We start from the raw sequence: 111,023 nt of genomic DNA on the forward strand, positions 1-111,023 counted from the left end.
TAATCCATATCCCGCAGGACCTCGGACTCAATTCCCTGCTTCATTAATTGAAAACGATGGCCCTTTTTTTGGTGCGTGTGAATAAAACAAGGAGCCATTTATGAAAAGGAGGAAAAGAAAAAAAACTATTTTGTCTGGTTTTGTTCCTGAAGTAGCTGCAATCTCATTATGTCTCCGTGCTGCATTTCAAAATGTGCTATCATCTTTGTCTTGATTGTCTCCCAGCGTCGGGAGAGATAAATACGCGCTGGCGCTTTTGCCGCGCCGATGCCACGACTGTTTTTCACTGAATCATTTGAAGTCTTATCAGCCTTTATGGAAATAAAGCCTTTGCTTAATAAACTGTTTCACAGGCTCTGGGAGAGTAGCACATAAACACCTTTTTTCTCCCGACAACGCCATCATTAGCGCATCTTGTTCAATGCTTTACATATAATTGGAATCAACATCTATTGTTCGTGTTCTTGACCTTCCACTTGTTTTCCAGCAGACACTCAGAAACATTGTATTACTGCTGAGAGGGAATCTTAACTAGGAGAACACATGCTAAGAGCCTTTGCTTTGTTTTATCAGGGGCACATTGCTTCACTTTGAATATAACTTGAAAACTCCTACCTCTCTGGTTTAATGATAAAAAAAACAACCAACACCGACGCCACGTATTCTAATATACAAGTGAAATTAATCATGTGTTGGTGACATCTGTCCGTGCGCGACGACATTAAGGGAGCCAGAATAAAATCTAATTAGTGACAAGAGGTAGAAGAAGTTCTGAAATTCTTCAACTCTTACTCTAAACAAGTGGAAAATGTACCTAAAGCTGCAAAGATCAAACGGTTTATGTTAAAAATAATTACTTTTTGAGAAAGATTTCCCCCTAAAAGGCAAATAAATCCACAAAAAATGACAAATTCGCCGGTTTCCTTTAGTTCTACTTGCCTTTTTAGCGTCTTTCAGCACCTTGTTTTGGTTTTCCGATGCTAACATTTCGGTTGACTCCCTCAGCTCTCATGTAACGACGTTTTTGGCCAGAGCAGAGCAGCTGCAAAGATATTTTTCCCAAGAGCTAGCGCAAACTGTATGAACTGCTGCAAACAAATGCTAGTGTTGGATGAGCAAAGTAACTTTTCGCTAAATCACTGTCTTTTTTCCACTGTACACTGGTTATTAGTGTCGGAATGTGATTATTTCATTAAACCTTTCACGCTAAAACTTGATGCACCACTAGTGCAAGTTAAGAAGGTCATAAAATCAGTGACCTGGCCAAATAAAACGTCAATTTCTAGCTTACCATTAGCCAAAACGATCATACTAGACCAAGTAAAAGGCTCCAGCTTGGTACTCTGTTGCTGCTATTGAGCTTTGTAGACCCACAGTGTCCATATTATGTTGAAATGTGGGCTACTCTTGGCCAAGTTTGTTGGTCCTTTGCCCTTTAGTCCTTTGACCTTTGCCCCTGCCCTGGAAAAAGACAAAGAGCCTCTTTGATGTGGGAAGAAAACGAATTTTGTAGAGTACTGACAATGAGTTTTAACACGTAGCCTTCTTTCTTTGTTTTTTTCTCGTGAACTCTCTGGTGGTCGTTCAACCTTTCGACCAATCAGCTTTCAACCTTTGCTCAGCTACTTGGACGAGTGGTCTACAAGAAACTCCAGTTGCCTTTCTGTAAAGTTTGTGGATAATCACCGCTAAGCATCAGCCAACACGTCTCCATAAAGGGAACCATAAATCGGCCATAAAATAAGTAGCAACACAACCCCTGAGGGTATTGAACTGGTAAAGTGTGCGTTCCGCTGCTTATGAAGTCTCTTTTATATTATCCATCCTCGCGAGCCACAGGCATTACTTTATTTCGGCTGGTCGAAATTTGGCACAGACGTTCACAAAGTGGTCAGAGGTCAGTGTTACTGTGAACTCACACATATAATTCCAGATTTTATACACTAATTACACACTGTATGTATTTATATATAAAAGGTCAAAGGTTAAATTTCACTCTACCATCAAAATGTTCAGAGAAAACATTTTTATTGAACTCCTGGACTCCTTACTAGATAAATTATATGAGTTTGGACAGACAGTTGAATTGCAACTTGACTAGTTGATGGAGCTACACAACCATTTTATCACTCTACAAACGTTATATAGCCTTCTTTAAAGGGGAACTAATGTTTTTTACAACCTGGACCTTATATCTGGCATAAAATACGATCATTTACTCACCCATATAACTTTTAGGTAATTTGTAGTCCTTCGGGAGATATTTAGATTTGCATATATCGATACAGTGGGAGTGACTGGGGCACCGAAACGCAGCCTCCAAATAACGCATTATCTGCCGCGAAACTCGTTTATTTGCTGATGTAATTTGTTACTGCTAGTTTTTTGCAACACGGCTAAATATGTTTTTGATTCTGAGGTTGTGGACGAACCATAGCAGTAGCAAATTACAGGTAAAAAAGCCGACCGTTGCGGGTGTGCGCGGCGCTCAGAGATGACATCATCCAGGCCAGATATAAGGTCCAGGATGTTGATAACAGGTAACTCCAGACTCAATGGGTAATAGCAGTCGCGTACGGAAACAAAATATTGGTCAAATGAACGTGTTTCGCAGCAGATGCGTTTTTGGAGGCTGTGTTTCGGTGCCCCATTCACTCCCACTATATGGATATCTAAATATCTCCAAAAGTTATATGGGTGAGTAAACGATCATATTTTATGCCAGACATACAGGTTGTAAAAAACAGTAGTTCCCCTTTAAAATTCATTGGTTCCTCTTCTGTCCATCACTATATTAAGCCCCGCCCACAGCGTTTGATAGGCCTGGCAGATCTTTGCAGGAGCGGAATAAGTTCCCAACGGAGTGACTACAGACCAATTAGGCTGGCTTCCAGGCTATAATGATGCAGCCCATTATAGCAAAAATCTGCAAAAATATGCAAAAATCTAAATGTGAAAAGTAAACATCAGCTACAGCTAAATGTAGGCACGTCCAATCTAAACTCTAACGATGAACAATTCTTCGCGTTTTTCTGATCCTTTAACATCCTGTGTGGTTTATCACTACACCTCCCATGCAAATGGTGGTCTTGATTATGCTAATATATTATTATGTTAATGGTTTTCATCTTTAATAATGCATGATGTTGGCATATTGATAATGCATTTATTGTTATGCAAATTCCAGGTTAGGAGCTTATTAATTGACACTTATCAGAGACTCTAAAGCTTTGGCTGCATTAATTAATACCGCAGCCTCTCGCAGTCTTTCATTTTTTTTAGGCCTATCTGTCTTATCTGTGTGGTAGCCTTCACCATCAGAGATGTTGTTTAGGTTTAACAGCCGGCTGTTATCAGTCCCGAGATCCAAAGGCGGCAAAAATCTGATCTATTTGATCGCACGGCCCCCTCGCTAACGGAGGGGGAGTCAGACGTGAGTCATCCTCGCTCCCGGTGCCCGCCTCCCTCCGCAGGAAAACTTAAAACGAGCCTTTTCCCGGCGTCACAGGAGGGTACCTTCAGAAACACTCTCTTGCTTTTTGGGTTTTTTTTGTTGTTGTTGTTGTTGTTGTCAAATTGCCTAGTGTTCACAGGCTCTCGGGGACGGGCTGTCGCGTTAGCGGTGAGTGGCAGACCGACCGACTGACAGCGAGCGAGGTTGTCTCTGGAGGATTCCTACTGAGGAGGTGTCGCTGAGTGAACTATCAGGGACTGTGATGTGCATTGGGCTGTGCAAGAGACCTCCACAAAGACAGGGCTTTTTAAGTGTGATTGGGGAGGGGGGGGGCGTCTTTTTTATTTATTTATTTTTTATGTGACTGACATTATGAGCGATTCATTAGCTGTCTACCTTTTCTCAGATCATTACTCATCAGAGCCTTTCCTCCACCCAGACATTGATGGACAGCTTGAAATAACTCCCTGATTGATTTTATTACGGCACATACTGTACCCGGCTCCGCGACGCGATGATCGTTTGATGTTTTCCTTCAGCGCGAGGAGGAAGGAGAACCCCTCGCTTGCTTGCTTGCTTGCTTGCGCCGTTTCCTCCACAGTGTTGGAGGCGCCGCTTCCCCCGTGTGATTTTTCTCTCGGCCATAATGCCACGTCGCGTATAACCGCCGATGGAGACATCCAATTAGCAGCAGTCAGGCTGTGTTAGCTTAGTTAAGAACACACACCTACACGCACGCACACACACGTGTCGCAGATGTACAAACACACACACACATGTGAGGGAGGGAATGGATGCACACAGAAAATGCTGTTTCCACATGAGTACACTCAGTGGGGATGGGGGGGGATGGGAGACCTGAGCGGGGATCGTGGCGGCGGCAGCAGCAGCAGTAGCAGCGGCGGCGGCGGCAATCTCGCCCAATCATGTGTACTGGGAATGACTTCATTAGGAGGGCCTGTAGAAGTCCGGTGCCTGGGAATTGCGTTTGCAGCGGGGACTGGAGGGAGGAATGGAGCGGAGGGAGAGGCAGGAATGAATCCTGAATCCCTCTTTTATCTGGCGTGTGATGGAGAGATCTAAATCAACAGCTGTCAGTCAGGTGGGCCCCAGGGCGCAGGCCTCCAGCGGAGGGGGGGAGGAGGCGGTGGAGCAGAGAGGGGAGCTGATAGTGGACTGAGGGAGCCGGAGTGAGGTGTCAGCCGCGGGTTTCTCCGCAGGTTTATCACATCATCGCCTGGTTCACACAGCTTCCTGATGCTGATTTGCATTTTTAATCAAACTGTTTCCGAGTATAATCCGGTATTTATCTCCTGGAGAAGGATAAACCTGAAACCAGCGCTCAGATTACACCATGTAACCACGAGGCATCTTTATCAGGTTTGCCCCTGCAGGTCTGTCGGATGTCAGGGTCAAGTTCCAGTCGTGGTTTCTCCTGAATATTAGCCCACTGCATGATATTTATCACCGTTAGATATTAGGAAAATGGGATATTGTTACAGCAGTGTCAGTTTGAACCTTTAAATCACCACTACCGCAAGTGGTAGAGGGTGCTACTTTTAGCGAGGCTTATAGTTTCAGCTGCTCAATGAACACTAAATATTTGCACGGTTCATTTTTAGCCAGTGCTTTGGCAGCTGTTCCTTTACTTTTCGTTGTGTTTTAGCCGTTTTAAGCATTCATGGTAAACATTTTTAGCTAACTTTTTCAGCAAAAACTCTTTGCTAATTATGTTAGCCATTAAAACACTTCGTTCAGCTAACTGTTTTAAGTGTTTACCAATAACTTTTGGCTGACCGTTTTAGTGATTTCTCTGTTAATTTGACCTGTTGTCGCTATTTAGCAGTTACTTTTAGCTATTTTCATTATTTACCACTCATCCCTATCACCTCCATGTCTGGGGAAAGAGCAAAACACCTTCCCGTTTCCGCCTTTGCTCTGGAAGAGGCTCCTTGGAGCATCTTCTCAGCAGCTGCCAAAAAAGCCCTGGCTGATGGTCGCTGTCGTTGGCGCCATGACCAGGTGCTCACCAAAGAAGACCCCCTTCATCAAAGCTGGAGAGAAACCCAGAGCACGCCCACAGACAACAACAGGCCTCCTCCACACGGCCCCAGACTGGCAGCTTCAGGTTGACCTGGGAAAACAGCTGAGGTTCCCCCAGCATATCGCAACCACATCCCTCCGGCCAGACATGATCATCACCTCCGATGTCACAAAACACCTAATCATGCTGGAACTAACAGTGCCTTGGGAAGAGTGGATGGAGGAAGCCAGCAAAAGGAGGAGTTACAGGGGCAACCAAGAAGAGAGCCATCCATTCCACCACCAAAGCTGCAGAAAGAGCCAGGAGGTGGCTGTGGATCAAGAGGGCTGATCTGTGGGCTGCTACTGGGATGCAAGTCTGGGCCTGATCAGCCCCGGCTGGGTCGCCTGGGCAAGGGTGTCTGTTGCAAGACTCAAAACACCTGTGGACCCCAGGAAACAACACCGATGATGCGTCCCAGTGCATCCAGGAGAGCTATCAGCTACCTGTTTTAAGCATTTCATTGTTTAGTTTTTGCTGTTTTAACTATGTGCCCATTACGTTTGGGTAATTCATTTAAACTTTTCACTTTTTAAGTGTACAGTGTATGTAAATATGCACCTCTGACCTTTGACCTTTGACCAGGCCTCGGTGCAGTGCATTTCCCAACCCAAATGTTTAGCTCACACTTAAGCAGTAGCGACTCACCCACTTTTCTTTTCGTTCACAGATAGACCTGGTACAGTCTATCCACATCAAAACTGTGCATTCTGGATCGCCAGGAACAAGCTATTACCGTTGCTGCCCTTCATTTTAAAAGGAAACACCGTTACAACCATGCAACCGCTCCGTCTGGGTTCTCACAACGCTCCAAGCCCGCTTTCACCATGGTGCATTTGGCGCTAGGAGCCTCGAGAACCCTCCAAAGTTTGCTCCTCTGCAGACTACCGTGAAAAAAAGCACATTTCTCATAGTCCTGTAATAAAGACGTAATAAACAACCTCTGCTCAGAGACGAGGGGGAGAACAGTGTCGATGCTCAGACAGACGGAGAGAGAGAGAGGGAGAGAGGTGAGTGTGTCTGAGCGCCACGGAGGTCGCCCCAGATTGAGAAGTTTGTCAAAATGCGATGACATCAGCAGTCTGTAAACTGTTATTGGCCTTAGCCGAGCGTTGGTCACGTCCAAACTGTCTGAAATTACAAAAAAAAAAAGCAAGAGAGAGAGAGAGGGTGAAAACACACATGCACTTGCACGCACAGACCCAGACCGACTGCCACCACTCTGCCAGAAAAGATTGCCTCCGAGGTTTCTTTTCTTTTTTTTCCTCTCCTCTTCTTCTTCTTCGTCTTCTTCTCCCATCACCCCTCGCTCACCCATGGCTTTCCTCCCCTCCTTTCGCCACCCCTCTCACCCGACAACAACACAACTCTTATCCCCATCCCCCACTGTCTCACAGTGGTTGTACTGTAGAAGGCAGGCTGCCAGATATGTGCAAGCTTCTAGGAAAGGAGGAAGAGGAGAAGGAGGAGGAGGAGGAGGAGGGGGGGAGAAGCTCGATTCGCCTTTAATGACATTAAACATGGTTTTTATGCTCAATAAGAGGCCTATATTATGATTGATCCAAGACAGTCAACACTTTATCTAGACACAAATGGAATCGTCTGTCACTGAGTCTATTGAGTCATCAATATCCGCTGTAGTTATTTCTCTCTTCTTCTTTTTTTTTTTTTTTCTTTTCTCCGCTCCTGGATCGTTTACAGTGAGTAATCATCTGTCTGGTCGCTCGCGTCTCAGGGGTTTGATCGGATAGCGCGTCTGAACACCGGCGGAAACCTGCCTGACAATCCAACAAGCCACTCAACTGAAGATTGAGAGGGCCCCATTATGTCGGCTGCCCGTGGCCATATCAGAAGGCTTTTCTTCTCCCTCCTCTCGCCTCTACATAACACACAGCGGTAAATAAATCCCAGCTCCGACTCTGCTTATCGATCGGCCCCCGCTCCGAGCTCCTTTCCTCTTTTTTTTTTTTTTCTCCCCGAGTCTGCTTGTTCTCCTCCGCAGGATGAATTGTTGCTTTGTGTATTGAGGAGGTCGAGACTGTCAAAACACAGAGGTGCGGGGTCGGAACAGGAAGGAGGCTGAGAGGAACGGGGAAGAACGCGCTCTCGACTGCGTGACCCCGCTCCGACGCCGCGTGGTTAGCCCCGATTAGGCTCCGTATTAATCAAAAAATAATTTCAATTAGCGGCGGCGTTTTTGCGTTAGCTTCGCTGGAAGGGAGGCCCTGGCGTCCTGCTGGGACCGCGCCGCTGGTGCCATTGTCTTAGGCAAGATCAATTAGTTACGGAGAAGTAATTGAACCCATTCAGAATAATTATTTAACAGAGACACGTGTGCTCAGTTATGGAACGCTTCGTATGCTCAAGTTAAACAGTGAGACATGAAGAACACATCCATATTACCTTATTACCTTTATCTCTTCTGATAGAGCAGGGTGGCTGTTAATTGCAGGGTTGGCGGTTCAACGCTTTCCCACCCCTGTAAATATATTCAAATGTCCCTGAATGACACACACATGGAAGTTCAAGCAACTCCAGGTGGTCATGCCCTTGTCTGCCATGAGCGTGGATGTCTGGACGACAGACAAACCGTGAAAGGATTTAGATTAAATTGCAAACCCTTGAGAAAAGTTGACTTTATCAGAACTTTTTTGCCCTAACAGAGTATTTCAGTCGTCCAAAAGTGCTCGTCCAAAACTATTCCAACTTTCCTAGTTGCTACTACATGCAGACTCTGGCTGCAAATAACGCGCTTGCACATTTTCGCAATATTTTGGCTTCACTGGCTGAATTTTCCACATTTCTGCATGAAAACGATTCAAAACATCAATGGAGTGTCGCACAAGTCCTTAAAGTCGACAAAGAGAACCCGATCAAACAGATGAAGCCGAAATATTCTGCTTTGGTATTTGTTTATTCGAGAAAATGCGACCTCCTTGTGCAGCATTAACGGCGTCTAAATATTTTCGGTAACCGCTGATCTGCCACCTACAGCCGCTTGCCGTTTCTTTCAGTTCTGAGATGTCGGTGGGTTTCCTCACATGAACTTCACTTGCTTGAGGTGCTTTCACACACATATACATTGGATTAGGGTCAGAACTTTGACCCTGCCGTTCCAAAACACTAATTTTGTTCTTCTTTAACCGTTCTTTTGTGGAACGACCCAGTTTCTCAAAAACAAAAAAACGTAACTGCTGATCTGTTGTCTGCAGCGGCTCGGAGGAATTTAAGCTCATTCCTCAGTGCAGAACCGCTTGAGATGTCAAAATTTAACGCCCATGTCATACACTGATACTGTACTGTAGAAAGTGCAAGCTCCTTGGCATTGGTCGTACATTGTCGTCACTGGGTGTAATCGAAGGTTGTAAAGCAATGAGTAGATTGACATTTGAAATGTTTCAGATTTAATACACGGACTCAGTGCTGGATTCATTTTTGATAAAACCCCCATTCCGAGCAGTGCTGCAGTCTCTGTGAGTCTGTGAAAGGGTTAAGTAAGGTGGGTTCCCGAGGCAGAAAACGTCCTATGACTAGCAATCAGCGCTAATAAGATCCATCTTCTTTTAAAAGACTCTGTGAAAAGCCCTAAATCCATTTTGAACACATTCAAAGGGGAGATAGAAGAAGGAGCCATGCGCTGTGATGTTTTCATGTCCCTCCCTCTCTCTCTGTCTCCTGCGCCTTCATTCGATCTCTTTCTTTTCCCCCCCTGCACTTCATTATCATTCCCAGGTTATCCCAGCAGCCGAGTGAATCTGGAGCACAAATGAATTAAGGGAGAATTAAGGAGCCCGCGCAAAAGTGAAGCCTTTCCAAATCTCGCCGCAGATGAAAGGTGAGCCCGCTCGTAACATGCGCGCACGCACTCGAACACGTGCTCGGCTGCGTCCACGACACTCATCCCCGCCACCCACGCACCCGCCCGACTGCTGGTGCACACCGTGCAGCAGAAATGCATCTGTAGGTTTAGCGAGCGTTCGCTTGGGTGTGTTTGTCCTCACCTTGCTTCTGGGCCTCGTGCCAAACACAACTTCCTGCAGTCCACGGCCAAGGCAGCACAATGGCGCTTAGCGTAGCCCGCCACCCTCCCAGCATACTATATCAGCTGGTGAAAAAAAAAAAATAAATAAATACATAAAAGTTGTTCAAAGGCAGGACAAAGAAGTGCGCATTTCATCCTACAGAAACATATACAGGTGCAGAACACGCAAACATGCTCTCATGCTGCACATGTGCATTGAGAGGAATGTGTTAAAATGGAAATGAAGCACTCTATAAGTGGAAGATGTAGGATATGTTTCCTCTCCGTATACGACGCGGAGGGCACAAGCAGAGAAGTTTGACATTGAAATGCTTCGGTGGAAAGTGAAAATGTGACTTTCCCTCCAATAACCTCAGTTTCATTCCCAGCTGAGGCGGCGGGTGTAAGTTTCCCACCATGAGCAGAGGCTCACACCAGAGTACATGCGCTGAAATTCTGCAGCGAAGGTAATAAAATCACTATGAAAATTATGCTATATCATTTAGTCATGCTGTATCCAAAATGGCTAATGGCAATGTCCTGGTACTTCATCAGATGCAACAATAAGCAAAACCCTTGTTTTCAGTATCTGCTGTGACCTCCTTGTGCAGCATTAACGGCATCTAAATATTTTCGGTAACTGCTGATCCGTCGTCTACAGCGGCTTGGAGGAATTTAAGTCCATTCCTCAGTGCAAAACCGTTTCAGTTTTGAGATGCAAGAGAAAGTCAAAATTTAATACCCATATACTGTACTGTAGAGAGTACAAGTTCCTTGGCAATTCTGCAGCTAAGGTGCTAAATGCTATATCCAAAAAAGTAAAGTAACGTCACTACCGCTGATGGCAATGTGCTGGTGCTTCACCGGATGGATCAGGCAAGAGAACGGAAAGAAGAATGAGCATAGGAAGTCTGGACCCAGACTGGTCTAATAAGGATAATTAACGTCAGGGTAGGATCTTGAAGTGAAATGGCTGAGTTTCAAAAAAAAAAAAGTCCGGTATAAAACACACAATATATGTCATTTAATGCCATTTGATGAGAGGGCTCAAGACAAGAAGAAGAATCCTTGAAGTGTTTCCCCTCACCAAACCTCTTGATCCAGAGGAAACGCTATTGTTTAGAAGCCAGATATTCTTCTCGGGAGTTGGAGGAGACCAAAACTGAGTTAAAAGGAGAGTCACTATTCGGCAGGTGGACAGGAACCCAACTTTAAGTAAACGTAAAATCATGGTTCTGGACCCGATTTTAACATGTTTTAGTCCAGCAAATCTACTTGGTGTACGCGTTTTATGATGTTGGTGTACATTTTCTACAACTAATAGGTATTAGTATTGATTTTCCAACCTTTCCATTTTGCCATTTCACTTTCTCATAGCTCCAGTATTGTTATATGTCAATGCAGAACCATAGTGATTGTCTTGACAGTGTCATGTGGATTGTGCGACCAGAAATTTAGCTTATTTTAGCAAGCAGACAGAATATGTCCGCCAACGATTGGTATCGGCTATAGCTCATCGTTTCCCCTTGTAAGAGCTATCTGACTCTAGCTATTTCCGCCACGTATTTAGGTAAAGTCAGTCCGTTCTTCACGCCGGCATCACTCGATACGATTTAACAATTCTGACTGAAGACGGAGCTGACCACTTGATCCTTTTAAAAAACCCCATCCACCTTCCTCGGCGTTCATGTGGCTCGCTGCACCTCCCCGGCTGTTTAATAGCTACAACACTAGAATACAAGTGATGCCCCAGTCGCCGAGAGACCCAGCCTAAGGAGCCACCTCTCTCACATCTTTGCCGTGCTCGGAGGATCAAAGGCAGGGAGAACAGAGACGGGCAGCGATGCAGGGAAAAGGCTTTTAAAGCCCCACTGTTTGGAATTTGAAGAACCGACCACGAGAAGCACTTCTTCCCTTTCACACAGTCCTTCATTTTGATTTAATCTAATTTGTTGTGATTGCACGTTATTCCTCCGGTTGTTATCCCCCCGTCTCCTAATCACACAGCATGCCTCTCGAATGGCCGGGAAAAAGCTGTTGCATCGATTCCCCGGGAATGCAGATTGATCCGGCTCAATTTGCATGGGAATTCATTCCGCCGGCGCCGAGAGATCATAATCGATCAGATGGGGATGAAAGCCTGTATCTGGCTCGCTTTGTCTTTCAAAGGTTAAGGTGAAAATGAATTTGCTTGTTCGTTAGTTACATTTCAATCCCGTAATTAAGTCTTGCAAATGATTAAAATGTAAAACAATGGAGCAATGAATGTGACTTTGATGGCCTGTTTTCTATTCGATAACATGATCTGTTGGCCCGGCGATCGCGCTCGTGGAATCGTAATGAAGGCGCGCGGGCTCGTGGCGGCCTGCGGAAGCTGAAGAGGGCTGATGCGCGTGTTTAGGTGCGGGAGCTGCTCTTCAGTGGAACAAAAAGTGAGAAAAGAAATCAAACTTCAAAGCCTGGAAGCCGGTTTGAAGTTTCCCTGCTCACAAAACGGCTGTGGGAGAAAGCTGGAATGGAGTCTCTCCGTTGGGAGCTGATTATGCCCCTGCAAAGTTGCATAGACTTTTACAGTTTATTATTACTGGCAATAAGAACTCCAGGCAACAAACCCCCCCTTATAATATGAAAAATACTTATTGCACACATTTAAAATACTTGTATTTCTGTATTTCCATTGATGTTTTGAATCATTTCTGCATAAAAACGATTCAAAACACCAATGGATTGTCACATAAGTCCTCAAAGTCGACAAATAGAGCCCAATCAAACAAATGAAGCCTAAATCTTCTACATTTGCATTTGTTTATTCGAGAAAATGAATCACTTGTACGTATTTGTGAGATGCAAATACAAGCGAACCCCCCGTTTTCGGTATCTGCTGTGACCTCCTTTGTGCAGCATTAATGGCGTATTTTCGGTAACTGCTGATCTGCCGCCTACAGCCGCTTGCCGTTTCTTTCAGCTCTGAGATGTTTCCTCGCATGATCTTCTCTTGCTTCAGGTACTTTCCTACACATATGCATTGGATTAGGGTCAGAACTTTAACCCTGCCGTCCCAAAACACTCACTTTGTTCGTCTTTAACCGTTCTTTTGTGGAACGACCCAGTTTCTCAACCAAGTTCAGAGCTACTTCGTCCATCGACGTGCGTATCTATGGGTGGCGGATTTAACTGCGGCTAATTAACATAATAATCGCTTGAAATGCCCGTGCTCCAGACCGCGAGAAAAGAGCTTTCCAAGCAGGTGGGTATATTTCATCAGCTCATTCTCAAAAAATAAGGGTGAGACCAAAGGGGGGTGTTTGTGATATCGACTGCTGGATTAACGCCACACATATGCAAGGAAGTTTTACCGTGTGGATGTGCATCTGTGCACGTGTGTGTGTGTGTGTGTGTGCACAAGCTCAAAGCCTTCTGGACAGGGCCGAGGGTGAAGGGGAGTGCTAACACACTCTCCTTGTCAGCGGCAAGGGTAATTACTCCTGGCTGAAATTACTCAACATTTGTTTATAAGCTCCCCTGAGCACACTGTAAATAGATTGTCTGCTCTAGTCCAATGCCACCGAAGCCCTGCATGTCCCCTGCAAACACACACACACACACACATGCTTTATATTTATATTCACTTCAATGCCATCTTTACTTGACTTCACACATTAAGCCAGAAAACCGTTTTTATGCTTTTTTTTTTATGTGTATATATATATAAATGAATCAGGACATCGCCGTGACTAAATGTCACAGCTTTCCCGTCGAGTGACTTCCTTTATCCTCCCGTCGGAGCGTTTCTCTGCCGGCGTCCTTTATATTTTCATTCCTCGTAGAAGTTTGCATGTGGTCGAGTTGAAGCTCTTAATCCGCCGCTGATCTCTGCCTTTCACGGCCGCGCTCTCCACTTCTTCAATCTCGCCATCTCCCTCCGCGGCGACAATAGCCCGAGATCTTTTTAGCATGCATACGAAGAGAGAGGGGAGAGACGGAGAGGGAACGAGAAAGAGAAAGAGAAAGAGAGAGAGAGAGAGAGAACGAAAGCACTCCAAGTCAAGGTCCATCCATGTAGTTATTGTATGAGATGGTTCCTGTCAAAAATGACAGTTTGAAACACTTGACCCACAAAAATGAATTCTTGGCCAGGGCCAAGTGACAGCCCAAAGTAATTCATTCTTTTGAAATGTTGAGGGAGATGGAGAGAGAAGCGAGGAGAAGGGGGAGTGACATGGAGAGCGATAGAGCAAGACAGAGAGAGACGGAGAGGAGGGAAGACAAGAGAAACAGAGAGAGAGAGAGAGAAAGAGCATTAAAGAAAGTGGCAGCGGCAAGAAAACAGCGACAGGGGAGGCGAGTGAGATGAATTAAAAGAAATCAAGGCGTCTCAGGAAACGTGGACAACAGGTTTGACCCATGCCCTATAGATTTACATATTTCCTCCTTTATATTACAAAAAAATGAAAAATAAATCAGCTGTAGAGTTTTTTTAAAAAAAAAAAAAAATAATGAAGCTTACCTAAACAGCTTCAGCCAAGAAAATTGAACAAACGAGGAGGCGCTTTCGTCTAATTCCGTCTCAAATCAAAGGCACATTGTTCAGAAATGACGGCGAGCTTCACGGGTTAATCTGCCGCGCCATAACTACGGACTGTTTGACACAGAGGCCGACGGATCGAGGCAGGGAAGAGGTGGAGAGAAGGGGTGATACTAATAAAAGAAATCGAGATGGAAAATAGGAAGAAGCTAAAAATCTTTAGAGGTTTAAAATGTGACAAGTGCACATTTTAAAAAGGAAATTCAAATAAAAATAAGAAATAAATGTGTCTGAAATTAATAAAGCACTGTAAACTGATGCACATTTGTGTTATGTTGTGGCACTGCTCTGAATAAGCCCCTGCAAACTCCTATTTGGATAAAATGGGGACTTAAATTCACAAGAATTTGCTATTTTCCTGTCATTTGCAAGGGAATAAACATGGCTAGTTTAATACAACAAATAAGTGAATTGATTTTTTTTTTTTTTTTTTTTTTTGATTCCCTGCATCAATACACTGCTGTGTGGTTGCTAGATCTGAGGTCGTGTTTTCCTGCACGTTGGGGATTCACTGACTTTGCTTTAAAACTTCAAGAAAAACCCTGTGACTTCTTTGTTTATTCACCAATAAAAACCCAAATTGCAAATCGCAAGAAAAAAAATGAAGAATTTAAAAGAAAGGTACCGCTGAGTCAGTTAGGCACATTGGGATTTCAATGAAAAGCGTGCACCTGAAGAAGAGGTTCATTGTGTTTTATTATTTATTTTTCTCTTTACAATCGGCTTCAGACACAAAGACGTCAAATCTGTGCTTGGCGGTGTGCACGCTGAGAGACATATTGAGGAGAAAGTGCGGCGCTCGTTGCAGAGCGTACTCCGGATGTAGAATTCATCAGCGACCGACCGACTGCAGGACTCTGGACGGGGTGTAGATGGATGGACGCTATTTACAGAACAAATTGTTCAAAGGCCTTCGAAAGAACTGTGGTACATTCAACACAACACAATGAGACCGTGGATGTGAAATGACATTTATGTAAGCGCTTTTCTACCTATTGGAACTCAAAGTTCTTTCCAGTCACAATAACAATCCTCCCATTCATTCATTCATCCATTCATTCACGCAAGCAAGCGCTCACACATTCCACACCTGTGTCAAGCACTGGGAGAGACTCAGGGTTAGGCGTCTTGCTCGAGGACATTTAGGCATGTGGTCTGTGGATTGCTATTTGAACCGCTAACCTTCTGGTTCGTGGACAACCCGCTCTACCTACTGCCCCTGGTTCACTGCTAATGAGCAATTCTGCCTATATTCCTAAAACAAATAAAAGTTTGCAAAAGAAACCCATTCATCTCCACTAAAAAGTGTTAACTTGTTTGTTGGAGATGTGTTGTTCGACTAATATTGCATCTATAATATGAAAAATGCTATTCATGTTGCAATACCATAAGTGGCCACTGGGGGAGGAATTGGCAACAAACACGTTGCAAGGAAGCTTGAACTGACTCGAACCACGTTTCCGACAGAAAGGATTGCAAAATTTAACCAAACAAAATTCATAAATTTCCATACTGCTAATTTATTTTTCTGTCTTTTTATTCAAACTCATGAAAAAAGGTATTTGAACCGCTAACCTTATGGTTCGTGGACAACCCGCTGTACCTACGGCCCCGGGGTTCGCTGCTAATTAGCAATTCTGCCTCTATTCCTAAAAGACGCTCCAAAAATAAAAGTTTGCAAAAGAAACTCATTCATCTCTACTAAAAGGTGTTAACTTGTTTGTTGGAGATGTGTTGTTCGGCTAATATCACGTTTATAATGTGAAAAATGCTTTTCGTATTGCAATACCACAAGTGGCCACTGGGGGAGGAATTGACAACAGCTTGAACTGACTTGAACCACGTTTCCGACAGAAAGGATTGCTAAATTTAGCCAAACAAAATTCATAAATTTCCATACTGTGAATTTATTTTTCTACATTTTTATTCAAACTCATGAAAAAGGGTCGACCTGGAGAAGAAATCCGCAAAGCCGGCAAAAGTTAAAACTCTGAACAGATGGCAGTGATTCCCCAGTTGGGGATGGAGGGGAAGACTCTTTGCAGATTCATGTACATCTTCACTAAAATTTTTACCAATACTACACTATACACTAAAACCGACAAATGGAAAGGCTCTACAGCAACAGAGATGAAAAGCGAGAGAGCAAGAGTTAAAGAAAGTTAAAAAATTAAAAAAAAGCGATTAAAGGATTGAGACGCCTTGAAAAGAAATCAAGGCGTCTTATTAATCTACAAGAGCTCCAAGGTGGAAAATGTGATTCTGTTTACGATAAGTGACTCGCTAATGATGATTTTGATTGTATTCCTCTGTACACAAACCTCCCAACATATGTTGCCGTTATTGCAAGCTGCCATCCGGGCTAATTTGTCTTAATTACACTGAGTGTGTTTGCTGCCTACTAAAGCCGTCCACTGAGAGAGACAGACACGTTAGATAGAGTGGAGGGCGGGGAGCGCAACATCTGTCTGATGAAGAGTCGAGGCGCGCACACACACACGAACACAAACACACACACACAGACGTTCATAATTGCGGTAAACGCGTGTTTGCAAACACACAAATGTGAACACATGCGCTCGCACAGGCGTATGCGGAGAAATACAAACACCTCTCTAATAATAAAACCTTGGTCCAGGCACCTCGCCGCCATCCCTTAGCCCTTACCTCCCATGTCCTGCTAATGGCGGCCACCACAGAGGTGACTGTGTGCAAATAGGGCCGCAGCACCGATGGCCATCCATCACAAGGCCCCGGAGCAACATTACACCACTCTAATGGCCCACTCTGGCCTTCCTTATGATATTAATCCACCGCCTCACAGCACTGATTTCATTTGTAAAGTGGTAGGGGGAGACAAACTGTTTTTTTTTTGTTTTTTTTTCTCCTCTCCCCTACAGGGTGCTAACGGATCTAGATGCAGACACCTCCGCTCCGGCACAAAAACACATAAGCGCCGCGAACATGCTGCATACGTGTCCTGACGCTCACCTTGGTCTCCTGCTGCAGCGTGCAGGTACAGACAACATAAAAAGGTCTCGCTTGCTTTCTCCCGCAGAAAACTTCCCATTGCAAGGGAATTTAATTACATGTAAGCAAATTCAACTTGCATCCAACTACCTCAGCAAGGTAGTAAATGAAAATTACTTATATATGTCTCCTTTGGAGGACGAATGTTAAGAAAACAGCTATAAAATTGCTCGGCGCATCTTAGAGGCAGCGGTGATCTATCAATCCAAACATATTTTTTTTTTTTTTTTTGCTTTGAACATCCCGGAGATGTTTGCTGGGAGTGTGCAGGCAGCAGTCGCTTGAAGGACATGGTAACCTGCATTTAACACTTTTCACTTTTCCTCTGCAGACTACACCACTGCAGCAAAATATGAGAACATTTGACACGAGACATCCGTGTATATTTATCACCAACATAAACACAGGGCACCAATCAAAATGTCTCTGATTGCGAAGTTACATCCACATAGCGCAGCGTCTTGGCTGTTGCTTTGCATTAGTAATGTCCTCTCTCTGCAGATTTCCAGACAACGTGGGTCAGCAAAGCCTCTGGGATAAATCAGCGCAACACCATCACGGTGACCAGCCGACCACGCAGAGGCGGGTGGCCGCGTCGTCCTCCACTGCCGGCAGTACAGCAGCAATATTTCCCTTATGAAATCAGAAAAGGGCTTGAGGATTTCAGATACATATATATAAAAAAATCTTGGTCACCAACGAAGAAAATGCTCTCAACATGAAAAAGTTAATGTAAACCTCCAAATACACCACCGCTATGTTAATTATCTTTTATATTTAAAAAACGGTAATGTAAAGTCATGTTCACTGTCAAACACAGATTTTTTTTCATGCATTATCCCGGGAATATAAACTCTGTGCACATTTTAACTGAACTTGTAGAAAACTAGCAAATACAAACAGGGATTAATAGATGCATGGGTCCATACACTCAAGGTATTAGGAGAACTTTTCCAGTTGGGTTCCATTGATGACCAGATGAAGATGTGATTTAACAGAAAAACACGAGAATGATTTTTTTTATTTGCAAAATGCTGCGAGAAAGAGATTTGAAAGCAATTGTTTTGGTGATTCCTTGACATTTCCTGTAGAGGGCGCCATTAGGTTCACAATTAGCATTTTAGCATGAGTTGCCACTTTGGTATTTTGGTTGGGAAACGAACATCCCTCTTAGGATGCATTGTAATAACTTTGGAGATGCCATAATATTCCATCTGGAGTCATTTGTCTAAAAATCTCCTAAGCTAATGGCATTCCCATTAGCCATTAGCCGTTTTTGGAGCTAATTTCCTGCTAATTAGCTACACAGAGATGTGTGCTCAACTTATGCACCAAATAACATTTCTCTAAGGAACTGACACTGATGGAGACAGGAGCGGATTAAACACAGAAAAGCTCTTTGCCGTGGCAGGCATCACTAGCATGTTAGCATCGCAAAAACTATATTATGGTGTATTTTAAAAGCCACATGTTGTACTGAGCATGCAACCTGTTATACACCAGCTAATCAATGTTCGCTGCTCGCAGTCAGTAAGTTGTCAGACAGCTTTTTGTCCTGCAGAGCTTTTTCCTGCTGTCTTGTTCTTGTTGCCTTGCAGGTAATTGGTAGGCGGGGATGTCAACTTAGTGCAACTGGGAGCACCTGGGCCCGGGTGCATCTCGCACTCTATAAATACTGCCACCTCTCTCCATGTACAGTCTTTTTTTTTTCCTTCTTCTTCTTCTTTATTGCATTTGCTCGCTCATCCAGTCCACCGTGGCACTGGTTTCGCTGCAGCGCAGTGGGCTCGGGTCAGGTGGAAACATTAAAACATCAGCCTGAGGCTAAATTTTGAGTTTAGGCATCAGAATCAGCGTGCAGAAGCTAACTGGTGAAATCTAATTACAGCATTTGTCATTTAAACACAATCCCCATTTCTGAATTATTACACGTTTCAGTATCTGCCACAGGCCTCAGTTACGTAACCTGGATTAGGTGCTTCACGTGTTTTTGTCTACTTCTGAATGTGAAAAGTCAAACGCTCGTCTCCAAGGTTAACGTGGACGTAAGCTAGAGGTGGAATTTCCCGAATTAAGAGAGGAAGTCGACAGAAAATCAGAGCTCAGCCTCTTAGTGCTTCACACATCAGTGGATATTGAAACCAGCTACCGAGCTCGCAGGCAGCAATGAGTGGAAGAGAGACGGGGGGGTTGTCTGTTGACCTGGGGAGCAGATGGCGGGCCGAGAGGAAGGTCTGGTGGCTGGACGTCAGAGTCCAAGACGCTCTTTGTTGCATTTTTTTTTTTTTCTTTTTCGAAAGACCACTGCTGGCACAAACAAGGCAAACGCGGGCACACACGCGCAACATATGAATGTCAAAAGCTAAAAGTGTCAACCTGAAAGGACACGGAGAAGCAAGGATTCACGTTTCCCTCAAATACCATTGTGCATTTCGCAAACGCTTTGTGATGCGACCCTGACTGGCGTGAACCCGGATTATGCCTCTCCGTCATGCAAACACACACAAAAAAATTCATGCTGAAACCAGAGTGCTTTTAAAACCCACACGACAAACTCCCTCTCTTCTTTTTTTTCCCCCCAATCAAACACTGAAAACACGCCGCTGCGCCACGCTACTAGCCGTCCGTTCTTGCTCTTCCCCGTGCTGTGCTGAATTATAAAAAAAAAAGAAAAAGAAAAAAAAAAAAAGGGCAGTCTGTTCTGTGTAAAAATTTCATCGCTTGCCGCGGATGAACAGAGCGGCTGCAGACGAGCGGAGGAGTGGAAATGAGGAGAGCAGGGGAGCGGTGATGTCTGGCGCCGAACGTGTTGAGCCAGAGGTCAGCCCAACTCCGGCGGAAAAACCCAGAAACAATAACACACATAAGGATGCGAGCGCACACACACATATGCAGACACATATACACATTGTGGTGCTTGTAAATTGTTCTATTCACTCACTGGAATTTGAATAACCCCCCGGTCATGAAAACAAACTTTGTGAATACTGAAAGATTTTGATGCCTTTATTAAGGATCGACTGTGCTCCGAGTTCCTCTGAATCGTCTTGTATGATGTCCATGAAACTTCTAATATGCGCTGAATACTAATGGCTCGGCGTGTGATAAGCGATGAAACGCCTTTGAATGCCTGTGTTGTCCTTGGCTGACTGGTGGGCGCCGTTTTCATTATGGATATTCGCCGTACTTTGAAAATTAGCAAAACCTGGCAGGTATCAACGGCATCAAAAGCGTCGTCTTTAAGCACTCCTGTGTTCTTCGCAGCCCTTGAACTCAAAGGAGAAAAAAATGGAGCGGATTGAAGATGCATAAGAGACTGAAGTGATATTGGGTGAGAAAAGAGGGATATAAAAAAAAAAATAATCATATAAAAGTGAAACACTTAAAATACAAAACTCTGTTGCCAGAGGTAGAATAGCTGTCAGGGATGGCCTTCTAGCCTAATGACAGGCTGGGCTCATCACCAGAGAGAGGCAAAGACAAAGACAATGCTCAATATTTCTATAGATATGTTCTCATGAAAGCATGAAAGTGTCGGGGGAGGGTGGAGGGGGAGGGGTTGGTAAAAGCAACAAGGGAAGGAGTTGGCACTTTACTGTAACATGCTGCATAAAAGACTACTACTACAACCACGCCAAAGGCGGCGGTGACAAGTGGAGGAAGCGTGAAACATAAAGAGATTAAGCAGGAGGAAGGAAATTAAAAGTTAGAGTGTACTATTGAAATCAGAGAAACCCTCCCCGGCGCGGAGGCCACGGGGGCAAACCAAATATTCCTTGACGCGACGTCTAATTCAGAATATCTGAATATTAGCCGGTGAGGTTTTAAATGTAAATATGCCATTATGCTGTCATTACAGTGCTCACATCCGCGGGCCCTACGGGTCAGCCCAGCCACTGTTAATTTTGCAGGCGAAAGCTTTTTTTTCTCCTTCTTCCCTCCCTCCCCGCGCTCTTGAAATGTTAATAACTTTCTATTAGTTAATGTAGCGTGACTAAAATTCCGATTAGATGTAATTCATTTTAATATCTGTGACTGGCCGGCCTGATCATTTTCCGCCGCGTTCTCCCGGCCGCATTACACGATTCTAAATTGGACTCATTTACATTGGCTGGTTAAATCAAGGCCTTCTTTTGCAATTTAGCTGTCATCAAATCAATTTCGTAATTTTCTTTGCTCTTTGAGGTACGACTGTTTCCGAATTGAATAATACCAGCCATCACATTTAATTAGCCGTTATAGCGCGTGTCAGAACAGGAAGGGGGACGCGGCAGCATCTCAAATGCAACCAGACAGCGTCGGCGGGCCACAACTTGGACCCATTAGATGCAATATTGCGTTGGACAAGCATTGTTTTTGCGTCATTTAGCAAATGCCTGTCTAATTATGCGTCGTTTATTGCTTATGCGGTTTTATAAGTGAAGTCCAAGAGCAGCAAGAATGCTTGACCTTTTCTTTTTTAGCCACCTCTGGAAATAAATGTCTCTGGCTCCAAGATGTGCAGGGAAAAACACGAGCAACACATTGCAGGCCTGCAGGGAGTTTCGGTGGGACCACTGCGGGTGAGGGAGGCGCAGGAGTGGAGCTCCCATGTGGCTTTGCTCAATGGTGACTGAACCATAAGAACAGAGGGACAGAGGGCTGCACACCGCAGGGACTCTGGGATAGCTCAGCCTTCTCCTGGAGGACCGCCGCCTTGGGTAAGTGCCGGTGTCGCTCCAGATCAGAGGACATCCCGGCTCTTGAGGGGAAGCGAAGCCGGGCGGGGTTGGTAGTAGAAGGTAGGGGTAAGCCAAGGGGGGATAGATGAGGGTTGGCCCTTGAAACGAGACCGGGGGTATGAGGGCAGATCACAGCGGGAATGGCGGTGAATAGGTGGTTTCCCTTTGACTGGAGCCAGAATGGGAGCGCAGACAGGTTGATGACAGTTCACTCAGGGATGAAGTTGAACAGTTGAGCCAAACAATAAATGAAAGTTCAGATATCATATTAAACACTTCCTTCCAAACGTATTGTTTTCTTAAAGCTGTTCTTTGTTAGTAATGTTTCACTGTCACTGAGAAACTGTAATATTTTCCATTCAGCAAGGTTCTAATGCAAAACAAAGCCAAGTTGAATTGCGAGACATCCTTTTAACCCATACTGTGGATCTAAAATGTGGACGTTCTGGCCTGTGATGCATCTATTTCCTAAAATGATCCTCTTGTGAGACACCGATTTATCAGAATGCAATGCCTGAGTGACTTGTAAATCGGAACAGAAGTAAAAAATAGCTTTTCAGTGGAATAAAGTAGAGCATTGACTGATTTAATGTGGCCTTTTTAAGATCCCGGGAGTTCAGTAAACCAGCTCACGAGTAGACTTTTCCGAAGTCGGGAAGCCATGAGCTAAACATGGCATTTCAGGCACCCATCCCCCTAGAAAGGCATTAAAATTCCCCATCAGGAATCCTGTTGCATTCCCAGCAAACGTCTTTACCCAGCTAGCTGACCAGGTAGACAGTCAGGAGGCATCCCTTCACGATGCCCAAACCACCTTTGCACGATGCCCAATCTGATGCAAAGGAACAGCAACTCCACTCTAAACTCCATCAGGACGTCCAAGCTCCTCACCCTAAGAATGAGCCCAGGCACCCTATGGGGAGGTATTCATTTTGGCCTCTTGTCCCCACAGTGCTATTTTTTTCTGGTCTGAAGGATAGAGCAAAGATCCACTGCTCCCTCGTCACGCCAACGGTTAGTTAAAGTACTCCACCAAATCTCCCGGTCCACTTTACCGTCCCTAGTCAAAAACACTGCAAGACACTTGAAGTCCTTCACTTTAGGCAGCAACTTATCTGTAACTTGGAGAGAGCAATCCAACGTCCAGTTTCATACTAAATAATAACAACATAAAACTCACGGAAACCCTAAACCCTAGCCCTAATACTCTCCTCTCCACTGTATCATCATTTGGCAATTTTACTTTGAAACAAGCCTTTGTTTGACTTCTATTTGGAAATGTGATTGAATGACACGTAATAAATACATCAAATAACTATACTGTGACTCTGAAATCCATGTCTGGGAATCTGATTTAAAACCACGTGCTGACATGCGTCTTTAAAGGTATCAAGAATGTCAATAACCGGCATTAAACATGGCTCGACGTACCTTTTGTTTTTCTGATATAGTTATTTCAAAGCTGTTATTTTTTTTTCTTTCACCAGGTATTTGGGCCGCCTGTGAGCCGCTTGAATGGTGCGCGCGCAAACCTCGGCCAGCTCAACGAAGCACTTGAGGGATTTGCTATCTAAATCTCCCTTCACCGAGATACATATCAAAGCCACAAATGTCAAAGGAGATAGCAATGTTGCGGCGGCGGTAATCCACTCGCCTTACACGGGCGCGTCTGTGGATTTGAGCCCCGTGAATATGTTCACATCGCCACATCTCCTTCACATCTCCGCCGAAGCCGGTGAAACAATAGAAAAGCGATATTTTAATCTTTGTACATTATAAATGTGCAGGGCAGGTGAATATATATGTGTAATAAAGATTGAATGAAGCCCAGCCCATCTTTTGATGACTTTTTCCAGCTCATAAAACGAACAAACCCACCCCCCCTTTCAACCAGGAACATGGAACTGAACTCTCAGCCGCCATTCTCTCTCTTTTCACGTCAGTGTTGCACAGAGAGCGGCTGATGTTTTAATCATGGCCGCGGGGCTCATTGTGATGTGCAGCCACCTCTGGGGTCTCTAATTGTCTCAGGCCAGGCTGGCGCTGCTGATCACCCTGCGTCTGGAATGGCTAATGACTCCCGGTGAGGCGGAGGGACGGAGGTGTTAGCTCCGTCTGTTTGTGCGAGCGCCGCCGTTCGCTGCAGCGCGCCTACGTACGTAATGGATCATGGGGCTTGATTACCGCCGCTCTCAAATCAAGGCCAGCGCATCACCGGCCCGGATTTCCCCTCACAAAGCTCCCTGTTGGCACCTGTCAATGAAACGCGGACCTGGATGACACTTGAGTGTAGTTTGAGAATCTTCTACCCCGTAAATACAAACATCCTTCATCACTGTCAACCCTGTTAAAAGCCCTAGGTGGCTTTTTTGGAAGACAAGTCTGTGACTCTTAGAAGCTTAAATGCGTGCCAATTTGTTGTCAGGACAAGACATCATACACCATTAGGAAGCGTTTCTTTATGAATCACACATTTCCTCCTTCAGGAGACCTTAATCTCCTCCTAAGCCCCAAGCAGTGCCCCGCGTCTGCGCGGTCGGCCCTTCGGATGATGTGGTCTTAGGGTAAAGGGGCCTATTGCTTACGTTGCTGATTGTACACCTGTGGACGAGGCTTCCGGCATACAGAACCCAGATCCCTTTTCAAGAAACGGCGCACGCAATCCTTGCTCGATCACGTCATCCACCGGGGCCCCTCTTCTCCGGCTCCCGCGGCTCACTTTGCGAAACCTTGAGCCACAGTTCACGCGGCACCTGTGACACACGCAGCTAACCCGGAGACGGTGAATTGCTCCGAATTAAGTGCTGAGCGTCCTTCAAGCTGAACACAGAGCACGTGTGTGTGTGTGAAATGAATTCGGTGGAAAAACTTGTATGATTAAAAAAAAAAGAAAAGTCAAGAATTTCCTAAAGGCTGCATTTAATTCCTTTGACCTTTTCACAATGATCGTTGGCGGACAATACTCCCGCCACTGTACAGCTCTGTAAAACCAACACTATTCACATGGACTGGTGAAGTGTTGGACCCTGAACATTAATAAGTGGCGGCAACTCAAGTGTTGCGTACGCTTAATAACAAAGCATGTCTCCTGCTCCCCTTCCCTCCATTCGCCGCCCTTATTAGCATACAATCTGAATGCGGAGAGCGCTGACAATGGCGAGGTCAGTGCCGCTGGATGGGGTCAATTCTGAGGACGGCTTGGCAACACGCTCTGTATGTGTCTTTGCATACTGTAGGAAATCTATTGCGGTGGGAAGTTAAGTGGCGGTGAATGCCAACAGTAGACCCTCCAGTCTGCCTTCTTGAAAATACAAAGCCTGGCCTCGCCAATGGTGTTCTGCTCCATTTTACCTTTTGAAGAGGCAATCCAAGAGTTTAACCCCCAGAATATTATCTCTGTCTCTCCCTTCTCGTAGGAGCAGAATGGCCAGCACTCATCGCTCAAGAAAAAATAAAACACAATTTTGTTCCGTCGGTCTGGTCCAGCCTTGCGATAATCCGAATCCGCTTTCAGAGCGCTGATAAGACAACCTATTAAATGTAATTATAAAATGGGGTGGTGCAAATTGTTAGCGCCGTGGCTATCTTCAGAACGTCTTAATGTCTGGAAATAGCCCCGGCGATTTAAATCATTTTAGCATTTCCTTTGCAATTAGCTTTCACATAATAATACCGGAGCTAATTTCTGCGCCACGTTTGACATTATAAATGTAATTGGCTCCCATTCACATCCCCGCCGTGACACATCTATCAGGCCTCGTGGGCGACATTTATGTGTGTTTGTGTGTGTGTGCGCGGAGTCGCTTTGCATCTCATAAACAGCAACCTCTTTTTTTTTTTTTTACCCAAATCTATCAGGCTGCGTTGTTATAACGACTCGGCATCGATTGCGCCCCCTCTTTCAATTTAACGCCCTCAATAAAAATAAGAATCTACAATGCATTCTAATTACACTTCTTAGCTGACCTATGTAACGACTGTTTCCCAATGAAGGCTCATTAATTGGCCTGTCACAGTTCAGTTGGAGGCTACTGTGGCACTGTCCTTTTCACGGGCGCGCCGCCACGACCGGCGTCACCGAATGCTCATATATAAGAGCTCCAATAACAGTTAAAATGCTATTAAAGCGGATGAGGCACGGCTATGCTGCTGCTCCCTCTAATTTGAGACACGGACTGGAGGGCTGCGCCGACTACTCTCCGGGGAAAACTATTCCCCACTGGCTCCAGCATATGTTGCACACACACACACACACACACACACACACAGAAAAATGCATGCACACCAGTGTAAAGCTAGTACACACACGGTCTAATTGCCACTGGAGTGTTAACTGTACCTGATAATGCGGCGGTCATAACAGCCTCCCTCTTAAACAAATATTCCCATGCATGTGCACACTTGTGCGCCCACACACATGCACGCTTGTGAACGCGGCGACTGCATGGGCAGAATACTCCAAGCGGCGGATTCATAAATTATATTAATAAAAAGGACACATTGAGCGGGCTGAATGGACTAAGAGTGCATTCACATATAGTTGCTTTTGTTGCGTCTTTCTTGATAGCCGCGGGCGGTTCAGGGACGGCACAAATGAGTGATTTTGCCGCACTAGAATACATCTTTCACAGATTTTATATCTTCCAAAGATTTATTATTATAAAGAGATGAATAGTCAGAAAAAAAAAAAATAAAAATGGAGGAAAATTTGAATACAAGGCAAGGTAAGGCTTTGATGCGAGGTAGAGCTTGCTGAAAAGCGGCGGCTCTTGATGGATTATTTGGTAATTTCAGGCCACTTTGTTGATTGAAGCTAGCCTTGCAAGGGATAACAAAGCGACGCTTTTGCCGTATGAAAATTGTTCTGTTTAAGGGCAATCTGTGACCAAGTTTTCAAACGAAATGAATAAGAGAATGGAAGGTTATTACTCTTGGAGAGGCGCCAGTATTCAAGTAGCACTCCTTGCTTAGTCGCTTCTAAAGGGCTGCCTTTTATTAGGGGTTTGAATGGAGCTCAAATGAGAGGACGTCGACCAATCGATTCCAACCAAGTTACATGAATAACTTGATCCATGCAGAATGAAGAAACAATCACTGCTAATAAACATTCAGATCCTACCTTAGTTGGACATTTTTTTTTTCACACGCTGAACAAACTCATTATTTTTAATGTGTATATGCTTGGTCTCATTTCGCCTTTTAATAACACAGATTTAATGGACTGATATTTAGAAAAAAAAAAAAAAGGCTACTCCATACATCCATAATACCATTACTGACCAAATTAACCTTGAGTAGATCTTAATTACGTTTAGTTCCATTCGGCTGGTCATGCAGCTCGCACAGCTCGGGATGTTAGCAGTGGACAGATGAGGATAATTTTTCTCCCCGCAAAGTTTCCGTTCCTCTCCAGACTGGCGTTGCGTGAGTGTCCTCAAACAACGGGGCCGCTTCAAACTCTCACTTTAAATGTGTCCGACTGATGGTGCACTCGCTGGAATGCGTGGGTGAAAAGGTTTCCCCAACGAGAGCGAAGGTGTCCTCGTCCCCTTTAACCGGACGTTAAATTGAAGACGTTTTAGGAACGCTTTGCTTAAATTCAAGATCCTATGAAGACGGTTTATTAGCACCTGTAATAGTGACACCAGGAGTTTAAAATAATCTTTTTTTCTGCAGAATTCAGACTGCAAAGACCTGACGCCAACCATCGTTGACTGACGCCAACCACCGTTGACTGACGCCAACCATCACTGACTGACGCCAACCATCATTGAGTTCCGCCATCTTCTCTTGCTCTTTCCAAAGAGTTTACAACTCAAGGGAACGTCTTTAGCATTTTCCAAAGCCTTTGACGCGATCGGCATTGCTTTGCATGAAAGAAAGGATCACATTTTAAGGATCTGAAGACACCGAGATCAAAGTTTGAGCTTAAAAAACCAACAACCTCCCAATGAATCCCGGCACGGTTAGGTGATTCCAAGCTAAGGTGGCTGCTATGGCAATTGGGGTGCTACGTTGTCATGGACACCAATGGGTCTGGGGTACAGGACCAACTCACACTGTTTTGGTCTCTTAACAATAAGTTAAAAAAAATATAACAGTAATTAGGGAAAGGTACGCAAGCGGCGCTCTTCATCAACAAAACCGTAATGTGCGGTATCAGTGGTTTGATGCGGACACATCAATTCCTGCCCGACACCATCCCTCCCCTTCGATTAAAATTCACCCCGTGACGAGCTCTCGACTGCCACTCACCCAGTCATCTGTCAGCGTGATTCAGTGCTATACAATATTAGTCAAAAGCATACTTGAATTCTAATGAGAATCCCATTGACAACTTATTGCCAGACCCGCTGATGAACATCGATTGAAAAATAAAAAAAAGGGGGGGGTACTGGTTTGGAGTGGCGCCCCCTCCTTATAACCGGAGCATGAGGTGGGGGTTGCATATTGTCTACAACAGCCATTGGCTTGATGGGAGCAGAGAGACTGACTGTATGTGAGCAATTGACAGGATCAATGGAACATTTACAGATTCACTGTAGATGTAATCCTTATTGGCGTTAGTTGCTGTGCATATTTGTCTTTCTACGCATTTGTTGATGTAGATTTATTTGCCTGGAGCCTGTTTATTCTCCACCCAGCACAGGTTGTGTTCTCCCACTTATGGGCTCTCCAAACCCAAGGCTGGCGTGCAATAACTAAGACGACACTTTCAATAACCTTGACGGACAGATTAAAAGGAGGATTCAATAGCTACTCTTCACACCACGAGCACTCCATCACAGAGGCCGCCATCCTTCGACGCCGCTCCTCTCTTTCCTTTATCGCCGGCTCCCGTCAATCATTCGGTGGCGTGGCAAAATGGCCTCAGCCGCTCGCGAGGAGCTCTGCCCCGTGTTCTCGCTTATCCTTCGGCTGTGGGTTAGAGGGGTGCGGGAAGAGCCTTATCGTTGAACTCAAGTGTTGGTGGCGTGTTGCTTGCCAGGATATCACCCCTACTTACTACGCACAGAGGGGGGTTTTGATGGCGTCGCTTTGAAATGGCGTGACCTCCTCCTGCAGCTCTTTCATGTGTCTTAACAGACTGTCCTTCCCTCACGTGGGTGGCCTTGTCAATCCCCATTACGACCCTCCTCTCTGCGGCTTCTAAACAACCACAGCCTCCACCCATCCGCCGTCCCTTTCAGCTGCAGAGTTCCCGAGCTCGCAGGCTTAGACACCCCCCCCCCCCCACGCTGCGCCGCACCGCCCCGATCCCCTCTCCCCTCTGAGTTTTTCCGCCGCGGCTTTGCTCGCATCCTTTGAAAGTTCACAGCCTGGCTCGGAGGCACGGAGGGGAAAATCAAACCGCTCAAGGCGGGCTCGGATCACAGGTGAAAACCCCTCAGAAAAACACAAATCTTGATGTGAATTCAGGAGACATGTTGCCTGAAGACGGGGCACAGAGTTGAAAGTGTCTTTCTCGGCGCCAGACATCATCTCTGAGGTTTACTCGCTGATTTGGTATTTCTATGGGTGCTCCGTCATATCGGCTTTTAGGTGGTCGACTAAAACTGAAAGCATAGGTGGCAATAATTGGTGCGGCTTAAGCCTATAAGGAATATAATCAGTAGGGAAAGTTGTCCAGAGGTTATTTCCAGCTCATAGTACACAGTCTATACAAACAATAGTGTAAGTGATATATCGGCTAATTAATGGTTCCAACTGCTTCCTAATTGCTGTGCCCCCTGACCCGCTGTTACCTCCTAGGAGCTCCGTCTCCGCCCCAAGGGCATTGGAGACGCCTGCGCTCACGCAGGCACACTCGGGCGCGTGCACCCAAACGCACGCGCTCACAGCGAGCTACCCCTGTGATCCCTGAATGTCAGGCTAAGGGCATCGAGAGGCCAGCGGTCCTCTCAGCCCGGCATACCGGGAGTTGATAAAGAGCATGAAAACACACAGTGGGCAGTTTAGCCACTATAATCTTGAGGATTACAGGTCAAAACGATCCCAGACACAAGGAAAAAAAAAAAAAAGCAAGTTTAGACACACTTTGCAACGGAGAATGAAAATCATGTGTGCCGCCGTAGCATCACGACTATTACAAACCAAATAGATTCCATCTAATCGGTACCCTTGTTGATGCAGATCCACTTGACTTTAGAAAGGCTCATTGTTTGGGTCTCCAAGCACCAAATGGCAGAAAAACAGAGCGAATATCTTGTAAAAACAGCAAAACGTCCAGTAACTAAATACTCTTGGAGTTGGTTGAGACCAAAAACGGACTAAAAATGAAGTGAAGACTAAAGTTATATCTGCTGTGCTGCCAGAAACACTCCAAATAAACCAATCCACTGGAGTGTAGCTTAAAGTTTTGCAAAAGAAAGTTGCAGAATTCAGATCCGATTCCCATTGAGTGAGAGCCGGCTCCCCACTATTTTTTTTTCTTTTCATCTCTGCTCGTCTCAGGACGGGGTAGAACTTTGTTTTGATGGGCACGCTATGTGGCTAATCACATGTAATGACTTCGGATCATACCATTATGTGAAAGCAGAGAGACTGACAGACGCCGTGGCTGACACCGGTGAGGAAACGCAAACGAAGCAGAATCTGCTCTGCCTCTGCAGTTTTCTCATTAAAAACATTGAATGCAAAAGGGACGATCAACACACAAACCATATGTATTTGTTGTGTTGGTCTTAAAATATTAGGCGATACTAAATGAAGAGCCGTTCGGGAGCCGAAAGAGCCGACTGTTCTTTGGGAGCCGTGGCAAAAGAGTCGGCTCTCAGAAAAGAGCTGAAGTGCCCGTCACTAATAAAGACACAGCCAGACGATGCAATGTGAGAGTCCGTTTGTTTCGTGTCTTACTTTGAGGGAGGTGGCAGTTTCCTCCACACAATTTCTGATTTTCGTGTTTTATCTTTGCACTAGAGCTTCGAAGATTTTTGCTTTTATGAACTTTTTCACTTTGGCTTTGAAACGTTTCCGTGTTTTTTGCGCAAATATGCATGGATATAAATTAGCCTGGAAGCTACGCCAGCTTCTTCACTACATATATTATCGTGGGAGAAAGTCGTAACATAGACGTACATGCCATCTGAGCAGCAACCAGATTTTCAGGGGAATCCACTTACTTTATTTATCTTCCTTTTCATACTTTTCATACAGGCTTTATAAAAAGTGCCTTGACCTACTAAGTAGTAAACAACCTGAAGGATTGAGCACAACAAGAGGTACAACCTGCCTCCACTTACCCGGCCAGACTGAAAGCAGCTGCCCTGGTTTCCAGAGTCACATATATTATTAACGTATACTATATTATTGCATCTTTTACATAGAAAGAAATGATTCTGTGTTGCAGCGGTCGCCTGTCGTGCCCACCTGACAAACTCCCTGCTCTAAGAACAAGTAGAAAAACGAGAGCATTGAAGGGATTTAACAAAAAACATCCTGTCCTGTATTTTTCCATTTACATTTTCCATGTGCAATGCAGAGGAAACTCACTGACACCCAGTGCAACGTTTAAGGTCTATTTAATGTAGGAGTACGAGGAGTACTTGGGTGGTGGAAATATAGATGTCTGTGTCTGTTTTCAACCCCATTAGATAACCGCTGACTGATTCCATTCTGCTGTTTATTAGAGCGCTCATGGGATTCGGTGCATTAAAGCGTCCCTTCAAAACTTAATCTTTCGCTTAATTAAAGTTGTCCAGTGTGAAAACGGGACCGGCCCGCTAAAGAATTAACCACGGCCCTCCATTGTCCCCGCGTCTTGAGCCGCGGACGCTGGGCTAATGAAGATGCGTTAAGATACAGATTCGGGCCCATTTGCGACGCAATTACGGCGCATTGCTTAAATGCCGGAGCTGTCAGCATCCATGCGTCCACACATCCCGCATCTGCAGTCCTCGGGAGAATTATGAACCCCCACCAACTCCCCTCCCTCCTCGCCAAAGTCATTGCTCTGCCTCTGCAGTTTTGTGGCAAATGGCCGTAGTCCATTCAAACGTGTGAAATTGTAATCATAGCTGTCTCTGGATGGGTGTAATTAATGTGCTCTATCAGAGAGATTTTGATGGCCAGTGTGGAGTATGCGGGGAGCCGAGCCAGTGAAGGACGTCGGCTAAATGATGTGCTATTATATGGAGTGTTTGGTCATTTGTAATAGCATGCAGTGTGGAATGCACGATGAGCAAAGAGGAATGTCCTCCCGGTGCTATCATCATTGTGTTCATTAATTGCATTGTTGATGGCTAGCTGGTAGCGCGAGCAGGTTGGAGGTGACGGGTGTTTACGCGGCAGAAATAGCCGCCGTTCCGCTTTTGTCGGGAACGTCTGGCGGGAAAATTCGCCCGCCATGTTTTGTAACAACTTCACAATTTCTCTCTCCCCGGGGGCGTCGGCGGCGCCCCGCAGATTGATCGATCTCGCAACGCGGCGGCCGCCGATATTAGACGGTGTTGCGCTTAACTGATGATGTCTGCAAACAAGAGGCCAGGCCGGAGATAAGGAGAAGCAGCAGCAGCAGCAGAAGGAAGACTGATAGGAGCGCATGTGTACGTCGGCACCTCTCAGCTCAGATAAATTAGGATTTGGGATGCGAGGCCGGACGTCCTGAGACAGAATAAATATATCTTCCGGTTGTGATGGATTCATCCCCGGGCGGCCTGAGCATTACTGTCAGGAGGAGGGGAGCGGGAGAAAAGAGAAGGAGTGATGGATGCATCGACGCTCTGTGCTCGTATTGCTGATATGCTAAACTGTTGAGCCAAAACATTATGACCTAATAATGTGCTGCACGGACTCTACAAAACTTGGTAAGCTGCTCGCCTCGCCCCCTACTCTTGTTTATTCCTACAACGGCAACTTTATGCTCATGTAACATGCATCAGCTGTATCTTGCACTCTGGTTTGTGTTTACATGCTGCAGGTATGCATCATCGTATTCGTCCTGCTGCTGCCGTCTCCTCCTCTCGTCTCTTCTCTTCTCTCTCTTTCAGCCGGCCTCCACATGAGCTGGATTCTGGTCAAGGTTTCGTCCTGATAAATGTGATTTTTTCTTAACATATGTTGCACCAAAAAGAGGTAAATGTGCAGTATTTTAAGGGGAGGCTTCCTGCAGGTTCCTCTGTCTCTCTAATGCACCTGCTGACATCTTGGCTAAATTCTACTTTGCAGCCGTTGCTTCATTTTCACGAGATGTGCTCGCAGTTTAGATCGCCGCCATCTAAGGATCCCTATAACAGTTTAAAAAAATAATCCACTTCGGTTATTGATTTTCTTTTTTCCTCCCCTCCACATTTCCCAGGATGCCTTGGGCGTGGATTCGCTCGGCTGCAGGCTGCACACAGGTGCAGGGAGCAGCGGCGTCGGTTTGCGATGATTACGGCGGCGGAGTTGAGAGGTCCTCGAGTCCGGTAAAAGCGAGAGTCAAGCCCCCGAGTCCAGACATGCCTCGGGGTCTGCGCGGCACGGTGGATCTCACCTTCTCCTCTAGAGTCTGCCTTTCTCACCGTGTGATTGCTGAATGTCGTCGCGAAGTGATAAAAGTGGTGGTTAGGTTTTGATTCTGAAGGACTGGCAAGAAAATACGGCTGCTGAAAAAAAACACTCTCTGGATATGTAGGTCGACGTTTGGTCAGGTGTTTGCAGGAATAAGAAGAATCCAAATGCATGCCTCTCCTCTCTCTTTTTCTGTTTCTACCAGGCCGGCCTCAAGCTTCTGCTTAAGGTTCCTACCCGCTAACAGGGCCTCGGGAAAATGCCGCTTAACAGCTCCTCATAGCTTTTGGAAAAAACAGCAGCTGGTAAACTATCAAATCTGGATTCAGTCAGCATTACAAAAAAAAAAAAAAAAAAAAAAGCAGCAATCAATAATGTAATATGACCCATCCTTACATGTCTCCAAGAAACAAGCATATATATACCTGGAGGAAACTCTCAACTTGTGTGAATGGTGCAAGAAATCGATTCAACACGGTATTTCTAAAAAATTAATAGTGATAAAAAAAAAATAATAATTCTCTTTCCTTACATCTCGTATGGTCAGGCCGAATTAAATTGGCATTTTTTTTATCCTTAAGCCTTAAACCATTCCTCGCTTTCCTGCAATTATTTTGCTAATTCTGGCGACAAAGCTGCAGCAGCTTCGAATGCAGTCATAATGTTGTGGCTATTAAGAATAGAGTAAGATGAAGCCGAACCTTCGCAAGACACGCGTATATTACCGGCGACTCTATTGGGTGTAGTTTTATCTGTTAAAAACGTAATTAATAAAACACTTTGTATTGAATTCACTGGTCGGTTTACAGAAAATTTATTTAGTAAGAGTACAATCCACAAGCTTCTTATGGACGGGACAGCTTCATCCAAAAACAAACCTGAAGCTCTAAATCTGCTGCTTTACCTTTCCAGAATCTGAATTTTGTTGAATGCATCTTACAGTTTTGGCTATTTTTAGCGACTTATCCCTTAACGTACAGTAAAAGTATTTTATTTTTCCAAGCGTAACCGGCTAAGAGCATAAAACAGAAATGATCAAAGCACATGGGGGTCAAACATACGGACAGAGGGTCTGATCTGGACCCGCGGGATGAATTCGCAAGTTGCAAAAATTGCAGCTAACTGCAATTCCTAATTTGTCCACTAGAGGTTGCTCTGTTTTAGTAAGAGCTGCAGACCTAGAACTAAACAGCAGAGGGCAGTAATGCGGCGAAATCGCACTTATTTCTTTACTCAAGAAATCTCTGTTCTTGACATAATTTGCAAAAAGGATTTTTTTTAATAGTGCATTTGCACTAAAACAAAGGGAAACATTTGGAGCTATTTATAGGACATTACGTCACCGGTCCGGCCTCCTTGAGATCAAACTGGGCCAAGAACTAAAACGCACAAGTGCTTCAAATCTGCACCCACCGCTTCTTGACTTCAACGACTTCTGTGCCCTGTTGCGTTTCACACCAAAACAGACAACGGTGAGATCTCCTGAACCGTCCAAAGTCGGGAAACAAAAGGCAACAGCGAGCTCCTTCCTCAAACGGCTTCATCTTCCGCGGTAACAAGTCGTCACGTACGGCAAAGAAGCCAATTAGGACACCTGATCTCAATTCTGCTCATAAAGAGCGTCTGCAGAGGGTATTTAGACTTCAGTGGGATTAGGGAGATCTTTGTCAAGTAGATCTCCGGAATGCCCCTCGGCGTCCGAGATAAAAAAATGAAGACGAATCCTTAGTAGAGGAGGAAGAAGAATAAAAACGGAGAGAGGGAAGGGAGTGGAGGACAGAGAGCTCTCAGCTAATGACAGGGCTACTCTGCATCACTGCACTGACTAATGAGCACTCCAACAAGGGTGAGCTTAAAGACCAGTGTGTGTGGCCATGCACACGTGTGGAGCTGGTGTGGCCGCACGGCAAAAAGAGGAAACTTCAGGGAGGAGGAGGGGGAAGGGAAGGGATGGCGGCGCATCTCCGAGCTCGGGATCCGCAGCGGTGCGTGCCAACGGAGGAAGCTCTTAATAATTCACAATGATATCGATTCGGCTACCTTACTTCCTTCTTCACTTCCCGGGGGCCCCCCCTCCTACAACACCAACCCTCCTCTGGGGAGGAAGCCCACCTGTAGGGTAGGCCCGCCGCTTCCCCCCCAAGACAAAGAGGCCGCAATCAGCTCGGCGACCTCGGACGAATGCACGCACCTGTTTCGCGAAAACGGCGGAATAAGTGGATGATTCGAAACCGTCATTATGATGATGATAATTACACGTCGACGGTAATCATTTTACATTATGAAAATTAAAAGAAAAAACTACTTTAATGATATATTTCTTGGGTGAGTTAAGCCGGCGTATTTACACTGTATTCAGTTGAATCGCTCCAAGGAAGAATTAAAAACAGGTATTGTTCGACTCAAATATAAACAGCTTCTTATTTCATTTTACCACTCCTTAATCACACATGAAGAGAGACCAGGGTGGATTTATTTATTTATTTATTTAATTTATTTTAAAGTGCACTATTTGCTGACTTTTGCTGCCTGACCTTTATCGCCACCTTGTGGACGCGGCGTGCATCGACCTCAGCTTGCAGCGGACGGCAGGCCTTTTCCACCTTCAATAAAAGCCACTCCACACAGAGGATGCATGGAGTGGACAGCTTCTCAGGAAGATCACGGATGTTAGCGGCGGCTAGCAGAGCGTCACATGGAAGAGTTAAGCAAAGCTTCAGTGATCCACGTTATACCGTGAATATTAAAGGATTATCATGCAAGATAAATACAAACAAAGGCATATAGAGCGGGGGGTTATCAGAGGAATATTTGCTTTCTTGTTGAGTTTATTGCAACAAAAAAAACAAAAACAAAAAAAAACACTATCATCTAATAAAATCTAAAAAAAAAAAATCTAAAAAAAGAGAACTAAAAGAAGCCAGCTCCATCAAAGGGTCACGTAATAAAAGAATAAAGACTGCTAAATATGCTAAATATCAAATAAATGCAGTGAATTAATGCAAATTTATATTTTAGATAAAGAAAGAAATTAAAGAAATTAAACCGTACATACATTTAAATTCTTTTTTATACCAGATTATTGCATGATCAGTTTTTGGTATTTTGTGCATGCATTTGTGCACAAATAATCCAAATGACACACACTTGTTAATAAATGTCTCAGGCCGATGCAACACAATCTGACACCAAACCCAAAAGAGAGAGATTGCAGCTTAAACTAATCACTTTCCATGTGTGCACACGGTGTAAATAAACGTGGCTTCCCGTGGTCTGGCTCCAGTGAGCAGGAGTCGAACGCAACGTAACTCCAGACCTCTTCTTTCCACAGCTGACATTTTCCCAGCAGGAAAAGCACAGGTGTGATTAACAGCGTTACAGGCTGATTATATTGTGGATATTGTGCAGCGTGGCACGAAGGGGGGTGGGATGAGGAGATCTTTTAGGCGGCTGAAGCTGCTCCTCGACGGCTCAGGATTTTAAACGCACCTTTTAGATGCAGCAAATCACATGTGCATTAAGTCTCGGTTATTTACTCTCTTAAAGTATTTAAATGTGTTATTTTTGCATTTGTGCTACTATATCTGCTTTAAATGTTTAAATTCAGGTGTAAATCAACCGGTAAAATCAAAGTTAAAGACTTTTTAGGATATTTTTATGTCCTAATACCACCCTGATGGAAATTTCATGACACAGAGCTAATCACATAAGGTTCAGTCTATAATCTGAAATAGATCATCTGGGGTCCTGTGACAGGCCTTTTAATGGAGTGTGTCCGTGTTAATGCATGCCTTACATTCTCTAATAACAGACACTTATACATGTATTTCTTTAAAAAATGCATTTGGAAATTTACAAATGGTGCGTTCGCTGCAATGCTGCCGACTTCGTCGTGCAGAATGACGCCCGTGCAGAGTCTAAATCTGAGTTTTTATTTGCAGGATAGTAATAATCTGCTACCTTCACTGTCTACCATTTCTACCAACTGACACAGTGCACCCTTAAAATAGCATGAAAAAAATTATATTTCGGAGATGCCAACCTAATCGTGATGACAGAAAAATTTGAGCAAGGACAAATTTTTGTATTTTTTTTATATTTCTGTAGTCTTAAAACGAGTCGTCAGTTAATTACAGATAAAAATGTTACGACAGGTGATAAAATATGTTGAAATATGATTTAAATATTTAAATAAACGCCCTGATGGGAAGAAAGGGTTTATTCGGGAACAAATAAAATGAAAACTGGCAGTGTTTGTCTGTTTTAATGTCTGAGCTGAGCTGTGGGTTTCTCATTTATGTAAAAGGACTGCCACCTGCTGGCGCCGAGGACGATGAGCAACTTGAACTGCAAGGTTTTTCCTTCTATTAGGTGAAACTTTTTAGTTTATTAACGTTTCAGCTCAGTGAAATGGAGTTATAATAACGTAGGGCTCGTAGGGTGCATATAAAAGGTGTGTCTCAGCTATTTTTCTCTCAGTTTTCATTCCAGATCCCTCTCTTTTCATGTCCATTTTCCTTTACAGGAACCAGAGTCTCACTCCCTGGGTTCCTCTGCATCTAAAGTCCATCATCCATCCATCCACGTTGGCCTACGATTGGTTTACCAGACAATAACCGTACTACTGTGCACATTTTGAGTGTTGGAAAGTGAAAGATTGAGAGTTTATTGCTAATATTAGCCCCAGTATTCAGTTTTTCCCTTGTGTCATTTTCTGACAGGTCCTTATGAGCCCTTGATACGTTCTGTGTTCTATTTCTGCTTTTATTATAACTATCAGATTCAATCAGCCAGGATTCAGGACTTTGCAGATCAGGCTGTCAGGAGCTGAAGTGGCTCGGATGCACCGGTCTAGCTGAAGTGACAGTCAGACGGCGCCTGAGTTCGACTCTACTGTACTCTACTTGAGTGGGGGCTGTAATCCGATGAATATGGGTGTTTTATTGATAACGTCAGACAAGCTGAAAGGAAACTTGGCCTTTCTCTCCTTATAGAGTTACCCCCAGAAGCGCAGTCGACATGAATATTTAAAAAAAAACAACAGAGCAGAAAGTGCATGCGTTTTCCACTTCAGCGCCTGCTCCCTGCAGGCAGAAGGGTTCACCTCGATTTAAAACCGGCAAAATGAATCTGGCGAACTTGTTAAGTCTCCCGTCAAGAGAATCCCATGAAACCCAAACAACAACAACGCGTGACCAGCTTTTAGACCGGGTTTGGGTTGCCTTTCACCTCCGCCTGCGCTCGGGCCCTGCTGCTCCGTTCGCTTGAAAGTGACTCCCGACACCTCAGACCAGTGGAAAGAGTTTGACTGACAGCCGAGCGTCACGTCGCTTTAAACCGATCCGGGCCCTAAAAGCACGGGAGAGGTTTTTTCAAGGTGCGGTACAGTAAGCATTCGTCTTTGGGATCTTTAACCCCCAGACCAGTTACGCATAACCCGGGGGTATCAGTGTCAGTAAGCCTATAGCCCATACGGTTGACGTGCATGGGGACGCAGTCAGGTGAGCTGGTCCTGCAGCACCAAGCACAATCTGTTCGATTTCAAAGTGAAACATGTCCTCTACATTTATAAAGTTTTATTTTCATGAAGTTTCATGCAGAGCTCCATACATGCCTCCTACATGCTTTATGTCGAGGCCTGTGGTCCCACTGTATCTGCAGGACTCCATTAGAAGGATTAGGCTGCAGATTTGATTTGCACCTCTGCACCGTTGCCTGCGTCTGAACCGCAGAGGTCCTGCATCGCAGACTACGTCTACGTGGCCTAAACTATTGCAATAATTTTTCCTATGCACTGGTGTGTTGGCACTGTTCTACAGCAAAGGTGAAAAGATGTCTGGATGAAACGCGGACGAGGGGACGGATTTTTGACCGATGTCTTGAAGAGGTGCACATCAGCACATTACGGCATAAGAGACAGACCTGAACCATAAAAGAATGAAACTAATTTTAGGCCCTAATCCTTGTTTTTAGTTTCCTGCAATGTCTGTAAATATTGCTGTATACTACCGTGTCTTCCTGTATTTATTAACCTTTACTATTCAAGTCTATTTCATTTTAAATTTTATTTTAAATGTTATTTTAAATTTTACTTTATATTATTTTATTTCATTTCATTTAATTTTATTTTAAAATTTATTTCATTATATTATTATTTTATTTATTGTTATATTTATATTTATTTTATTAGTACTATGTTTCACTGATAATTTAAAAAAAAAAAAAAATGGAAAAAACCAAATAAAATATATTTAAAAAAAACAAAAACACAAGAACCCAAATATGAACTCATCTTGTGCAGATGAAACGAGGCCCTAATGAATAAATTGTTTTATTTCTGACGTCTTTTTTTAAAAAAAAATAAACCAATTAAGTTGCTGTTGCCAGCCACAGGATTAGCTAAGTCTCTTAAAACCGAAGAAGCTACTTGGATGAAACCCCTTCAAGAGCCTCTACAACACCAGTTGTCCGTGTTTCAGCTTGTTTTTGGAGATAAAAGCAGCCAGCGTCCATCCTCTACGAGGAGACTGATGCTCTGTAACAGGCCGTGATACCTGTAAAGCTCCCCAGTGTGACAAATGTGTGTTTTTTTTCTGAGCTCAGCTGCTTTCGAGAGGAAAAGCAAACTGCACAGCATCTCTTAAGAGGCTCTTGGGAGTGGAGCTTGAGGGGTTGGAGATAGAGTGAACTAACAGGGCACTTAGCTGCTATCTGTGGGCAACACGGGGCCCGCTCCAGCATCTTACACTCAACATGCTGTGTTGGGATGTCGGAGAGGGAGCTCAGACCGCCGCTCATCCTCTAAGTGGTTTAGATCTCTCCAGACATGACAGGGCCTCTCGCCTAAACCGGTCAGGGTCGCCGCGCGAGTAATGGAGAAAAGGAAGCAGGCAGTTTCACCCTGCCCCTGCTCTTACTTTAGCTGTTATATAGTTAATGCTAGCAAGTGATACTCCGCTACTCTGGCGGGGGCCCCAAGCGGACGCCGGGTTTAATTTGACGAGGTGCGGTGAATGATTGATCGAGACACGAGTCGCACCGTGAAATCAAGCTCGCCCTCTGCCCCAGCCCCGCAGCGCTTGGGTACAGTCGAGACCTGTGATTGTGTGTCCGAGCGGACTGCTCTCTCAGACGACGCGAAAGTCCTGTCTCGCCTTTCAGACGGGTCTCGCCGTGGCTTATTGTGTTCCTCCTCGAGAACGAGACTAGTAAACGATCTCAATTAATCGGATTAGTCTCGTTCAGGCCGGGCAGAGATCACTGCCAGAACCTTTTATTACAGTGTTTTACAATAGTTTAAGTCAAAAATTTGTGGGTTGAGGGGAGGGGCCTCTGTGGATCATCCCACAGATACTTGATCAGTTTGGGATCTAGTGAATTTGGAGGCCAGGTCAACACCTTGTGCTGTTCTTCATGTTTTTTTGAGTTGTTCCTAAAGCGTTTTTCTGTCTGTGTCTGGCTGCATCCTGCTGGGGATGGCTGCTGCCATCAAGGAGTATCATTGCTATGGGGTGGGGGTGCCTGGTCTGGTCTAGGTGGGTGCTACATGTCTAAGTAACATCCACATGAATGAATGCCAGGTCCAAAAGTTTCCCAGCAGAACATTGAACTGTCAAAAGATGGTCAATGTTATTTATTCTCTCAAAGTCAGGAGTAGCTCCTCGTAAAGATAAAAGGTATTCCTAAAGAATCTTAGCTCTTAAGAGTGCTCCTAAGGTGAGATCTGTTAAGAGCAGGGAGGAGGACTTTTAGGAGCCGTAGGAATTTCTTAAGCAGAGGAGAAAATGTCTGAAAGAAGAGGCAGGAGAGATATTCTCCAAACACCGAATGACAATCAAGCTTGTTACAATCGCAATATCACCGGAAATGAAAGTCATCACAACACTGAGGTATTTAGCAACAGGAAAAAATGCAAAAATGCAACAATGCAGCAGTGATGACTTGGAGCCAAGTCTACGTCTCAAAACACTTTTATTCTCACTGACCAGTTCAGTCAGAAGCAAACACAGTTCCTCTGTCCAGTTGGATTTCCTACTTCATTTCTTCTCCACTGCTGTTCGGTTTGTGGAAGATTTGAACGCCAGCCAACACTGCTTCTTCTAGGCTGGTTAGCAGTCACAGAAACTGATGAAAGCCGAGTCATTTTTATTTGCCAGAAAACATACTTGAATGCAATTTTCAGTGCACGGATACATGGAGATAAGTAGCCTAGCCAATAGATCCACTTTAGCGAGGGAAGCGTGTACATGAAAATGTGATTTGAAGGTCAGTAAGATTTGTAATATGTTATATCTTGTATGATATGTATTTCTGTATTAATAATAAAGTGTAAAGTCTATTTGTAATGTGCTAAGTAATTAGAAGGGCCAAATTTCTTGGCTGCTTATATTGGTAAGCATCAGTTGACCTTTGACCTCCCTGTTGATCCCCTTAAATGTGCTTAAATTTAGTCACATTCTACTTTCTGTTACGGAGGGTCGTATCAATCATAGTTTCGTCAGATTTATAACACGTGTGTTTCAACAATATTACCAACAGAGGGCGATATTGACCCTTTATAGAATTTTTTCCACATGAAACAGGATACCATGTGAAGTGAAGTATGAGCAATATTGTCCGGATCAGGAACTTTGAGACACTGAGATTTAAAATTCCACCTCTGACCGCTGCAATGCCTCCTTCTAAGCCGAGTTACGCAACACCGTGTAAAGCGAGCCTTAGCTTTCGCACGCCGCAGCCCGTCCTTTTGTGAGTGGTGTCCGTTTCCTTCAAGCTCGGGTCCTCTACCGGAGGCCTGCAACACCGTGGGATGGACGAAGGCACCCATGGTGGTCCCCGGTGGTGATCCATCTACCTGTACGGCCTTCTTCTGCTGTTTGTCCACCACTGCAAGGACCAACTGGTTAGTTCGCCTGCACTAGAAGGTCCTGCGGGGACTTGTCTCGGGCCATGCTTCCAACCATGCAAGCAACTCCATTAATGCACGTATGCCCTGCCTAGCAGCATCTCACACCCTCCTGTTATGTGCTAAACATGTTCAGGGGCCTATATGTAAACAGTGCATGTACACATACTAGCAGCCTCTTCATAAAATATTCAAGGAGGTGATAATACCTCGCCTACAGCACTACCTAGGGACTTCTTTAAAGATTGATGTGTTCGCAGCTTAGAAAAAACTGAACTATTTCCAAGTTTCATCCATCATTACCTTGACATAACTTTGTGGCATCTAATGAGGCCAGCTGCTTTTGGAGGTGCCCTATAAGAGAAACTGAATCCTGCTGCCGCCGCTGTGGCAGTCGTCGTCTGTTTATAGGATGCTTCTATAGTTTCCCTTGCCCTCGATAGGCAGCAGCCGAGGCGTTGGCTCCTGTTACGCCGAGACCACGCGAGGCGCACCCGATGGCGTCACGCCGTCAGCCGCTGACAGCTCTAATTAACTGTGTTTAATTACATCATTATAACAAGAGTAAACCAAGACTCGGCGCGAACGGCTCCCGTTACGTGTTGTTTTTCGCCCTCGCCTTAAGTGGGATCAGTTCACGGCGTTCCCTCCAGAAAACAGACGGCGGATCAGCGCTGTGGAGACTCAAAACCGAGCAGAAGCCTTTCTAATTAAATATCAGGTAATTGGACTACATGTCTAACTGCATGGTGCCAATTTGAGGCGAAAGTGTTTGTTGATCTACGAATCACAGCGTGCACCATGTTCAAGAGCAGAGTGACTCCATGCAGCATGGCAATTAGTGAAAGAAACAGAAATAAAATACTGCATGTTAGCTTTTTTGCCAGGTGTTGAACCTTACAAACTGTAAATTATGAGATCCCGAAATATGACAAAAAAAATTTCCTACCAACACCTTTAAAGTCAACTAGTTACCACTATGTGTCTTCATCTATACAATAAAACTAAAAGTACAATCAACACATTTGTGACGGTTGTGGACCTTTAATAAATAGTTGACGGCTCCTTATGCAGTGTGGTGGGAGTAAAGGGTGGATGTCAGGGTGGTAGATGGGCCTGTCCACCGCCTTTCTTGAAAACAAACACCAATCAGCCACAACATTAAAACCTCTGACAGAAGAAGTAAATAACATCAACAACAACAACTTCTGGACCCTGCGTTCATTGGTGTAGATGCTACTTAGACTTGTAGCACCCACCTATACCGGACCAGGCACCCAACACCCCATAGCAATGACACTCCTTGATGGCAGCAGGCATCCCTAGCACGGTTTAACTCAAAAAAATTATGAAAAACAGCCTCCAAATTCACTAGATCCCAAACTGATCAAGTATCTATGGGATGACCCACAGAGGCCCCTCCCCCCTTCTTTTGCCAGACACCACAGGACAACCTCAGAAGGTTTATGTCCATTCTCTGATGAGTCCCAACTGTTTTGGAGGCACAAGGGAGAGCTACACTATATTCAGAAGGTTCTGGTAGGTGTTGCAACCGGCACCCTTAGCACACAAATGGATCTTCTGTCCAGAACCTCCTCAAACGATATGATTGACATGGAAGATCTTTGCTGGAGCATAATCGGTTCCCAACGGAGTGACTCCAGATCAACCTTCCCCCCACGAAAAAATTGTGGCCTGCAGAATTTTGGCCTCGCTTCCCCTATTAGGAATTCTGAAACATGCATTTCATGTCTTCCCTAGATGCACTGAAGCAGCGTGGACACTTGAAGTTTGACGCCAAGTCATTCAGAGGACAAGCTCCCTCCTTCCAACGCCACCTCATTCTCCTGCAAGCCCCGAAAGTCGCTGTGACATTTTAACGGGACTTTCAGCGCTATAAATATGCCTGTTGATTAAAGCCACATTTTATATTTAGCGCTTTATGCTGTCAATTAGCTGGCGGGTAGCTTTACGAGCCCCGGGAAATGATTCTCAGCGAGCCATCGGTCACTCGATACAGCGCGTCAATAGGCTAAATGTGGGAGCTTTCTGCAGCCATCGCTCAATGTCATTAGCCATAAATCAATGGAGGAGATTGATCAGTGGGCAACTTCACCTTGTATGACATCTTTTAAATGGATCGTCCTGTCAAGATATCAAGCAGTGTGTGTGTAATGCAATGGGTACTGGCGGATCTCAGTTTGGGTTATGCAAACATTTTTTTTGTTTTTAGAGCAGTCAGTTGAGGATTTAGCAACTTTTCATGCGACCCCTTCCCCCCAGGTGACTTGTCAAGAGCAAACAAAAACAAATTCATCAGTTTTAGTTGAACCATCTGGAGCGAGTGTCGTCCCAGCGCTTTTAATGCTTGGTGCAGCCCGTCCTGGGAGCGTCCAGGGGCAGCACGGCGGATACATTCATATGCAAATGAAACTTCTCGCCGCGCTCTTTGATCAGCCAAGAGCCGTACTACTTCTTCTTCTTCTTCGTCCTCCCTCTTCCAGCCCTGGTCTGGAGCCAGAATCAACCACATTTCTCCGAGTTGAGAATGAGAAATGAGGAACAGATATATTAATATGTGAATCAATTTAAATTCTGGCTACATTTAAGCCGAGGTAATGGAGCGACTGAATTATCTCAACAGCTGCTGTGATGAATATATTTCAATAAAATGTTAATATGCCGACATCTACTTTATTGAACTAGCTTTTTTTACAGAGGTTCTTGATCTCATTTGGATGAGCCCTTGCGATGCTGGGACTTTTCCTCTGAAGCCATCTCGGGGTTCATAATGGTTCTTCAGTGCTGTGGCCTTTGCATGGATAAAATTTGGCGTTTATGAGCACAAGAGGAGGAATATTTCAGATTTTTCTCTGGCGCCACCTTGAGTTTGACATTTGTGGCTTTGAGAGAAACATCTCTACAGCTTAATATAGTTGGAGCTGGAGGCAACTTAGACGCTGCCTCCAATTTGAACTTGTGAGCTCCTGGTTATGGCGAGACATTGCAGCGTTGCTATGTCACCAAGGCTAACAGCTTAGCAAGCTAACGGCCAGATAACTTAACGCAGGAACAGGCATATTAAAGCACTTTCCTCTTGCGCATTATTAGAAATATATACGATATTAACTTCATCCACCTCCAAAAAATGTCATCAAACATGAAACTTTACCGATATTTCCACTTGCAAGGTTCTCTGTATCAGAAGTCACCTTTCATGGAGACGTTTCTTGCAAACAAGGTAAAGACAACCCCATCTGAAGGCAGCAAGTGTGCCACGTTTGCTTGTGATCCTTGAGTCAGCAGTCTACAAAATTAGACTAAAGATTACATGCAGGGTAGTAGACTATTTGGCAGTCTGGTATAGCTTGTACTTGAAAGATCAGCTATTCTCTCAGCTCTTCTATTATTTTACCTTCTCACCAGGCCTTCACTGCGGTCTGCTGTCGCTTTTTTTGGCTACATCCACTGAGACTCAACTGATCCAGTAACAGCATTTCAGTCTCGAGAGCAGCCCTGCATAGAAAATATGTACAAAAATGCAATTCTGTATTCATCTGCATGCAAAACCCGCGGGTAAACGCTATTATGCATGCATAAACAAGCATTTGCCCGTGAAAAAGCGGCAGCGCAGGTCTAAACCCTGAATTCTTCCCTGGAGAATCAGGTCCTTGCTCGTCACTGATGCCTTTCCCAGCACAGGAGGCTTGATGGGGGATCCCACAGAGACGCCTCACCTCTTAAACAAGGCGTTTATTAAAGCTTATTTCATCCGACTCCAGCTGTCACACAGAACACAGTCAGAGTTTGCAGGCTCAGGGAACCACATACGGACAAATAAGGAAAGGAAAGGGAAAGAAATGAAATTCAAACAGCGGATCAGAAGGAAAGTGTTGCTAAAAGGCTGCAGGGCGAAAGAAGTTGGCCGTTTCTCTGATTCGTGCATGCATTCTGCAGAGTTTCGAGGTGGCGGGGAAACAACAATCCATGGATGATCCATCCAGCGATAGGGATAGGACACGTTGCCACGGCAACGCTGCCTCCTGATCCCTCAGACCGGCTGGAGCTGGCAGAGAGTGAGAGCGAGCGAGAGGCAGGCCGAAGGAGAGGGAAGGGTGGAGGTGAGGCGGTTTCGGTCGGCTGGAGCGCTGCCGGCAGGTTTGATAGCGGTGTGGTAATGAAGAGGAGGAGGGAGGGGGATGGCAGAGTCATCGTAAGGATGACCTCTTAATAATTGGGCGTTTGAACCTTTCATAAGCGCAAACAAGACTGACAGCGATGTGGAGAACATTTAAATAAACGTATTGTTCCCTCACAATCATACAAACACATAGTGTAAACATGCAACCGACTCAAGCTAACTGCCTTGTGTGGGTGGGTTTCTCTCTTTTAGCTTTGTTTTGGTCTCCACCACCTTGTGTGAAAAATATCTGTCTTTTTTTTCTGCTAGGTGCTCTTCTGTGTTTTCAGGTTAGAAACTTTTTCGTTTTTCCTTTTCATGCTCGGGAGGGAGTGTGTAGAGCCGCGCCTGACTCCGCTACTGTCATACATCATTTGATCGTTGTTCGTCTGAAAATACTGATTAGATAAACTTAAAGCCTAAAATAAGTTATCTATTATATGTGTGGAGTATTACATTTGCATGCAAAGCTGTGAAATCTGTAGGTAGCCACCAACGAGGACGTGCTAAATATTGCAGTTCCTCAAATAACCACTAGAGGCTGGCTGCAAAAGCGAGTCAATACCGATAAACTTCCACATTAAAATGCATGACTTTAAAGCAAAAATAAATACGTTGCAGTGTGACAAGATGGTTTCCAAATGAAAAGATGTTCAAAAACCGGCAAAACGCACAAACAAATGCCCAAAATATTTTATTTTAGCGTATCTTATCATAAAAGGCAATGCGGTCGAATAGTAGAAATCCTCCAGTTGCAAACTATAGCAGCCAACCGCCACAAGTCTGGCTGCAGTGCACATGATCCCAAACACCAAATTCAAAACTGCCCAACTGAGCGTGAAACAGCCCATTCCGGTGACACCCAACCTCTTTGTCTATTTTTGAATCAGAAAGCAGTTAGACCGAGTCTGGCACTGCCAAGAAGGCGACAGAATTTTTCCCTTTTCTGAGCTCGACATTGCTTTTTTTCAGTCACTGGTAAGACTTCTATCAAGTCTCAGATGGTTAACTTGGGGAATGACTACAAGCCGCAAAGCCACAGACTGTGTCTCTACTATAATGTTTCTGCAGTAGGACTTCTCTGAAGCATTACATCCTGGAAATCCCTAGAATTTCTCTGATGATTGGGAATTAACTCAGCAGGTTAAAAAGTCCTCAAATACCCCCTCTCTACTCTGTCAGCATTATTGATTTAATTGGTCTCCGTGTCCTCAATGTTTCATCTGCCGTACCCAAGCTGAGTTAATGCAGGAAATTATCCCACAGCTCTCATTGTTCACAACAGTGACTACAAAGTGGGACCCCGGGTGTGAATATTGCACATATTTTTCGTTTTAACTTTGCTGAAAGTAGGCTATATTTAAAACTGAATACGGCCCAAAGTAGTCTTGCTGTCGAGTGAGTAATATCTTTTTGTATGTCTTTGTTCCAATATCATTTCATAGATCCAAACGCCAACTCACTGGTTGTTGCCAGAAGATGATTCATGTGACTTGTTTGTGATTGCGTTAGCTGGGGAACATCCAGCTGCTCTCACAAATAGTTGCAATTGTCACCATCTGCAGTGGCAATCACGGCTTCATTTAATTACACCCGTCGGTGTATGATGAGTGCAAATCTCAGGTGTTTACATGTGGAGCTGTGCGCGACGAGGAGACAACACGGGGGCCCGGCTGCCTCTGCTGTAATTTCACAAATGACAAAAGGATTTCACTCGGCTCTCTTGGCAGGAGTCATTATAGGGCAGAGAAATGCTAAAAACAGAATCTGCTATACTCATGGGTTTGGTTGTAGGAACTGGCACAAGGAGCTGATCTGAGACTTGACTTGAGATTTGTGTTAGTTATGGACTTAAACACAATCTTCCACTTTCTGAACTGATTTTTTTTTGCGAGGCATGTTGCATGCTTTGAGGCTGATGATTTTAGAAAGAATCTGGTCATTGGTCATAAATCAGAAAGCCTCTCTTTAGCTTGTTTCTTTGGATGTACGCACTTGCCACGCACTTTTGTGCAAGCGCCCTTCGTCTAGTGTGAGGGCACCAGAGGACCTAGCGTCTAAAAGTCCACTTGCTCTTGTTATACCAGTTTTACAACCACTGGGGCAATCCAATCCCAACCCTTGGGGCAATCCACACAACATTTATTGGGATACTTCACCTCAAATCCCAAATGTTAGCGGACATGCGAAGTTGTTGGGGGTTTTGGGGTTACACTTGAATGTCCGAACAAAATTTTGTGCCCCATCATGCAGTACAGACTGAGATAATTCATCTATAAAACACTTTGTCTGGTGCCGATTCGATGAAAATGCAAGGTATCAACATTTACGTCAATCCAAACAAAAGTTGTTGAGATCTTCCAGACGTATGGCCTTAAAATTCAAGCCCTAACCTGATCGTAGCCAGGGTGTGATGCATAACAACCAGGGTCCAAAATCCCCACTGTCTCCGCAAACTTTGAGAATCTGCACCACTAAACATTAACTGTGATCCAGTGTCGAATTAATTTTTGTTGGGCCCAAACCAACCGAGGCTGATAATATTCCGGTCGTAAGAGAACATAAAGCAAAACCTTCTTCTCCGTTGCTCTCACACATGCAAATGTGCGCACGGTTATAACTCCGATCACGTCATTTTACTCCCTACTAGAACAGCCACGCAAGTACACTCACAAAAAAAGACATACTGTACACGCACACGAGTCAGAGACACTCCACTCCGGCACCTCGAGTGGACCAGGAGACGGGGGGGGACATGTACAGGGTGATGCATCTCTGGAATGACACCTCTCTCTGGCGATGAGCTGTGCAGTCACAGGCGTTTAGCTGTGATGGCGACACTGACAGAAGACAAAGCCGCCGGCTTAAGGAGAGCCGCCGGTGGTATCTTCTGTGACACGGGGGTTATCGTTGTCACGCCAACACTGCGTCCTAGGCGCGTGTTTCCCATGAACCACTGAGTCGACTCTGAAAAGATAGCAAGACGGTGGATGTGGAAAGGTGAGACATTAATCAGTGGAAGGGGCCCAGATGTGGAAAAGGTCTGGGACAAAATGTGCACGGGTAAAAACAAAGAGAAACCCCTAGCAACAATGCATAACTTGATCGTCAGTCTTCGTCGCCTGTACCCAAGTTGTGGACATCTTTTATTCTGTTTGTGTTCAGCCGGAGTCTTTCTGACTATCCCGTTGTCTTTTCATGGCACCCAGCCAGATAGGAGATCAGGGGCCAACAAAAACAAGAGCGGGCAGAAATAAACCGAGGGAGAATAGAGAGGCAGATAGGGTCATCCCTGGGTGTACGCAGCCATTTGGCCCGGAGTGATCCGTGGATTAGGGGCCAAGGCCTGGCTGGCCGATCTAAATTGCTTCACATACTGAACAGATTAAGCTAAAAATGAATGGACCAGCCGAGCTGATAGTGTCAGGCTTACCAGGGGGGAGGGAGGGGGGTATTCTCCTTTCAAAAACACTCCCAGCAGCAGTGGCAGCAGCAAGGAGGCTAAAGGCCAATGCTGGTTGGGAGATTAACATAGAGTGAAATGCGTTTCTCACAGAGGAGCGCGCTGATAGGACCAGTCTGGGTATACCCTCATGAGTGCTACTGATTTAGCTTCATCGTTACCACAACCATTATCATTATCAAGATGCGTCCTTGTGAAGCTTGGCTATTACAATTAGCACAGTGGTTCTCTTCAGAGGATGTATCCTTTCGGCGATTGTTGGCGAATTAAGTCTTATTAACTAATCATTCTTTAACAAAAACGAGTAATTTGATTATTTGACAACTACGCCGGTCCTCTCTCTGAGTTAAGGGGCTACATAAACAGCCCTTCCTGCCTGGAAGCTAGGCTAACTTCCCTGCATTGGCCTGGAGTCTCTCCGTTGCAGACTGATGATGCTGCAAAGATCTTCTGGAACATGCAAAGCTGCATCCGTGCAAGTCCTGCAGCTCTGTGGGGCTGTGTTTTTGAGGTAAATGCTAATGCTACAGGGCCAACATCCTTACGATGCCAATGCTAATGCGGCACAACACTGACTGTACCTGAGACTCCCGTAGAGCGACTTTGAAGCCAAGTGTGGTGGCCCGGCCGCCGCCATCTTGCAAGTTCCTGACTCTACCCAAGTTGTGGCAAATTCCAAAAAAAGGGCAAAGAGGTGAAGCGGGACTAGAGCTGAGGTAGTTGGATGATGCAGTGGCTAACACCTGACAACCTGAGAGAGCGTCCAACTATCACTCAAAGCAGCCACGGCCACATTAGCCAAACTTTTTTTTTTGTGCAAGGCATGTAAACATGTCGTTTCTCCTTTCATTTTATTCCTCAGAATGGATTTCCCGCTATTGCTTGACAAATGGAGGTATTTTAACAACGCCTCATTTGAATTCTAGTTTGCCTCTGGCCGACTATGCATCATAGGGTATCCGATGAATTATATTAAAACTGTCATTGGAACAGATGGTTCCGTGTTTCTTCATGTATTATTTCAGTATGTTTTCCTGTATAATTCTTCTCATCTCTTTCTGATTGGAGGCTCAGGAAGAAGTTCACACTGGTTACTGGTACTTTCTATATATCAACTTATGTAAGAATCGGGATTGCATTTTTTCTATGACTGGGGGAAAACCATCTCCTAACATGAACTCTTGTCATGATTGCATTAAAAGGGATATTCAGACACATAAACAACTCCGACACACGTGTTATTTGTTCCTCGTCGTAGTCATGAATGAGCTGATGTTCGAGAGGATTAGGAAGCGCCGGGTTTAATTTAATGACTGCTGCACAAGCTACAGTAGGAGCCGAGCCTCTCTCATGGGCCGAGGTAAGGAGAGAAAAAAAAAAAAAAAAAAAAAAAGCCTCATACAGTAGTAATGGAGATCCTTTACAAGCACCAAGGGAAATCACTGCTGGTTTGTTGGCACTCCATGTAATTAACCATGTTAGTTTTCTTACACTCACAAAAGCAGGAAAATAAACCCCTTGCTGGCCCTGAGCTTTGAATGTGGCATCAGATACGTTTATCTATATGACAGTGGACAGCATCTTTTGTAGCGCTGATGTTGAGAGGAACGTTCCTGAAAGCCTCAGGCAGGAGGATGGATGTTTGATGTTTCGGTCCATCACCCTACTACACGCGACCCTCAAAAGGTGGACCGCGCTACAAGAATGACAGACTGAAACCAAGCACTGCAAGTTTGTGACAGGATATCCACTCAGCAGCAAGGTTACACTCTCCGCTTATAAACATTTTTCTTTCCCCGATACATCGCAACGACAGGGGAAAAGTTGAAATCGTTCACCTGCTGACTCAGCTCCAATCCAATTAGAGAACTAGCTGTTTCAGCCCCATCCTTTTTCAAACCCAGGCATGACACGCCAACGCACGCAAGACAGCAAACCACTCCTGCTTACATTACAGCATACCGTGGTGAAAGTGAATCCAATGCCGGTGAGGTGCACCACATCCTCCATTTTTGTTCAGCTGTTGGACGATGAACTGCCCCCATTATGGAGGAATGCTTCGCAGCCAAATTAAAGAAACGAGCCATTAATACAACTTACAAACAGGCAGTCAACTAATCGCCCCATTAGCAATCAAGCTAAGAAAACTGCTAGCAAACTCATTATCTTGGAAAACCTTCCGTAACTCTGCTTTAAATGAGATCATGTCAATTCCAAAGACAAATTAGGAGATTTATTGAGACCGGATGGTGCTAGCATACTCTAAGATCAATAGTCTGTTGTCAGCTTTTACTAGCAGACAGCTGCAGAGTTCAATCAGTGGAGGGATTTATTTCCCCATGAGAGACTTGGACCAAGTGACAATATTTCCCAAGGGGCGGAGGGCATGGTAGAAATAAGCATTTGGTTTTATTAAACAGAATACACCTGGACTCACTGAAACTCTCCCGTGCAATACTTTCAAACCCTCCAGCTTTACGTGTAACCACCGAGACCCTTGTCCCTGCTGCACTGCTTAATTTCCACTTAATTATTCATTACACCTTTAACAGCGTCATTGGAGATAAAACTTAATTTCCGCCCCTCGCCATTACTCATAAACCTGGCCCAGCTCGTAAATCTCATGAAAGGGCATAAACAGATAAGTTCCAGTTAAATGAGAAGTAAATACAGCGACGTCTATTTATAGCCATCAGTTCCCATAAACTGCTGTGATGCCATGGCCAATAGCATCTGCGGAGAGATGTTCAAGATGCACATGTAAACAAGTAGACATGAGCAGACAGGTTAATTGTGTTATTTCAACTGATAATGACTGCAAGTAAATGACATGTAGTATATGTATGCAAAAAGATTGTTTGCAAAAGATTAATTTAGAGGATTACTAAAAGGTGTAAATGCAAACAGCTTTATAATAACAGTTTTGAAATGTTATATATTGTCAGATTGCAGAGAAATGCGCTTATATTTGAAGCAAAGCTGCAGCCGTGCAAGTCATGAAGCTCTGTGGGGCTGTGTTTTTGAGCTAAATGCTAATGCTAGAGGGCTAACATCCGTACAACGCCAATGATAATGATTGATACGATTGTAAAAACGTGTTTTTAACTAATGGTTCTTTAACAAAAACGAGTCATTTGATTATTTGACAACTACACCGGTCCTCTCTCTGAGGTAAGGGGCTTCAAAAACAGCCCTTCCTGCCTGGAAGCCGGGCTAACTTCCCTGCGTTGGCCTGGAGTCTCTCCGTTGCAGATTGATGATGCTGCAAAGATCTTCCGAAACAGGAAAAGCTGCAGCCGTGCAAGTCCTGCAGCTCCGTGGGGCTGTGTTTTTGAGCTAAATGCTAATGCTAGAGGGCTAACATCCTTGTGAACGCGTTGCTACACTAACTGTACCTAGGACTCTCGTAGAACGGTTTCGAAGCCAAGTGAGGTGGCTCTACCCAAGTTGTGGCAAATTTCAAAAAAAGATAAAGAGGTGAAGCGGGGCTAATGCTAATGCTAGATGGCTAACATCCTTACAATGCCAATGCCAATGCTAACGTGGCGCTTCACAGTACTTAGCATATCCACCAGCGTAGTTTTAGCGGAAAGGGCAAAGAAGTGAAGCGGGACAAGAGCTGAGGTGGTTGGATGGTGCAACGGCTGACAACTGGCAACCTGAGAGGGCAACCAACTGTCACTCAAAGCAGCCACACCCCCATTAGCCATACTTTAGCCAATTAAACAAGCAAACTATATGAAAATTCGCCTTTGTACAGTTGCCATAAATAGGAAAATTAGCTATAGAGACGAAAACTGTTTTTTGTGTTTATTTCTGCAGTAAAGTTGACTATTTTTGGGGACACCCTCTAGTGGCCATTCGTGGAACTGCAGTATTTGGTGTTGGTTTCAGGTTTCGGCCATGCTACACGATGGGAAATTAAATTAGTTTTTGTTAAACTCATGTTTCTACCCATTTGCTTACAACCTAAATTAAATTTAAAACATCTTGAACTTTTCTGGTCAAGTCAGGACCACACCAGAATACGCCATCATCTCAGTCTGGACCAAAACGGAGTGGATTTTATGGTGGCCAGCAACATTTGAGACCGTTAAAGGTTTAAGCTCGTCTGCAGCCTTAAACCTTTAACTGTCCCACCTGAGTGTAGGCTGTGCCGAAATGCAGTTTGTTGCTTTATATAGTTTTATTGTGGCTGCTGGCCTGTTGCCAAGGCAATAATGCGTCTGTTTCCCCCAGTTTCCTCCAACCCTTGTGTCGTTATGAAATAATAAGTCTTAAATTGAGGCCTGGGTGGAATATACCTTTATCGAAAACGTATATTTTCTTGATGGCTTTTGAAATGATCTAAATAAAAGCATCCTGGCGTCGTATATTTCTGCAGTATCCCAAACAGAAACATCGCTCACATTTCTGTCCTGAGGTGCATTAATAAAGAGACTCTGGCTTCAGTATGGAAATGGTGTTTGTCACTACCAGCTGTCCCTTCAGTGGGCACGTCACAAGCTAAAAACACAATTAATTAACGCCGTCACTCCCTTTAATGTGAATATGACTCAGGGGCAGGCCTGCCCTTTTGCCGTCTCACTGCTGCGAGTCGTGCTCGCTGTGCGAAAAGAGATGAAGTGAGGGAGGAATGAATGAACGAGGGAGGGGAAAGTGAAAGATTTGCGCTGCGGATTAACAGATTTTTATGAATTCAAATATCATTACGGTGAGATGAGAAGCGGCGAGCATGAGATGCAGATTAGTGCTGATAAATACTCGAAAGCAACCACTTGAATCTCTGGGACAGGGCATGGAAAAGGAACAACACACACGTCTAAAGCTGACATATGGCAAGGAGTAGAGTCTTGAACAAAAGCTGCAGTCACAAAGAAGCCACCGTAGTCGCTCCACTCAACAACCGTGTCTTTGTAATGTGAATGGTTTTCTCAATGGGCCAGATGGAGGGAGCTCTAGTGTAAGGGTGGGACAGATGTTTCACTAGAGTCTGGGTGTGCTCGTTGGCCTGTGCGTGTCGGAGAGCGGCAAATTGAATCCGAAAGGAAAGTGGAGCGGGCGAGGAAATAAATTGAGGGAGAAGTGAGAGAGAGAAAGAGAGAGAGAGAGTATTAAAACCTCCGATCCAGATGACCCGCCGCCGTTTGAGCGAAGCAGCGCAAAAACAAGGAACCCAAGCCTCGTTTAGCACAGTTCATCGTTTCAATAAGCTTCTCCAATGTCACCAGATTTATTTCCATCCAGTGTTTCATTCATTTTTCACCAAGATCTTGTATTGATGATGGGAGAGTCTGACCTCTGCACAAAGCCTTCTCCAGCACATCCCAAAGATTCTCAATGGGGTTAAGGTCTGAACTCTGTGGTGGCCAATCCATGTGTGAAAATGATCTCTCATGCTCCCTGAATCATTCTTTAACAATCTGAGCCCCATGAATCCTGACATTGTCATCTTGGAATACGATCCATTGATGGAATAACCTGGTCATTCAGTATATTCAGGTAGTCAGCTGACCTCATTCTTTGGGCAACATAATGTTGCTGAACCTAGACCTGAGCAACTACAGCAACCCCAGATCATAGCACTGCCCCCACAGGCTTGTACAGTAGACAGTAGGCATGATGGGTGCATCACTTCATCTGCCTCTCTTCTTACCCTGATGCCCCCATCACTCTGGAAGAGGGTAAATCTGGACTCATCAGACCACATGACCTTCTTCCATTGCTCCAGAGTGCAATCTTTGTGCTCCTAGCACATTGAAGCCTCTTTTTTCTGGTTAGCCTCACTGATTAATGGTTATCTTAAGGCTACACAGCTGTTCAGTCCCAATCCCTTGAGTTCCCTTCACACTGTACATGTGCAAACGCTCTTACTTTCACTGTTAAACATAGCCCTGAGTTCTACTGTTGTTTTTCTTTGGTTTGATTTCACCAAACGTTTAAGTGATCACCGATCAATCAGGATTTTTTTCCCCAAAGACAATGGTTCCCCACTATCCTTCCAGTTTTTAATAATGCGTTGGACAGTTCTTAACCCAGTTTTAGTAGTTTCTACAATCTCCTTAGATGTTTTCTCTGCTTGATGCATGCCAAAGATTTGACCCTTCTCAAACATCTTTTCCACGACCACAGGATGTGTCTTTAGACATGGTTGTTTAAGAAATGAGAAGCTACTCATTGCATCAGTTGGGGATAAATAACTTGTCGCCAGCTGAAACATAATCCTAACCCATGCAGTAATTATCCAATAGGAGGCTCAGAAATATTTGCTTAGGTAAATCCAGGTGGCGACGTTTGTTTTTGGCCAGACTGTGTACATAGTGAATCAAAAATGACATACATATTCAACATAGTGAGTCCTTTAATGTAGCTAAATATGCAGTGTAAACGGTGTAAATCCAAATCGTGCATATAGTTCCTCTGCACTATTTGTTTCAGTCTACTTTGAAGTAGCTTGTTGGGAAAGATTTGCTAATGAAGCTCAAATATGGCGGCTTATTTTCTTCTTATTATCTCAGGGAAGCAGAGGTAGACTCCCCTATCTCTTTGTAATCCGCTTAAAAAAAAAAAAAAAAAGAGGAAAAGTGAAACGCTTCGGCAGCACCATGGCCAGCGCCTCCTCCCCCGAGCCGCTGCCGCTGCTGCTGCTGCGAGCAGGCCGAGCCACAGCGGAGCTCCTCGTGCCAGCAGACCGCGGAAGGTAGAGGCGGAAACCCGAGTCTCCGAGAATCCGTTTCCAGGCAGCGGTCGGTCCGCCATGATGGACGCTAGCCGAGGGCTCTCCGTTAATGAGACACACCTGCGTAGGCTGCCCTGACGTCACCCCCTCGCGGAGGGGGGGTGGGGAGGGGGAAAAGCGGCAGGTGCGCGCGAGGTAATCATAGTAACAAAGGTGTCGTTACATCCCCCGTCTCATTTTAATTCATTTTATTTTTAATCGTGTTATTTTTAATCTTCCTTAAATTAAAACACCCCGGAGTCATTTTTTTTTTTTTTCCTTCCGTGTTCGCAGGTAAACTAGCTCCCACTGCGCACGCTCCATTTCCACACCTGACGTAACCTAAATAAGGTCCTAAATGAGCGTAAAGTGGATGTAATACGTTTATAATTCCGTTTAAAGTGTATTAGCATAAGCTTGAAGTAATATTTAAAGTCTTCATGGTGCCAGCTAAAGCCCGCTTATTACCTCGCTGTAACGCGTTACTCGTTACCCTATCTCCGTGTGCCGCTTTGTCTGCGCATCCATGTGGGTTTTCCCTTCTCGGTGTCACCGCTGCGCCTCTCCTCTCTCCTCTCCTCTCTCTTCTCCTCTCAGCCATTGGCCTCGGAGAGCATCCGTCTTCCCTCCACAACAATAGCCCCCCGCTACGCGCGCAGACAACAAACGCGCACGGCGCTTTCGAGGAGCGGCGGTGAGATGTTGGTGAAGCCGCGGCTCGCCGACTCTTCCTTTCTTTCCAGCTTCACGTCGGCGAGGAGGAGCGCAGCGGAGCGACTGCCATGCGCTCAGCCGGGGACGCGTCGGAGTTGAAATAAGGGGGGGAAAAAAACAAGGGGGTTTTGGGGTGGAAGGAAGAAGAAAATAAAGAAGAAGAAGAGGGGGGAGATTATGTGGAGGATGACTGAGTGGTGACAAAGAAAACGGGGAGCCCCCTCAGGCTTCGGTTAACACCCGCTAGAACTTGAAAGCGCTTACTTGGATATCCAAAGATTTCTTTTTTATTATTATTATTTATTTATTTTTAACATCACTATATCTGGAGGGGAACCATGCCTGTCCGGAGGGGTCATGTTGCGCCACAAAACACATTTTTGGGGATAATTATTCGGAAATTCGAAGGACAAAGTGAGTACTACCTTTCCAGTGCGTCCAGCGTGCTGCGTGCCTTTTGTGTCTGTCCTGCTGCAGTCCCAATAACAATTATTTAGTCGTTAGAAAATCGACTAAAGGCCTTTTTTTTTTTTTTTGGCATGCTTTGATGCTTGTGATGCAGCTTTGCAACGATTCTGTTTTGCATGTGATGATGAGAAGTATTCCAGGAGGTCCATGGAAGTCATTTTAAGTAAATTAGCCTGTCCTGTTACATTATCAGGCACCAGGTTTGGTTTATTGTTCCAGGGTGGTCTCCTTCTCCAAACTGGATAGTGTTTTTTAAGCAATTAAGAAACACAATTAAAAGATTTAATCACTTTCAGATCATATCTCCCACTTACCCTTGTTAAAATATGCATTTATATACTTTTTATACTTGATTTGGATTGATAAATCTGTATTTACAGGAAAAAAAAATGTGCTCTTATTGTAAATAAAATGCAAAATTGAAGGCCACTCCAATAAGATGAAAGATTTCATGTTTTATTATTTATTTAAAAAGTCTGAAGCAGTCCAACTTGTGTCATTTTTTATTCAATGGATCAGCTGAGCGCCTACATTTGGAGGATAATACCACGTAAACCTATTACACCCACGTATACTTCTGTAATAAATCATTCGTCATGCTTGTTCCTGCTCATGTGTTTGTTGTTAATAAATTAGCTTATCCAAATCTTTTCTCATTATTACAGCCGAATGATTGATTGATATTCCGACCGTGGGGCAAATTAACATTCTCCGTCTCTCTCATCGTCTCCTCTCCACCCCCTCTCCCCCCCTTCACAGATAAGAAATTCATCATAGCCAATGCCCGGGTGCAGAACTGCGCCATTATCTACTGTAATGACGGATTCTGTGAAATGACGGGCTTCTCCAGGCCGGACATCATGCAGAAGCCGTGCACTTGCGACTTCCTGCACGGCCAGTTCACCAGCCGCCACGCGGTGGCCCAGGTGGCCCAGGCGCTGCTGGGCTCGGAGGAGCGCAAGGTGGAGATCACCTACCACCGCAAGGACGGTGAGTGCTGCGGGAAAGTTTTGCGCGGGGCTCAGGTGGCGTGTGCAGCACCTGAGAAGTCTCGCTTTGAAAGTAATTACAAATTTAAAAAGTCAAACAGGCAAGCAAACACTGCTACAGTGTTGGAGTCTGAATCCATTGTGTGCAACGTAAAAAAAAGAAAAGAAACACCTGCAGCGTAAACATACTTAGATCCAGGAAAAATGTGCGAAGGCTAGCGCTCTCGGTACACACTGGGTAATTTTTAGTTCTGACTTGGCTGTATCTGGAGCATTTTGCAGCAGCAAATCATCAAGTGCACCCATTTACAGCCCTGAGGGGAGGAAGAGCAGCTGTGAAGGTTCCCTTTGCTGTGAAGTCCAGTTTTTGAAACGATGCAGGCAGCGGCTCGCTGGGAAATATTCATTAGCCTGTGCTGGATGGGGCACTCTGGGAAAGATGTAGTTCACTTCCCTGAAGACCAGCGTGAGGATGTGTGGTTTCTCCGTTTCTGTGCTCATCACCTCGACATATCTACTCAGTACGACGTACACAGCTGTCACTTCCTGCATTATAACACACTGTTTATGTACTATCCGTACTTGAGATAATCCGGCTTTGCATATGCATCTTATGAATGCTGAACACAGATGATGACTTTGCATCTGTTACAAGGAGATCTGCAAAGGTTCAGGGAGAGTTTACGCATTTATCTCTTAAAATTTCATATTGCCAAAAGTATTGGCTCATCTGCCTTCATACGCATATGAGCTTAAGTGACATCCCTTTCTTAATCCATCGAGTTTAATATGATGTCAGCCCACCCTTTACAGCTATGACAGCGTCAACTCTTCTGGGAAGGCTCGAGGTTTAGGAGTGTGTTTATGGGAATTTTGGACCAGACTTTGATGTTGGGCGAGAAGGCCTGGCTCACAGTCTTCCCTCTAATTCATCCCAAAGGTGTTCTATTGGGTTGAGGTGTTGAGGTCAGGACTCTGTGAAGGCCAGTCAAGTTCTTCCACATCCAAGTCTTTGTGGAAGCCTTGCTTCATGCACTGGTGCAACAGGAAGGGATCATCCCCAAACAAGTAAGGAACTGTCCAAAATCTCTTGGTCTGCTGAAGCATTCAAAGTTCCTTTCACTGGAACTAAGGGGCCAAGCCCAGCTCCTGAAAAACAACCCCACACCATAATCCCCCCCCCCCCACCAAATTCACACTTGGCTCAAAGCAGTCAGACAAGTACTGTTCTCCTGGCAACCGCCAAACCCAGATTCATCCATCAGATTGCCAGATGGAGAAGCGTGATTCATCACTCCAGAGAACATGTCTCCACTGCTCTGGAGTCCAGTGACGGCGTGCTTGACACCACTTTGCATTGCACTTGGTGATGTATGGCTTGGAGGCAGCTGCTCGGCCATGGAAACCCATTCCATGAAGCTCTCTACGCACTGATCTTGAGCTAATCTGAAGGCCACATTAAGTTTGGAGGTCTGTAGAGATTGACTCTGCAGAATGTTGGCGACCTCTGCGCACTATGTGCCTCATAGTCATCACATGGGCTTGTTGCACAGGTGGTGGCATCCTATCACAGTACCACGCTGGAGTTCACTGAGCTCCTGAGAGCGACCCATTCTATGACAAACGTTTGTAGGAACAGCCTGCATGCCTAGGTGCTTGATTTTATACACCTGTGGACATGGAAGTGTGTTTGTTCAGATTATTTAATCCTCTGTTTGTAGCGCTTATGTACTATGGATGGAATAAGGACTAACCATATGACCATATGACTCATGCTTGGACTTGTTTGAGGTTATAGTTGTATGTTGGCTTTTTGTTACTGTAGTGTCGCCGAGTCTGCAAAGTGCAAGCAAAACTTAACGGCATCCAAAGTTTACCCTTTCTCCACATCAGCAATAGGTTACGAAGACGAAGATAAAGCAGCCTTGTGATCATTGTGGTATTTCGTGGGCCGAATGTTAATTTTGAATAAATGTGCCTTCAACTTGTCCACTGGGTCTCTATAAATAATGTGAAAGTCTAACTGAACCGAAACCTCACGGCCTCTTCTTCAGTTAATCACAATAAATAACCTTGAGATGTTTGATCAGCAAGTTGTAAAGGCACACTGAAGTGCCGTCTTTTTTGAGAGAGACGTTATTAAGAGGTCATTGTGCGCAACCTCTTTGAGTAAAGTTCTCAAATGTGCATCATGAATTCCACTGCGGTTTAGTCAATGAGCTCACTGTAACCAGGTGGGATAATGAATAAAAATTGCCCTTCAGGTCAAGACCCTGCTAAATAGAATTTCAAAGGAGGCAAACCATTAAATAAGTTTAATAAAATGCAGCTAAAAATAATCGATGCCAGTGGACTCAGTCAGCTCTAGATTAGTGGCTCTAGATGATGCTCTTCAAAGACCTACAGCGTGCAGTTTGATTCATATTCAGGCAGCTGGTGGAAGGAAACCCAGAGGGGGAGGGAGAGAGAGGTGACATTGATTAGGTCGATAACGGCTTACAGAACCATTACAAACGATAGTAGCCCCGGAGACGGAGATGTGTGGGGGTCAAAGGTCGATAGAGCGAGATAACGATACAGCAAGACGCTCGAGGGAGGAGGTGGCGCCCTGCTCCCTTTAAGACTGTCAACAGCAACCTATAGCCTTGGTTTGTGTCGTCTTTACTGACCGTTGATACTTGAAAAAGCGCTGAAGGAAATACTAGTTTGACATTAGCGAGCGTTCCCATGAGTGATCTAACGCTGTGAAACAACATCATAACATGTAGAAGCCTTCTGGGAATGTTTGTTGAGGTAATTAACCAAACAAGGATGTTCTTTGAAAACCTGGGCAAGGGACACGGCCTCTTAATACTCTCACCTACCAGCTCCGGTACGTTCGACTAGAATTATTTCACGGCGTTCAGTTTTGATTTAAAAGCTGTTCACCGATAATGGAGTCATTTTGTACTGAACTGTCAGCAAAGCAGAGGATTTAAGTACTTTTGACTCGGCCATAACAGACCCGACAGCCCCCCCTCCCTCACTCACTCCCCCTTCTTCGGGCTAATATATTGTCAGCAAAGACAAGCTGGGAGCTCAATGTGCATCGATCCGCTGAGCAAACAGCATTAATGAGGACACAAATACCTTCATGTTGCATTGATTTTCAAAAAAAAACGCGCATCGGAAAGGGGAAATCAATCATGGCCAAACACCTGCCCCACCCCCACCCCCCAGATCTGGAGGGCTTCTTCTGACAGTGTGAGCGGGGGAGGGGAGGGGGGGGCTCATTACCATTCTGTATCCTGCACCCCTAATTACCTCAGTGCTTTCCTCTCACCTGACTCAGAGCTTCTGCGGGGTAGGTCATACACCTGTCTCGACTCAGCTGACTGCTTTTGTAATACTGCTTTTTTGTTAGCGTTCCACGTACTCCGGTGGCAGTGAAGAGTCATATTTAGGCAGTAGAAAGAAAAGAGATAGGTCGGTGCAGTAATAAAATAGTTTCGACTTCTCCCGTCCCCTCCCCCGCTCCCCTGTCCATCTCCATCGTCTCCCGTATTGGAATTCCAGGAGAAAAATGTCTTCGCTTCTCCATCTGATTGCTCTCCCTGATGTGGTGGACCGCTGGGGTTTCTGTAAAGGCAATCTTCTTTTTAATCCCATGACCAAGGGGGTCGGCGTGAATGCGTTACCCGCCGCCCTTTACAGCCGGCGGAGGAGACCGGCCCACGTCAGCACAATCCACGGCACGTCCTTAATGCTTGGCGATTTGTACCCTTCACCGAACCGCTGGTTCCATCACCTTCCAGTCTCTGCGACCTCTGCAGGATTAGGAGCAGCTAGATGATAGATGTTTGGCACTGTACCATTTCTTATTCCACGAACACAGCAGATTAGTGGCAAGCATCATTAAAACAAAAATATATATATCAGGAGCGACTGACCAATGGAGCATTACTTTCCATCTTGCAGTAAATGTTGGAACATCTCCAGTTTCATTTCCTTCTGACAGCGTTGTGTGCCTATTTAAACGCTAATGCTTCATAATTAGCCAATAAAACACTGAGAAGTGGATCTGCGAGATGAGATGATCAAGTCTAAAACAAAAGGCAAATGATTTAGCATTTCATGCCCGTTTCAATAAACAATATAGTGCAGTAAGCTCAGTCAGCGCTCCTCAGTCTGCGGACTTTTATTCGCTAATGAGTGCGCGCGGCGTTTAAATAAATCCCCCCCGACTTAAAGATGCCATCGTCTTAATGACGGTTCAGAAATGTGAAAATGAGCAGCTCCAACCACCTTGTTTACTCAGCGGCGACTGCGGCTCCATTCAGAGATTCAAATGAAATAATTGCCACGTTCTGTTTTCCATACTTATGAGCAGAGCTCCCGGGGTCCTTGGCGTAAGAAGAAGAAATCCATAAGCTCAGCACACGGTAAAAGCTCTCACTTGTAAATAGCAAATGAGACCGAAAATGTCACGCTATAAATAGACCAAGGTTGGTTGTGCTTCAGTGATGCTCAGTTTTTTTTGAAAAGAAAAGAAAAATAAATGTAGGAACTTTATTTAGTGTCACTGTTTTAAACAAAGCTTAAATCACATAGAAACTCCTCATTCTTGGGACAGTGTGGACGGCTAACCAAGTAAAAGCAAAGCAGGGGGAATAATATTCATTATCTTTCAGCAAATATCAGCAATTGTGAGTGAAGGGTTTAATAAGAGGTTTGAAGATGGGTGCTCCTCAATAGTGAAGCCAAAGCAAGTAGAGCTCCCCCTGGTGGCTGGCTGCAGTATAGGTCATAAGCTCCACCTCCTCCATGTTAGTGGGCGGGACTTGGGGCAAACTAAAAAACACTAAAATACAAGGTTAGCTTCTGTCATTTTAGGTATTTAACATACTGTTGATGCAAGTGGCAATTTTGTGGATAAGTTTCGTTTTAGTTATTTGACGCTATCAAAACAGGACGTAACATAATGGCGACCACCAGTTGCCATGCCAACTGCGCCGTAAAGTGGTCCCGTAAGAATTGTAAAAACAATGTTTTTAAAAATAAGTGCAGTGTATAATCCAACATTTCCTTGTAAATGGTGGAGGTAGAGCAGAGCGTGGTATTAATTAAACGAAAATCGAGTAAGTCTGGAATATGGCGCTGCCCGTATCCCTGGTAAAATAGCGTCAGTTTGTCCAATGCAAGGAAATGGGGATACTGCGTTCATATTTATATACAGTCTATGCTTGAATGATCAATTAACTGTTTTCATTTAGAAATCACTATGAATATATTATTTATATTAGGAGCAGTAATCAACATGACATTATGTATACGTGCTCACATAAACTATATGAATTTGCAGCAACACTGTTGTTGCAGTGTGGAGGTTGCCGATACAGCTGCAGCAGGTTGCGTGAACCAACAAGTAACTAGCAAGGCCCTGTGGCCTCAGAGCCGGACACGAGGGCTTGTGTTGATACGGCTTGTGTCATTTGCCTGAGGCGGCCTCAGTCCGACAGCGTGACTCTGGAACGGGAACCACGCTCCGCAAAAGCGATTCTTTGCAGGTCCACCGCTGCGCAAACAAGATAAGCTCTCATTCCGTCTCGACTGCAGGGGTCCTTTCACGTCCCCCGGCTTTCAGATGTGCTGGAGAGAGTACGGTGGACGGCCCGTGTCTGTGACAGACGTATGCAATGGAGGAGGACAGAACGAGGCAAAGAGAATGAAAGAAAGAGGAGCAGATGCATCAGGAGGAGGAGGAGGAGGACGGGGTAGCACAAAGACAAAATTAGGCACTTAAATGAGACAGGGAGAGTGGGGATGAAGAGAGGAACATTCATCCTTAAGTACGCGTGTGTGAGAAAGAGAGAGGGATGAAGTGAGGGAGCAGGCAAGAGAGAGTAAATGAAGGTGTCAGCTAGAGAGAGAGGGGGGGAGAGAAATCAGGTGCAGCTGAATATCAGATTGCTTCTTCCATTGCAGGAACACCCTCTTGAATTCTGTCCAGCCGCTTGAGAGCTGCTTCAATTATGGATAGCCCTAATTCTGTATCCAACACCCTTTGTCTGTGTGTGTGCGTGCAGTGGGTTAGTTACCTCTATAGAGCGATACAAGATTATTCTCAGCTGAAGCCGGTTATTCTAGCGCTCATACATATAAATAAATAAATAAATAAAAGAGGGTTTGCTTGTAAAAAATGGCGTGTGAACAACGTGAATACTGCTGTCCGGCTCGCTCTCATCAGTCCTCGTGAGCCACAGAGAAAGCAGTGTGATGAGAAAGCTTCCCCCCCCTCACCCACCACCACCACCACCACCACACTCTCAATCTAAAGTGACACGGACAGATTTGTGCAGCAGAGGCTTCGATTTCCTCTACGCTCATTCCTCACAAAGGATCTCATTTATAATGAGACTCTTCCCCGGGAGACGCTCCACCGTTCGTTTTAGTTTTTAGCAGATTTCTTGGTCAGTGTTATTCTAAACTGCATTCTTTCAGCTGTTTCTCTACTATCCTGTCTTGCACCACATCACTTTCCCATAAAAAAAAATAAAAAATAAATTAAAAAATAGTCTCTGTGCACTACAACATAGCGTTGTCCTGGCAACCGTTGAAAGAAGCCACTGCATATCATTGCAGCTCTCAGATTCATCCTGGCATGTCTGCCGACGGGGCTCAAAGCCGCCGGACAAAAAAAACTACCGGGACTACCCGGCATGCCGCCAAAAGGCGACTGTTTGCCAAGAACAATCTGACGCGGAGCGGCGCAGGTTCAGACACAAGCGGTTGCGAGCAGCTCTCATGTGCTTGAGTGCAGACTGATGGAAATCGCAATCATTTGAATCGTGTTTGAAACGGACAGTGAAGGTGCAACGGTTGCAGGCTTGTTCTCATGATGCAAACGTGATATTCAGCAGGTAGAATTTTATCACCAAATACAAATAGGGGATGGAAACTGACTTGAACAGGAAGGGTGTCGTATTGATATATCAGAAGTATGTTTCTGCTGCATAAATGGCAAACACAAGGAAGCAAAACTGAATGAAATAAAGGCATGGAAACAAAAGTTAAGGAAACAAAAGGCACTGCACTTGAGTGGCAGGGAAATCAAAGAACCAAAAGCGATAGAAAAGCTAGGAAACAATGCTAAAACAATGAGCTGGTGAGAAAACAAGTAGCTTGAGAGAGGTAGCGCAACAGATAAAGGAAAAGACAGGACTATATATACACATGAGGGGTCAATGAGACACAGGTGAGACCGATGATGGCGGAGCACGCCAGGAGAAACCAATCAGACAATCACAGAGGCGAAGCAGGCACGAAGCTTACAGAGTTTATATAAAGAAATGGATCAGTTCTGTTCCTGCAGTGGCTCTAATTAAAAAAAAAAAAAAAAAACATAACTATCAGGCTCGTCCCACACAGATAAATGATTTGTTTGCTCGTCTTAAAACTTTACTCTTGATGTGGAACAGGGTCACTCGGATCAATAACCCATTCCTTCGGCGGCCCTCCTCTTTCCCCATCGCTCATTTTTTAAAATCCGTGCCGTCCACCACAATTTAACACGCTGTAAAGAAATCTTTTCTCTGCTGTAATGCAAAGCAAAGTATTTGAATTTTTGGAGGCCTTTAAAAAAGAAAATAAATAAAATTGCACCTGATTGGATATCAATACCGACCAATATCAACAGGAGTTTAACCTGAGCCAGCGGATGGATGTAAGTCACCCTGATGTTGTATCTATGGATTAAGCCCGCACACGTTGTCATTACGTGTACAGCAAACAGACACTAAACAGTCTGAGAGCCCCCCCTCCCCCAACACCTCGCCTTGCACCGCCCCTCCCCCATAGTCTCCTCTCATTTCTGCTGTATCGAGGGGGTCGCACCCCTCACCCACAAACCACCAAAGCACAGCTGTACAGCAGCAGCAGCTCCATGCACGGGCGACGCCGTTCATTCATTCGTTCATTCATTCGTTTATTCATTCATTCAGCAGAGATTAAGAAACCCTGTTGATTCAGCCGCTCATACTTGCCAGCGTGTGATTTCAGACCGTGATCCCTGCTTTTCTCTCTCATTCACAGATTGGATATGCAAAGAGCACATCTGTGAATGAACAGCCATTCATTTTTTTTCTCCCCCCCTTGACAATCTCTTTCATTCATTAGATCACGTGCCGCTGTGTTCTCATTGTTGCCGTCCATGCGGCCGCCGTTTAGGTCAGTTTCTAAATGCACTAGGACAAATTTAAATATAAACCCTGTTTACATTTTGGGATTTTTTAGCAGGTTCTGTTTTGAATTTGGCATTTAGATTTGTCTTTTGTCTATTTGAGGTGTCTCCGTGGCCTCTGTCTGCTTTTGGCGTACTATGGATGACCTTTTTCCTGGCTCTTGGCAGACGGACACACAGTCCAGAGTCCTTGATAATGTGAGACAAGTAGTTTATTACTGCAGCGCTGTGATGTGACAAGGAACACAGTGTCCTGCATGAACACTTACAGCACAGCGTCTCCTCCATAGACTGTATAAATATCGATGGCAGAGTGAAGCCAAAGCAAGTAGAGCTCCCCCTGGTGTCTGACTGCAGTATAGGTCATAAGCTCCACCTCCTCCATGTTAGTGGGCGGGACTTTTTCAAACTAAAACACTAAAATACACATCAAATTGTTTTTCTTTCAAGGATGGTTTCAGTAATTTTAGGTAGTTAATATAACGTTGATGCATGTTCAAGGGTCAATTTTTTTTTTCAAGTTTAGTTTTAGCTATTTGACGCTATAGAAACAGGATGTGACACAATGGCGACTACCAGTTGCCATGCCAACCGCTCTGTAAAGTGGTCCTGTGGGACAGTGAGAGTTGAAAAAGCAATTTTAAAAAACAAGTACGGTGTATAATCCAACATCTCCTTGTAGCTGGTTGAGGTAGAGCAGAGCGCAGTGTTAATTAAACGAAAACGCGAGTGAGTCTGGAGGAAGTGTGGTCGGGTCAACGATATCGCGGCTCCACAGGTTGTCCATATTTATATACAGTCCATGCTCTCCTCCACACACAACACGTCAATAGTTCTTGTCAGCTTACGCTCAGTCGGTCCAGTCTCGGACAATTAGACACGATTAATGTTCGAATCTAGTCTTCAGAAAATGTGAGTGTATTGGACGGATGTCAGATGGATTGATCATCTCTAGAAGCCCAGTGGCTGTGGTTGAGGTAGTAGAGGAGGTCGTCCTCTGACTGAAGCGTTGCCTGTTCAACCGACACATGCTGAAGTGTCCTTGGGTACGACACACTAAGACAACTCCACCCACCAGTGTTGTGAGTGAATGGGTGAATGAGAAACATTGCAAATCACGTGCAACATCTGTCTTTCCTGCAGTGGCCTCTGTAAAGCCATTGCCCAAACTTGACCTTAATAGCGTTGCTTCAAATTTTACACATTACAATCAACAATTTTATGTCTCCCAAATGGACCCAAAGCATTTTTTTCTTTGGTTTATTCTCGCACAACGTTGCAAAACCTATGTTTTCAAGTCGAGCTACTGGTGACTGGAACTCAACGTTGGAGTTGGAGCCAATAAACCAATGGCGAACCTGCAGTGTAGATCGGATGCAGATGGTTTATGTTGTCTGTGCAGAACCAAATATGGCCAAGATTATGAACATGTCCAAATGTTTTGTGCATCCAAAAGAAGAAGACGTTTCTTGGTTCAACTCACGGCTTCCTGATGGACGTCGTCCACGGAGCTTCCCATCGCCCGCTGTGATTTCCCCCCCGATAACCTTTTCTAGAGACGCCACATGCGTCCCAAAGCTTCAGACGACGGAGTTTACCTGTTAATGCTGCCATGCAAGGATTTGTTCTGTTCAGTGAATTGCTCAGGATTCTTCTTTCTTCTCGCTCGAATCTGATGTGACAAGTCCGAAAATAGGTACATTCTTCTTTACGGGCATGATTGGATTTCACATTTGGTTTTAATTCTGGCACTAAATCTAGTCCTTATCGTGACAGCTGCTTCCTGTGCTGCAGACATATAGTGAGATAATGTTACAGCGTAGTATGTGTAGTAAACACCACTCCGTCCCGAATCACATTTTGAGACACAGCACGACGAGACGTGCAATCAATGCAAAATCGAAGCACGGTGAATTTAATCCAGCAACTTTCTCACATCTCCACAATCAAGGGCGAGCAGAGAAGATGATTCAGTCATTTGCATGCTGCTCTGCGGTGTGACTCATTCGCTCTCTCTTTAAAGCACAGGCTAAAACTTTCTCCCTCTGTTTTCAGCGTGCAACTCGCACTCGAGCAGTTTTTAAAGCTGGGAGAGGACGCGGTGACCTTGTGGCTCAGATGTTTCTTTTCCGTACTGTCTCTTTAAATAATCGATCATCCCGCTGACATTATCAATTCCCGTTCGGAGTCATTAATGCGCCGCGACGTGGAGCCACAATCGGCGAAGAGCTTTCCCCCGTCATGAACTCTCCACATCGATTTTGTCAATCCGGTGTTCGAGCCGAGGCAACGTTGGCCGCGTCTACACCCTCAGAAGGTTGTGGCGCATCAATTCAGACGGGTCAATTGCACATAGACACATGGGAGTAGAGATACAACGATATGGATTTTTGACCTGTAATAGATTTTCTAGAATCAATTTCCAATATTTTACTATGTGCAACAGCTTTTATATTAGATTGTTGTTGGGGTTTTTCTTGAGCAAAAAACCTGCCAAAAGTAAAGTTGCATTATTTGCTTCTGGCTCCTGCAACATCTTCATGTAACCGGTAACAGCGGATATAATGAGCAGAGGTAGAGTAACATATTGAGCACTCCGGTCGGCTCACCATGGGAGCGATAACTTCCACAGCTCGGGAGGAGTGTATTGATGGAAAGGATTTTTCAGTTTCTCAACCCTTTCCCCCCGTTGTAGTGAAGCAAATCTCGCTTTACTTTCTACAGATGCAGTTGTCGTGTTGCTCGTTGACGGACAACCGCCAGGACACCACTAAAGATACTGTAACCCTGGGGATAAGGTGGCGCTCTCAGCTCTTTGGCTCCGTTCAGACCTGATTATTTGAACCAGAAACATGAGTAAAATATATGTAATATGTCATCTCCACACGCATCTCCAGATCTAATCGCATTTTTGCCCTCTGTGTGCAAATAAACACCACCAGCTGCTGTCTCTAATGCATGGGTGTCAAACCAATTTCGGCTCCATCTGCTGTTTAGCTCTGGGTCTCTTACTAAAACATCGCCTCCCTAGTGGACATGTTAGGAATTGCAATTAATGCCTTTTATTTAATTTTTGCACTTTACCAATTCATCAAAAGCCAAAAAAAAAAAGCCAAAGCTTGGAACCGAAGTCCAAATTCCCCACATCCTGATCAGTTGGAGGCCAAAACCGGCCCGCCAGGGGGTCCAGCCCGGCCCACGGCCCTTATGTTTGACGCCCCTGCTCTAATGGATCGCCACGAACCGCTGCATCGGGACCATGGACGCCATTTGGGGACATGCTACAAATTATGGAATGAGCTGCAATGACATGATCATTTTTCTTTTTCATGCCATCATATAATAGCAGTTTCATGCTATTTTGTGAATGAATGAGGCCTGTGATGCGGCCCAGACCACCTCCAAATGCTTTATACTTTATATGCCGTTTGTGCAAAACGACACGTGACGGTCATTCACAAACCACGGTGGCATGCAGGCGCAGGGTTGGAGGCTAAGTTGATTTTGATGACAATTAGCCAGGCTGAAGAAGAAGCTCCACGCAGACAGACAGAGAGAGGCATGGGAAACAAGGAGGGGGCTGTCACTGTAAGCCCTCGAGCAGCGTCGCGCCAACCAGCAGCACATCACTGTCACTCACCGCGCACAAGCACCGACGCGCACCATTCTGCTGTGCCGGGCCAGAATGCACGGGCTGCAGTTTAAAACCAATCTGACCGTGATACTCTTGGCCGAGGCTCCTCCAAACGAGGGCCGTCAAGATTTCCATATGCCGCTATCCAGCAATTACTGTCAGACGGCGTGCAGATATTAAACCGGTCGGACAGCTGAGAGGGCGAGGACTTAATGCGACACGTGCGACATACATATGTGTGTGTGTGCTGCACTTAAGAGTTACCCTGCATCTGTGCGCGAGCGTTGAGCTGCATTGTCTTAATTATTGATAGTGGAAATAGAATCTAATGAAATTTCCAGCTTCTTGAAACTGGAACTCCCTCTCGCTGCACCACCTGTGAGTTCACACTTCAGGTAAATGACCTCAGATTGATGCAAGCAGGGAGTCTGTGTGGCTGTGGTGTGATAAAACAAAAAGACTATATACTGGAATCACCACATGCAGAAATAAGGGTTTATTTAAGATAAAATACCCAAACCCTAACCTTAACCCAAGCCTTTTTCTACAACCTTGCAACCTCCAAGATAATCATTTGTGTCCATATTCATTTATTTATTCATTTTCTACCTCGTCTTTCTTCAGATCGTAAGCTAGGGCTGCAGAATTTCAGACTATAGAGGAGTCAAAATGCCTCCGTGTGCTCATGCATGTCTGCAGCTCGGACAGCTTCCTGGTTTCCCCCCGTGGCTCTAACAGCGTGCATTAGGCTTTATTTTCAGATATTTTCAGTGGTCCGACACCACCGCTCAGACTCTTTCTTTTTTTTCCTCTTGCTGCTTTGTGCGAGAACAAATAAAGGAAAACACGGATGCATGTGTATTACCTTCTGTCAAGATGCCTTAAGAGATGCACCAGAGTCAAGTGTTTGTTTGTAGTTTGTAAAACAGCCTTGGGAGTGAATGCGTCCGAATTCCCCCTCTTCTTTCTCACGCGAAAAGACACAAAAACAACACGTGACCGCTTAAGCGTTAATTCGGCGGAATGAAACGAAAGCGGGGAGAAAGTAAGTGTGAGAAGACCAGCGAGCCTTCAAGCTTTAAAATGAACCGGTGTAACCTCAGAGTGTAATTAATATAACTCCAGGAAGGGAAACGGGGGGAGGTGGCAAGAGACGCTAGCTCAGAGGACCGAGGTGAACCGGGATGTCATTGTCATGTGTCGGTCTGGATGTGTGTGTGGTGTGTGTGGTGGGGGGGGGGACGGGATATTGGATGGCTCTCTAATGAAGGCAAAACTCAGTGGGAACAGTTGGCGTATCGGTGTAAGATTAGAGCGTCCTCGTCTGAACTCCGTCCTCAGCTCCGACAGAGATGCTTCTGTCGGCGCGAGCCTCGAGGCCAAAGCTGAGCATTAAACGCCTCAGATGAGTGGCCACTTTTATCCGTTTTCACGTGTAATTGTGTTTATTCCGCGACTAAAGTCTAAGTTTAGACCGGTCATCCAAAGCGTGATTCTTGTTTTTTAAATCTTTCTGCTTTAGCTAAAGGCTCCAAACAACGCCGCTTTGGTCTGAGAGCACGCTGTGATTTGGCATATTCCCGCGGCCCGCGCTGTGCTGCCGTCCCCGCTGAGCCATCTGTGTAGCAACAGATTACCAGGTAGCTCCGTTAATCCAGGTGGGCCGCACGCCGTCAGCGAGGAAATGAAGCCGAGTGGAAAATGTTCAAATCGATAAGACCCACTTCCACTCGGGCTTAAGGTTTGACTTTGACACCCCCCCAGGCGTAGTGCATCAATGCGGTGTCAGGCTGTATAGGATTGCCTCTGCTTTGGCTCGGTTATCTTGTGTATGTGGTGTGTGTGTGTGTGTGTGTGTGGATAATTGGCAGTTCTGTGTTTATCAACTCGCTTTCACCTTGCCAAAGTTGTGAAGTACGAGTCAGCGCTTTCCTCCATCCTACATCCTCCATCCTCCGAGGATTAGAGACCAGACGAAAACAGACCGTGTTTCTGTTCCTGTTTTAGTCCATCCAGCTACAGCTATAGATTTTAGTCTGGGTAGGAGAGTGCTGAGTCACACCTTTTTTTCCAAGTCCGAGGATATTTTTTTTTGTGTGTGTGTATCAGAGATGCCACAGCTGAAGTTGTTCTAGTGCCTTTCAAAGGTGCTTTCTCTCATTACACTGCGCCGTGTAAACCAGCTCTATCGCCTGCTTATTAGATTTAGTTGGACAGAGAACATTCTGCTAATTAATGCCGCCGACAGGCTGTATGTGAGTGACCGAGTGTGTGCATGTGTGTGTGTGAGCCGGCGTCTGAGATCTGTGAACCTCATTAGTGTTTGCCCGTGCATGCTTGCGCGGATGCCTGCCTGTCTCACCGCCGGCGTGCAACTGAGAAATGTAAATGTTATTTCTGCTTGCCCGTGCACGGACGTGTGTGTTCATGCGTTTGCCTTTGACCCTCCTCTGAGGCAGGATGTGCGGGCAGACAGGCATGAATTTGCATCGGCAGCAGCAGCAGCAGCACCGGGGCTTTTTTTGATCTGTCCACTTATAACACGTCAGGTGGCCTTCCTGCAGAGAGCCCGGGCCGCTGTCTCATTTCTCACGGCAAAAAAAGAGAACCGCGGACGGGCGGACAGAGAGGGAGTAGGCGCATTAGGGCTGAAGGTGTAAGCGTAGGGATGGCCGGAGAAATAGCAGCGGAAAAGAAAACAAATGTGCTCCTCAAGGGTGGGCTTAATGGCAGTGAAGGAGGATGCGAGGGAAGGCGAGGGCACTGCTGATGGAGGCAGGGAAGGAAGTGAGTGAAAAAGAAGTCGTGATAATGGGAAATGGAGGGGGAAAGAGAGGGAAATGGGAAATAAATCGTATTAAACGGATTGATTTTCACTTGAAAATGGCTTCAATCGGTTGTGCCTCATCACACATTTTGCAGCGTAATGGGAAAATGAAATGGGCGCAGTCCTGCAGCTACGAAGGCGTTGTCACCGAATGTAGAAGTCGACGTGACCGTGCGTGCCCTTAACCGATCTGCACATGATGTAAACACGGCGTGCACAACATACCATCTGCTGCAAGTTCGTGATGTGTCGTGCGCAAAAGAGCCGGATCAGAAGAGTCGATTCCCAACGAGTGAGAGCCGGCTCCCCGCTATTTTTTTTTTTACTTTTGCTCGTTCATCTCTGCTCACGTTTTGATGGGCGCGCCATGTGGCCAATCACACGAGAGGATCGTACTATTATGTGAAGCTGACAGAGTAAGACAGCAGACGGTGGCGAGGATTGGTTATGAGTGACACCCGGAAACGAAGCAGCATCAGGCAGAGCAGAGTGTCTTCACTGCAAAATGAAAATAATATTAGCAGCAGGACATTTATACCATTTGTTTATGTATTTGCTGTGTTGGGTTAAAATATAAAGCTACAAACGATACTAAATAAAGAGTCGTACAGGAGCAGAGAGAGCCGGCTCATCTTTGGGAGCCGTGGCAAAAGAGCCGGCTCTCAGAAAAGAGCCGAACTGCCCATCACCACGCATTCCCAAGCAGTTATTTGCCTCGTTGACCCCCGGTCGTATGTTTCCTAAATGTTTCCTACTGTTATGCTTCCTAGAACACAATACTCGACTCTCGTGAATTATAAATGCCTATGGATTCCAGGCGGCTTATTTTTAGACTGCACACATTACACATATCCACACACGCAGATTGCTTTACTAAGCTGGGGTTACATTCCTTCACGTGGCGGCTATACTGAACACTAGTCGTTGTGGGTATGACTTTTTTTAAGCTATCTGGCAGGTAGATGGTTCGAAGCATATTGGAGAACCTTTTTGTTATGAATACAGGCTGTTTCAGTCTCTCCTGTCTCCTGAGACACCGGCTGCTTTTGAAGTTTGGAGTCAAACGCTTTCATCTCTGTGTGTGTTTGTGTCTTTAACCGAAAATGGCGTCCGGCGGCGGGCGGGCACGCGGCTAAATGCTCATCTCATTGAACGCTCAGCCGTCTCGGGAAGATCTCATTTTCATTTGAGAGACAAATGAAAGTAATATCCAAGTTGGCAAAATTTGCCTTTCTTTAGAGGGCTCGCTTGTTTCCATGGAGACAGGCGTGATAATTTCAATTTGCAAACAAAGTGAATCAAATAACAGGACGCTTGTCACTGCGCCTTGTCTTTGAGGACATAAAAACAGATGCATTTGTATTTTTATCGCGCACCGAATCAGTTTAGTTGCAAGTTTGAAGTACAATCTGGCTTTTTATTTTATTATTTTCAAACCCTCCACTCATATCCACGTCCGCGTATGAGCCGCGTACAGCACGGTATGTAATTTCCCTCTGGTCACGGACTGTTCCTGACTACCATGAAAGGAACGGCACACCTTCACCCGGTCTGCGGGGCTTCTTTAGCATACTGTCACTAATGTCAGATGAGGTGCGATTCTGCCTCCGCCATCCCCACTCCTTCTGACTGAAATTAATGGCTGGATCCACTCACGGTGACACTGATGGACTATTAGGGGCAGCGTACTGCTTAGCCCAGCGGATTCAAGGCTCCCCGAAACATAAATCAAAACCCCCGACCCGGTGAAGTAGTTGTAAAGCTGCGCAACGGAGCTTCATAGCCTCGCCATAGAGGATGAGATTTACTGGATTTGTGCAATTCATTGTGAGAATACACATTTATTGTGTGGTGGTTTTGTATGTGAGCTGCGGTCGAGTGTTGTCTGTGCTCCCCCCACCACCTCCCTCCCTAGAAAAGAAGCGCTGTAGGCTGGGTGCCTGCTGGGTTGAGCTATAAATAGCTTCCTGGTGACAGCAGGACTTAGAGCCTAATGTGAGAGAGAGCATTTTCCAGATATGTCCACGTTTATTATTTAAAACTTAACATGCGTCTCATTTTCTACATTGGCAATCTGGTCGTAGCTCCCGTGCGGCTAGCTATTTAAACTGTCACATGTTCCAATCTGAGCTTGTCATTAAAGACTTATTTATTCTCATTTGGGTTCTGTTTCTCTCTCTCTCTCTCTCTCGTCTCCTGTTTGATAAATTAAGACTCTTAGGACACGAGGCATTAGCAGCGAGCAGGGTCGCCTTAAATTTACCTCCCACCGAGAAGCCATCGCCAACACTAATAATTGGGCCTTAAGGACGGAGGAGCAATTCATTCCTTCTCTCTTAATACACGTCTGGATATATATGAAATCATTCAGCTTCGGAGGCTTTCCTCTCCGTGGACCTCTTGACCCTCATTTTTCTGCAGCTCCATCTTGGATAAGACGTTCGAATGTCGAAGGGTATTAACGGGTCAAACCGCACTCTATCTAAAAAAAGCCGATCAAGTTTTGCCGTCTCTAACTACTGTGTCTTAACTGTCTCTCGCCCCGGTCCAGGTTCGAACTTCCTCTGCGCCACCCACATCATCCCCGTGAAGAACGAGGAGGGGGTGGTCATGATGTTCATCCTCAACTTCGACTACATCCTGGACGAGGGCAGCAGCGACTCGCTGGAGAAGCTCAACCACACCTCGCCTTCCAAAGCTGAGCAGCGTGAGTGAAAACAGTCGAGATAACGTGGCGTGTGATGTTTAACCAGTCGCCTGAGTCTGATTGTGCTGCGCTCAGACATTAGCATTTCCATTAGCATCTGCTCCCAGGGACGGACCACCAACCAAACAAATCTGACGAAAGCAACACTAGTCTGTGCTGAGATGCTCCGGGAATAGTTTTGGTGTTGCCGTGCAATGTGTCCAGCCTTACTGATCTCTCTTTACAGCACTCCCGCACTTTTTGACATCCAGGTCCAGGCATATCTGGCGGTGGGATCCTCCCGTAACTTGGGATTCCACACATATTTCTGCATTATGTGTTGCTGAGGAAGTTGGTAGTGGTGGTGGTGGTGGAGCAGATTGGCTGATTTAGACTTTGGTTGAGATGCCCAAGACAACCAGGATCAGGAAGGGCTGCAAGACAGAATGACAATGATTTTTTTAGGAACAAGGACTTGAGGATTGATTGGTTTGGAGGATGTGGGCAGAAAAGATAAGAGCACCGACTTTGGCGATGTGGAAAAGCATGCAAGTGAAGATAATGGAGCAGCAGAGATGGAACAAAGAGTTCAGGACGGGAACATGGAAGAAGAGTGATAATAAAGCCAGTTGACCTTTTCCAACCTTCTCCCACATCCACACTCTATCCTCACCGTGCCGATGCACTACTTTAGCATCCTGCCTTTGAAGAATAATCCTTCGTCGTGCATGTAACTGCGGCCTGTGCATACCTTTCTGCTGGCGGCGGTAATCACGTGCGCAGCTGCTGGAATTCCCTGCTAGACACCTCTTTTTGGCATGTTGACAACAGCGTTTAGCAGACAGTGACGTGTTAGCCCGCCATCATCTCAAAGGTCTGGCCCAATTATAGCTCATAGCCTGCCCGGATGGCCTGATGAACTGCCGGAGCAGCACTGTGGAGCACTCGGCTTCCCAGAGCTGTCGGCGTAATAGCGTGTAATGCCATTCCCCAGCGGTGCACTCCGACGCGATCTTGATACCTCCTCTCTCTTCAAAGTGTCTCTCTCTCGTTCCTCATTTTCCGTCTGTGACACGGAAAGCGGCGGCGCGGCGGACCAGAGGTCACCTTTAGATGACTGTAATTGGATGAGGGGCCCCCCTAACAGGCTGCACAGCCTCATGGGGCGTGCGGTGAAGGGGAGTCGGGACGTGTGTGTTGAGTGTACAAGCGCGCGTCTTCGGGTCTGTTTGTGCACGCCATGTGATTTCATGCGCACTCAAGCGCCGGTCAAACAATGCGTGAACATACGCGCCTTTCAGTCGTTTCCCTGATCAGGATTCCCCCTTTCATTTTCATTATCTGAGTGGGCCTTGTAAGCAAATTTGGTGGTCAACTCCAGATTTGCTTACGAGGCCTGATGCTAGACACTATCTCTCCCTCCCTCTAACTTTACCACATAGTCCATGTTCTCATTTCTTCTCAGCCCTCACCCACTTAAAGGGGAACTGCTGTTTTTTTACAACCTGGACCTTATTTCTGGAATAAAATACAACCGTTTACTCACCCATATTACTTTTGTGTCACTCGTAGTCAATCGGGAGATATTTAGATCAGCATATATCTATATAGTGGGAGTGATTGGGGCACCGAAACGCAGCCTCTAAATAACGCATTATCTGCTGCGAAACTCGCTCATTTCACCAATATTTTGTTATCGTACGCTAGTGCTATTCCCCATTGATTCCAGAGTTACCTGTTGTCATCATCCAGGGTCTGTAGATTGACCTACACACCAGCGACGGTCGGCTTGTTTACCTGCAATTTGCTACTGCTAGTTTTTTGCAACATGGCTGAATATTTTTCTGATTCTGAGGTTGTGGACGAACCATAGCAGTAGCAAATTACAGGTAAACAAGCCGACCAAAAATATAACTAAATATTGGTGAAATGAACGAGTGTCGCGGCCGTTATTAAGAGGCTGCGTTTCGGTGCCCCATTCACTCCCACTATATGGATATACGCGGATCTAAATATCTACCGACTGACTACAAATGACACAAAAGTTATATGGGTGAGTAAACAACAGTATTTTATGCCAGAAATAAGGTTGTAAAAAACAGTAGTTCCCCTTTAACGACTCGTGACCAGGAGCTTTGCATAGCCTGAATCTGCCTTAACCAAAAAGTCAACATGTGCATAAGAGACAAAGAAACATATTGTACCTGGAGTGATTGCAGAATGGAGGACATGCTTGAAACTAAAAGTTTAAGAGCCCGGCGGTTGCTGCGGCTGTTCGCAAATACAACAAATCCAAATTAAACAAATCAGTCGGACGTGGATGTGTGCTTTGCTGCAGGCCGGTCAAGGCGCAAGGACACCAAGTCTCGCCACTCTGTGCCTGTTAAGCATCTGCACCTGGATCAGATTCCTCCAGAACATGCCGAAACAACGTATTTGTGCTTCTCTACGTAACCAACAACTCTACATGAACTTAAAGGTTTTTATTCTGTCTTCAGTTGCTATGGACCCAGGGAATTAAACAAGTGTGAGAACAGTCTAGGATGCGTACAGTGTTTTACAGTCAATTAAAGATGTTTTCTTGTCTCTGCCTGCCTTCGTGCGCTCTCACAATCTCCTGGCAACTGCGAAATCCCATCAAAATAAAAGCTAACTTACACTAGCACCGGCTCATCGCAATAACGTTCTAATTTTCCCTCTAATAAATGAGTGTGGGTAAAGTGGGGACACAGCAGAATTATCCCGGTTATCCTCTAGCCGGTGAGTAATAGGAGAACAGGGAGCCCTGGTGAAAATAAATAAATAAATATAACTCCTAAAGGTAAAATCAGGCAAATCAGCTCGTAAGCACATTAACTCCGCTGCTGCTGTTTTTTAATTTAACTTCAGGAACAGGAGCAAGAGACAAAAACAAAAGGGACACAAAGTCGTTTTTAACCACAGGTTTATTTTCCGCCGCGTCCGCAACACAGAAAGACATTACACTGACACAACGCGGGGATGTGAAATGCAAATATTACTATCTGGTAGCGTAGCAACAAGGGGCCGCGGTGCGTCCGCCCGCCGTGCCTTGTGTGAAAGCCGCCGGCGAGTTTTTTTGCAGGCAAAGAATGAGAGAGGGCTTGAGGAAGGGAGGAGGAGGCACGAGCGGTGTGCACACGTGACTGAATTCTGAACTAATTAAAAGATCCGTGGTGTATACGGTGTCCTCGGAGCACGGTAATCAGACGCACTGTGTTGCCATTAAGTATTTTGGCACTCGAGTTGCAGGATTATGTGGTAAAAACGTCACCATACGCTCAGTCTTTTGCGTATTATTCCTTCAGAGTGGTGAATCAGATGCCGTTTCTGCACATTTCAATCTTCCAGCTCAGTCTTATCTCTGGTATCTGACTGATCCTCGGCTCCAGATCCTGCTGCGAAACCCCCAATTAAATGCAAACAATTCACCATTTCCGCCGTCCGACTGGAGACTTTAATTTAAGCGCACCACCTGGGCAGAGAGACCCAAACAGACGCGTTGGGTTTAAAATTAGTTCCGTGCAGTCTCTGTCAGCGTCGCACCGAGTAGAAGCGAGGACACTAAAGACGCATCCCTGCCGAGCATCAAACACCCTTAGCTGTTTCACACTTTGCAGATAGTGCCGCGTCAAATACAGCTCGAGCGAATATATAAAAGAGGCACGATGCGACGCTGGGCGCTCCGTGAAAAGGGAATCGGGTTTCATTGCGCCTCGTGGACTCGTAGTTCTCGAGGCATCCCGGCATGTAAGGCATATGTTCAGGCAGCTAAATGATTCACAACATGGAGGCCTCAGTTTGCAGTCCATATGTGAAATCCCATGAGCGTGAACGCCTCTCTCGTGACATGTTTTCTCACATTGTGAGACGCAGTTGAATATCCGTTTGTCTGTTATCCTTTACACTAAGTTTGCCAGACAATAGGAGAATGAATATAACTTTTTTTTTTTAAAATTTCGTACGTCCTTCTTCGTCTCCCCATGAGATATCACTCACTCCAGCTCGTAATCCTTCACGGGACTCGCTCCCGAATGCACCGCTGCAGTTATGATGCATCAGCAATCGTCCCCCCTCTCCCCAACCCCCCATGAATAATTGAAGGAAATTGAAGATTGGAGCAGAGCCCGAGGCGGAACGGGCATTTGTTTTGATCCGACCGCCGGGGTCTTTTCAGGATAGCTCCTGGTGGCAGGCTTTTATTGGCAAACAAGTGCAAGATATCAGCGGTTTAAGTCAGAAGGGGTTCCTCTGGCCCTGTTTTTGGTCAAATTAGGCTCAAATTAATTCACAGCAGCTCTCCACTGCCTCAGAATGAGGGGCCTCAGGCTCTCTATACTCTGTGTCATAAACTCTTACCTAATGGGGTGTTAGTATGGAATAATGTGACAGTAATGGAGGAATGTATTTCTTTTCTCATTGCTTTTTCCTTCTTCTCTGTTAGGAAGAGGGAGATTCTTTCGCTTCCGTTTCCCGGCATTACCTCTCCTGGGCATCAGCAAGCAGTCCCTGCCCCAGGAAGACCCTGACGCCGTCATGGTGGACTCCCCGCGCCACAGCGACGGCTCGGTGGCCACGCGCGACTACCAGCTCCCCGCCACGCGCGAGAGCTGCAGCCCCTCCTACGCCAACGACACCCGCGCCCTCATCGGCCCCAGCCACTGCTCCACCCCCGTGTCCGGGCCGCTGGACCACTCGTCGCCCAAAGGCCCCTGGGGACGGGTATACCCCGACCAGGCCCGACACCAGAGCCAAGACGACACACTCATCGCTGCTCCAACAATCCCGGGCCTCACTCCAACCGCCTCCAGAGAGACTGTGTGCAGTATTCGCAGAGCTTCCTCTGTACATGACATGGAAGGCTCCGGGTCAAATTCCAAGATGGCATTCAGGGACCGACACGCCAGTGAAGGTAGGAATCCCCTGCTCTTGTAAATAACCAAAGAAATAGGTTTTAATTGTGGTTTCCCTTTCCAGCCTAAAATGTGCAATGTTCCAGTACAATACAATCGTTTACTCACCCATATAACTTTTGTGTCATTTGTAGTCAATCGGGAGATATTTAGATCCGTGTATATCCATATAGTGGGAGTGAATGGGGCACCGAAACGCAGCCTCTAAATAACGCATTATCTGCCACAAAACTCGTTCATTTCACCAATATTTTGTTATCGTACACTAGTGCTATTCCCCGTTGAGTCCAGAGTTACCTGTTATGATCATCCGATGATGATGCCTTCTGACCTGGATGATGTCATCTCTGAGCGCCGCGTACACCCGTGACAGTCGGCTTGTTTAACTGTAATTTGCTACTGCTATGGGTCGTCCACAACCTCAGAATCGGAAAAATATTCAGCCATGTTGCAAAAAACTAGCAGAAGCTAGTGAAATCAACGGGTTTCGCAGCAGATAATGCCTTAATTAGAGGCTGCGTTTCGGTGCCCCAGTCACTCCCACTATATGGATATACACAGATCTAAATATCTCCCGATTGACTACAAATGACACAAAAGTTATGTGGGTGAGTAAACGATCGTATTTTATGCCAGAAATAAGGTCCAGGTTGTAAAAAACAGTAGTTCCGCTTTAAGTAGGAGACATTTTCCAGAATAAAACATTTGAAGGGTCTTTAATAAAACTGAAATGTAGTCAAATGTTGCAGTTTGGATTACCCACGAGCGACCCTGGCTATATCAATTACCAATGTGATCCCAAAATAGAAAAAGATGCGGTGCACCAGCCTCTTAATGAGTATCATAATGAGTCACAATCTATTCTGTACGCTATTGATCTTCCTTTGAATCACTCATTAGCCTTTTGGCCCTCGTTTGGTGGAGGGTAGAAGTGCCCCGGGCTGGCCCTGTTTCCTCCAGGCCGACCCATCCATCCCCATCCGCTTATCTCCAATCCCCATTCAAACAGCTCCCAGTGGCTGACACAGTAATACGTCTACTTCACTGTAATGAATTGTTCATGGGGACAGTAGCGGGGTTCTAATGCCTGCGGCCATTTATCATAATAGAAATTCTTCTCTCACCCCCGATCCCACCTTTTCTTCTCCTTCTTTCTCCTCCTCCGCTGGCTGCCGTCGCAGACAATGGTCGCAGCATCAAAGGTAACCAAGAGCAGCCTGCTGCATCTTGAGCTCATGAATTTTAGCACGTCTTACGGACGAACCTGCACAGACAGAGCCTGCTTGCTGCATGAGTTTCCCCACACGGGGGTCTGTGTTGAATGCAAACGCCTCGGAGGAGCTTGTTTGTTGCGACTCCTTGGGAGGCTGGCGCTTGACGGCTTAACCCCAACGCCCTAGCCTAACCAGCCGAGCCAGTCGCCCAGAGGAAGGCTCACCTCTGCACGCGCTTGCATGAAGAAACAAATGCCTCTCCTGCCTGCTCGTCGGAGAAAATCAATGGAGATGATATCTCCCACTGTCTGTAACCTGTGTTTTGCTCTGTGTAACCTCTGAATCCTCGCTGGCGTAGCTTAGCGAATGAAAAAGAAACCTCGCTGCGCTCACTCCTCCCGTGTTAAATGCCACTGAGCAGTGCAGATGCTGCATGCATTTTACAGTAATAGTGGTCCCTGGAAGTGTTCTTCACTTACACACAATGCATTGATTTTAAGTAGGAATGTAATATTAGCATAATTGCAAGTACTGTAATTGCTCTGTAATCTGTACCCATGATCCCAGAATCCACCCCTCCATAATTCCACTTTCCCCTTTACCTCCTATCTCTTCTCTCCCGGTTTGCTAGTGTCTCGCTCCTGGATGGCTGGGGGTATGGCTTAGCTTCTATCATTTAAGTTCTTCTTTTATGATCTGCCGTGTTATGCACCCTGACCGTGGCATGCACTGCAACCTCCCATCAACCTCAGCTGTCCGCTCCTCTCGTCCTCGACTCTCAATCACGAAAAGGGGGAACGCTAAATCGGCGCATCTCTCTTTTTTCACCTTTTTGTCACATGCGTGTCTCATACGGCCACCACCACGTGTCGGTGTGTGTAGTGCTGTCACGTATTGAATGCGAGATGCCGGGGAAGTCAGTTTTCATTAGCTTGTAGAGATCATTGGGCGTAGATGGTTTGACTAACTGTGTGTAGGTGCATTCTTTAACCATTCTTTTCTTTCACCAACACTGTTCTTCATTATCTTTTAATGACAAACCTCAAAGGCCTGTTAATCCTAAACGGGTCAATCTAACAGTGTCGAGTTTGTTAATTCAGTATCTGTTGTATACTCGGTGTTGTGTTGTGGTTGAACTCACTCCAAAAAAAAAGTAGGAGCCACTCCATGCTCATGAAACCATGTCACAACAATCAGTCACAAATGAACACCAGACTGTTCTCTGGTGTCCAATAAACTCAACAACCCGTACGATCAACGCTAGAGAGAATATTTATTTATTTATATTTTTTTAACAATTACGTCTTCCTCTCAGGGCCGTTCAGCCACATCAAGTCCAGCCTCCTCGGCTCCACCTCCGACTCCAACCTCAACCGCTACAGCACCATCAACAAGATCCCCCTCATCACGCTCAACTTCTCCGAGGCCAACAACGACAAGAAGTGCCCGTCCCCTCCCTCCTCCGAGAAGACCATCATCGCCCCGAAGGTCAAAGACCGGACGCACAACGTCACGGATAAGGTCACGCAGGTGAGGCAACGCGGATGTCCTGAAAAAGCGTGAAAAATCAGTTCAGTGCGTAACATTTAACAATTCGCAAATACGCAAACGTCGGCTTGACAGCTAAAATCCGCAGATTACTCATGTAAATTCAGCCTTTTTGCATGTAATACTACTAAACTAGCATGCAAACTGCAATAGGAAGTGCTTTAGCCACCCATGATAATGCACATAACATGCACACAATTGAACAGTCAAAGCTGCACAGATTGAGCCGTCAGCAGAGCCTGCAGATTGCATCTCGGCGCGATTAACTGCAACTCAAAGGGGTCCGATACGTTCAAGCGACAGCGCCGCGTATCACTTGATAATCAGGGATATACTCTTACAGCCGTCAGACCGCATCCACGGCTCAGGGCACGTTTCTAGAGTTACACGCGGGGTCAGAGGTCATTCTCACCTTCCCTGCCACAGTCAAGAGGCGGCACAAAGAGTAGACAAATGCTATATGGATTTCAAAGCGTAGGCCAAAGCTGCCCCCAGCCACTGATTAGGTCTCCATTGTGCATTTTGCCCGTTAACTATGTAACAGACAGAGGGCACGGAAATTGACCTCTGTTTGCGCTGGGAGGCAGCTTCGGCCCAAGGCCCGAAAACGTGCGAGACGGCAGACACCACGGCGACCTCAGTTCGCACTGAGCTGCCTTGACGAGCCTTTTTAGGTCCTGGAAGACCTAAAAAAACAGCTGATTAATACGAACAGTGAAAAAGTGAGAGTGGGCAGAGCCTCCAGAGCCTCCAGAGCCTCCAGAGCGTGCTGGGGGATCTAATTCTATGTCATCCCCTTATACTGTCCTCTCCCTCTCCCCCTCCCTCGGCTTTGAGTCTGTAAACAGTCCTCTAGACACCTGACTGTGAGCAGCACAAAGCAACAGCAGATGTCTTGAGACCAGCCAAGCCGTGATCAAGGCGACCGAGCAGACACGCTCACAGCTAGCCCGGGCAGATGGAGGGTTCACCCAGGAAGCTGGTCGACCCAAAGCCCAAAGCTTGCTGCGCTTTGAACACCTCGGTGCACGTGGCTCACTCTGACACGAGTCCAAACTATCACGCGTGTGCATATTTTAACGATAAAACATTAAATGACGCTCCACTCTTATAAATAATCCCGGCACACCTAAGACAACCGGGTAAGAGGAGAAAGCCGGAGCTGATTTGCATGTTGTTTGAACACAGAGGAAGCTTTCCCTTGTCCCACAGGAGAGAGTTCATTTGCACCAAGTGCACGTAGCTACAGTAGGCAGGTTAAATAATTAAGACGGGATCTTTTATTTAGAAACAGATTGGCTGCAACACATTGATCTGGAAATGTCATTCTCCCGACCAGCCGACTCCTTCCCAGCAAGCTAACGGCTAACGTACATGCATCCTCATACACCGAGGGTTACATGCGTCTATAAAGAAGCAGCAGATGTCTCGAAAACCAGCCGAGCCGCAACCAAGTACGGAACAGACTCACTCTCTGCTGTGCCGCTTGGCTTCCTCGCAGATAGACAGCCCCGGCAGATGGAGGGTCAAGCAGAAGAAAGCGGACTTGCAGATCGCACGCTGGTTGCCGCTAACTGTAAATGAGTTTGCTCAGTGACAAGCATCACTCCATTTTGATTGATGCAGCTCACTACTGCGACTATTTCCCAGCATTACTGTAGTCCTACTGCATTTAAGATTTGCCTTAAAGCTTCATCTACCAACTTGCAGACCAGTGTAGTTCTCCCCCCGAGGTCACAAATTGAGTTCATTGATCAAGCTGATCTTATAGCGTATAGGTGGCAGGTGATGACTTTTTCTCATCGGGGAATCCCTGCAGCACAAACTCTGACCTGTAATCTCCCTCTTGAGATAAAGGAAGATGCAACGCGTATTATATTCGTGCAGCAATTACACTGAACTTGCCCTGCCCTGTAGCATCTGCAACTGACTGACTCACCTGCCCTTGCAACCCATCTGCCGCTTACTCAGCTACCATAGTCAGCAGTAAAATACTCTGATACCATCTGAAATATCCTAGTTCCATACACTCTTTATCTGAAATGGTGCACTACTGTATTACCGCTGTTAAAACCTATTAGGGTATATATATATAGAGTAGCTGCAACAACAAAGACACTTATAGTGACATCCAGGCTCGCTGGAATTGATTATACCTCCATGCTCAATGCGATGCTTTGATATGCTTTCATGCGCGCATTTTTTTCATTTCATCCCTTTACGCACAACGCGATAAAAGGTTTTACTCCCCGTAACGGCAGCTGCAAGCTTAGTTCGCGGAATGAGGCTCTGAAGGGATTGAAGTGAATTGAATTACGTCATGCGCGGTCAAGATTTGATCCTTCGCTCAACGCGTGATGGATTGTATTTGCGGGGGAAACCCTGCCCGAGGGGAATCCGCCCGTGCAGATATTGAACTTCATTAGCATGCAGAACAATGTAAAGCTGCAGACATGTCAATTGCATATCGGCTTAACGGAATTTAATGAATTTAACCCATTTTCTTAGTGCAGATTTACAGTAAGCATTGATCTTCTTTAAGGGAGGTCTATGCAAGCACAATATATGTTAGAGAACCTTGAAGAAGCTAAAGGGGAATCAATTTCTCTGTCTTCCATCCCCAGGTGCTTTCTCTGGGTGCAGACGTCCTCCCCGAGTACAAGCTCCAGACGCCTCGGATGGACAAGTGGACCATCCTTCACTACAGCCCCTTCAAAGCCGTGTGGGACTGGCTCATCCTGCTGCTGGTGATCTACACGGCCATTTTCACGCCCTACTCCGCCGCCTTCCTCCTCAACGACATCGAGGAGCAGCGGAGGCGGGAGTGCGGCTACTCCTGCTCGCCGCTCAACGTGGTGGACCTCATGGTGGACATCATGTTCATCGTGGACATCCTCATAAACTTCCGCACCACCTACGTCAACATCAACGAGGAAGTGGTGAGCCACCCGGCCAAGATAGCCATCCACTACTTCAAAGGCTGGTTCCTCATAGACATGGTGGCCGCCATCCCGTTTGACCTGCTCATCTTTGGCTCAGGATCGGATGAGGTGAGTCGCGGGAACGAAATAAAAACGTGTAATTTTTGAGAAGCACAGCTTTTGCAGTCGTGCTTCTGAGCTGTTTTTTTTTTTTGCTCGAATGCTTAGAGTCTGACGCTCGTCCGTCACATCTGCTCGCCTCCGCTCCCTTTTCATCAGAGCCAGACTTGGAAGGACCCCGGGCTATCCGATCCAGATCAGTTAAAAAGGTTTTTCAGCCTCCCCGACCTCTCTGCCTTGCGAGAAAACGTTGCTCATCCGGGGGAGATGGTTCAGAAAGTTATCTAACGCTCGCGGAGAGTGCAATAACAAGTGAGCAACAAAGGACACGAACCTCACCATGAGGATACACAAAATACTTTGTGTTTAGCACAGGGTGTTCCGCACGGAGATAGAGTCAGGTGCACATCTTGAGATCGTTAATGGGAGGTGCTGGAAGCTCGATCGTATTTTATTTTAGCTTTAAATTCCTCTTTAGGCATCGTGTTTGTCTGCAATGTGTCTTTTAGATGCAGCTCTGCAGGAAAAAAGCGCAATGCGAGCTTTTTGCATTTTCTGAGAAAGGTGCTCCCCGAACGAAATCATTTAGCAAATAAGTTTAATGAAGCTGCAAGCTCGCCGCGTCACGTGACGTCCTCTTCGACGTGCACTCGGCCGACTCTGTGGTTGTGTCTAAGCCGTTAAAGCAAGCAGTTTGTGCATGTGGCTTTATGTTCTATAGGTTGTTTGCTGCAGCGTCCACGTGTCAGACGCAACAACCAGCCCTGTCTGCGCTCAGGGCTGCCTCCGTTTCTTTAGCATCGGTTTAAACTGCAAGCTCAGGATCATCTTCCGTATTCAAATCAGGCTCTATCTGTCTATCTATTTGATTAATAGATAGATTATACATGCAAAACACATTCCAGATGTGAGGGCCCGGCGTCGTTTGCAGAGTCACTGTTTACCATTAGGCGTTCCTGTGTGGGAGTCCGTGGCTGGAGGCGAGCAGTGAGTGGCGGCTGGAGAAAAAAGAGCAGACAGCCCCGGCCCGACGTATAGCCCCCGTCACACCGCCTGCTCGATTATTCCGCGGCAGAGCGCGTGTTCCCGCCGCAGCCCGCGTCCAGAGCACGCCGTGCCAGGATGAGTATTTTTAGCCCGCTCAATCACCGGCGGCGACCGAAAATAACACCTCGGCGGACGGCTCTCGTCTCGAGGTGCGCTATTTTGGCTCCACGTTCAGAGACGGGGAGCTATTTTTACGCCTAATCTCGTGCACCTTTTGTTGCCTGGGAACCGTATCTGACAAGTACGTTTTGATTTCATTAGCGGCTCAGATCTCGGCCCGTGCAGGACTTGAGCGCTGCAAGCTGGCAAACGGAAAGAAACTGCTGAATTTAAGAGTCATCCGTCATTTTCATATTAAGGCCCTGTTGTTGAAATAAGATCAGAATTATTTGCATATGGTCACATTTAAGGTAGTTGCAAATTACGTCTAAAGGAACGTCTAAACCTAAATTCAAATGCTGTTATCCTTTAATCCTTTGCAGGATTCAGAAAAGTCAGAACTAAAGCCAACCCCCAATTGCCCTAAGTGTCATAGGGCATGAGTAACTTTATTCAATATTCAAGAGAGAGCAGTTTACCCTCACAAATATAAAATTAACCTTTTGAGCTTACAGTGAACTACATTCTCTCCTTTAAGGCCAGATGTCCTGTGAATTATTCCATGCTCATTAAACCAAGCTGCTTTAATTAATTTGTTTTAGTATAAAATGTGCATCGTTTCGACTTCGGTGCGGGCACGCCGTACAGAAATGCTCTCTCCGAGTCCATTATGCTGCAGAACCCGCAGCTACGGCTGTACCGAAAACAAAAGGAGGGAGCGGAGGAAGGTTCATCGGAGCGGGCGGCCCCCTCAGTCTCACTTTCCACCCTGCCCTGCCCTGCGTGGTGCACACAGTCAGAGAAGACAGAGATGTGTGCTTTGCAGCCTCGCGAATCTATTTACTCAGACAATAGTCTAGCTGTGCGTACGGTGCTGTCGGATAAATAAATAAGCAAAGCACCCGGTGGAGCATTTAGTAGTGAAAGAACCGGAGATTTAGAAGAAGTTGGAGGAGACAAAAAAAAAAATATTATTAAAAACTACATCTGATTATCACAACCTCAGTTGATTCTTGATGTTTTAAAGTGGCCGTGTGAGCCCTCAAAGCCCCAGGAGCAGATTGCTAGAGGGTTATTTGACTCGTATGTTTTATTCAGCTTGTTGCTAATGGGAACTAAAGCTAGATTTCTGCTGGACATGCACCTCGCCAGAAATACAAACCACACATCCCAGAGACTGGGCAGAGATGCATCTCCTCCACCAACACTGTTTCTGCCTCCTGCACACAATCTACTCGAACATCTTTCCTGCATCATTTCAGTAAAACCCAACACTATATTGGTTTAATTCAGGTGTTCTAATCACTTCCATGTTCACAGGTGTATAAAATGAAGCACCGAGGCATGCAGGCTGCTTCTACAGTCATTTGTCAAAGAATGGGTCGCTCTCAGGAGCTCAGTGAACTCCAACGTGGTACTGTGATAGGATGCCACCACCTGTGCAACAAGTCCATATGATGACTATGAGGCTCATAGTGCGCAGAGGTCGCCAACTTTCTGCAGAGTCAATCTCTACAGACCTCCAAACTTCACGTGGCCTTCAGATTAGCTCAAGAACATCACCAAGTGCAATGCAAAGCGTCGGATGCAGTGGCGTAAAGCATGCCGCCACTGGACTCTAGAGCAGTGGAGACATGTTCTCTGGAGTGGTGAATCACGCTTCTCCATCTGGCAATCTGATGGATGAATCTGGGTTTGGTGGTTGCCAGGAGAACGGTACTTGTCTGACTGCATTGTGCCAAGTGTGAAAGGAACTCTGAATGCTTCAGCAAGAGATTTTGGACAATTCCACGCTCCCAACTTTGTAGGAACAGTTTGGGGATGGCCCCTACCTGTTCCAACATGACACCAGTGCACAAATCAAAGTCCATAAAGACATGGATGTGGAAGAACTTGACTGGCCTGCACAGAGTCCTGACCTCAACCCAACAGAACACCTTTGGGATGAATTAGAGTGAAGACTGCGAGCCAGACCTTCTTGTCCAACATCAGAACGGTCAAAACTTCCCATAAACTCACTCTCAAACCTTGTGGAAAGCCTTCCCAGAAGAGTTGAAGCTGTCATAGCTGCAAAGTGTGGGCCGTCGCCAGCCTGGGCTCTTCATAGATCTGTTGCAGAAGCATTAACAACGCTCTACCGTGTCATCTGTGCAGCGAGCCGACGTCTGTGCGCAGACACCGTTCGGCGGGTAACTCGGGGCCTCATCTCTCTCTACATACATGATTCATTCACTGTTCTCCGTGTTGTCGGTGACAGGGCGCGCTGGCCCGGATGCGCCGCGGTGAATGATGGCGGTGATTTGGGGGGGGAGATTGGGAGGACGAGGCTCTTTAATGGACCCATCAGAAGCCGCTAAAGCACTTCTCCTCACCGTGGCGGATGACACACTCGCCACCCTAAATCACTGTCCTTCAGGGAGTAGAGAGAGAGAGAAAAATTAAAAAAACTCCTCTGTCCTCTTTGTGCTTTCCCCGCTTTGAATAATCCATATCATATTCACGCTCACCTGCAAGAAGAGGTGCAAATAAGCAAGCGTGGACGTGAGGAAGAGCGCAATTACTGCAGGAAGCTGCAGGTAATGATTTCCCTGAGGATATTAGGGTAATTGTCAGGCGTGATAGGGAGTGGTAAGACCCATTACCGCTCCCTCTTATTGTGTTTACAGATTTTGTGACAGTAACAGACTGGGACTTCGTGTCACGGATGCGCACCGGCTCCCTTCATGTGTGTTCATTTAGCCGGGCTAGGATATTGAGACGGGAGGACTAAATAGAGCAGGAGGCTGTTTGTGTCTCTCCCTGTGTCCATGCATATGCTTTAAACAGGCCTCTATAAATTACAATAATTTTCCTCCCACGGCTTGACTTTAAGGCGGCTCCGACAAAGAATCCAAGCTCTTGATATTTATGTTTTTTAAAGCTAATTTTGCCGTCGCCTTCACATGCAGGTTTTTCTGCTTCATCACCAGCCAACAGATGACTCACCACCATCCCCCCGTTCCCTCTCACTCTCTCTCTCTCTCTTTCTTTCATACGCCAGTCTGTTTGACTCAAAGCCAGATCCATACTGACTTCCATGATTTGTGGAGCCGCGGGCTACCACGTCCATAGTCTGCGAAGTTGGAATGACACCGAGGGACGGCGAGACCTTGAAACCTCCGATTGCTCAGCAAAAAAAAAAACGATCCAGGAACATGTATAGCGTGAAGAAGATTAAGCGAGCTTTTAAATCTCCAGTCGCGAGCTTCACCCTGACCCGAAACCTTTGACAGAGCGAGAAGACAAACGACTCGTTCGCTTGGGGAGGTTGGGTGTCTGGTGACGGATGCGTGATGGGATGCAGGGTTTTCTTTTTCTCCGTGTGTTTGTGTGTGTGTTTACATTCGTTCTAAAACCATTTAATTTGACTTTTAGATTTCGGCGCGGGGGCGGTGTGATGGTCACACTTTTGCAAATACCTGAAAGAGGATCACGGGGCCGTGCAGAGGATGGAGTAAATTAAAAGCAACACATAGTCAGAGATTAAAGTGGCTATATCCAATAATTTAGGCTTTAGATCTTGAGTATCAGAACTTCTTCTCTCTTCTCTCTTCTGTCTTTTCAGCAGATTTATCTCGTGAGCCTTTATTATAGCGGCTTTGGGAACCACTGAACTCAAAGTGTAATTAAGAACTGCTAAACCACGAGCAGCTACATCAATAAATTGCTGCGAGCAATTGGGATTGCAGTAGATGAAGAGGAAGAAAAAAAAAAACACAAAAAACACTTTGATTGGCTCGACACATAGTTGCAGGGGAATGATCAGTTCTCAACGGAGTGACTCCAGACCAGCTTTACGTTTGTACTTTTACTTATTTATTGAGGTAAATCTTTAAATGCATGACCGAATGAGTCAAATTGCAGTTTGCAATCGTTTCATTGCAACTAAAATCTCCCAAATCACAGAAAAAAGACAAAATGAAACTGAAACAATAGGTTGGCAACAAGATACAATAACGTTTTACCAGTTCTGGACAAAGTTGTGAAACACCTAACCCCAGGAAGCTGAAAATAAAGACTAGAAGCTTGTTATGATTGGTCAAATGTGCATTGATGCGATGTTGCAGGACAACACGGCAGATATTAGAAGACTAGAACATGTGTAGAGCATTTAACCCAGATCGTTCCTTCCTTTGTTTCCTAGACGACCACTCTCATCGGCCTGCTGAAGACGGCCCGTCTCCTGCGGCTGGTGCGGGTCGCCCGCAAGCTGGACCGCTACTCGGAGTACGGCGCCGCCGTCCTCATGCTGCTCATGTGCATATTCGCCCTCATCGCCCACTGGCTGGCCTGCATCTGGTACGCAATAGGCAACGTGGAGAAGCCCTACCTGGAGCACAAGATCGGCTGGCTGGACAACCTCGGGGTGTCGATAGGTACGGTCGGGTTGGTTTTTATAGCTGCTTTTTATGCCATTTAGAAACATTTAGAGGTAATTCCTGTATGTTTTGTTGGTCGTCTGCAACAGGGAAGAAGTACAACTACAGCGACCCCAGTTCAGGCCCGTCCATCAAAGATAAGTACGTCACGGCGCTGTACTTCACCTTCAGCAGTCTGACCAGCGTGGGCTTCGGGAACGTGTCCCCCAACACCAACTCTGAGAAGATCTTCTCCATCTGCGTCATGCTCATTGGATGTGAGTGGCAGCTGAATCCACAGCCAGACAAGCCTTTATTTGTCACTCGGTGGTTACGTGCAGCCGTGGGTGTTTCTGTCCGTACTCAACATCTTTATTGCTTCCCTCCCAGCTCTAATGTACGCCAGCATCTTCGGGAACGTGTCCGCCATCATCCAGAGGTTGTATTCAGGTACGGCCAGGTATCACCTCCAGATGCTGCGGGTCAAGGAGTTCATCCGCTTCCACCAGATCCCAAACCCGCTGAGGCAGAGGCTGGAGGAGTACTTCCAACACGCCTGGACGTACACCAACGGCATCGACATGAACATGGTACGAGAGGGATCGCGCGCGGCTTTCTAAGCCCGCAGACGAAACAAAAACGCTTTCCCCTGTTTCCCCTTCTCTCCTTTCCAGTTTCATTTCTGTCCTGACAAACAAATCTACGCGATCACCGGCATAGTATAATGTTTGCATCACGATTATACTGTGCAATGTTCAGCCATAGCCACGAGTGAAGTGAAAGCCAAAGTTCCTGTGTGTGCATGCAGCAACTCTGGCTTTTTTTTTCTCTCCCCCCCCCCCATCACGATACTGCTCATGGTACTTATATGAGTTTGTCTTTTCCATGTCTGCCTCATGTCAAATGGAATGACCGCACCACTCTGGTAAGAGCAGGAGGTACATGTGCAAACACAACTGTTATATATATATATATATCTATATATATCAGTGATAGAGCTGTGTGTAGCTGTCTGAGTAGTTGTTTGAGTTGTTAGTTGTTGTTTTTTTACTTTTGATGCACAGAAAACAAATACACATTGTGTTAAGTTTGGGGTTTATTCTTGTTCCAAACATGCATGTGATTAGAGGACATATCCCTTGCACTACTATACTGTAAACACACGGCTTTACAGTATCTTCTGACGCATGCCGTTATCGAAGAAGAGTGTTCTCGCAGGCCCCAGTAACCGCTGGTAGACTTGCATGCGGCCTGCCTCCAGGTCCTGAGTTTTTTATTTTTGCATGAAATCTGTGTATTCAAATACGACCCCACGACAGTCACCTGGCGCCAGAGACCGAGCGAATCACGCCTGCGAGAGTGGGTACAGCCTCGCCGGGCGCCGCCAGGTTTCCCTCCCACCGGCGGGAGGCTTGGCCGCCCGCTCGGCGGTGGCACCTGCGCTTGCCAAATGCTGTTCAGTCTTTCCTTTCCAAATCTACTCTATGAGTTGTTGTTTTTTTTGTCGTTTCCCTGCAACAACAAAAAAAAAAAAGCCTCTCAGAGCCAATAAAACAACGGTTCGGGCGACATTTCTTGCTGTGCTTGTGTCATTAGCACATTTGTACTTTTATGTGTCAATGACGGAGATAAGAAATGTGTGTTTTCTTGTTTCAACTGTCCCCTTGTGTGTCTTTGAAAGCTCTTTCCCTTGCCTTCCGCTGTTTGAGAGTGTGGTTTACGGTCAGTTCAAGTCGCATCATTGGTTGTTTTGTTTGTCGGTGGTTTTGTCTTTAAATGGTAAGTGTTTTAGAAGTCTGTGTTAAATGCATCAGAAAGTGTAAAGTGATGACTATTTATATTCTATCTCTCACATCTTCTCCCACGCTAACTGACTCGAATGGGTAGGAGAGGCTCGATCGAGCAAGGTTTCAAAATTTGCAATCTTCTTCTTTGACAACCCGACGGCAGATTACGTGTCAGAGTGTTGAGGGATGTTTCAACAGACTCTCTCCGGATATTGTTTCTTGCTCGTGGAGTAGTTTGATCATGTCGGAGGAGCGAAGGCAGCCAAACTCTTCAAAAACGTAGGAACCTGTCAAACTGCTGCAAGCGGAGACGGCTTAAAGATTGTGTTTCGGCGTCCGTCGTTTATCCCCGGCCTTTAAATGTTCCGTCTCGTGTCTCATCCTCAGCTGCTCAAAGGCTCGCCAAAAACAGTAAACGGTAAAACCGCAGGTTTTGAGATGAAGGAACGAACACAAGTGGCAATTGTATTAAATTCTCTGAAGCCAGTCAATTTGAACCGCAACTCCAAACCAAAACCACACATTAAAACTCACAGCTTATAAAACCACAGCTAACCGTAGTAACGTGTGCTCCTGAACCCGTGTTTCACACTCTTCAGGTCTTGAAGGGTTTCCCCGAGTGCCTGCAGGCGGATATCTGCCTCCACCTCAACAAGACGCTCCTGCACGACTGCAAGGTGTTCCGCGGCGCCACCAAGGGCTGCCTCAGGGCCCTGGCCATGAGGTTCAAGACCACCCACGCGCCCCCCGGGGACACGCTGGTCCACAGCGGAGACGTGCTCACGGCGCTCTACTTCGTCTCCAGAGGCTCTATCGAAATCCTCAAGGACGACATTGTTGTGGCCATCCTGGGTGAGTCTGAAGTTCTTCCAACCTTAGCACATAGGTAGTTTAGTTGTCGGTGTGGTGTGTTGTGGTGCTGATGACAGGAGCTGCATCATCCGGAGTTGCAGCTGCAGTAAATCATAGCTCAGTCCCGGTGCATCCCATTGATCCCTTCATCCATTTGCTTTCTTTTAATGGCCGATGTCACGGAGCCAATAAGCCCCTTGACACAACAGGGTCACGATGAGCGAAGACCACGTACGGCGGGAGCTGTAGGTCGCAACCGAGTCAGCGGATTTTGCGCGAGGGATCTGCTGATTACTCCAGTTTCATGTGATCGTGTTTTAGACTGCAGTGGAAATTGCTGGGGTTCGCAGAACGATCATGCAAACTCCAGCCTTTGCAAAATAAAGGTGCAATAAACGTCAAAGTCTTGTCTTCTTTAGCAGCTAAACAGAGGCTGCGGTTGCACGTGTTGCTTGGGCGGTGTTCCCTAGCTCATGCGTGCTGCAGGCGGCACCAGCGAGCATGGTCAACCTTTCGGCCCGCGCCATGTAGGTCATCACTCGCGGTGATATTTGGCCTGCGTGGCTTCATGTGGACCAACTGGCATTGCATAAATCCCTTTTTACAGATGACTGTGATGGCTTCTGTATCCTTCTCGAGCTTCTCTGCCAGGTGGCCTATCTCTTTATGTTTTATCACGTAAACTGGACGGCTATACCCTGATCAGGCACAGCGTAAAAACCCAAAACAGCTATGACCTGTCAGGGCATAGATACAGGACCTATGGGGATGTCTAGCACCAGGAAATTGTGGATGGGGCTTTTTTTCCGGCGCATCCCGTGAAAGCTCGATGGGGCTTGATTGTTGTGTTCCTTGTGCAGTTTTTGCTGCGTGGCAGTGTGTGTGTTGTCACGCTTAAATGCCGTTGCCACGATGTAGATGTGCAACGATGGTTAGGTGGGCGGCAAGTGTTCGAGTGCCATCCTCAAGAAAGCCAACGTTTCCAAGCAGAATATTGCATCGTAAGGAGAAAATCAATACGCCTTCATTAGTTGTGAGTGGCTCTAATGCTGCTGATCAGTGTATCGGTGGATGCTGCTCCTTGAAATGCCCTTAAAAGAAGGAGTCAGCCACTCCACTGCCTACGTCTCACTCCGTCGCCTTCTCCCTCCCCCCTAGGCAAGAACGACATCTTCGGCGAGATGATCCACCTGTACGCCAAGCCGGGGAAGTCGTGCGCCGACGTGCGGGCGCTGAGCTACTGCGACCTGCACACAATCCAGAGGGAGGAGATCCTGGAGGTGCTGGACATGTACCCGGAGTTCGCCGACCACTTCCTCACCAACCTGGAGCTGACGTTCGACCTCCGGGATGAAAACGCAAAGGTACGTAGCCGCGGAAAGCGCCGCGGCCAACTCTTTATTGTGATTTCCTGAAGGCTTTTCTGTAGAATCAACTTGACTTGTTCAGCTTTAATGTAAAGAGTCCATTTCTCGTACCACGTCCACTTATATCGGACAAATTGCTTTCTTAATAATTTGTCTTATGGCTAATTTAAAGCCTTTTTCTTTAATACGCCATTAGCCGGAAGACGAGAGTGAGACAGAGAGTGCGTTAGTGAAGCTCTAAGAGTGGACATTACAGACAGAGGACATGATGTAGGCTCTAATTATAATGAACTGAGTGCAAGAGCTGCATTATGTGAGCGTGAATCCACATTAATTCTTTTATTTATCCTTGAATTAGAAAGCTTTGGGTGCACTTTGCATCGTCCCTTTGTTATTTATTCACTAGAGTGGAAAGACGAGAGAAGAGGGGGGAGGACGGAGGAGACACACGAGGAAGTTTAGTAGGATTACATCAAGAACCGCAACCGTTGTTTAGTTAAGACGAGAGTGAAGTAGAGAAGAAGTGACTTGGATCTGATCTCGCTTTACAGACAAGCGACACGCAAGCGGCTGATTCCAACGCGGATGATATCAAGTGTCGAAGGAGGACGTCGTACAAAAGGAAAACCTCCACAGGTCAGCTTGAGACACAACATCACGGCTGTTAAAGGTTTAATTGTGGACACACACACACACACACCTACAAACCTGCAGTAACTTTGTGTTTGTCGTGAACATTTAATCATGAACATTGAAAAATCGGTCGCAGCCTCAGGACTAAATGTTTGTGGTGATTCTGAGTCAGTGGAGTAAATAGACAGTCAATACTTTGACTCCCCCTCCGGGTCATAATGGAGCTGCACAATGAATGCAATGCGTGGAATTATTCACGAACCAAAGCTGCGCTAATCATAAATGTGTGCTGGCGCCACTCCAAGACTAGAGCCCTGGTGTTGTAGGAGTAAGAAGTAACCAAGTTTAAACTGCTCCACTTCAGAAAATACTGAAAATACTGTATCCCAAGGTCATTTTTAGGCAAGTCTCGCCTCTCAGCAGCTATTCCGGTGACGTTCTTGCAGTTATTTTGGACTAAGACCTCATTGTGGGTCCCATGCAAAGTTGGGATCTATTGCTGCAAACGTTTCAGAGATCACTCAGATCGGATTAGATTCAAACCGGCTTTTTTTAATTGCACTTCACCACGTGCAGCTTTCAGTTAAATAAATTACTGTGTAGTCTTCAAAAAGCTTAAATCGAACTGTGCACACGCGCGAATGCTCTGCCTTGTTATCTCATTCCCCTTCCCTGAAGCGTAGAGGAGCGGTCAGGTGTAGAGTTCACCCCAGCTGTTGAAATGCCAAAAAGATTTAATCTGAATACATTTTATACTTGATACTGTGTTAGAATTCCTATAGTTTCTGTGTGTAAAAAGCCTCGATCCCTCCATATTCTTACTCTGAGTCCTAATCCTGAAGCAGACCACTATAAAATAAATAAAAATAAACTCACCCAACCACGGTGCCAGACGCCTGCGGCCTGTTTCATGGCCTGGCCTGACCCGCGTGTTTGCAGCACAATGACTGCGCCGGCGAGCTGTAACAGAGCAGCTCAAACAACACGCGCTCTCTGACCTTCACCTCACCCACCAGCGCCTCGGTTTGTGTCTCAAAAAAACTGCACACACGCAACACTTACTGAGGTAGGGTATAGGTAAAGGCAAAGTGCTTTATTTGTAATTATACAATGAAACTGCATGATCGGGTGGAGGTTTAGTCCTGAGCCACTGTGGGCCAACCTGACCCGGCTCCTAGCGCCCATGTTTTTTGATGATGGTGGAAGGAAACCCACACAAACACAAGGAGAACATGCAAACTCAAATCTTCTAGCTGTGAGGCACCAGCGCTAACCTCTGTGCCACCGTGCCGCCAAGATAACGCTTGATGACGCTTGTTTTGAGCAACTCGAGCCTATAAAACGTTTCAGTCGGACAGATTTAAGCAGAGATCCTCCTCGATCTGCGTTGATCGTCTCAACTCACTCCAAAGCACCTGCACGGCATTCTAGTCAAAATTTGCACAGTTAAAAGCAAGAAACCCTTTTCATTCTCTTCTAATGTCACTTAAATTAACTTTGGATCATATCTGCAAATCCCACACACGCCTTAAACATGTGATAATCTCCTGAAGACACTTTGTTAACGCACTGGTTGGGCTCTAGTGCAGCAAACCACTGTAGACCACCGTGACTGGCGCTTGACGTCTCTGTTCTCTGTTTTACACTCATCACATAAACCGCTCTGGACGCAGTCTGATCACATTAGCAGTGAGCTGCTGCTTCTCCGAGCGGCGTTGTGGTTCAATTTGTCCAACTCCTTCGAGACAGGACTTCTCTTAAAACCCCGATTTTCCGAGCCGGCCTCGACACCCACCCCTCCCTTGCTCAGGTTGGAGTGCATCCTGGGTGGGAAATCTCTCTTCAGCTCGCTTCCACTGTAGATAAAACACAGCGGCCTCCCCGCGCCTTGAGACAGCGGGGCAGCTCCCACACAACAGTGTGTCTGAGCCCCGCGCTGTGGGAGTTGTTGAAATTTGACTTCTAACAGCCGGGGGGACTTGGGACTTGGAGACGGAGAACTCGGCACAGCAGCGCTCAGCAGTTTGGCTTCGATTCGGGCAAATCTAATTGGTCGCCATGGTTACCGTGGCCGCCTGAATGCAGCGTCTCCCGATTTAACACGAGCGAGGACAGAGGAGACGGTCCATTTCACGGTCCGGCAGCCGGCGTCACGTCGCCACTCACACGGTGTGAAGATTCAGATTTCAGTCGGATGAGCTTTATACAATATTTGACCTGAACACAAAGACACAGCTGCGTGATTTGATGTGTTTCACATCATGAAAGGGCTGGCAAATTCTCCTCTAACATTGTTTGTCCTGACTTCCACCCTGAAGCAAAACACCAGCTATATGTAGTCACAGATAATGAGGCAACCCCGTCATCCCCAGAGGAAGTCTAAGCAGAGAAGTCAGCGTTCCCTCTGCGGATTTCCTGATTGCCGTTTCTCCCCGCAGGCTCCCACAGCAAAGAGCCGGCGGCCGCCTATTGCGACGCCAAGCAGGGGCGGCAGGCCTGCGCCGCCGAGGAGCGGAGGGAGTCCGCCGAGGAAGGGGAGGACGAGGAGGAGGAGGAGGACGGCAGGGAGGAGGAGGAGGAGCAGAGGCCCTTGTGCGCCGGTGTGCTGGGCTACCCGGTGGTTAGGGACCACGCCCTGGGCCTCGGACTGAGCGGCGCTCCGGATGCACAGGCTGGAGACCAAAACTACAAAGGTGACGACACTTTTGATTTGTTTTCTTGCTTCCAAGTATCACAAGACGGCTAATTATGCAATAATTAACACTGGAATAAATCGGCAATCCTGTAAACCTGCACGCTTGTCCTCTAAAGTTTTACTCTGGAGCGGTAATTGGCTCTGGAGCCCTAGAGGAGGAATGTCACACCTATTAAAAATACAAACACGGATTATGTGTGATTACGGTGAAACCTAAAACCCACTCAGTAATAAAATGTAAGAGGATTAAACGCAGCGCCCGGCCCGGAGTCATCCCCATTTTGATCGCGGGTCAAGACCAGACTACGGGATTTGCTTGAAACGTCGGGTGAACTCGGTTTGTTGACATTACTGTACCCGCTGTGACGCTGCGGACGAGGATTTCAGACGGTGAGAGCAGCATCAGGGTTGACTGAGCAGCTTCCACACGAAGGTCCGGGGAGAAATGATGCCAGGTGTAGAGTAAACACGGCGTTTTGTGTCTGCAGCCTGTCCTCGCATGACTCCCTGTCTCTACTATCACCTTCAATCCCAAAAGACCTTTGTTACTCCCTTGTATTTTACGTGCAGAGTTAATTCAGAGACGAGGAACTAGTGTCAGCATGGTGATTTGATAGAAAAACGCCATAACTCACAGCCGTAAGAGAAGAGAGCAGCGTGATATCGATTCCTATAAACGTCCCAGTGAGAGCTACATATAGAAAATGCCTTACAGAAACCCCAATGGCTCCCCAACCGCAGTCAGACGTTGGGATTCAGGTGGCGGTAAGCTGGTGAGAGCTTAGCTAAAGCTAAATGATGAGAAGGCACAACGCTCCCCCCGAGGCGCCGCTCTAATAACACACATCATTTATCCCGTGTCTCTCCCTCCAGAGCTCCGCGCCGACGAGTGGGCGCAGCAGCGTCCCGGCGAGGCCGCGGCAGAGGCAGAGGCAGAGGCGCCGGCCCCGTGCCGGGAGACGCCGGCGGCGGAGGACGACAGCGACACGGACCTCACCTACGGAGAGGTGGAGCAGCGGCTGGACATGCTGCAGCAGCACCTCAACAGGTGCGCGCGAGGGGTCATGATGGGTGATGCCGAACCAAAAACTGTCTGTTTGCCACGATCCAGCTGAGTGCTCCTTTCTTTCTAATCCCCTAATTCTGCCCGTAATTGGCTGAAAACTTGCAGAGCCACCCGCTGCAGCCACATTAATGCAGAGAGTGATCCTCTGCTGGTGCACCAATACAGATGAGGGGGAGGCAGACAGTCAGCCTATTTATAGCACTCAGTCACGAGATGCAGACACGAGGTCCGGTTAGTTAGAAGTTGCATATTTGACGTATTTATTTAAATGAACATGCACGGATACTCAGGATTCGGCTCGGCAATCTGTAGAGATGTGGAGGCGAATCTCTGAATCTGAGCTGCCGCCGAGCCTCGTTTTACACAAACAGGCCTGAGCCAGAGTGTTTATGTGCACTTATTGCCCTCTGGAGAGAGAAAACAGGCAGCTGGCAAAGTGACAAAATGGTCTCTGCGTGCTCTGCTTGCTGCTTCTGTGCTTTTTATTTACACTGGAGGGACTGAAACAGAGAGGGAAAGGTGTTTTGGCCAACTCAGATGCTCCAGGAAGCGACCGACTGCAAAACATTCTTAGTCTGTGGATGTCCAGGCCTTCGTTTCTGTCCACGAAGCAGCTTTTGAGACAATCGTCACTTCATTCAGTAGAGAATCAAGCCGTTCAAATTAGCTTCGCTGGTTTGGCATTCTTAATCTTTCTTCACTTACTCTATAGACCGCGCCGCACGCAGTTGTAAGCTTCGAGTCTCCCCCTAGTGTTTCACCTCTGACTGTGTCATTAGACGAGGTTGTGTTTCAGGCTGAATCCATCATTCACGCACTCGAAATCCATTAATCCGTTGAGAAAATGACTCGAGTCGTAACGCTGATTGCTCGGCTCAGAGTCGGGGCCCGACCCTTTCTTGGTGGTGATAAGATGAAATGATAAAGATCTGCTGCAGAAGAAATGGAGCACGGATGTAAAGAAATACAAAGCTATAATAATGATCTCTGGTGATGATCATCTTCATTTAGGCCTTAGAGCTGACTCGTTGCTCGTGTCATCCAGGCCTCATTTAAATATCTGACTGATGTGTGTGCGGATCTCATCAGCTGTTGTCGTCAGTATGGAAATCAGTATTGATTAGAGACACTCAGGGTCTAAACAATTACCTCTCCAGACTCATTTTTCACTTTGGCTTTGCTCTACAGCAGAGCGTCGTGTTTTTATTGTTCCGTTTTTATATTTTGTGATCTCGTCCGTCCGTCAGACTGGAGTCCCAGATGACGGCAGACATCCAGGCCATCCTGCAGCTCCTGCAGAGGCAGACGACGGCCGGGCCGCCCGCCTACAGCACCGTCACCTCCTGCCCCGAGTACCAGAGGCCGGCGATCAGGGTCCAGCCGGCGTCGGATCTCGGCCTCGGCCCCGGCCTGCCTCAGCCTCAGGTACGCCTTCTGACGCTTTGACATCTCTGGACCGGCTGCAAGTTCTCTTAACGCCCCCTTGTGTGCTGTGTCTTCTTCCTCAGAGTCCCGGCTCAGAGACTGCCCCAAACAAATCCAAAGAAACCTCCCCGGCCCTCCTCTGCACAGAGCCTCTTCCGGATGGGAACTTGAACGGCGTGGACTCGGAGGCGGCGGCGGAGCTGCAGCACCGCCCCCGCCAGCCGCAGAGGTTCCCGTCCGGCCGGCAAGCCTCCCTGCCCGACGTCCCCGGCAGCTCAGGAACGTTGGGACTCCACAGGCCGGTGTCTGACCCGGGGCTTCCAGGAAATTAGCCCCGCCCTTACTACCCCCACAACCTTTGACGATGACTGAAGGTCTTCTCTCAAGCTTGACTCAGGGTTTAAGAAAGACTGAATATGCAAAGGATTAAAAACTGTAGACTTTCTTCCATTCCTTTTGAGAACATCCCCCAGCCCCGCCCCCTCCCTGCGCTCTGATTTAGATGTATAAACTCCATTTATACAGAGGTATTTATACACTATATTAATATGTAAAGTCATCATCCACTGTGTACATACTCCAAATAGAACACTGCCAGCAACACGAGGCACCTGATGTGCTTTTTCTAGAAGATATGCATGATATTTCGGTTCTCACGTTCTCCCTCCCCTGCCCGTCGCATGTTCCTCACACACACACTGCAGTAACTCGTCGGGGCGGTCAGGTGTGACCTCGGCATGCTCACGGTCTCCTGTAGCTATCGAGTCTCATTTTCTACAACTCTTCCGTCCTCCACAGGGAACAAAGCTACTTGAAACTCTCTCCGAGGCATTCGCCACCGCCACCCCGCAGCTTTTATCAGCAGCTCCGAAAAATAAAAAATAAACGACGCAGGAATCCGTCTGTATGTTTTTAGCGTGCCTACCGTATACACCACATTGCCACGGCAGATGATGATGATGATGATGATGATGATGAACAGCTTCTGGGACGCGGAGGCTGCGAGGACATCCCCATAGCACAACGACGTCTTTGAGAGCAATAACGATGGACCAGCACAGAAACACACACACACTGGATCTAGATTCATTTCTGGAGCCGGACACTCTCTCTGGAAGTCATTTTATACGACCCGAACGGAGAGGACGAGCAGCAGCTATGTTGTGGTTAGGATTTGCTTGCACAGATTAAAGTCACAACTGTAAAAAAATAAAATAAAAAAAAAATAAAAATAAAAGTAGTATATCTGAAAACATGAGACATTAACCATGTAACCACCTGCATCATATTAAGCTCGGAGGGACGTTAATGTCAAAGCTGTTCTTTTTCTGTGACGACTGATCTGAAGAGTTAGAAATGCACCGATCAGGCACAACATTATGACCACCTTCCTAATATTGTGCAGGTCCCCCTTGTGGTGACTCATCAGAGCCTTCTGAGGGTGTCCTGTTAGCGGAGGGAGCCTTTAAGGCACAGGTGTCAAACATACGGCCCGCGGGCAAAAAAACGGCCCGCCAGAGGGTCTAATCTGGCCCTCAGCATGAATTTGCAAAGTGCAAAAATCACACAGACTGCAATTTTTTCAAGGATAGTTCACCAAATGTAAACATTCTCCTCATTTATTTGTTCTTTTTTGCACTAAAACAATGACTTATAGGTTATTATGCTGTTATCTTACCAGTCTGGCCCACTTGAGATCAAACTGGGCTGTATGTGGCCCCTGAACTACAATGAGTTTGACACCCCTGCTTTAATCGGAGGGGGATCATCCCACAGATGCTTGATCAGTTTGGGATCCAGTGAATTTGGAGGCCAGGTCAACACCTTGTGCTGTTCTTCATGGTTTTTCAGTTGTCCACAATGGCTGCCATCATCAAGGAGTGTCATTGCTATGGGGTGGGGGGTGCCTGGTCTGGTCTCGGTGGGTGCTACATGTCTAAGTAACATCCACACGAATGAATGCCAGGTCCAAAAGTTTCCCAATGTTTTTTTCCTGCCAGTGGTTTTAATGTTGTGGCTGATCGGCATCTAATCACACAGCTAACCCCCTGTAGGGACCCCCACCTGTTATTTAAAGGCCTCATTTTTAAGCACTCATATATAATAAACAATTAAAGCTCATTATGGTACTTGACTCACTGTTGGGGCCAGCCCCTAGTGGTGAGTTGGTGAACTGCTTCCATTTTTCAGCCCTGAAGGTCACAGCTTGAGTTCAACATGTGACCTCTGTCTGGTTATCGACATGTGATCCACGGATCTTATATCTAGTCCGCTCGTGTTCTCTTGAGACACGTGAATCTATTATTTATTTCACTATGAAGTGCATTCCTCCTGGCAATCCTGTTAGTCACAGAAAAAGAGCAGCTGAAGCGCCATCCTCCTCCTCCTCCTCCTCCTTCTGGCTAACATTACAGCGTCAGACTGCTGGACGCAAAGCAACAAGCTGCTCTTTAGTTTTGTCCTGTCGCACGCTTTAGGTCTTCCATTATCTTCCTTAAAAAATCTCCCACATGTGTAAACGTACGCAACAGGCATGAGCGAATTAGCGCTTACTTTTAGTCCTCCTCCGACGAAGACGTAAACTCCCGACACGAGCCCGTGTATTGCATGGAGGCCCGCGCTTGGATTATAAAACAAAAAAAAGGTCTCAATCTGCCGTGTATCCACAGAGAGAGGACGGTTGGGCCTATTTTTCTAAAAAAAAAAAAAACATTTAAAAAAGTATTTGATTTGCCATTATTTTTCTATGTACCTGCTGTTGTGATGCTGTGGACTTGGGTTTATTATTATTATTATTACTATGATGATGATGAGCCTCTCAATGTAGCAAGCAGGTGCAGACACGGGCAACGCGAGGCTGGCTGTTGCATCGATTGTACGCCGTTTGAACCGTTTGTCTTGATTTGATATTGCACATAGATATATATATTTTTGTTTTCGTATCATTTCTGCAGAGTTTCTACTTTGACTTTTCCCCGTGGGGTTACTGATTTAAAAAAAAAAAAAAAAACACAACCCCGTCCTCTAAAGCAGATCATTCGATCCCAGGACTCCCAACAGGACTGATCAAAGAAGACGTGAGGGGAATGACGAGACAGAACGACGCCCTACCCCTTGATAAGCTTTCTTTCTTTCTTTCTTTCTCCTTTCTCAGCACAGATGTAGAACAAAAGTTGCTAACTCGACGCGTTCCCGGCGCCCGAAGAGTCGTCTTCTGAACTTTCATGGGATTTGCAAACTTTTGCACAGAGATTAGAAAAAAAAAAAATAATAACCTTGCTGGATCTAAATGTCACTTTTTAAAAATCTAGTGCTGTCCACGATTGTTTTTATGCATTTTTTTAAATGTTTGCCACTGTATTTTATACAATGCAACACTTAACAGCTAATTTGAATGTTTCTGTTCTTAAACTATATTTAAAGAAATAAAAAATATATTGTGTAAATAGACCGGAGACCAAGTGCGCAAGTTGTGTGAGCGAATAATAATAAAAAGAGAAAGAGAAAACGCCGATTAAAAAGAGTTTATTGTAACAAAACATGATTTTTGGGACATGTGTGGACGGGAAACAAAAAAACATGGCGGTTTGTAGGAAAATATCAAGCACATGAACAAACTGCAGCTGTATTTAACATCAAGGTAAAGGCCTGTTAGTTAGGTGTTCTAGAAAACACAAGAGAGCATCATTAAAAAAAGAAAATACGATGCACATGAGCGAAGGCTCCACCTGTAATAAAGTTCACTACTGTCTAAAGTTCAGTGTAAAGTAATTCTCATGTTATATATTAATACATTCGAGGTTATAATGGCACTACAGGTGTCTCACAGGCGTCTTTAGAGTATCGGTTCACTGTGCACGCTCCCTTATTTATTTATTTATGTATGTAAAGCCTCGGTGTAGACACTGATTACATGATATGTCGTCTGCAACACTCACAAATCCTACTACGGCCTCTTTTAATGTGGTAGTACATCGTTGTGTGTGTGTGATACGTCGTCGGCACACCCCCCCCTGTGTGATATACAAGACTAAAGCATAAGCGTTTCTAAGCATTGGGTACTTTCTCGTTGCAGCTCGTGGATGGTCGCTAATATACTGGCCTCTTGTTTTGGCTTCAGGCGAGGCCCTGTCCCACGCCACGAGGTCGTCGCGTTCCGGTCGGTGGCCGATTCTGGATCAGACGGGGGCTCTTAGACGGCCATTGTGCAAAGGATGAACTGTGAGAGAGAGAGAGAGAGAGAAATGAGATGGAGCTCGGGTCTAAAGCGTGCTGCCGCTGCAGAGTTGAACAACCTGCTGGTCATTATCGCGAGGAAGCAGAAACTAAAGCTGCCCGTGAGGTTGTCTGAGCTCCGATGAGACGACCCTCCGATCGGCAGACATCAGAAAAGAGGGGAAGCTAGCTACACTTGAAAGAAGTTAGGCTTAAACGTTTTGACAGCCTCAGTGAAATGTGTCGGCTTTAAACAGTCCCTGCTGTAAAACTTAAACTGTCCGGACTTGCAAGTGCATTAGCAGAAAGATAAAACCACCATCCAAGCTAATGGAGACTATTAAACACTTCCTGGACGTTGACTCAGAGTCGGCTCTGTGCTAATTGCCTCTTTGTCGAAGCAGTTCTGCCTTTTAATAAAACGGACGATCAAAAAAGTGGAAGCTTTGTTCGTGTTCCATGGAACAACATCAAACCTCCTCTGAGGAAACGCATGGAAAGCTGCAGCAGCTAATGGCAGTCTGAGCTAACACTCTTTGATTCAGGACTACATGAGACTTACATCATCATACTGAAAGTTGACAGATCCCTGCTGCATGGTGTCTCTCCGCCTGAAGTGGTCTGCACCGGGAAGAGCAAACAGAAGGGTCACGATTTCAATAAAAAAAAAAAATCTCATTTCACAACAACGCCTCTGCGGCCGGGGCGGAACGAAACCAAAAGCAATTTCCCCCCCACCTGTGAGAGCTCGCAGCTTGACGCAGCACGCCACGTAGTCGTCGAAGAAGATCCGGCCGCCTTTGTTGTAGCGCTTGAGGATGGCGTTCAGGGCCTGGGGGCTGACGCGGTAGCCTGGCGCAGGAGAACAAACCAGGTTAAACCAGAACACGAGCAGTGTCCTTCAGACATTAAACACGCCTCGTGCGGCCACCTCAATCAGAACGGAGCGGCCGATCGGAAGGAATTTTCAATCAGACTGAGAGGGGCGGTGTAAGCCTTTGATAAGAAGGTTATTAGGAGGAGAGGATAGCTACCTAGTGAACAGAATAGATCCTTTATACCTCCAGGAGGGACAGAAACAAGGAGGTGGCAAAATAATGAAATATTACACTCATTTAAGTCGATATTAAGAAGAATGGGGAGTGACAGCGCTGCTATAATAAAAAGGAAGACGAGTCAGGCTGGTCCCTTCCAATCAGCGCACGTTCACGCCTCTCTGACTGCTGCTAAGTCTAATTAAGGGTAGTAGTTAGGCCCCTCACCCATGGCGTTGATCGCCTGAGACATCTCGTGAGGCTCCACCGTCCCACTCCGGTCCTGGTCGAACATCATGAAGTTCTGCTTCCAGCCGTTCAAAGCCGTGAACAGCTCCTTGAACTCGTTGAAGCCCATCTTGCCCGTGTGGTCCCTCTGATGTCAATCTGGTTAAGTTTAAATACACCTGTGGAGCTGTGGAGGCAGGCAGGCAGGTGGAAGTAGAAACACAGATCAGAAACACGCAGCAGGTTTTAACCGTGGAAGGATACGTCGAGCATCGCGATCATGATCCTGCACGTCTCCAGGCTGAAAGCTGTGAAGACAGCAAACGTTGCATAGTTAGGTCAAAGCGGCCGGTTTTTCATTTTCCACTGGAAAGACGAGATAAACGTGCGGCACGGCGGTCACAAACACCCCGAGGCAGAAACATGTATCCCAACCGGTCAGGTCTCTATAGGTACGTCAGCTAAATATTTGCTCTAGAGAAGAAGCTGGAGGCGAACGGACTGACAGCTACGACGATTTATAATTTTAATTTCTTGTTTTTTTTTCTCTGTGGCTGCAGCGTCTTGCTGGTTCTCCTCTAAGCCACAGGAAAAGATTCGCTTCCCACAACGAACCCACAAGCCTGCATCGCGCACCGAACCCGGCTCACCGGCAACAACCAGCTTCCTTCGAGGGGAAGTGGCTGGATGGGCGGCGCGTGCGTTCAGTTAGCGCTAATTTCATTAGAAAACTTTATCATCGGGTTGTGGTTTTGGCTCTGCTACGAAAAGGAAGGCTGCTGATACCGCTGCGAGTCAAACGCTGCAAATATCATCTCACAAGTCTTTACAAGCCTGTAATTCAACAGAACTGTGTCTATAAAGTGGCATGTGTGAACATATGTATATGCCCATGCATGTCTGGTGGGAGGGGGGGGGGGTTAGGACAGCGACGTTTAGAGCTGTGCTTTTCCAGATTTCTGCCTCCTGCAGCTTCTCAAAAAAACACAAATGCCTCGCTGAACAGAGCACCTCGAAACAGCTCGCAGAGGGGACACGGTTCAGGCGTCGGTCGTCCTTCACCGTGAAAGAGGAAGGGCGGCGGACTTACGGGAGTAGCTGCCGGTGAAGCCGGACTGAGTCAGGCACCTCTGGAGCTCCTCTGCGTCCACCTCGCCGTCCTGCACAGAGCGGGGAAGGAAGTGACACTCGGTCATGCGTTACTCTCAAACAATAACAGACATTGTGAGGGATGTGTGAAGTGAAAATAATCTATTTCCCTAACGAAAGAGCTGGAACTATGGACAAAGAGGCTCTAATAATTCGGGTTGTCAGTTTGCACAGCTTCCTATAGGACAGGATTTACAAATTTAACATACAGTTAGATTGGCCAACAGGAAGTAGCTACATTGAGAAAGAACGAGATAAGCTTATCAGGTGGAACGCTCCAGGGAATTAGTCACTTTGCACACAAATGATTCAGACCGGGGTCAAGTTAAGACACGGCCCTGCGACCATTTCACTGCACAGAGCGCTCATCTCGTTCCTGTCCAGGCCTGAGAATGTGAAAGCGAAAGGGAAGCCTGCGGTGAAAAGCCACACGTTATTTATAGATCAGTCCACAGTCAGAGCGCATCGACGCTTGCCTGGCCTGCGATGGCTGTGAAGTAGCCCCACATCGGATCGTTAGCGGCCGGCTGCTGGGCGCCGAACGCGCCCGGGTAGCCTCCTCCTCCGTAGGGGGCATACCCTCCCTGGGGCGGAGCGCCTCCCATCGGTCCACCCATCTGCCCGGGCATGGGGCCTCCCATGTGTCCCCCCATGGGCCCCCCCATGGGCCCTCCCGGCATTCCTTGGTGCGGCATCCCCTGCGCTGGCATGCCTGGCATCGGGCCGCCGTACTGAAGAAGGAAACGGCGTTTAAATGAGGCCAGGTAAGACTGATCTTACATGAGATTTCTTTGCACATACTTCAACACAATGACGTGTAAGAGCGCTGCATACAGACAGTGACAAGGTGTGTTAGTTATGCAGGTTGACATGAAGAAAATGTGACCTGGGGAGAGTTTCTACTGGCTCATTCAGGAAGTCCTTCCTAATAGTGAAGTCTCCCTGCAGAAATCAGGCTTAAAAGTCACTTAAATGTTGTTTATTCCAAGTTTATAAACTTATGCACTCATGCACGAAACTCTATTATAAGTTATGTCCAATCAGGATAAGTGCAAAGACACCTACAACTATACAGACAGAGCTTTTATAGGGTTTTTATTCAGATTTGATGCTACAATTTGCACTAAAACACCTTTAAAAGTAAGAAAAACTGAATTATTTTCTCATGTACACAGCTGGTGGTCTAACAGAGCCTGGTTCGGTTAATGTTAAACATGTTGCATCCCGGAAGACATTTGTCCAGAGTTAAAAGTCCATTTCTAATCACTCCTGGATGACAACACAAGGTAAAAACATAGCCGAAATAGCCTATTATAGTTAAATAACTTAAAAATAACAACTTTTTTTGTGGTAAGATAGGGATATCTGCATCAGCTGCTGTGTCAAAATTACCCGACATAAACGAAACAAGCGCTCCCAATGTTAGCATCCTGTGCTAGCGGGTGCAGCTAGTTTGACGCCGCTGGCGACGGTCGCGTGGAATTTACTCACCCCGCCGTATCCTGGATAAGCCATTTAAGGGGAAATAAAACTGCTGCCAAAACTCTCACAAGTTTCAAATCTTTATAAGGTGTGCCTGACACTGGCCGTAAAGCTACTTTGCTGCAACTTCCGCTTCGACTGGTTGCTGCTGCTACATCATATCCGAGCCAGGAGTTGTCGGAAGTGGCGATGATTGACGGCGCGGCGGACCAATCGGGGTGCAGAGCGGGAGGTGAGGCCCCGCCCGTTCGCTTTAAGACGCTTTTAAGTGCTCCTCGTAATTTAAACTTTTCCCTTCGCAGTAACGGCGACGTTTAAACGCGCGACAACTCCGAGAACAGTGCAAATAGATATATTCTTTAAGAATATAATTTCTTTCAAGTAATCAGATAAATCTTTCCTTCGAAACTTTAAATATATTTATTATTTTTTAATAGTGCTCATTTTTCCAATTATCCTCGTCTTCATTGAAGGTTTTTCCTCCTGCATTTCTTCCATCTACCACTAGATGGTGCTGTGGAAACTTGGCTGAACTCACATAAACAACCAAAGTATAATGTTTACTTCTATCATCTGAGATAAGGCATGGGAACGACTTTGTGTAACACAGTTTAAACAGATCTATTT

General features: G+C 46.0%; 2 protein-coding genes across 2 annotated transcripts; one reads left to right on the forward strand and one right to left on the reverse strand.

The window, feature by feature from the left end:
* Positions 1-57,702: 57,702 nt before the first annotated feature.
* Positions 57,703-102,620, forward strand: LOC311509184 (voltage-gated inwardly rectifying potassium channel KCNH7-like; the record flags this gene model as incomplete). The annotated part of the gene is made up of 18 exons (XM_084574264.1): positions 57,703-57,778; positions 58,592-58,822; positions 76,052-76,207; positions 80,649-81,116; positions 82,299-82,319; positions 82,963-82,986; positions 83,647-83,861; positions 86,504-86,929; positions 92,250-92,481; positions 92,574-92,741; positions 92,854-93,053; positions 94,850-95,102; positions 96,261-96,466; positions 97,021-97,105; positions 99,541-99,795; positions 100,671-100,845; positions 102,111-102,288; positions 102,372-102,620. The coding sequence occupies 18 exons, from the start codon at positions 57,703-57,705 to the stop codon at positions 102,618-102,620; spliced, it is 3,618 nt and encodes a 1,205-aa protein (XP_084430390.1).
* Positions 102,621-105,797: 3,177 nt separating this feature from the next.
* On the reverse strand, positions 105,798-110,573 carry LOC311509076 (sorcin-like). Its single transcript, XM_084574124.1, has 8 exons — positions 110,406-110,573; positions 109,391-109,645; positions 108,856-108,925; positions 108,030-108,073; positions 107,766-107,913; positions 107,242-107,355; positions 107,066-107,124; positions 105,798-106,507 (listed from the first exon to the last, which is right to left on the reverse strand). Exons 1-8 carry the CDS (start codon positions 110,427-110,429, stop codon positions 106,481-106,483), a joined length of 741 nt encoding a protein of 246 aa, XP_084430250.1. The 5' UTR covers positions 110,430-110,573; the 3' UTR covers positions 105,798-106,480.
* Positions 110,574-111,023: the final 450 nt, after the last annotated feature.

This window comes from Chelon labrosus (genome assembly GCF_963514085.1).
Source record: "Chelon labrosus genome assembly, chromosome: 24".
NCBI classification, from domain to species: Eukaryota; Metazoa; Chordata; class Actinopteri; order Mugiliformes; family Mugilidae; genus Chelon; species Chelon labrosus.

Coding starts and splice junctions, on each gene's coding strand:
- LOC311509076 (XM_084574124.1), bottom strand. CDS start 110,429: ATGGCTTATCCAGGATACGGCGGG. Junction 108,926..109,390: donor TCACAGCCATCGCAGGCCAG/GCAAGCGTCGAT, acceptor CGCTCTGTGCAG/GACGGCGAGGTGGACGCAGA. Junction 108,074..108,855: donor CTTCACCGGCAGCTACTCCC/GTAAGTCCGCCG, acceptor CTGTCTTCACAG/CTTTCAGCCTGGAGACGTGC.